At 44.7% G+C, this 144,179-nt stretch overlaps 4 protein-coding genes and 1 long non-coding RNA gene across 6 annotated transcripts in view; 1 reads left to right on the top strand and 4 right to left on the bottom strand.

Moving 5' to 3' along the window:
* Nucleotides 1–74,000: 74,000 nt before the first annotated feature.
* On the bottom strand, nt 74,001–85,634 carry DEDD2 (death effector domain containing 2). 2 transcript variants are annotated; one of them, XM_070949890.1, is made up of 6 exons: nt 85,544–85,634; nt 83,370–84,026; nt 82,925–83,035; nt 82,230–82,361; nt 75,720–76,115; nt 74,001–74,836 (listed from the first exon to the last, which is right to left on the bottom strand). In XM_070949890.1, the coding sequence occupies exons 2-5, from the start codon at nt 83,842–83,844 to the stop codon at nt 75,742–75,744; spliced, it is 1,092 nt and encodes a 363-aa protein (XP_070805991.1). In that variant the 5' UTR covers nt 83,845–84,026; nt 85,544–85,634; the 3' UTR covers nt 74,001–74,836; nt 75,720–75,741. The 2 variants fall into 2 exon arrangements, with proteins under 2 accessions (XP_070805991.1, XP_070805990.1); XM_070949889.1 differs by lacking the exon at nt 85,544–85,634 and adding an exon at nt 85,166–85,256.
* Nucleotides 78,374–82,217, bottom strand: LOC139321232 (uncharacterized). Its single transcript, XR_011600761.1, has 2 exons — nt 80,164–82,217; nt 78,374–78,752 (listed from the first exon to the last, which is right to left on the bottom strand). It is a non-coding gene; the product is annotated as an uncharacterized lncRNA (long non-coding RNA).
* Nucleotides 85,635–85,969: 335 nt separating the features above from the next.
* On the top strand, nt 85,970–89,731 carry LOC139321230 (zinc finger protein 526-like). The gene is made up of 2 exons (XM_070949888.1): nt 85,970–86,045; nt 86,743–89,731. The coding sequence occupies exon 2, from the start codon at nt 86,754–86,756 to the stop codon at nt 89,325–89,327; it is 2,574 nt and encodes an 857-aa protein (XP_070805989.1). The 5' UTR covers nt 85,970–86,045; nt 86,743–86,753; the 3' UTR covers nt 89,328–89,731.
* A 3,134-nt stretch (nt 89,732–92,865) lies between these two features.
* On the bottom strand, nt 92,866–113,053 carry GSK3A (glycogen synthase kinase 3 alpha). Its single transcript, XM_070949744.1, has 11 exons — nt 112,847–113,053; nt 110,839–111,026; nt 110,665–110,748; nt 107,501–107,611; nt 102,139–102,269; nt 100,176–100,282; nt 99,183–99,280; nt 98,893–98,988; nt 96,942–97,128; nt 93,903–94,004; nt 92,866–93,055 (listed from the first exon to the last, which is right to left on the bottom strand). Exons 1-11 carry the CDS (start codon nt 113,049–113,051, stop codon nt 92,979–92,981), a joined length of 1,386 nt encoding a protein of 461 aa, XP_070805845.1. The 5' UTR covers nt 113,052–113,053; the 3' UTR covers nt 92,866–92,978.
* A 16,086-nt stretch (nt 113,054–129,139) lies between these two features.
* The window catches only part of ERF (ETS2 repressor factor), an 18,692-nt gene continuing 3,652 nt past the window's right edge, over nt 129,140–144,179 (bottom strand). Inside the window, 4 exon segments of the mRNA XM_070949721.1 lie at nt 129,140–130,540; nt 130,542–130,600; nt 132,029–132,144; nt 134,008–134,242. Coding sequence (XP_070805822.1) covers nt 129,392–130,540; nt 130,542–130,600; nt 132,029–132,144; nt 134,008–134,242 — 1,559 coding nt within the window. The 3' untranslated portion in view covers nt 129,140–129,391.

The following is a 144,179-nucleotide window of genomic DNA, read 5'->3' on the forward strand; positions in this document are numbered from 1 at the left end:
TTCTTCTAATTTGGACCAAGGGAAAATGAATTTAGTACTCTGGGCTGGTCTTAAAAGTTGTCATTTCTACCTGACGCTGACAGGTGGAAATGACACTGGCTGTAGACTATTAAACTCTCCTTAACATTTATCTCTGATGGCAATCAAATGTTTCCTGCAATCTTTACACATACAGGTGTTGCACCAGACCAAAAGGATGGCCTCATCTATTATCTCATCCCACCCCACCCCCAAATCCACCATTTTCCTCTGTCCTGGACCTTAAATTGTGTAGACTTCAGCACCCAGAATTCCCCAGCCAGCCAGAATTCTGGGAGTTGAAGTCCACACATCTTAAAATGGCCAAAGGTTGAAGAAACACTGCTTTGGAGAGACCAATAAAATGGAAGCTATAATGGAGAACGGATGAGGACAGAGGAAGCTTTCCAAGAAGAACATTATTTGCTTCCTATCCCAAATTCTCTTGTGGCCGCTTTTCCTACAACTAGCAAAGGAGGTTCACCCCCATCACCCTGCTGGAAGTCATTCTCCATGGAGTTGCTGGTAATTAAAATCCTGTTAAACTTCATTAAGCAGCTTCACTTCCGACCTCATTAAATAACGAGGAGAGAGAAGGACTAAAATACGACTGCTTGCCAAATCTTGGACCAATCACTCACTTTAATTTTCTTTCTCTCTTCTCCCCCTCCCCTTCCTCTCTTTGTCCGGCACAAGGAAAAGAGTGAAATGCAATTTTCCAAAAACTCTCCCTATAGGTTCGATTTGGCTGTTTGCTTTTTAAAACAAAAATCTGTAAGCCAGCCTTTGGACCAATACACAGTTTATGCAGTCAATTTTTTTTTTTAAATAGATGCTTATAATCACCAGACAAGTAAAAGAGGTTTCAGTGGACACAGAGAGTTATTTGCAAAAAGTTAGATGGGGATGATCAGGCTAGACAAGTCTTACTGCTACTGCAGCAGCCTGAGGATGGGAAATTTTTGCCGGGTGTAAGTAAGAAACCACTGCTGGTTTATGGGTGATCTCTTACTCTGTTCCCAGCTAAAATCTATCTTTCTTTCTTTCTCTTTCTTTCTTTCTTTCTTTCTTTCTTTCTTTCTCTCTCTCTCTCTCTCTCTCTCTCTCTCTCTCTTTCTTCCTTCCTTCCTTCCTTCCTTTCCTTCCTTTCTCTCTCTCTCTTTTTCTTTCTTTCTTTCTTTCTTTCCAGGATGGAGAGAGTCACCAAGGAGGGTTTCTGAACTCTGTAATTCTGCCTACAGGTAGTCCTTGACTTGCAACTACAACTAAGCCCAAGATTTATGTTGTTAAGTGAGTTTTGCCCCATGTTATGACCTCTTTTACCACAATTGGTAAGTGAGTCACTGCAGAAGTGACTGATGCAGTCATTAAGCAAATTTGGCTTCCCCCATTGATTTTGCTTGTCGGAAGCCAGCTGGGAAAGTTACAATGACCCCAGGACAGCGCAACTGTCATAAAGACATGCCAGTTGCCAAGCACCTGAATTTTAATCACGTGACCACGGGGATGCTGCAATGGTCTTAAGTGACTTTTTTCAGCGTTGTTGTCATTTCAAACTGTCACTAAACAAATGGCTGTAAGTTGAGAACTATCTAGAATGGCCTCCCATCTCTCACCAAATCCATTTAGAAGCATTGGTTTCTTACTATGGAAATTCCAAGTATGTAATTTCCTTTGTTTTCAGAGCCCAATGTTCTCAGCTAGGATAGGCAATCTGAAATCCAAAGATGTAGACATCTACAGACATTTCCATCCCTGTCTCTTTGCCTGCACCAGGGGTCGGCAACCTTAAACACTCGAAGAGCCACAAAGGTCCTAACCGGAAGCCCCCATTCAATTCTGGAGCCAACCGGAAGTCTGGTTCCCCCACCACAGAGTCTCCTCCTAGCATGGTGTCCTTTTTCCTCTGCCGACTGGAATTCCACTTCCCCCACCATAGAGTCTCCTCCTAGTGCGGTGTCCTTTTCCCTCTACCTGTCCTAACCGAAAGCCCGATCAATTGTGGAGCCGACCAGCAACAGGGAGCCGCAGCAGAGGGATGAAAGAGCCACATGTGGCTCCAGAGCCGTGGGTTGCTGACCCCTGGCCTACACCAATGTTTCTCAACTTTAAGAGATGTGGACTTCAACTCCCAATATTCTCAGAAGGCTAGCTAGGGACAAGTCCACTTGTCTTAAAAGACATCAAGGATGAGAAATACCGGCTTATACTAAACAGACAGTGGCTCTTAAGACGTTACTTAATTGCTTCAACTACTAAGCAAACCAGACACACACACATACATGAGGTTTTAACACACTCAAAATAATGTTGACGTGCTACATTTCAAGCTTCTAGTCTTTCCTTCCAATTATGGCCTAAGCTTGTGTGTAGCATCAAAGGTGTTTTGTTTGTCACCACCCAAGCTCTAGTGATTATATCTATGTTCTGCCAAGGGATGTGGCCTGCAGGGGTATCCAACCTTGGCAACTTTAAAGCTTGTGGACTTCAACTCCCAGAATTCCCCAGCCAATTCTGGGAGTCAAAGTCCACAAGTCTTAAAGTTGCCTAGGTTAGTTATCCCTGGTGGGAAACTGGTTTACTTCAGTTTCTCCCATCCGATCCTCGCTAACAACCTATCAGGGAACTTGGCCTGTGATTTGCTCAAGGTCACCCAATGTGATTTTTCTGAGTGAATAGGAGTTTTGCGGCCATGTTTCTCCATGCAAAGAAATAAAACAAAAACAATAATTAATATAATGCACTTTCTACTTCTGCAGTTTTCAAAATGAAGACTGTTTAATCTTCCTTTCTTTTAATTATCGGGCACTATTAATGATATAGACATTTAACAAAATGTAATGACACCCCCCCACCCCCCCAAGCCAAGCATCTGTGAAACGACCCTAGCCAGATTTACTGGAAGAGACTAAAAAAGGCAATTCACTTGGACTTGATGCCACAGAAATGTTGAGGTGCCACAGCCACATTTTGTTTTTGTCTTTTTGTCTTTTTGTTCTTTCATCCAGAGCAGGTTCCTCCAGCAGATGCTGACCAAGTTACCAATTCCCAAATCCCTAACTAGCATGACTCTTGGTATCTGATGCATCTGCAGGGCATCAGATTGGGGAAATCTGTCTTGTGGTGTGTTTTTTTTTTTCAGGGTGACAGCAATCAATTTCTCCATGTTGTTCAATCATTAGGCTTCCATTGCATTCACACTCAGATAAATCCGAATGGTTTGGAGGACAGGGGAGGACAAGCGGTTACATATGAGAGCGGGAGACATTTTAATTATTCAGCCACAAAGCCTTCCAACTTTAGGGAAGACCAGCTAGAGAAGTTTCTTGCCTCCAGCATACCCAGAGCTTCCATATCCTCCTGGGCCTTCCCCCATGGTTGGCTTTCTAGTTGGGAAATGCAATTTTTTTTAAAAAAAAAAATACCCATTTGAACAGCATTTAAAACTAACGTTATGTTCCTTGGACGTTGTTTGTCACCAAATAGCATTTTATTTTATTTTTTTTAGTTGCATATTTATGCAATTTTATACTGGGTTGTTTTAGGTTTTTGTAAGCTGCCTTGAGGGTCTACTTTGATGGAAAGGCCCAGGGTATGTTTTAAATGAATAAAAAAAAAAAAAACTAAATAAATCTTTGCTGTTTCAATTTAACAGGTCAGATAGAAAATCTCAAGGGTTTTTTTTTCCTTCCACACTTGTACATATCCCTCCACCTCAGCTTGTGAAAAATATTTCCCTTTTCTCTCTGGCTCCTTCCCTCCATCGTCTCATTGTCCTTTGTCCTTCCCACCTAAGCTATTTTTTTAATGCCTCTGAATACAGATGTATATTTGGAGAAGATTTAGAGGGGCTTTGCAGCGAGTTTAGCATTGATAAGCTGAGTTTACAAACTTTTTTGGGGGTGGGTCTTAACATAGAGTATTTTCGATATGAAAGTTAGTTCGATATTCTATACTGTGCAAATCAGGAAAATAAAAGTTGTCGGGGAATTAAGCAGGTTGCCTTAACCCAAACACTGAAAGATTTCACCTTGGCAAATAGCATGGCATTTAAAGTGCCTTTGCTGAAATTAAAGAGCCACTTTTGTAAGGGAGAACCCCTGAGTCAAAAGTGGCCCTGCTGCCCTTTACTTCTTGTCTTGGGGGGGTCAGTTGGGCATGTGTGTATGGGTAGATGGAGAAAGGTGGGCTAAATATAGTGGGGGCTGTATTAGAGGGAACTGATGAAGAGTTAAACCCTGCCAATATTTCGCTCTGAAAATATATTTCTGCTCCACACTATTCTATAAGGCATTCATAACATTCATAACATGTAGGGTCAAGTCTGCAATCTTTTGTGTGCTTACTTAAGAATCTTTTCCATTCCACCGGTCAAGCTTTATTTTGAATAAATATACAGAGGATTTGGCTGAAAGTTACTATGGAGATTCCAGACCATTAAAAAATAGCCCCCTTTTTTGGGGGGGGTTCTCTGAGGAGTAGCCACCTGTTTGTCCCACTGCACGTCTTGTGTTAGACCTCACAATCTGAATTCTTCTCCAAAATAACCTGTTCCCGTTTGATGACGACACCAAGCAATTACAAAAGTTGGTTTAATTGCTGTGATTCGCTATTTTATGCGGGATGGTCAAGAAGCAAAAAGCACTTCACAATTTTAATCCTGGCCACACTCGTGCCGTTGCTTGTGAGACGGGTTATTCTCCGCATGTCGTGGAAATGCATTGGAAGCAGTGGATGGATGGAAAAGTGGTGACAAATAATACACGAAGAGGGAAACTTGCACATGTTCTCTTGCTTTGAAGATCCTTGGATGTCCTAGAGATGTCATCTCTAATAAGTTATTTCATATCCTAACCAGAGGGGGGTTTCACATAATTTTACCACCGGTTCGCCGCACACAAAAAATGTGAGCGTGCTTTGCTTGCGAGTGCGGCTTGCACGCATGCGCGCAGCTTAGAAAACGTGGCTAAATAGGATGGCATAGCGCCCGGGGTGGGGGGGGTGGGGAGGGTGGGCAGGGCCCACCCGCACCTCGCTACTACCGGTTCGCCCAAACTGGACCAATTCGGCTGAATACCACCACTGACCCTAAGCCTAACTGGGATGTGGAGTTGAGAGGTATCACTTTTGGTCACATCGGGTGCAATGGAAGATGCAACCTGTTGATCTGAGAGGGACATCTCCAATTTGATAAAATAAATGAACGCTGTCTCCCAGAAACGAGAAGACAAACCAGCATTACAGTTCAGCCAAAGAAACAAGCAATGCTATACTCAAACACTCGTCCCTTTCTCCTTCTTTCCCCTTCCCCTTCCCCTTCTCCACCTTCCTGTTTCTTTTGGTACAGGTAGTCCTTGACCTACGACCACAATTGAGCCCAAAATTTCTGTTGGTAAGTGAGACATTTGTTAATGCAGTTTTGCCCCATTTTACGAACTTTCTTGGCACAGTTATAAAGTGAATATATTAGTAACACTCTGTTACTGATAACTAAGTTGTTAAGTGAGTCTGTCTTTGCTTGTCAGAAGGTCGCAAAAGGGGATCACATGACCCCAGGGATATTGCAACCGTCATAAACATGAGCCAGTTGCCAAGCATCCAAATTTTGATCACATGACCATGGGGATGCTGCAATGGTCGTTAAATATGAAAAGAAGGTCATACGTCATTTTTTTCAATGCCGTTGTAACGTCGAAAGGACATTAAATGAACTGTTGTAAGTCGAGGGCTACCTGTAGTAGCACTGATAGTAGCACTGGTCTTCAAGTGTACTTCAGGTGTGGCTGTTTTGTGTCCCTCAAGTGACAGAAACTACAATCAGGATGGTCTCATGCTTCAGTCTTTATACTCCACTTAGTAAATTTTACCTGCTCTTAAAGAACTGTATAATAGTAAGAAAAAGATTCATTGTTATGTTTGTCCTTGAGCTTTTCCTGGACATTTGGAATATTTCATGATTATTTTTTTCTTCTCTTTTTCTTCTCTTTTATATTTCATATTTATAACATGACCCATGCCGGGAACCATGCAGGCTCTAAATTTAAATAAACAAAGAAAGAAAGAAGCCAAAGCTAGATCAAGGCTAGCATGCAAGAGCAAAGTCGATGGGGGGAAATTAAACTTGCTTAATGACTGCAGGATACATTTAACAAATGCAGGGTTTGTTTAACAACCAGGGCAATAAAGGTCTTTTAAAATCTGGTAAAAGTCACTTAACAACAGCCTTGCGTAGCAAAAGAAATTCTAGCCCCAATTGTGGTCATAAGTCAAGGAGGCACCTGTATTAGTTTTTATCTGTTCCATGACCTCTTATTGGTGGCAAACTGGGAAGACAATATTCAGGGGTCAGAAGGCCATTAAAAAGGCATGTGGGCAACCATTTCCTCTTTCTTGCATCGTATCCTTAGTAGGTGCTATTAGTATGTAAGACCTTCCTCCAGAGATACACAGCAGTAACAATGGGGCATTCTTCCCCACCACCACCTTCCAGGCTCTGATCTGAGATCTAATTCCTTGGCTCAAGGAAGCATTTAGAGACATTTTGAAAACCGGAAACCATGTTTCTCAGCCAGGCAGCCCATCTTCATGGTCCCCTGCAAATTCCACTGAGGAATTATTTTACTATTGCCTTCCCATCTAGAAATAGATAGCTTTTCTACCTGCTTTTTCTCATTTGGGCAGGTTTCATATGTGACATTCTTTTCTTTCACATGAACCTCGGTTAAAACTTTTACTATTCTAATAGGCCCAAAGATGCTTTTTTTTTTTTTTTCCCAAAAGGCAACTGGACTTTCTTTGTTTTTCCTTGAAGATGTTTCACTTCTCATCCAAGAAGCTTCTTCAGTTCTGACTGAATGGTGGAGAATGGAAGGATTTATATTCCTTGCAGTCCTCTGGTCGTTAGCGCTCTTTCTGAGAGTCACTGAGTCAGAAGTGAAGAACCTTCTTGGATGAGAGAAGCGAAATGTTCTCAAGGGAAAAAAAAAACAAAGGAAGTCCAGTTGTTTTTTGGAAAAAGCATCTTTGGGACAACCATGACTTGGATGACTGAGAAGCTCCACAGACATTTATTCTAATAGGCACAACCACAAAAAGTTTTCAGAGACTCAAAATCATGCCTATGGTGTCTCGTGCAAGGAGGACTGGATGAAAATGGTGAACAGGAAAATGCCATGCTTGTTTGCAACAAGTAAAACTTAAAAGAGTGTGTACCAAGGCTGGATTGGACAGATAGTGTCTTCATCAAGGCTGGATTAGATGTAATCTATAAACCATTACTTAACATCTCCAGCAACTTAAAGGCACACTCACTATATAATTTGTACCACCACCACCCCGCATACACAAAAACAGCTCCACTATAAAGTCTGTATATATGATTCCCTAACAACCTACCCCCACACCTTTGATTTAACATATTATCCTTATATTTTGCTTCTAAAACAGAAAATCTAGGTTTTATATAAAACACCTAACTCAATACTTGGGTTAACAAACATAATTGGATTGTTGATATACAATAACAGGCAACATTGAGAGAATAAACCACACTAATATGATGGCTTGGTTCACATCACACCATGATATGCTGTCCAGTCCCATTTTAGCCAACTGATAACAGCCAGGCTTGGCCACTAGAAATAGCAACACAAAGACAGCAACTTGTAGGTACACAAAACTCAAGTCAACCCATTCAGCCAATCTGTTGCTATGCAGGCACTCAGCAAAGTTTCCATTTTCTTGGATCTTAGATTGGCCTCTACATCAGGCGTCTCCAACCTTGGCAACTTTAAGCCTGGAGGACTTCAACTCCCAGAATTCCCCAGCCAGCTGGCTGTGGAATTCTGGGAGTTGAAGCCCTCCAGGCTTAAAGTTGCCAAGGTTGGAAACGCCTGCTCTACACTCAGTCAGAAAACATGGCTCTGCCCTTATTCCTGGTGGGGAGTTCTTACAATAGCTGTACTGAACTGACACAGAATGAATTCTGCTGCTGATCCTAATGTTATGTTTTTAAAATTAATTGCGGAGCATTTTTACAAGTTGGTATGTTGGTTTTTAACTTGTTTTTACTTGTTGTGAGCCTATCCCAACTGCTTAGGTGAAGTGAGTGGCCATACAAATCAAACAAGTAATACTTTTCTATAGAAATTCACACCAATTCTTATTCCAAGGACAGAGATATAGGCATTCTGCATGAAAAAATCCCATGGACTTCATCACACAACTGCAGAGTACATATTGAAAGATGCAATGGATGAATAACATCACTAGAATCGATAGGATCATACACCCCAGGACGATTTGCAAATATTTGTGTGCCGGGAGTGAGTTTGCATTTTTCTTTCTGATAAGCTTTCAGCATCTGTCTTGATCAACTAGTTATGAACTTTCTATAGTATTAAAGCTTTCTTTATGTGGGTGCACCCAGATGTTCTTGAAATCCAGCTAGATTTCCACAGCCAGCAAAGAAGCATAGAAAAGGCATTGGCGATATTTTATTTAGCCCACCTTTACAATTTTTAGACATAATTCAAGGCAATGAACATACCTAAAACTCCTTCTCTTCCTATTTTCCCTACCACAACAAGTCTGTGTGGTGAGTTGGACAGAGAGAAAGGGGATGGCCTGCCTGGCTGGCTTTCATACCTAAGATGGGACTAGAACTCACAGTCTCCTGGTGAATGGCTCAAAGTCACTCAGTCAGCTTTCATGGCTAAAATGGAACTAGAACTCACAGTCTCTTGGTGTCTAGCCTGGTGCCTTCACCACTAGACCAAGATTTAGCTCACTAATTCCAACCTCCAGCTCAGGGAAGAAATCCAGATGCTGGTGTAGGCCTTGGGTGATGGAAACTGTAGTCCATACCCATCTGGAAGCTACTTGAAGCTTTCGAGAGAAGAAGCAGGTTCATATTTAATGGCTTCTTGCCAGTGGTTTGTACAAGCAAGCACAAGTGGCCTGCAACCTGAGGCAGCTTCATTAAACACCTTCGTGAAAAGTAAGTCACTGTTATCTTTTTACCTATTTAGGGGTGGGGGGGGCAGCATACAGTAGACAGGTAAGTAGCTTATCCCGTTTTAGCTAGCCATGAATATGAGCAGTCAGGCACAAGTTGGCAATGATGGTTTGATCTCCAATGCAACACGCTCCTCAAGATCCTCCCCGCGAGCCTCTCCTTTCACACTCAGGAGCCTTGAGACAATTCCGCCTGGCCTCTGTTCACATCAGGAAAGCGGCCATTTTACCTTTGCTAACCAAAGAGAACCCACCTGGTGTTTAACTGCCAGGGGAAAGAGGACATGTTTTTTAAAAAAAATAAATAAATACAGAGGAGTGAATTTGGAGGCTTAAAACGCCAAAGAAGGAGACCGAAATCAGAGAGCAGAAAAGGCGCAGGGGTTAGCTAGATGGGAAATGCAGATACTCAGATCAAAAAGGATCCCTTACACTGAGAAAGATGTGTAGTCAGCAAAACGGGAGGCGGTGGGGAAGGATTCGAAGGGAAGGCAGAAGAACCGACAAGCATTTTGCTCTTGGGAATTTCACAACAGTTGCTGCCTCATAGCTTCTCCCACCTTTCCTTGGTTAATTGGCAACTCTCATACAAAATTCTCAACGTTTGCCTACTCAAGGGCTCGGTGTAAATCCTAGGAGCTCCGAAAAAGGAGGCATCCAGAAACTTTGATATCTAGCGGGACTCTGTTAGAATGAGGCAGGACAAAAAAAGCAATGGGTGGAAACAAATCAAGGGGAGAACTAAGGAGAAATTTCCTGACCGTTAGAAACAGTTAATGAGTGGAACTGGCTTGCCTCCAGAAGTTGTGGGTGCTCCATCACTGGAGGTTTTCAAGAAGAGGTGAACAGTCATTTGTCTGAAATGGTGTAGGATTTCCTGCCTGAGAGAGGAGATTGGACTAGAAGATCTCCAAGGTCCCTTCCCTCTCTGTTATTCTGTTATTCTCTAATGGGGAACAGTAGGCCATCCTGCAGGAGATGTTTTGGAAAGTGAAGTGTGATAAAAAAAGGATCAGGGTATGAAACGGAGAGGTGGAGAAAGAAAGAAGGCAATAAGGGAGGCAGGCGGGATGAGAAACACAGGGTAGGAAGGCATCGCAGAAGGAGAAGGAACAACATAGGCCAGAAGGACTAAATACTTCAAGTTACGAGTCAAACGTGTCCGAGGTCCCTGCTTGGTATGTCTGGGGAGGATCAGAGGCACCCCTTTGTCGGCATTGGCTTACATCCTGGCCCACACCATTTCTGGTGACATCTGGACCACATCAATGGTGGCAAAAAGGTGCATCATCCATATGGATGGAGAAAGCTGGACCCAGAGACAGAAAGAGGCGAGCAAAGGTTGAGGGTTGTAGAGACTTGGAAAAGCTGCCTCGGTAAGAGAAGATTTTCTACCCTGCCCTCATTCCCCTGCTTCACACACACACATACACACACACACACACACCAGCTTCAGCACTGACCCCCTCTCTGCACCATCACCAAGGCCAGTCCCTTGGGAAGACTGTCCTCCTCCCCTTTCCTCCCCCCAATCCTGCTGACCCTGGCGCGTGGCTGTGCCCGGAGGCTCGGCTGGAACAAAGGGCCCAGAGCTTGGCCAATCAGGGTGTGCAGCTCTCCTGCCGCTGACCTTTTTATGATTATTATTTAAGGGAAAAAGCAGAGGCAAGGAAAGGAGAAGGGGGGGAGGAGGAGGAGGAGGCAGCAGGAGGCGGCATGGGAGGGGGAAGAGGAAGGGAGCTTTGCAAAGGAGAGCTGGCCTCTCGGCAGCCACTTTATGGAAAATACCCCTACATGGCTCACGGTCGCCCAAACTCCCTGCCCGGCCTCTTGGGAGTCCATGTTGCCTGGGATCAACCAGGCCGTGACCCAACAGGAGCACATTTATGCGTGCAGTGGCCGTAAGAAAGCCCCTGAAGGTCTCCTCACTCAAGAAGGTTGGAAAGGATGAATATGTTGGCCCCCCAGCGGTGCTAGCAGAAGGAACAGATCCCTCGATTTTCACCCAGGAACTGTTCCTTGGTTTGTGTAAAGGATCACCACCATCTTACACTGGGGCCAACTGGCCAATTCAAGGAATATTTCACTTCTGGAGCAAAGCTAGAGAACCCTTAGGAATGAGACTCGCTTGATTCCTTATCCTCAGAAGCCCAAGGTTGAGCAATACAGTTATTAAATGTAGCCCATTCTTCTTCTTTTCCCCAGCTTATATAGCTACGTCCCCTGACCAAGCTAGCTTGTGTCCTCCGTATATTGAGCAAATCCTTTCTTTTTTTAACTCCATGGCTTAGATATCCAGCCCTATCCCTAACATACCAAAGACTGCACCAAGAGCTAGCACAATAGTAACTGACCCTTGCAAGGTGTACATGAAACATGCATATAGGAATTTACTCTTGTACTAACAAGCTGGTGGATCTGAGACAGCACAGCACTATCATCATCATAGCAACAGCTTTCTTGACCAAGTTATAGGTAAAAATATGCATGGGGAAGAGATCATGGCTTCCCAGTGCTGTGAATGGCCTATCACAGGGTATGAAATTATAATTCAATGAACCTTTCTCGTGGTTTAAGACACTTCTGGGTTCAATTCACACAATTACTTCTGGTTAAGTTCACTGGGGTTGTATAGTTTGGGGAAAATGTACCCAAGGTCAGCTTTGGGTCACAGACTGGTCGGTCAATTCGTGTGACAAGAATTCTTGTCACAAGAATTGAGCCAGTTTGGTCTAGTGGTTAAGGCAATTAGGAGAGGGTGAATTCTAGTCCCACCTTAGGCATGAAACCCAACTGGGTGACTCTGGGCCAGTCCCTCTCTCTCTCTCTCTCTCTCTCTCTCTTGGCCCACAACCTCAGGCTCTGGAGACAAGCCCTGTCAATCAATTCCTATGGCAATCAAATGGATCGACACTTGGTTGATTGGGAAAAAAGCAGACCCTGCACTTGTGGGGAAATGCTAGGAAGAAAAAGAAAGGTTTTGGGAGGTATTACTATAAAAAAATAGACCATCCTTAAACTATAATACAGTTCATTAGATTGAACACCAAACATGGTGGCTGTGTTCCCCTTACCCAGATCTAGGATTTAGTGTGTTGTGTAAACTCAGCATCACAACTGTTCCCTGAGCATTCGTATGTGAATTCAGGAAGTATAAAGCATCCACTGTTTTGGTCATGTGGCAGTCATACCGTGGAAATGGTGGTGCGAAGCAAATGTTATCACCATGTCTTTGAACTGTTCAGCTGGCTTTGGTGTACTTTATAGCTTCTAAGTACCAGGAGCCTCTCATAAAGCATTGTGTAGAATATAAAGTTTATATTTCATTATAAAATAGCATAGCAAAATCCCAAGCAACGCGCGTGTTCACCCAATTTCTCTCCGCGTTTGGAAATTTGTCCTTCAAATTCACAAAGGTTTCATGCTTATAGAAGACTCAGTGTGTTATTAGCAAATATATTACTTGCTAGTGTCAACTGAGTAGAAAGGATTTCAAAATATAACTTATGTTCAGATTTTTTTTTCCCGATAGAGGCATGTTTTGATTTCAATCAGTCCTCAAAGCAAACTAAACAAGATTTCCGATGCAAAGCTGTGGAGCCCAAATCAAAGTTTAGTCAAATGAAAAATGCAGAGGTGAAATTCAAATTTAAATCTCAACAGCTGCCAATAGGCATGGCTGCTGAAATCTAAAACTGTGCTTTTAGGGAGCATTTGAGGGGCATGGTTTTAGTCTGATGAAGGTATACAGAAGGTGGTCTTTTAAATTTTTATCCTTTTGCAATGGACATAGGGATTGTTTTATTTTCCATTGCAATAGCTTCCTTTTTCTCGCACTCTTTCTCATATTTTGGCCATTTAATGTACAAAGACAGATACTAAAAACGATTTGAAGTGCACATTTGTCTAACTTAAAAGCTTTCTACCTTATCCTATTAGTAAACCAGGCAATAAAAGCATTATCCAATTATGAACACCTGAAGTTTTAAAATACAGCATCAGAAAGGACATTTTAGTATGTGGATTTTTTTAATCCATCAACTGTTATTTCTTTAAAAACATACCAAGGGTTTTCACTGAAAATAAAGATAAGGGGAAAGAAAAACAAATCTTCTTTTAATAACACTTTTTAAAAGGACAAAGAAAAACACATATGAACACAGCATAGAGCAACTCTGCAACATTTAAGGAGATACAATCTTATGAGGAATCCGTGACAAAAGATCCCTGTAAAAATATATATACACACACCAGTGAGTGCACACATATGCACACACCCACACAGGAACACAACAGTGACCTATCCCCAGCCTCAGCATATCTGGCTGGCCATCTGGACCTGAGTTTCAGACCGAATTCCCCAAACATGTTACCAAAACCAAGAAACTATCAGATCCTCCTAACATTTTGAGAATCTCAATTGCCTTCTTGATTGGGTTTTTTCCCTTTCCCTCCTGTGTGTAATTGTGAACATTGATCCCCAAAATAAAAATAATCTACAAATGTGGTACCCAAAGTCACAGTCACCTTTCGCCTCTCCCCCTTGTTCCTATGTAAAGGACACTCAAGTTTCCTACACCTCACTGCAACAACTTCAGTGCTTGGTTGGGGTTTGGGATCACCCTATTTCCAGCCCTACCTAAGAAGGCACCAAGGACACAGACCTTCATACGTGTGCATGTACACACACACATTTACTACTCTGCCCAGAGAAAGAGAGAGAGGGAGAGAGAGAGGATGTGGGGGTGGAGGGGGGCAGTTACTACAGGCTGGAAAATCGATTTCTGCTTCTGAACAAGCTTCACTTCCCAGACCTCCAGGTTCATTAGCACGGACTGGGCTTGACACCAATACAATTTCCACACCAAGCTGGCTGCAGCAGAGCTGGGGGAGGGGTGCACACAGAGGGCCAGCTCTGCAGCCACTTCTCTGAACTCCCCCCACCCCGCCAGCCAAGGAGAAGGAGGAGGAGGAGGAAGAAGAGGAGGAGGAGGGTGTCAAGAGCAGATTCTGCAATCGCTTCTTGGTTTCTCTTCGCCCAGATCACATCCCAGCCTGCCTTTTTGCACCTTCTTAGGGTTCTTCCCCGCTCGCCCATGGATGTCCCACTGCCCATATTTCTGACCCTTCCCCATTCCTAGCAACTCCTAAATCTCATCTGTCCAATCTATGAGGAAAGATGACTCTCCCAGGATCTGGTGGGTAATAGTAGAAGCATCTGTTATCCAAATGCCTGCTTCTCCTCTTAACTTTGGGAAGCAGGAGATAAAAAGAGTGAAGAACTGGAGAGGCCACAGTGAATGCCAATTCTGGCATACTGCATCCATCAGGCCCCCATCCAACCCACCACCTCATAATCTTAAGAGACAGAAGATACATTTTCCCCCAAGGGCACTTAAAAATGTCTTTCCTAGATTCAAGGGACTCCAGCTCCCAAATAAATCACCCCTGTTGCTTTCTGCCCTAACCACTAGTCTCCCATCAACCATCCTCCCCTGCAGGGTCGGCCTTGCCAACCCACTCTGCTTATCTTTTGATTTCAGTGCCCACGGTTGAGTATTGGGGCAGTACAGAGACGCAAAAATCTGTTTAATAACCACCTAGATCTCTATGAATGATGAGGGTGAGGAAGAGGAGGAGGAGGTGACTGGCATAATGTTTTGAAGCAGCTGAACAAAAGGAAGCAGAACAACTTCCTGTCAAGTGTGGAGATTAAAACCCCTGGATTGAAGGCTGAATGCTTGAAAACTGGGGAGAGCAAGAACTCCAGAAGTCCAGAAACATTCTGCAATTTGGTGAGGGGAAAATAAGGGGGTTTTTTTTCCCCTTAAAGCACAAGCCATATTTATTGCCTCCACCTAGAGAACTCCATGGAGACCAAGAATGGAGGTTCTAGAATTGAAATCTAGAATTTACTTCGAAGTAACTAGAGGAGGGCTCTGTGAGAAACATTAAGGTGGAAAGAACTGGCTCAGTTTTAAACAGGAGCAGGTAAACCCGGTGGGGAGATGGGGCACCACTGACAATTTAAAACAGAAATTATTGTATTGGAGTAACTGCATGATGGAGGCTGTACCTGAAATTCCAACCAGGTATTGGGGGGGGGGAGGCAGAATTTCGATGTGCTGAGCCAAATGAGAATTGGGGGGGGGGAGGCCTTGGGATTTCTGTTAGGATCCCACAAGTGCCTCCTCTCTACCCCTCACCTCTGCCCCCCTCCCAATTCCCCATGGTCCCAATTTCTAAAAAAAACCCAAAAACCTCCCCATTTACCGACCAACCTCCGGAACCTCACAGAAACAATTGGGGGGGAGGGGGAATGCGGGAAGCTCTTTTAAAGGGGGGGGGGAACCATTGCATTTACACTTCTGAGGCTGCTGCTGGTGCTGGGATCGCCACGGCTTGGGCGGCGGGGAGGACACAGGAGCCAACCGGTTCTTCCGCCCCCCCCCCCCTCTCTCCGCCAGCCAAGAGAAGGGCTTCCCTCGCCATCCCCGCGTTTTGCCAGGGTCCTCTTCCGACCGGCGCCCGCACCAACGGCGCCTCCAGGCCGGCGGCTGGCTCTTCCCGCTGCTGCTGCTGCCGCTGCTGCCGCCGCCGCCGCCGCTACCATCCACCCCCTCTGCCCCCCACCCCCTCCGTCTATCGACCGCAGGATGCCGGCGCCGGAGGTTCGATACGGAGCAGTGACACTCCGGATCAATACCGCCTGAATAAAAACCCGCTCGCCCCTCGCCACTTTCCGCTTTCCCCTCCTTGCCTCTCTCGCCTCCTCTTCGGCGGCCGGGCGGGAAGAGAGTTGGGGGGCGCCTCTCACCGCCCTGGCTGGGCTTGGCGGCCGGGCCGGGCCGGGGTTGGGGTGTCCCGCGCCCTCTTTGGGGGGCTCCCTTTCCCCTCTCTCGCCCGGCTTCCTTCCTCGGGCTTTCCCTTCTTCTTACCGTTTGCAGAGCGCAGGGCGAGCGGCGATTTGAGGCGCCATCCGTGCTCCGGGCCGGCGGATCTTTGGAAGACCAAGGGGACCGGTAGTGGGATGAACATTGCGAGGACCTGTGAGTGACACTCCGCATAACCCCACGGAGGGAAGAAAAAACAATATAAAGAGAGAGAGAGAGAGAGAGAGAAAGAGAAAGATAAGGAGTGGGGGGCAGGCGAGCGGCAAAGGGAGCCGGGCGCTGGGTGGGGTGGGGGGGAGACACACGCCGGACGGGGGATGCTCTCCCGAGAGTGACAATCGGCGCGGGGTGGGGGTGGGGGTGGGAGAGGGGGTGGGAACGGGACAGAGCTCGCCCTTCTCCTCCCCTCCAGCAAAGCTCCGGCTTTCGGCGCTTACACACGTGCGTGCAGGGGTCTGGAGCCAGACAAGTGTGTGTGTGTGTGTGTGTGCGTGCGTGCGTGTCCGCCTGGCAAGGCCGTGTGGGCTTCGGTCACTCGACCGGGACCCTGCGGATCATTTTTAAGGCTTTTGCAACAAAAAAGAGAGAGGGGAAAGGAAGGGGGAGGTGGTGGAGAGCATGCATGCGTGCGCGTGTGTAAAACACACCGATCGTCCCTGTGAAATGCGTGTTTGTCTTGCCCCCCGTTCAGAGACCACTGCTCTGCCCCCCCCCCGCTTTAGCCTAGTCCGAATTTCTCCTCTCCCCTCTTCGCCTGGCCCCCTCCCGTCACTCCCAGCCTGCGATTCCCACTTTATTGTCTTCTCCGTTATCTCTCGCGCGCTTCTCCCCCCCCCTCGCCCCCTCCCTCCCCTCCCTCTCTCCCTTCCAACCGCCCCGCTTTGACAGATGACATCCAAGCGAGCGACTTGCCGTCCCTCGCAGTCGTCCGTCCCCCGTCCCCCCCCCCCGCGGGCTCCTCCGCTTCCAATATCCCCCTTTCTTTCTTTTTCTTTCTTTCTTTCTTTCTTTCTTTCTTTCTTTCTTTCTTTCTTTCTTTCTTTCTTTCTTTCTTTCTTTCTTTCTTTCTTTCTTTCTTTCTTTCTTTCTTTCTTTCTTTCTTTCTTCACTCTTTGCACAAGTACAGTCCTCCTTATCCAGACAAAAGCAATTTACTCCTTAGGTGTAAAGCTTACTGTGGGTGTAAGAAAAAGAGGAGGGGAAGCAGAATTGGGGAAAGGGAGAATTACAGAAACCCTCCCCGCCCCCTCTCCCAGCAAATAATCTTTCTTTTTGCCTGCCCTTCCGTCTTCAAAAATTAACACCAACACACGCGCGCGCGCGCGCGCACACACACACACCTGACACCTTCTTGCGGGTCAAACTCCGCTTTGGCGGCGCTAAAAATAAGGCCGCGTTAATCGCCGCGGAGTTTCTCCCCCGGCTTCCTTAAATTAACGTGTGTCACCTCCAACAGCCCCCATCCACCCCGCCCCGCCGCCAATCGCGGCTCCTTCCAGGTTTATTATTACGGGAGAGATTTACACGGATAATCACTGCAAAGCACCGCGATAATAAAGGGGTGACCTTCCCGCTGCCACCCCCACACCACCCCCCACCAGCCCCCAGGATACATAATTAGGCAGGTTGGTGGGGGTTGGTTTTTTCTTTTTTTTTCTTTTTTTTTTTTTTTGGCAAGCAATAATTCTTCCCCGCCACCGGCTTCCAGCCAGCCGGCCTTCTGCTTTCTCCCACTTTCGTTGCAGAGTTCAGGCCGCCTTCGCCTCTCCCGGAATCGCCCCGTCGTTTGAACCCACTTCGGGTCTCCCGAGGAGAGAAAAGCGAGCCCGAGCAACTCCTCCGGATCCAGGGCGAGCTCTCTCCGTTCGCCGCGCCGCCCCGGTTCCCTCCACGCCCAGGCAGGGCCTCGTCGCCCACCTCGAGCCCCGGGAAAGACCCCCGGGAAAGAGATCGTTGCCGCTGCTGCTGCCGCCCCGGGCGGACTTGGGCCATCCACCGCTCCTCCCTTCGCCCCCCCCCTTCGGGGGTCAAAGGAGGCCAGGAGCGGCTCCAGACCGGCCGTGGGGGCCGCAGTCGCTTCCCCGAAGGGGCAACCGAGGAGGCTTCGAGTCTCCTCGATCCGGCCACGCAGTTCTTGGCCCCGAACCGCCATCGCTTGCGGGCAGGAAATTCCGACTAAGCTAAATAAGAGCGAGAGCCACTTTTCGGTTTTTCCCCATTTGGGAGAAGGCAGCGGGGAGAAAGCAGGTCCTTGCCTCTTCTCTGTCCTTGGGCTACTTCTTTCACTGCCCCCAATCCTTTCGGCGTTAAACCCACCGGGTTTCACCGAAAGGCCGAGTGTCCAGGGCCAGCCCATCCCAAAACCCTAGCGCTGCTGCTCGTCATCGCTCCGGTTTCGAAGAGCCTAATATTTCCTCTTCCTCAATTCTCCCCTTTATTTCTCTGGACCAAAGTGGACCTTCCTCTTAATTCCGCAACTCCTGATCGGCAGCCTATTTCCAACCAGGGGGGCCCCAAAGGAAATCCACCGCCAAGGCTATTTTTTTGCATCCCATGTGAGCTCCCCTTTTGTGCATCATTTGACACCCTCTCCTCCTCCTCCTCCTCCTCCCCCCCCAATCCTAGAAAGTAAACCAAGGAGGCTAAAGGGGGGAGGGGGGAGGAATGTATATAGTGAGAGGAATGTATATAGTGAGTGTGGTAGGGAAGGCAGAAAGAAAACCGGAGCCAGTATATGAAAGGAAGAGTGAGGGGTTGGTGGTGGATGGACAGAAAATGTGATGGAAATATATTACTGACAGGGAGAAGGAGAGAGGTGTGTGTATATATATTGTGCGATATAGAAAGAGATCAGATTGATGGTGGGGCAAATAGATGAATATGTATGGGGCAGAGAGGGTGGGGAGGGAGGGTTTCGCCAGAGTGAAAAAAAAGAGAGGAGAGAAAATAGCAGAAAGAGGAGGGCAATTATTTGATTCAGGACCACCATGTGGAGGTCAAAAATTAACTGCCGCTAGCATCCAAGTATGTGGTGGGTGTCTTGGGAGGGTTAAAAATATGTCCCTTCTCTCTTTTTGTGCCTAGGTCACAAAAAAACGACACACTGGACACACCTACGCAACCCTAACCCATTGTAAGAGACATTCCCCCTATATTGTAACAAAAGCCAAAACCGAGGTTTTGGATTTGCTGTTTGATTTTCTTGCCCGGGAAAGAGGCTGCAGTTGCGTTCCATTCCTGCTTCCAGACAGAAAAGAAAGGTCTGTACACGCTAATAATAAATCACTGCTGGAAAGAGGAGCTGAGTTATCACAAATCTGCCACCCACCCTACAAAAAAAAAGGGGGGGGAAGAACCGTACAAAGCAGGGTCACCTAATAAGTCTGCTGTTTTCACAAGGGCCACTTCAACCAGTAAAAGTGCCACAGCCCACATGTGTCATTTAAATGTACCTTCAGAATCGCGTTGTCCCACTTCCTAACCTAGATTAACAAGATTCAAAATGCTGCTTCCCAGACAAGGGTGGCTTGTGAAAAAAATGCTTTTTCTCTCTGATCTCCAGAGGCCTTCCCTTTCAGCCCAAGCTAAACAGAAATACTCTGTTCTTAAAAAAAAAAAAATATGGTGGATATGTTATTTTTTTTCAATCCCCACCCATTCTGTACTAGTGTGTACTTGGCTAGGCACAATAAGGGAAAAACAAATGGAACAGGGGTGTTTTTATCATGCAACCTGAGACCCAAATCCCTGAGACCAGAAGGGGAGAAAGGTATAAAAGTAATTGTTCAAAATAACTGCTTTCCAATACAATGGCTGCCCAAAGTATTTACTATTACCTTTATGTATTCTTTCAATTTATACTCCTTTTTTTTTCTCTACAGCAGTATTCAAGTATGGAAGAAGATAAAATCAGAGCTGGATGGGAAGATGGCACAGGGAATAATGGATAAAAAGAGGGTTTATACACACACACACACACACACGCACACACACACACACACACACACACACATATATATATATATATATACGTTCAATGAGATTCTTTAGGTGAGCTCAAAGCCAGTGGGATTTTCAACTATTTTTTTTTCTCATAAGCTGGTTCTCCTTCATGCTTATATCACAAACTGGTTTTAAAATTGTTTCAAAACTAAGGCCTGCTTGATAACAGTTTGCTAAAGCCCTTTTCAGTGAGAACACCCATTCATGCTGTTCTCTGGGCCTTCATTCTTCTCCAGAGAACATACAGAGGTGCGCATGTGTGTATGTGCTAATTAACCCAGCTTTCTAGCTGCAGTTCAGAGACAGTTGAGTGCAAAACGGTTTTCCACACAATTAAAAGATGCAGATAATAACTACACACACTGCATGGAGCATCCTGTCTGTTTCTTAGAAGATGAAAGAAGAGTCCCTATCCATATGTGGGGGTTGGGCTTGACGGTATGTTTCCTGCTACTCAGAATTGTATGGGCAGACTAAATTCCTAGATGCTTGAATCCAATTAAAATATGGATACAGCAACAGGTTTTTTGATGGGGATTTTTTTTTTTAAAAAAGGATCTAATTATCTAATTATTAGCAACAAAGATGATTATGCGACTGGAAGCTAAAACAAATAAAAGACAGTTGATGGAATTGAGTATGTCTAGTTTAATGAAAAGAAGGACTAGGGATGACATGATAGCAGCATTCCAATATCTAAGGGGTGCCCCAAAGAAGAGGGGGTGGATCTATTCTCCAAAGCACCTAAAGGCAGGTAAGAAGCAATGGGTGGAAACTAATTAAGAAGAAAACCAACCTAGGAGTAAGGAGAAATTTCCTGACAGAATAATTAATCTGGAACAACTTGCCTTCAGAAGTTGTAAATGCTCCAACACTGGAGGTTTTTAAAGAAGAAATTGGACAACCATTTGTCTGAAATTGTATAGCATTTCCTGCCTGAGCAGGGGGTTGGACTAGAAGACTTCCAAAATCCCTTCCAGCTCTGTTATTCTGTTATCCATACTCTTTCTTGCTAAACTAAAGCCATCACATCTACCTTTATCTGAATCATTTAAATTAGAACTAGTAGCACCAGGCCAAAAAAAGAAATATGATCACAGAACATGCGTATAGATGAGCTGAAATATTAAAAACCATCATGTAAAACAGATGAGAAAGCATTCTTGTTGGTTTTTGCCCATCCAAGGCCTCTGCAGTTCTAAATAACATTCTTGCTTTTATCTAGAAAATTTTTTCTCCTTCACTGAGAATTAAAGGTTCGGAAATATGCAACATCCCTCCCATTGCTGACGTGTTAGCTCTTAACCTATGCTTAATAGCAGGCCTAACCCCGTTCCAAAACTTTAAAGAGCTATGTAAACTCAATACTGCACAACATCAATGAAGATTTGATTTTTTTTTCTTCCATAAAATTATCTAATAGGTTTTGTGGACCTTCTTGAAAAAGATGCTTTAAAAATGAGGAAGGGTCCTTATTATGGTTCTTAATTCTAGAGCCTTGCTAAAATTCTGAAGCTTTGTGTATGTGTGTGTGTTTTAAAATGCTGTTTACTAATTTCCCAGCAGTTAAAGAAAAAACCTTAACAGAGCTTTGAAAGGAAGAGGTAATCCTTTCTTTAAAGGGATAAATTTAATCAGAATGGCTCTTTCTCTTTCAGAAAGTAAAATAAAATTAAAAGGGCATTGAGGCAACAAAGAGAGGAGAACGGAAGATGGACTCCCTTTGTTGATACAGAATACTCACTAGGGTGTCATCACTGAATGTAAGAGGGGGAATATCATTTTTTTCCCTTTCCTTTTTTTTTTCTTTTCTTTTTAGGGTGCAAGTGTTTAAAAAAAGCTTTCTATCCTCAGTGCAAAGAAGTGGAGATATTTTTTTAAAAAAAAACAACGATTGCTGCAAAAGGACGACAGCGAAGTGCCGAAGGAAGCATCGTCTGCGTAACACAGAAGAGAAACATCTGGGCTAAACCTTCAACATGTGGGTGGCAGGGTCTCTGTGTTTTTGCGTTACTTTATTCCTGTCATGGGTATTGATGTCAGCAGGCTTTGGAGACACAAGCCTTTCTACTTTTAGCAAAAACATCATCCTAAATCTTCACACCTTTTCCTCAAGAGGCCAATAAAACTGGGCAGAAGGCTGGTGTGCAGGGAAACCCCATTCGGTAATAATCTATGTCACTTTCCGAAAACTGTACGGTTCTGTTGCTTCGTGCATGCAAAATACTCAATAAAGGCAATTCTGGATTTTAAAAGGTAGAATAAGGAGAGTGCTGTTTATTTGAAATCAGGGCCCCCCACTAAATGAAACAGATACTCTATAGCCATGATGGCGAACCTATGGCATGCGTGCCAGAGGTGGCACGCAGCGCCCTCTCTGATGGCACGCAAGCCATCGCCCCAGTTCAGCTCTGCCACACATGCGTGCATGCTTCCCGCCAGCCAGCTGGCCTTCGGGTCTCTGCCGCACATGCGCGGAGGGTGAAGCACGTGCGGGGGGCTACACACTCATGCGTGGGGGGACCATGTGTGCATGTGGGGGGGGCAGGGTGCATGCGGGTGGTCGCACACCCATTGCATTTTGGGGGTTCGGATGCGCGCATTCACGCTTTGGGCACTAGGCCTGGAAAAGGTTAGCCATCACTGCTCTATAGGAATCGCATGCATAAATATATTTCATCCAATTATTCTGACTCCGGATTAGGGGCTAATAGAAGAGGCCAAGGCCACTTTAAAGAAACTCTGTTTTGTAAAGGTTTGGGTGTTGGACAGATGAAGTTGTGTTCTCGATCCTTGCTCTTCACTTGGAATTACAAGCAATGTTACAAACCTGAGCAAAATAATTGGATGGTGATCATGAGGTGACGGGGTTATTTATATAGCTTTTTTTTTTTTACAATCTCTTGCCCATCAAGAGAAAGTGTAGGAAGTGTAGGAAGAAAGTGTACACACAACAAAAATCCAAGCAAGCCGAGGCACAAATGGTCCCATCAAGTTTCTGCACAGTTTTGAAAGGGTCTTGACTCTTCAGCCTTCCTTCTGCAGGACACCAAAGGAACCACTGTCTAGACACAACTGGAATTCCAGCGCAGTGATGGCGAACCTATGGCACACGTGCCAGAAGTGACACATAGAGCCATCTCTCTGGGCACGCCAGCCGTTGCTCATTGCTCTTCTGGGTTCCGGCATGCATATGCACGTCGGCCAGCTGGTCTTCGCGCACGCATGCATGCCAGAAACTGAAAGACCAGGTGACTGGGGTGCATATACATGCCAGAAACCAGAAGCTCAGCTTCCCGGCATGTGCATGCACGTCGGGGAGCTGCTCTTTTGGTTTCCGGTGTTCCCACGCTTGCATGCCGCGAAGCTGCTCTTCTGGTTACTGGCATTCCCCTGCGTGCGCGCGTGCTCCCGTTTTGGCACTCAGTGCCAAAAAGGTTCCCCAGCACTGTCCTAGCGCCTTCATGCATCTTTCAATCCCATTATTTAGCTTTACCCGTTGCAGCTTCTTAAACTAATCTGAGAAGATTAACTATAGTAATACCTGATTTACAGACCCCATTCTTTCTTTAAGCATCCACAGAGAGACACTAGCATCAAGCATTTACGTGTTGGGAAACCAGGCGGCCAAACTTTCTTTCATCCTCCATTGGGGATGCCTACAATGTCCATTAACTACATATGGCCTATCGTTAAAGCAGGTCCTAACATTCCAGTCAAAGCTACCATGTTTCTTCAAACTCCCAGCTTCCTTCCATGCATTTATTGCATTTAAATTCCTATTTTAAACTTCCTCCTGGAGTTCAAGAGGATGATCGTAGCACTGTCTCCTCCAACTTTTCCCTGCACATCCATTCTAACAATTGGCTAAAAGGAGAAGGTTCAGTCAGGCAATGAGTTCCCATAACAGGGTGAGCCAAAACGTAGGTACTCTCACTGCTAATCCAAAACTTAATCCACTATGCTGCTACTCTCGTGGATTCTTGTTCACTGCTTCTGGCTAGGAAATAATAGAATGGTTCTGAAGAAAGGACAAAAGAGAATTTCAGGAGTGCACAGTCAATCCGTGAAGTGGCTTTTGTCTAGACTGGCAATATCTGTTTTCTGGAATACATGCTCTAAAATGTAAAGATTCATCCCTGATGCTCAAGCCTCCTTGTAAAGTAACCAAAGTCATCACCGTCTACAAGGAAAAACATCTCTCTCTCTTTCTCTCTCTCTTCTTCTCTCCCTCTTTCTCTCCCACTCTGTCCTCCTTTCTCTCTCCCACTCTCTCTTCCTTTTTCTCACACTCTCTTCCCCTTTCTCTCTTTCTTTCTCTCCCTCTCTTTCTCCCTCTTTCTCTCTCCTCTCTCCCATGCTCTCTTTCTTTCTCACTCTCTTCCCCTTTCTCTCTTTCTCTCTTTCTCTCTTTCTCTCCCTCTCTTTCTCTCCCTCTCTCTTTCTCTATCCTCTCTCCCACTTTCTCTTTCTCTCCCCTCTCTCACCCTTTCTCACATTCTCTTCCCCTTTCTCCCTCACTTTCTTTTCCTCTTTCTCTTCCTCTCTCTCTCTTTCTCTCCCCCTCTCTTTCCCCCTTTTCCTCTTTCTCACACACTCTCTCCCCCTTTCTCCCTTGCTTTCTTTTCCCCTCTCTTTCTCTTTCTCCCTCTCTCTTTCTCTCACCCCCCCTCTTCCTCTTTCTCACACACTCTCTCCCTTGCTTTCTTTTCCTCGCTCTTTCTCTCCCTCTCCCTCTCTCTCTCTCCCTCTCTCTTTTTCTTTCTCCCTCTTTCTCTCTCTGTCTCTCTCATAGCGATGGTTCTTGCTTACAATCCAACCAGATATGACCTCAGAGTTCTGTTAATACTCCTCCCAACATCTTTCAGGTGTCTTTCTTCTTTCTTTCTTTTTTTTTTTTTTTTTTTTTGTCCAATAGAAGCTACAGGTAGATTTACTAGAACTGAGGCTTGGGCAGCAGTCTTAACCGCCCTGATAATGCTGATTCCAGACCGCAAATCACATATCGAGATAGCAGCTGCTGTTAGCTGCCAAGGAGAAAACATTCATCTGGGCTGCGCCTGTATATTTTCCTCTGTATAGCTAACAGCAGTTATGGATTAGGGAAGGAAGAAAGGATTAAACAGCCTTCCTCACTATGGCAGCTGTCGTCCGAAGAAAATTTCCACAGGAGATCCGATTGAGTTCAACCTTCCTCAACCGTTGCTTTCTGGATACGTTAAGCATGTTAAGGGACAATGGGAAGTTGTAACCCAGCACATCTGGAGGGCACTGCCAGGTTATACAAGGTTGATTTGGAGCTCCGGGATATATTTACTGTTTGGAGCTGCCAGGGAAAAATGTATGCAGAGAAGCTGTAGCAGACATGAAAAGGAATTCTGGAAATTCCCCGTTTTCGAGGGGGTGTCTCTCCAAAATCCTTGCATTTTTATTCCATTAAGAATGTCTCCTATCTTTTCAGCTGGCTTTTTAAAAAAATATTTCCCTCACACAATATTTTGCTTAGACACTTTGAACTTGCCTAGTCTTTACTTTTATGCAGTTTAACCATTAGGGCTTCCGCTATACAGGGGGCTCCAATCTTGGCGACTTTAAGACCTGTAGACTTCAACTCCCAGAATTCCCCAGTCAGCAGCATGGTTAGCTGGGGAATTCTGGGAGTTGAAGTCCACAGGTCTTAAAGTTGCCAAGTTTAGATTGTTTAAATTGCCCAGCCTGGACTGATGGGGTTTTGATTTTTAATGTATTTTAATATGCTTTTAATATGTATTTTAACATGTTTCTTACTTGGATTGAGATTGTATATCTTAATTGTTGTGAGCCGCCCTGAGTCCTATGGAGATAGGGCGGCATACAAATCTAACTAAAATAAATAAATAAATAAATAAATAAATAATCCCCTTATTTTGCGCATTGGCAGCATGCATAAAGCATATAGCATCCATACGAAGGATGCTATATAGGATCGATAGAATATCTAAATTCTTCACTGCCTGCCGCTTCTCTGGCTCAAATTCACCTCCCCTTTATCCTACGAGACTCTCTCTTGGATATACAGGTAGTCCTCGAGTTACAACAACAACAATTGGGACCAGAATTTCTGTTCAATTAAAGCGGTTATTAAATGAGTCATAACTGAATTTTACAATCTGTTTTTTGTGGGGGGGGTTTACTGCACGGCTATTAAGCAAATCACTGCGGTTGTTAAGTGGATCGTGATCTTTAAGCAAATCCAGCTTCCCCTATTGACTCTGCTTGTTGGAAGCCAGTTGAGAAGGTCGCAAATGGCGATCCGATGACCCTGGGATGGTGCAATCATTGTAAATACATGCTGGTTGCCAAGCAGGCCAAATTTTAATCATGTAACTGTGGGGATCATTAAGTGCAAAGAGTCACTTTTTTCAGTTGTCATCATGGCTTCAAAGAGTCGCTACAAGAATGGTTGTAAGTTGAGGACTACCTGATATATTTGGAGCTGGGATGATGACATCTGACTCAGGGAACAGTATGAAGTGGCGCAGTAGGTCGAAAAAGGATTATACATTCCATAAATGCCTAGGTCATTTTTTTCCACAACCTGAAGCTGTCTAAATCGATTTGATTACAGCAAGGGTGGGCAAATATGGCCCCTTTATGACTCGTGGACTTCAACTCCCAGAATTCCTGAGCCAGCTTGGCTGTCTCAGGAATTCTGGGAGTTGAAGTCCACAGGTTGTAAAAAGGCCACATTTGCCCACCCCTGGATTACAGTGATCAACAACACCTTCAAGCAAATATAATGGCCATGCTGATGGAGAAGGATGAGACTTGTAGCCAGAGGTATGCAGCTGCCAGGTATAATCCAAAAAAAGTCAAAAGGGAACCCAAACTTTATCTGTTTTCATGTGCCGTACAGAGAGAAAATTGAGTTACAACGTTGAGTTGAGTTCCCCTGTGGGGAAAATCCGGTTGTTGTAGCCCGATGATATCTAGGGGGCGTCAGCTGAAGAGAAATGCTTCTCCCCATAAATGCTTCTCGGCCCCAAATTATTTTCTTCCCATCCAGCAATTTCCCAGGAAAACCATTACAGGGAGTCATTGACTTACGGCCACAATTGAGCCGAAAATCTATGTGGCTAAGTGAGACATTTGTTCAGTGAATTTTGCCTCCATTTTACGACCTTCCTTGCCACCGTTGTTAAGTAAATCATTGCAGCGTTTAAGTTAGTGACACAGTTGTTAAGTGAGTCCAGCTTCCCCCATGCTTGCCAGAAGGTCGCAAAAGGGGAATCACATGAGCCCGGGATAATGCAACCGTCATAAATAAGAGTCAGTTGCCAAGAATCTGAATTTTGATCACGGTTATGCTGCAACGGTCACTGTGAAGAACAGCCATAAGTCACTTTTTTCAGTGCCCTTATAACTTTGACCAGTCACTAAATGAATGGCTGTAAATCAAGGACTACCTGTATTAGATTTCTGCATAGGTCTCTCTGTAAGAGGAGTGTAATAAAAATGTGGTTTAAAAAAAACAAAAACAAGTGTTTTCTCTCTTTTTTTCTTTAGGAGGGTAGTTCTGCAGGTTCTCCCACTGGCCCCAGAAAAATAGAGAATCACTGACCTTGGAGGCAGAAGCAGCAGCTGTAGTACATTCACTCCAGTCCAGTCCAGAACCTGAAGAGAGAAAACTCTGGTTTAGAAAATGAGTCAGTTGTGGATAGAAAACCACTGGGGACCAGTGGTGAAATCCAATTTTTTTTACTACCGGTTCTGTGGGCGTGGCTTGGTGGGCGTGGCGGGGGAAGGATACTGCAAAATCCCCATTCCCTCCCCACTCCTGGGGGAAGAATATTGCAAAATCCCCATTCCCACCCCACTCTGGAGCCAGCCAGAGGTAGCATTTGCCAGTTCTACTTTGAGAAACTGCTCAAAATTTCTGCTACCGGTTCTCCAGAACCTGTGAGAACCTGCTGGATTTCACCCCTGCTGGGGATGACACCCTCATGCCCACTGAAAAAGTGCCACTCCAAATCCGTGCATGCACTACGTCAACTACAAGCAGTCCTCGACCTAGGACCACAATTGAGCCCAAAATTACCAAGGGAGATATATTTGTTAAGTGGCCTCATTTTACGCCCTTTCTTGCCCCAGTTGTTAAATGAATCACTGCAGTTGTTAAGTTCATAACTTGGTTGTTAAGTGAAACTGGCTTCCCCGTTGACTTTGCTTGTCAGAAGGTCACCAAAATAGACACTGCAACCGTCATAAATACATGCCAGTTGCCAAGTGAATTTTGAACACCCAACCATTGTGTGTGTGTGTGTGTGTGTGTGTGTGTGTGTGTGTGTGCTGCAACGGTCGTGTGAAAAACAATCATAAGTCTCTTTTTTTTCAGTGCCGCTGTAACTTCAAATTGTCACTAAATGAACCGTTGAAAGTCAGGGACTACTACTTGTATGCATGCCGATATAGATATAGTTATATAGATATATTTGTATAAGGTCAGAAGAGCTAACACTTCTTATAATCTGAGGCAGGCAATCATTTATTAAGAAAGCAGCAGCAAACAGGCTCGCCACAATATTATTGCACACGCTCTTTTTGTCCCATAGCCACCTCTTAATCAAACAAGTTTGGCAGACTTTTGAAATGCTAGCAATGCTAGTGGATCAAGGACAACAGCAGAACCGGAGGGCGGGGGGAGGAAGGAGGGTGTCTTTCAAGCCATCTCAAACCCTCTTTGTCTCAAGCTCAACCAATCTGGAAGCCGCCCATCTAGTTTGTAAATGTAAAGCAAGAGGTGAAATTGACTTTTAAGAGCAAAAGGTAGAGATGGGAAGTTTAATTCCCCCCCAATCTCTCCATCCATAGGCCTACAACCAAAGGCTGTTGTTGTTAGTTGCGAAGTCATGTCCGACCCATCGCGACCCCATCAGGGGCGGGTTTCAAAACCCGTTGCTACCGGCTTGCTCGTGGGCACGCGTGCTCTCTCGCGCATGTGCAGAAGCTTCCGGGCGGGTGGGCGGAGCCTCCCGCCACCATCACTACCAGTTCACCTGATCTGGGAAGAACTGGTAGCAACCCACCACTGGACCCCATGGACAACGTTCCTCCTGGCCTTCCTGTCCTCTACCATCCTCCGGAGTCCATTTAAGCTCACGCTGACTGCTTCAGTGACTCCATCCAGCCACCTCGTTCTCTGCCGTCCCCTTCTTCTTTTGCCCTCCATCGTTCCCAGCATTAGGCTCTTCTCCAGGGAGTCCTTCCTTCTCATTAGGTGGCCAAAGGATTTGAGTTTCCTCTTCAGGATCTGGCCTTCTCAAGAGCAGTCAGGGTTGATCTCCTCTAGGACTGACCGGTTTGATCCCCTTGCAGTCCAAGAGACTCACAGGAGTCTTCTCCAGCACCAGAGTTCAAAGGCCTCCATTCTTTGGCCTTCTCAGCCTTCAAAGATGTGCCTATAAAAGTCAGAATTTCTGGCCAATAGGCAGGGCCAGTTTGAACTCTGGAGATCATGGATGTACCAAAGCAAATGTCCCTTGGTACATCTATGCTGCTTCTGAGCTCCCTAGTGATGGACAGCAATGATGCTTGGGCTGTCGATGGCTGGCTGATGAAGCTGAATATTATGCTTTGGGGCAGAGCTGCCGTGATGGCGTTATGGGAAAAGGGAATGCCAGAAGGTCTCCAGAGGGCCAAAGTCAGCATTGGTCATCACCCCTGCCTACCGTATGGGCCACCTATTAGAAGTTACTCTACTCAGAGGAAGAGACAAAGAGTAGAAAACCAACTTGGTGTGCTTTTTTGCTTCTTCTGTTTAAGCTTGGGAGCTTAAGGAGGGCAACAGCACTAAGGTCCAATTCTCTAACAGTCACATCCAATCCCTCCTGCTTTTATTTAACTTGTATCATTTATCACGGACAGATAGTCCTCAACTTACAACCATTCATTTAGTCACCGTTTGAAATTACAACGGCATTGAAAAAAAGGTGACTTATCACCGTCTTTCATACTTACAACTGTTGCAGCATTCCCCAAGATCACGTGATCAAAATTTGGGCGCTTGGCAACTGACTCGTATTTATGACGGTTGCAATGTCCCAAGGGTCATGTGATCCCCTTCTGCAGCCTTCTGACAAGCAAAGTTAAATGGGGAAGCCGGATTCACTTAAGTGTTACTAACTTAACAACTGCAATGATTCACTTAACAACTGTGGCAAGAAAGGTCGTAAAATGGGGCAAAACTCACTTAAGAACTCTCTTGCTTAGCAATGAACATTTTGGGCGGTCGTACGTTGAGGACTACATGTACACCACCCATGGGCTACCTATGGCCTGTGCCAAGCTACACACAGGGGTACCCGTTGCTGACTCCGATTAGTCACTAAATGTAGGGTCACACAACTGAGCTGAATCAGATTCTTCTTCAGAGTCACTCTTCTAAAATGGACGCACCCTCCAGCCAATGAATTCCCCACCCCTCCCCTCTGGATTCTGCCCAGTATCACGAAAATGGGTACAATTTGCAGTTGACCAACTATATGAGTTCAAAAAGGGCCTTTTTTCGAAGTCAGAGCTATTCTCAGAAATAAATATTTCAACCCTAAAAAGCCAGGGGAAATTTTTCAAGGCCAGTCATGGAAAAGGGATAAGGAGAAATATATCTTCCTCTATCTTTTTTCTCTCTTTTCTTTTTCGGCTGTCCCCATAGCCAATATTTCAAAGTACTCCTGTGGGGGGAAAAAAGGAAGAAAGGGGCCTCTCTTGTGTGAATAAAAGTGGCTTTGGATTTCACCATGGACCAGCCGAAGAATTCATAAGCGCACTTGTGACTCTCCTTCCCCCCACACCACACACACACATATTATTTCAAAATACACCTTGCCTTTCGGCTCCAGTGTCTTTTGCCAAAACCTTTCCTTTCCACCTGTAACCCTTTTCTGCCCACTCATCTTTCCGCACTCCTGATTCTCAGCCACCCCCCCCCCCCTCTAGAATCAACCTAACCCACCCACCCACCCCTGCCCCTTGCCCCCACCCCCCCATCCCACCCCTGGCGATGGCGCACACCCACAGTTGTTCCTGCTAATCAGCCGATGTCATCTGCGGAGTGAAGTCTTTGCTTAAAGAGATTTAGGGCAGGAATCAATAGGAAATTTAAAAATCAATGCGGTTAGTATGAGAAAATCAATGCCGTTTAATCGGCCTGCCGATCCCCAGTCACAACAATTAGAAGGCTGGGATGTTCTACATCCTGTTACACAGCCATTAGCGTCAATATTTGTGTAAGTGATGGCAGGGGGTGGGGGGGGGTAGGGAAGAGGGGATCCCCAGACCTTACACTAGAGAACTTGAAAGCTGGAGGAAGCGTGTATTTGGGGACAGAGGAAGGAAATCCTACATCTTCGACCTGCTGTTTCCTTGGAGAGGAGACTACACAGGTTTTTCCTCCGTCTCCCTTTGCCGAGTTATTAAGATCGGCTTTTTCTGGGCTCCCTTCTAGGACCACAGTGAAGTAAACTCTAGGATTCTGGGTCAATTAGAAACCTGGCTTCTGGGCAGGGATGAAATTCAGCAGGTTCTGACAGGTTCTGGAGAACCGGTAGCGGAAATTTTGAATAGTTCAGAGAACCGGCAAATGCCACCTCTGTAATGCCCCCTCAGTGAGGTGGGAATGGAGATTTTGCAGTATCCTTCCCCTGCCACGCCCACCAAGCCACACCACGCCCACCAAGCCACGCCTACAGAACTGGTAGTAAAAAAATATTGAATTCCACCACTGCTTCTGGGGCAGGAAAAACCATTTTCACAAAGGATGCTTGACTCTGTTCTCCAGCTAAAGGGCCCTGGGAATGAAATGGGGAGAGAAGGGCTGACTTTGGGGAAAAGCTGAATGCCGGGCATTGCTTAGGACAGCATTTTGAAACGAACGGGTGGGCAGAAGGCGTTTGCTGTAGCAACAGATGCCCCGGTGCCTTCTTAATATTCATTTTCAGGAGCAGCTGGGATTGAAGAAGGAAAAAGCAAAGAGTTTGAGAGCCGCTCCAGGAAGACGGGAGGATATGAAATGTTGAAAGGGAGTCAACGATTACAGTAAACTCTGGGAAATGGGTGGCTGGCTGGGGAATTCTGGAACTTGACGCCCACAAAGTTGGAAATCCCTGCCATAAAGGACCAGGTAGGAGATGGCTGAAGAAGAGGAAGAGGCCTACGATTAAGCGTCAGAGACTGGCTCCCCTCAAAAGGGGGACAATCAGGATGCCCCTTCGATCAGGGAGGCAAAATTTTTTGATGGCTGAGCGCATCATGCTTAAAATCAGAGAGGGGTACACAGCGAGAGGAGCCATGATGCAAATTGAGAAAAGTTGGCATTTTGATTTAGGTTTGGGGGGGGTTGGAAGCATTTCTTGGGGTTTTGACGCATTTTAAGGCTTCTTTAAAATGGGGGCCCAGCGATGCCACCAATTTTTAGCAGGAGCAATCAGAGGCAGCCTGGGGGAGACTGCAAAGAAAGAGTTTGAGGTCACGTGAAGTGTTAGTACCACTTTATAATGCCTTGGTAAGACCACACTTGGAGTATTGCATCCAGTTTGGTTGCCACGATACAAAAAAGATGTGGAGATTCTAGAAGGAGTGCAGAGAAGAGCAATGAAGATGATTAGGGGACTGGAGGCTAAAACATATGAAGAACGGTTGCAGGAACTGGGTATGTCTAGTTTAATGAAAAGAAGGACTAGGGGAGACATGATAGCAGTCTTCCAGTATCTCAGGGGCTGCCACAAAGAAGAGGGAGTCAAGCTATTCTCCAAAGCACCTGAAGGCAGGACAAGAAGCAATGGATGGAAATTAATCAAGGAGAGACGCAACCTAGAACTAAGGAGAAATTTCCAGACAGACAATTAACCAGTGAAACGACTAGCCTCCAGAAGTTGTGAATGTTCCAACATTGGAAATTTTTAAGAAGATGTTGGATAACCATTTGTCTGAAATGGTTTAGGGGTTCCTGCCTGAGCAGAGAGTTGGCTTAGAAGACCTTCAAGGTCCCCTCCAACTCTATTATATTAAAGGTAAAGGTTCCCCTCACACATATGTGCTAGTCATTCCTGACTCTAGGGGGCGGTGCTCATCTCCATTGCAAAGCCGAAGAGCCAGCGCTGTCTGAAGACGTCTCCGTAGTCATGTGGTTGGCATGACTCAACGCCAAAGGCGCACGGAATGCTGTTACCTTCCCACCAAAGGTGGTCCCTATTTTTCTACTTGCATTTTTTACGTGATTTCGAACTGCTAGGTTGGCAGAAGCTGGGACAAGGAACAGGAGCTCACCCCGTTACGCAGCACTAGGGACTCGAACCGCTGAACTGCTGATCTTTCAATTGACAAGCTCAGCGTCTTAGCCATTGAGGCACCACGTCCCTACTCTATTATATTATCCTGGGCCTTATTTGGGAAGGAGATCAAAGAGCCTCATCTTACGCTCGTCTTTGACATATATATATATATATATATATATATGAAAATCCTTTAGTTATAAAGGCAAGTCTTGACTCCTCCCAGACCAGCTTGCAAGTTGTGGGGTTGACTAGAAGTGGTTCGGACAGGAAGGCTTGCTGCGAGGCACTGACAGAGCGCCCGTTCCCCGGAGCCAGATCAATGTGTCAGTGCGGGGGTCACTGGGAATTCCCCCCCCCAATCAATGTGCCGGTGTTTCTAGGCTGTGGTCGCCTAGATTAGCGTAGTAGAGAGTTGACAGGGGCACTAATCAGGCTGTCAATAACCTTGACCCTGGACAATTAACTTATCGACAGGAACAGGGCAATGGGAAATACATGGGCTGTGGGTTAGGAGGTATAGGAAAAGACCCACGTGGAGTCGGTGAAAAACAGTGGAACACCTGCTCAACATGTCACCCCATTGCCAGTTGTTTCTTCAGGGCTGAAGGCCCCCAAACTGGAGAGCCCTGGCTAAACTGATTCTTAATAGCCTTAATAGCCTACCTCTATTATCATCTTTGTTTTTAAAAGGTTCACAATTGCAGCACCATTTTCTGTCCCAATGCTGGCCAGCCCAAGCGATTATTTTCCAACCACTGGCCGCTCCTGCCTCCATGAAAAATGGGAGCAGGAATCCTGAGGTCTAGAAACATCTTTTTTAAAAAATAAAATAAAATGCAACTTGACATTTTGGGTCTTTTCATGGTCCACCATGTCTGCAAAAGGAGGATCTGGGAGAACATCAGTGATCAGTGATCAACCAAGAAAATATAGGATAGCAAAGGGGCGGGGGGCATGGATCCAGCTTTCTCAGTGAGCGCTTTCCTATTTTGTTCAGTATAAAGTAACTTAAGAACATTAGAAAGAAATCAAGAAATGTGAGGATTACAAGAGACTAAAGGGAAGTTTAGGGACTGCGATCTGATTTATGCTAAAAGTTTAAAGTTGCAACTTAAATCTGGGTTGCTGAGGTATCACCAATGGCACTGGAAGCTAACCTCGTGGTCAGCAATCCCGCCTCCTTGAATGCATTTGCTTTTAAAACAAATTTTCAAGTATGAGCCCACATCTGTGCCAGACCTATGGCAGAGAGCAACTGAACAGAGAAAAGTAGACTTTTCCAATTTACAAAATCTGTACTGTTCACTCAGTTCCAAAGTTAATTTGCTGACAGAAGAGAATATTGGCGGCTCAGGGTTGAACTTTGGGGATCCTTGGTGCTCTCTGAGCTTGGTGGTTTTCTTGCAGATGTTTCATGACCAAACTAGGTAACGTCATCAGTGCAGCCTCCCACAGGGTCATGTGATTGCCACTTGCGACCTTCTTAGGCGACTTCTGACAAGCGAAGTCAACGGAGGAAGCCAGATTTGCTTAACGACCAGGTGACTCACTTAACAATGGCAGTGTTTCATTTATGAACCGTGGCAAAAAAAAAGTCTGCAAAATCGAGTGTGGTCTTACTTAGCAACCAAAATTCTGGTCCCCGTTGTGGTTGTATGTTGAGGGCGACCTGTAACTGGAACTCACAAATATCCAGCCCCACTCAAGCAACCAACATAAAAGATAAAAGCAACACACTACGTTTTGAGTGGGGAGGGGCTTAAAGAAGCCACACAAAACTTCAAACCTATTCAGTAATACTGATGCCTCCAATTCTCCTTTATCTCTGCCAACTCCGAGCAAGAAAAACAGGCTGCAGAAACCTCCACCAGCAGGCCATTCAGCCACAAATATTTCATCAGATTCGAGGATCATGAAGTCACGGCGGCGTGTGCAAAAAAAAAAAAGGGGGGGTGGGGTCTGGTCACATGGCTGTGGCCGCCATCCTGACTTTTTCAACCTCCCTCTAGGCCTCCCCAATAGGTCAACTGCATTCAGCTGCAACTCCTGTTTTTATACCTTACAAAAAAAAACAAAAAAAAAAACCTCTTCTCTTTTCAACAACTCCGAGCCGGTTTCCCTCCTCCCCTTTTTTTTCTTTCATGAGCAACATGCCAGGATAAGACAGAGCAGGGATGGCATCAAGACTTTAGCTGTTTTGATGGTGTTTAATTAATCAGGTGCTTTGTGTATTTCTAGGCACCACTGGGTCTTTTAAAGACGACCTCACAATTGCATACTCCTGGATTGGGACGGGAGAATATATTGGAAGTATGGGTTGTGGAGTGTCCATATGGCTGGTAATGTACAGGGTACGGTGGGGGTCATGTTTGCCCTGGATCCCATTGTCTTGCCTCTCCTCCCCCACCCTCACCTTTTATGACCCCATAAATATGAATTCGAAACCATCGTGGTAAAGGTCACAAGGGCAGGCAAGGAATAATGGCTAAGAGACATGATTGGTGAGAGGAGCCTGATATTTCCATTGGCCACAAAATATGCCAAGGTCTAAAAATGAGGAAGAGAGGGGAAAAAAACACACACAACAGAATCATGTCTGGGACAAACCAGCAAGAAACAGAACAATATAGCACATATATTCCCCCAATGTCATACATCTGAGCAAATACAGACAAGCCGGCACCGATACCAAAGTAGGAAATTCATCCATGCTACAAAACGTGCAGCAAAGGAGAAATACATCTTTTGATGCATTCGGAGTAAGTAACGGTATATATGTTAATGATTTTGCTCCAGTGGCTTTTAATTCCTTTCCCTTGGGATGGAGACATAAATAATTATGGCTTTTTCGGGATTGAAAATGGTCAAAGAGGCAGTGTTTCTCATCATGGTCATTGGGCAGGCAGGTCTGGGGTGAGTTTATTCAAACCTGCCATGCCTGTTCTCCAGAAAAGAAAACGTAAATGCCGACTCTCTTTTTTTTTCAAACTACCTTCCACAGTCGGAATAAAGGAACATATAAACATATAAAATTAAAAGAGAGAAAGCAGAAGAGGCCAACGTCTATGGAGATTCTCCATCATCTAGATTATGGTTGTCCCAAAAATGTTTTTTTTTCTCCAAAAAACGACTGGCTTTTCCTTGAAAACGTTTCGTTTCTCATCCAAGAAACTTCTTCAGGTTCTTGGATAAGAAGCAAAAACGTCTTCAAGGAAAAGCCAAGTATGGTTGCCTTTTGAAAAAAAAGACCTTTGGGACAGAAGAGGTCAAGATATGCTCAAGGCTGCTTCCTAGATTTGCATTTTCAAATGCACTAAAGTCAAACTGTAGTGGACAAAAAGAGGAAAACCCCAAATTAAGCCAAGATCTACTCATGTGCTGAGGACCCAAGGAGAAATCTGGCTTGTGGGTTTTTCAAGACATTCTCATGGGCTATTTTTGGAAAGTGGATGGTGAATAAGATGAATATTTAGCCTGGTATAGGAAGATTGCAGAGTCCTTTAAAAGCATGCCAGGGTGTCTCATTTTCAAGAACGGTTAAGAGTCTTTTGTTGTAGGGTGAAATAACCTTCAGGGATGTAAATATACCTTCTAGTAGGGTGTCTTATTTTAAAAGCAGCATGCCTGCACATTTGAAATGTATTTTACATTCGCATGTACTCCCAAGTGCTTAGAGAAAAATAACAGCACGTTGGGTCGTAGGTGCAGCTTGTCCAGAAATGCCTGCCAACAGTCAGGAAGCAAGGAAAGTGGGGGTTTTGCTGGGCGCTGGGCTCAAAATGTACACCTCTGTTAATGTTTGCAAACTTGAATGCATGTTCTCAGTGATGCTAGTGATGTGCATAATATCTCATTTTGTACGGCAGCTGTCGCCAATGTCTTTTTCTGCAGAAGGAGGAACACCACTCATTCTGAAACTAACAAGAGACCAAAGAAGGGTCAAAGGAAGAGAAACTGTTCTACTGTGTACCCAGGCAGGATACGCAGACATCCTTAAAGAAAAAAAAGAAAAAGAAAAAGAAAAAGAAAAAGAAAAAGAAAAAGAAAAAGAAAAAGAAAAAGAAAAAGAAAAAGAAAAAGAAAAAGAAAAAGAAAAAGAAAAAGAAAAAGAAAAAGAAAAAGAAAAAGAAAAAGAAAAAGAAAAAGAAAAAGAAAAAGAAAAAGAAAAAAAAGAAAAAGAAAAAGAAAAAGAAAAAAAGAAAAAGAAAAATCTACGGTATAACTTTAGCTTCCTCTCTCTTCCCTTTAAACTGCTGGACCAGAATAAATGTGGATGGGAAACTGAAGAGCTGAACAGCCCAACATCCTCAGTCAGGAATTGCTGAATCTGTAAAAATCTGCTCCAGAAATCTAGTTAGCAGACTCAGTTATATAGCCCAATGCTTTATTCTAGGAAAAGAGAGCGGGAGGAGAGGCAAAGGTAGTGGGAAGCTACAAATCAAGACTCTGCAATGGGATAGGACCAAGGTATGCAAATCCTGCAGTCCAGGGACCGTCAAGATCATGGTGGAATTTGCCACACCTCCCTGCTCCCCCTTTTTATAAAAAATCCGGACAAAACAAATAAATAAACACACACACACACACAACACGCACATTGTAGCAACAAAGTTAGCTGTACAATAGATTTTACAGAGCTGTGTATGTTTACAAGGAAGGGATGGATGAACAGATGAATGGGAGGGAGGGAGGGAGGGAGGGAGGGAGGGAGGGAGGGAGGAAGGAAGGAAGGAAGGAAGGAAGGAAGGAAGGAAGGAAGGAAGGAAGGAAGGAAGGAAGGAAACTAAATTAAACATCAGGTTCAATTTGGTAAGCACTGATCTATTTTCTTTCTTACTAAACCCCCATGGGTTTCAAGCTAGTTTTTCTGCAAGGGAATCTTCTATCAGGGCAATAGAATGGGGGCTAATTATGAAATAAAACTAATTAATCACTGCAAACCACAAGGCTGGCCCAGCGGGGCATTAAAGAGATGGCTTTTTTTCTACTCCTCAGGGCACAGAAATTATTTGCTGCGAATGAATTATTTAATGACGTGGTGTTCATTATGTATTATTGATCAGAAAGGACGGTTATCGTTGCCAAGATAGCCTAAGCTCCTGCCTACTCACAAAATCCCTGTCATGGAGGAGGAACTGGTCTAATAAGGCATTTTTCCTCCCATTAGAGCACCTAAAATTCTGCAGTTCTCATCGGAACTAACAGCTCAGGCTTTGCACCCTCAAGTTTTACTCCCAGCTGATTCAATTGGAGGTTGAAGCTTAAATCACCAGTGTAGCCATCCACGTTCCTTTTTTATATCTTGATTTATTTAAAACATGCGTATGCACCCTTCTGAAAACACGGACAGCTATTTCAAAAAATGAAAAGAAACTTCTATCTTGCACCTGCCCAGAAGATTGAGAGCTTGCAACATCTGAATCTTGGGGTAGCAGGCTGACTGAATCTATCCTGTCCGGTCCCACAATTCAAATTATTTATGCTACTTGTGGGTCCAGTGCCTTCTTTGACACCCTATCCTGTGCAAAATGCTCTTAATTCAAGTACAGATAATTCTCAACTTATAACTGTTGGTGAAAAGAGTGATTTATGACTATTTTTCACACTTACGACCGTTGCAACATCCCCATGGTCATGTGATCAAAGGCAGCAAAAAAAATTCCCAGCATCCCTCAGTTTTGCAAACCTCCAATTGATGAAGAAGAAAAAAAGAGAGAAATACTGTATAGGTAGTCCTTGACTTACGACACAATAAAACCCAAAATTTCTGTTGCTAAGTGAAGCATCTGTTAAGTGAACTTTGGTCCATTTTACAGCCTTACTTGCCACAGTTGCTAAGTGAAATTGTTGTAGTTCTTAAGTTAGTAGTACTGTTGTTAAGTGAATCTGGCTTTCCTACTGACTTTGCTTGTCAGAGGGTCACAAAAGATTGTTTCTGTGACCCCGTCACTGCAGCCGTCATAAATGTGAATCAGTTGTCAATTTTGATCACGTGATCATTGGGGATGCTCAACGATCATAACTGCGAAAAACGGTCGTAAGTCACTTTTTTCAGTGCTGTTGCAACTCCGGTCACTAAATGAACTGTTGTAAGTCGAGGACTGCTTGTACTTTGCCCCTCCCCAATTCACCCACCCTCCTCCTCCATGGATGCAACAACACATTTTGTCAGTTTGCCGACTTCTTCCTCGCCCTTCCCTTTCTGCCTTGAAAGAGGAGCTATTTGTTCAGATATTAAGCAGGACAGATTCATGACAGACCAAAAGATAGAGCTTCTTCGCAAAGGATGTAATTAACTTATGGAAAACCGCTAGCACAAGGTATGGTGATGGCCACTAATTTAGACAGCTTGGAAAGGAATGAATGGGGGGGAGGGGTTAAACAAATTCACCGAGGACAGGTCTGTGAAAGGTTATTCGTTCTGACTGCTGCTGAGAGCATTTTTAAGTCGATGTTTAAAGGTGGCTCAGTGGCTAAGACGCTGAGCTTATCGATCGAAAGGTTGGCAGTTCAGCGGTTTGAATCCCTAGTGCCGCGTAACAGGGTGAGCTCCCGTTCTTGTCCCAGCTTCTACCAACCTAGCAGTTCAAAAGCACGTTAAAAAAAATGCAAGTAGAAAAATAGGGACCACCTTTGGTGGGAAGGTAACAGCGTTCCGTGCGCCTTTGGGATTTAGTCATGCCGGCCACATGACCACGGAGACGTCTTCAGACAGTGCTGGCTCTTCGGCTTTGAAACGGAGATGAGCACTGCCCCCTAGAGTTGGGAACAACTAGCACATATGTGCGAGGGGAACCTTTACCTTTACCAATGTTTACCGGCTTACACTCACCATACTTCTGAAAACCAACCTCAGAAGGCAACAGGGAAAGAAGTCATGGACTTCAACCTACCCTTTTGAGCTTTCCACACTGGTCTGTCTCGCCACATTTGGAAAGAAAACATTGGGCTGGGATAGACCTGCTCCAGAAAGGTCTCGGCTCCTGTTCTTAGGCCGCTGGAAGCCTTCTTTCCAGAAATAGAATTTTAACTGCTTAATTCCACACCCCAGATCTGTCTGAAAGCCAGCAACTCCAACGGTACAGGTAGTCCTCAACTTACAATTGAGCCCAAAATTTCTGCTTCAAAGCGAGACGGTTGTTCAGTGAGTTCTGCCTCATTTTATTACCTTTGTTGACACCATTGTTAAGTGAATCACTGTAGTTGTTACATTAGCAACATGGTTGTTAAGCGAATGTGGCTTCCCCATTGACTTTGCTTGTCAGAAGGTTGCAAAAGCGGATCACCTGATCCCGGGGACATTGAAACCATCATAAATAGGAGCCAATTGCCAAGCATCTGAATTTTGACCATGCGGATGCTGCAATTGTCGTCAGTGTGAAAGACAGACATAAGTCACTTTTTTTAGTGCCCCGTTGTAACTCCGAATGGTTATTAAGCAAATTGTTTTAAGTCGAGGACTACCTGCGTAATTTTCTGCCAATGCAAAGCTTTTATACAACTGGCTAAAGCTGAGTATCCACTGAGCAAAACTGCAAGTATGTGATGGATTTCAACAGCCCAAACAAACCAGGTGGGCAGCTGTCCATTGGGCACCTCCCCCCCAGCCCCCCACTGTGGAAAGTAACAGGTTAAGGTCAATCCAGCTGTTTTGGGGACTGATTATCTGCTGGTACAAATCTCACTTGAAGAATCTTCCGATTTTCCAAGAAAGAAGACTTGTGTCAGTGACCTTTTTGCTCATTCTAAGAGAGGCGGAGAACAAATTAATATTTTAACATTACAAACCCCTGTAGGTCCTCCTTGTCCCAGCCAGGAGTCTAGGAAGCACTTGGTTAGGAAAAGTATACAAAGGGACCTCCTCAGAAAGTGGGGTCTTCCTGGATCTGCAGCCCAAAGCCCCCTGAAAATTATTTGGTTGGTTGGCCAACCGAACCAACATTCATCCCCTATCAGAGGTAGTGGGTTTTGGTAAACTTTGAACCAGATTTACCTTGGCTCAGGAAAATGTGTTCCCTTAGTCTCCTAGGAGGTTGTTGGCCTCAACAAGGAGAGCTAGAAAATGAGAAACTCCCTTTCTGAAGGTAGATTTACCATCTCTGTATGGAGAGAGGTTTATTTCTTTTAATAGCTGGAAGGCCTGATAATACTGTCCTAAGGGACATACAGAAAGATCAATATTACTATTTATCATTTCTACGCTGCCTTTTGCAGTATGGTGCACAGAAGTCTGTTCTTAGCAGTTTTGAATTCCAAAATAATTATTCTAGAATCCCAGTAACTTCCTGTCAATTTAAAATTGGGACTCAGTGTATCAAAATATTACAAAGAAGAACTGGGGAAGGGGTACACCCAGAGGTCTAATGTTTAGCAAACACAGTCCAGCCGGCTAGAAGAGCTGCTCCTGTCCTCCTAGGCAACTAGATGGAAAGATTCAACTTCTGAAAAGAATCCAAATTTCCTATCTTGTTGGAAAATATGAAGAAAATGTAGAAATTAGAAGCCACCACATTTCCACTGAAAAAAGCAGCCAGTGAAGTAAGCAAGAGAATATTAAGATGGCGGTTTCTGCCCAGCCCACCAGATCTGGTATGGTGGGCATGTTTTGGATCACCACTATGAAACACTGTCACTTGGAAGGACCCAGGAAGTAAAGTTAGTCCTCGATTTATGACCACAATTGAGCTCAAAATTTCCGTTGCTAATCAAGACCGTTGAGTTTTGCCCCATTTTATAACCTTTCTTCCTACAGTTCTTAAGTGAATCACTGCAGTTGTTAAGTTAGTAACACAATTATTAAGTGAATCTGCCTCTCCCGTTGACTTGGCTTGTCAGGAGGTCACAAAAGGCGATCATGTGACCCAGGGACACTTCAACTGTCATAAATACAAGTCAGTTGCCAAGCAGCTGAATTTTGATCACGTGACCATGGGGATGCTGCAATGGTTGTGTGAAAAACAGTCATAAGTCACTTTTTCCAGTGCTGTTGTAACTTTAAACTGCCACTAAACAAAACTGTTGTAACTTGACGACTATCTGTGTGCCTTCTGTTATAGCAGCTATCCTGTAGAAAAACCTTCCTCCGACCAAGATTCAGACAGACCCAATCCTGTTGACTTTCCACAGCTCCCCCCCCCCACACACACACACACACAAACATGGTTTTCCCCCAGGCATTGGGGTCAGGATGATAGTAGAGTCCAGAACAAGTGTGTTCAACTTGAGACAATTGTGAAAGAGACCTAGGTTTTCAAATTGTTTTTGACTGTTCACTGATTTTTTTTTTTTAATCTTCTTGGTCATCACCCAGAGTTACATTGGTAATGATGGGCAGCTTTATGTAATTGTTAAGTAGAATAGAGCAGGCCAGAGCTGGAGAGAATAAACAACAGGCATTTCAAGAGGCAAATGTGGGCTTAATTGTTTCACACCTATTGCACAGATCCTGCCCATTCCAGTGCTCCCCAGATGTGTGTCGAAAGTACATTTCCATTAAATCTTTCAAGCTTCGTAAAAAACTAAGGTAGTGAACAAGGTTCTCTAAAGAAAGCTGGTTGTCACCATGACCATCCTCTGCAGAAGATGGCCGACTATAGTGTAAATCAGAGTTTCTCAACTTTGGCTGCTTTAAAATGGGGGGACTTCAACTCCCAGAATTCCCCAGCCAGCAAAGTCCACCCATTTTAAAGCAGCCAAGGTTGAGAAAACTGGTGTAAATCAAAGCTACATAAAACCCCTAAGCCTCACTTTAAAGATCCGCTGCAAGAAATGAGTTGATGTCTCTGGAAAGAAATCGGTACTTCTTCCCTACTGGAGAAAGCAAAAAGGATGTTACAAACAGAAAGGATGGGGAAAAAAACCAGGGAGAAAAGCTACTTTTGGGTTTTGGCCCGCCCACTGTTTGTTTTAACTCACATAACATGCAGCTACCATGGGCTACACTAAAAAAAATGCAGCCCTCAACACAAAAAACACTGCAGACTAGAGGGTGAGGTCATTTTCTCAATGCAAGGCTTTGCCTGAACTGAGCAGGCACTCTAAATAATGGCCCACTGTCTTCTGTGCTTGTGGGTTCCAACCCACCTCTGTAGCATTCTCCAATGACTCTATCCAAAGTCCAAAACACATTTTTGTAAGTCCTTGGATCAAACCATGAATGAGCAAGAGTGATAATAAAACTACAGAAGACCCAGGAGACTGGCATTCAAATCTGCTTGGCTAAGGAACTCACTTGGGTGATTGCTACATGACTGCAATCCACTTCTCTGATCTAGCCTCCTTCAGATAAACTGCCCTCCCTTCAAATCTTGCTAGCGTTGACATTCCCTTTGTACATCTACACCAGCTTTAACAATAAGAGAAAACTTGTAAAAGGCTGTTGGACACGATATGAAGCTCCCTTTTCTTTTAATTGTAAAAGTGTGGAGAGAGAAACAATGGACCTTATTCAAAGAATCCAAGTTTCTAGATTGATTCATTCTCCTTGCAACAAAATTCTTGTGTGATTTTGGGCAAGACCCTTTGGTTACCGTATATTACCATCTTTAGTTAAAGTACAGAGTGGTTTTTAAAACACTATTAACCCTAATCCAACCAAGTGGTGTCAATTTTTCAATCTTGGCAAATTCAAGATGGTTGGACTTCAACTCCCTCACTGTTGGCTGGGGAATTCTGGGAGTTGAATCCAACTATCTTAAACTTGCCAAGGTTGAGAAATACTGTTCTAATCAATCTACCCATGCCCTAGAATGTTTAAACTTATCACTAGAAGGTAGCTTCGTTTAACCAACCCCTTAGCAAGAGAGAGCTTGGTTGTGAGGAAGGCTAAAAGAGAACGGCGTCAACTTGAGAAATTGCCAATTAGATTCCCAGTATTCCTATGCCTACATGAAGGCAAGTGTGTAATTTCCACATCTGAAGCCATCTCGAAAGGTCATTTCCATTTTGCTCTTCTTATTTTAAATAACCACACTTACCCCCAAGAGATCACATTCATGAAATTTTGTAGATTTCTCTCCTCTCCTCGGATGCCATGAAACAAGCTATATTCTGCTGACGTCGGTTGTAGAGAACTCCTTTCTCTTTCATAAGAACATGTCCTCCTCTCCCTCTGTTTTTATTATATATGTTACAAGTGCTGAACCTAGTTTAACAATAATACACTTTGTCTACAAAAATCTACAGTTACGATGGGGACCAGCAGTCTTGGCAATATCCTGATTCAACACACTCCATAGCAGCATGAAACCTCTCATGAATAATTACATTTGCCCATGGTTGCAAGCTTCCTAGAGGATCCACATATACTTGCAGAAGCCAGAGGTTCATACTGTGCAAGGACACATCCATCCCCAGCCAGAAATATGGGAAGCAGAATAACAGAAATTCAGAGTTGGAAGGGACCTTGGAGGCCTTCTAGTCCAACCTGCTCCTCAAGCAGGAAACCTTTACCATTTCAGGCAAATATTGGTCCAATCTCTTCTTAAAAACCTCCAATGCTAGAGCACCCACAATTTCTGTTCCATTGATTAGTTGTTCTCACTGTCAGGAAGTTTCTCCTTAGTTCTAGGTTGATTCTTTCCTTGATTAGTTTTCATCCATTGATTCTTGCCCTGCCTTCACGTGCTTCAGAGAATAGGTTGACCCCCCTCTTCTTTTTGGCAGCCCCTGAGATATTGGAACACTGCTATCATGCCACCCCTAGTCCTTGGAAAGCCTAGTCCTTTCCTAGTCTAGGAAAGCAGAGAGCTGGATAAATTCTCCTTCTACTTGGTTGGCTGTGCCAATTTGTTTCAAACGCTGTCCACCGTTTCTGGTTCTGAAACGCTCTTATAAAATTGTCTGCTACTTTCCTTTTGTGAACCTTTTCAGTGCTGTGCCAGCTTTAAATATACGTCGCCAGGGTGATCACACACACACACACACACACACACACCATTCCATGCATAATGTTCAGTTCTGTGTATGTTATATCATGTGATATTTATTTAATATGAACCACATGTACCTCATATATTAAACTGAGTATTTCTGTTTTATAAACAACGGACGTAACAATGCATTTGTTTCAGACAGCCCCGCAGGGCAGGCAACTACAGAATAAATGAATATAATGTGCCACAGAGAAAGGCCATTCACCATGGCCATAGGTGGACATTACCCTGAGCCACAGCTAAGCACAGAAAGCTGCAGTGAGTCTGCAGCTGCAGCTGTAAAGAAAGTCTGTGCTTCCTATTAGGTGATTAACCCCAGCATGTTGCACTGTCTGAACCAATACAACTTTTATTGATAACAGCTTAAACTATGGGATGCTTCAAAACAAGCTGACTTCAAATCATGTTTGGCTTAGCTACAGTTTTCAGGTCAGGTGATCTAATAAACAAAACTTCCAAACTCCACCCAACAGGGCTGGGAGACACCTGGAGATCACCTAAGCTCAAAACTTGCAGCAGCTTCACCACATTACACCCAATGTCTGTCTTTACCCCCTGACTTCAGGTTTTCTGTCTTCGCACAGCCTGCTGTGCCACAAACCAGCCAACTCATTTTTCAGCCTAACATATTTTGTGACATCAGCCAATAAACAGTACAGGAAGCAAAAGGTCTGTAACAGTGCAAAATTGAGGGGGAAAAATGCATGCCACTGAAATCAAATTTCAACAGACTATCTAATGCAGTGGCCCCCAACCTTTGGGGCACCAGGGACCCAGTTCCATGAAGAGAGGTTTTTCTGCGGACCGGAGTAGTCATGGTTTCGCGTGCTGCCTGTATCCGGCAGATGGGGCTTTAATTGTTTGCACAGCCCCATTTCTGGCATGCCGTGGCCCGGTGCCGATCCAGTGACCAGGGGTTGGGGAGCCCTGATCTAATGGATGCTTCCAGGTGAGCTCTTAATGTGTCAGAGTCCAAAAAAGACCATATCTCCAGGACTTTCTAATCACGTAGAGTAGGTCCCTCTCGACCTTAGCCACTCTACAATGGCTGGGGAATTCTGGGAGTTGAAGTCCACCCATCTTAGAAAGCAGCCAAGGCTGAGAAACAGCAGCCTAGAGATTCTCTACACTTCGCCACACCCAAAAGCAGCTAGGAAATGATCTAGAATTGCCCTTATTTTTTGCCAAACTGAAATGCTGAGAATGAGGAGCGGAAATCACAGCCATACGGAGGGAGGGCTGCTGTACACCCTGCAGCAAACACAAACACTCTGAGGGATGGATGGATGGATGGATGGATGGATGGATGGATGGAAGGAAGGAAGGAAGGAGCCTCTTTGCAGAGTGTGAAGCTCAGGTGCTGGAGAAAAGTAGGGAAGAGTTCCTTCTGAGGGAAAACAGAACCACAATGTCTCTCCCAAACAAACTGTATCACAACTGAGATACAGGCAAAGATAAAGCAGCTCAGTTCCCCTAGTGTTGCTGAAGCAGCGAAGCTGGGGCTGCTTCCACAGACTTCTCTCTTGAAAGGATCCTTAGTTAAAACTTGGAAGCCAGTCCAATGGCAACCACCTCATCACTGAGGAGGTGCAAGCCTACAACATGCCACCCATACGGATTCCTCTGAATTGCCTTTCTCCTTTGAAACAAATACCAAAAGCAGATTCACCAAATTGAAAAAACAAGGCATGAGAAACGCCTCTGGGAAGGTCCTTGTTCTCCCTTAACTTGAACACAGCTCCCAAAGACAACATAGATGCTTCTATACGGTTTCTAGGCAGCAATAGGTACATGATTGGTCACTGCTTACATCTTTGATTTGTTTGCTTTTTTTAAACAACCCAGTCTATAACTCTTTAAGATTTCTGGGTGGTCTCCCATCCAACCATTCTCCATCGTGATATAAACTAAAATAAAGTTAAAAGTGTCGTCAGGAAGCTGCGAATACGGGCACACGTACATACACTGATTCATCGTTTTCTTCTTCTACAGTTTATTTTTAGTTTTTGTCTAGCCAACATTCTCTGGTGGCCTCCCTCTCACATATCAACAGGCCCAGTTCCTGGCCCAGACAAGGCCTGCCAAGTGCTGCCACCTGCTGCGGGTATTGGTTATACAGTACGGACAATTTTTTTTCTTTTCCAGTTCATGCAAATTACAGGCTTTTTTCCTTTGCTCCAACAAACAACAAGAGCCACACACCCTTCACTAGTAGAAAAACTCTATTTTAATCAGCTAGATAAAATTGCAGAAATTCAAGAGGCACAGCTAGTCCTCAACTTACAACCACAATCAGAATTGGAATGTCCATCGCTAAGCAAGGTGGTTGTTAAGCGAGTCCCACCCAATTTTTTGCCACAGTTAAGCAAATCACTGCAGTTGTTAAGTGAATCCAGCTGTTCCCATTGACTTTGTTTGTTGGAAGCCAGCTGGGAAGGTCACAAATAGCAATCACCTGCCCCCCCCGCCCCCCCCCCCCCCCCCCCGAGGCTGCAACGGTCATAAATACCTGCCGGTTGCCAAGCACTGGAATTCTATTCACATGATCATGGTCATGGTGCAATGGTCATAAATGCGAGGATTGGTCATAAATCAATTTTTTTCCAGTGCCGCTGTAACTTGTAACAGTTGGCTAAACAAATGGCTGTAAGTTGAGGACTACTTATATACCTTTTTCAGCAAAGATTGGAGATCGACCGTGCTGAGTTTTTTCTTTGTCAGAAGACTGGACAAACCATTTGTCTGAAATGATACAGGGTTTCTTGCCTGAGCAGGGAGCTGAAGACCTTAAAGATCCCTTCCAACACTGTTATTCTGCCATTGCTCCTCTGTCATATGATTTTTTAAAAAATAGCCATCGTGTCCTGAATTATATCATTTAAAACAAAAAATTAAAAACCAAAAGCCCAGTGCAAGCTTGGCACCAAAACAGGAATCAGCCAAGCTGTTTGTTCTGTCTATATAAGGGAGAGGCATTATCCATTTACCAAGGATTCTACACGCCAGGCTGCTGCTGCTGCTATAACACATTGTCTCAGCTCTTCTTCTACCTTGCCCATATCCCTCTGCTGAAGCTTTACATTCCCACGACCCATCTCGACAGCAAAGAAGTTCCGAGCTTTCTGTTCCTACCCTCTCACACACCCTCTCTGCTTCACTCAGTCTCTTCCGAGGGGTAGTAGTTTCCTGAAAATATGTATGTTTTACAGACAAAGAAACTGCAAGATCTGAAAACAAGGAACAATCCTTTAACGTACAATGTGCTCCTTAAAAAAAAGATGCTAATGGGGAACTTTGCTAAACTCAGATTACACTGGGGGACATTCCAAGAACTTCATTACAAATGAACTAACAGGGATTTAAAGCCATCCCTGATTCTACATTTAAAATCTCCAAAAATGATTTTTTAAAAAATGGGACATACAGTCTTAAATAGACCAGAAGGAGGAAGAGGAAAAAAATTATACATTTCATCACTTGATTACTTGACTGAGAGCACAAAATGAAAATAAAATGTACCGACAGATTATTGACTGGACTGAAAATGTTGGGAACATGTTTACCTATGATAGCCATCTCCCTCTTTTTCTGTCCCAAGACAATGGTTTTCTCCCACTTTGGAGCACATTGAAAAGCAATAGAGAACAAACTGCCTTTCATACTTTAATTAGGAAGCCCTTCTCTGAAACAGTGCATATTCAAAATACCTGACATCATTTAATTACTGCTAAAAAGCACTTGAGCAAATCTAGACTCATAATCATGGTGGTTAAAAAAGAAACGAAACAGGTTTTTCATCTCTTTCAACAATCAAAATCAAGTTCTAATCCATTTGCAGAAGTTAGCAATCCACTTCAAAATAATGCTAATTTAGTCCAGATTTATTGGCCTGCAAGGGTTTGAGTGAAAAAATACAGCACTTGCCCCAACTATTAAAAGGAACATGGAAAAATGCTCTTCTTATTCCAAACAATAATGTAAACTTTAATTCTGAATGTTTTAAATTATATACAGTATACTAACAATCTTCAATATCAAATGCAAGATTCCAAAGACTTATAATTTCTTGTCCAATTTGGTCTATGTATAAAAACCTCTTTTTACAAGGAACAAAATTAATAGAAGAAATAGAGGGGAAGGTAAAGGATCCACAGCAAGATCACCATGTTATTTTTAACTGCTTTTTTTTTAATAATCAGGCATATTTTAAATGTGGATATGGAATTTAAGACACTGAATTATTCAATAGAAAAAACAGGAATGCTTGATAGAATATTATTAATAGCAACATACTATATGTGACTTATTCCAACCAAATATATTTTGCAATGAGCAGATTTCAAAAGCTTTCAAACAAAGTATATTTTATTATTCATCAAAACGTTGCGAAATCAGAAGATACTACCTTAGGTAGTGGCCTATGGATTTTTCAGAAGATAAAAAGAACATTTTTCTGGTTCTGTCTTCTTGAAATAGTAAGTCTGAAGTCAAGCTTGCTTTTAACAATATTAAAAATTGGAATGGGGAAAATGCCAAGAGATAGGATATATTTTGGAACAGTTTCTACTAGAGTTCACCAGGGAATCCAGACGATCAAAGCTGGGTGTATTGATAATTATCAGGGCTATTATGATGATAGCTAAGTTAAGTAGCATACACAAGCCAACATTATGGGAAAGAAACAATAACATTTATTATAAATCAAGAAATAAGTAAATTGAAATAGCTGGATTTAATCTATTCTATTTTTTAAAACTAAGATATAAACTAAATATCAAAATTCCTATTTATCTCCCTATTAACATGGATATTAACATTCATTTGAAATAAAGTCATGTCACTGGATCAAAGTAGCATAATCCATGAATACCTACCTGGCCACTTTTATGTCTAGTCCAGAAGATGGTTTGAAGACAAGTGAGACAAGCAACTGTAAACCCTTCGTAAATGTGCTCACAATGGAGTCTCCAGGTGTGATTCGCAAAGGACCCATCATGTTCTCATTCCCTCAGAAGCAAACGGGAAACTAGACAGAGATATGGATCAGCCTGTACTTCACACATCTATTAGGCCAAAATGGTAAAAATTATAGCATCTTTACCTCAGAAACCTTACTTTCCAAACCAAAAATCAAAGAAGGTAACCAAACTTGCTTTAGCGGGCTGAATTGGATAATGCCAAAACATACACAAGATAGATATTTGTGTGAATTTGTGTGTCTACGTATATCTGTGTTTGTGTTATATATGCACATTCACACACAAGCACCATATATATATATTTTCTCCCAGCGCAGAACTGTTTGTTTCTTTCAGTGGATTCCATTAATGTGTATTGTCGTTCAGAACATGGAGGCCATTTCGCTCTTACAAGATGAGGTGGCCGTGGCCGTCTTCACAGCTGTGGGGAAATTTAACATCCTGCCCAGCATGGTGAAGAAAGGTGACTCTGCTTTCCCTGAAGTGTACCAGACCGTTAGGCTGCAGGATTATTGTAACTAGAGAAGTGATATTTACCTCTGCAAAGGAGAATGCGAAGTCCCAAAGTATACATGCTTAGAATTTGTCTAAAACCTCATTATATTATAAAAGGCCTTTGTCCATCCAAATTTCACACCAGCTGCTCTTCTTCTATGAAAACACTGATGTTGAATATGATTTCATCCATTAGTCTAACTCTCACTACTTCTACCTCGTTCTCAGATCACCTTGACATTTTTTTTAGTTTTTAAGTGTGTTATCCAAACCCCAGGACACTTCTCCTAAATGTTAGATGGCTTATTTCTGGGAAATAATGTTTTAATTTCTCTGTTCAGAACGATATGAAAAATTATCGATGATGATTTTGAAGTACAACTGCTGAAGCAAATTTTAATTGGGAAATTTATTGGAAGGCAAGATATGTATATCTGGGTGTGTTGTACATACATGCACCTGGTCCCAAATTTCAGTGGTTGACTTTAAACAAAAAATAGAAACCTCAGTCTCCTTCTGCATCTGGAATATAACAGAAGGCCATTATTTCCAAATAAATTTGAAATGTGTCAAAAGAATAGGAAATGTTTGAACCATAGATAAATCTTAATTATAGTACCTATAAAGAATAATTACAATATTTGGCAGGAGAGGGGATTAAAATGATATGGCATGCATCTTTTCCATACAAATACATCTCTTTTAAAAACCGATCATCTGTATCTATATATTTAAACTAAGCCAGGACAATTACATATTTACAAGCTTGTACAATTGCTACAATTATTTCAAAGTATGTTTTAAAGAAGGGGAGTAAAGATCAGCTGAGCCAATGTAAGAGCTCTTGTTCTCTCCATCGCTTCATGTCAAGTCTTCATCTTCAAGTAATACAAGTATTATTTAGAACAAAGCTACCTGATTATGGGCTATGCTTAATTTGGCTGTAATAAGGAATGACAGACTAAGTAAAAATGGGAGGGGAAGAACAGGGAGATACTACAATTTGGTAGGCGACTGAAAGCATTTAATTTTATAATTTGTCTGCCTCTGAAAATGACTATGCAAATCTATGCAAAAATATTCAAAAACAGGTATTTCTGGCCTAGCACTTCATTCTGGTTAGAGTGCTTTTTAAAATCTGCAGCCAGTGGGGCCCGATCGGCTGTTTTATAATACAGTAGTCCTTTTACACGGCGTAAGTGCTTTGAAGTGTTCTTGGTGTAATGGAGAATGAAGGATGTGGTGTAGTGATGTATATTATTTATAGGTTTATACATCGATCCTTTTCTATTTATTGAACTGTGTTCTAAAGAAAGATACTGGATATTATTGATACAGTTGAATGAATTCACCAATTGATTCTGCTATTGACAGACCCATTTACAGATACTCAAAACAAAACATACTTTCAAATGAGAATTTCTCTCTATTATCACCGAAACACTGATTTTTTGTATAGCTGTGCCAATCTGAAGCAAGACACCTGTTATATATACCTATCCTAAAATCTATAAAATAATATTGATAAGAAGAGACAAGTTGAAAGGCTTTGTAAAGAAAAATTCAGACGGCATTGTGTGCGTGTGTGTGCGTGCACATATATAGGAGTAACGGAGTTCAAAAAGATTCTGCTTAATATTGTAAAAAGGGTGATGTTTTGTAACTTTTAATTACTGTGTACAAATCAACTCTCTGTTTGTAGGTGAAGTGTCTTCATGTATTTGCAAAGCATAGCTGTCTTTATTAACTACATTTCAAAACCTTTTAAATCAGAAAAAATTTATAATTTATTCTTATAGGTTTGCCATTTATACTTTGACACTACATGTGAAAATAAGTCAGAGTATTAATTAACTTGATTAGCTTCCATTTAACATGCATTTATAAATGGATCTCTTAGCCAGTTCGAACAGCACAAGAGATACTGTAAATTGTACAGATAACAACAGATTCTTGTTAATTGTTACTGGGGGTGGGGAGGGAGCTTTTTTCTTTAAAGATGCTTCGCTTCTTTTGTACATCTTCCCCTTCTGTACTTTGACAGCAGAGAACCTGTAATTTTAATTCTTTCTTTTAAAACGCCCGTCCACCCATTCAGGAGATTCAAGACGAACGAAGGGAGAAATGATTTTAATTCACCTTTCGCTGCTTTTTCTGGCCTTTCCATTCTACTTGAGTTCGAGAGTGGGGCTCTTTTCTCTGATAAATGACTGATATATTTTCTTTCTCTCCCTATACAACAGACGCTCCAACCGGCAACGAAACGGGCCTTCTAATGATTCCCCTCCCCAGATAAAAATATATAGTAAAAGTGTGCTTGAGGATGTGGTGGGAAGCATCTAATTCCCTATGAAACTGACACCAAAGTAGGACAAGAAGGGGCGGGGGGGAGATGGCGTGTTTGATGGCTGAGGGTCTGACTGCTTTCTCTTCCTTTCTCCCCCTCCCCAGGTGACATTCAGGGAATAAATGACCTGGACTCTTTGTCGGGTGAGATGGAGCTGGCGGTCAGTTTCTTGACCAGGAAATGGCTGCTTTTCACATAGCACTGGAGAACTGTGGCTCAGAATTCTCCACTCAAGCAAAATTCCTTATGACTGGGTATAGGGTTCATTGCCTCCTACAAAGCTTAAATCAGAGTTTCTCTCTCTCTCTCTCTCTCTCTCTCTCTCTCTCTCTCTCTCTCTCTCTCTCTCTCTCTCTCTCTCTCTCTCTTCTTCCAATTTCCTACATGAAAAATGCTGTTTTGTTTTGTGTTCATTTTTATTTTTAAGAATTGCTGTACTGTCACATTTCATAGTCTGGGTTTCTTCTTCAAAGAGGAAGAAAAAGAGATACTTTCCCTTCCAATGGAAATATTACTTCTGGTGGGGAGGGTAGACTTCAGGGGGGGAAAGGTTATTTAGACAAAAAGGGCTAATGCACCGAGACAAGAAAGGAATAGAATTTGGAGGGGTTCTATCGAAGAGTCTCGAAAGGGGAAAAGAGAAGTGAAAATAGACACCGAAGGACACAAAATGTCTGTGAAGAAGAGAAGAAAACTGAAAAAGAATACAACGAGCGTTGGAAAGAAAGTAGCAAAAACATATTAAAAGGGAAATAAAGGGAAGGTATCCGAATGCAAGAAAAAGGCTTTTAAAAATATAATATTTGATCAGGAAAAAAAAAGTACACAGTTTGAAGAGAGTGTAAAGATAGAATGATAAAGGAAGGAAGGAAGGAAGGAAGGAAGGAAGGAAGGAAGGAAGGAAGGAAGGAAGGAAGGGAAAGAAAGAAAGAAAGAAAGAAAGAAAGAAAGAAAGAAAGAAAGAAAGAAAGAGAAAGAAAGAAAGAAAGAATCAAAATACGTGAGCTGATCCTTAGACATCCTAACGTTGTGGCAAAAGGAACTGGTCATTGTTGAAGCCAAACTGAATACACCTCCTCAGATAAAGAAGTGAGCTGCTGCTCAGTAAACAGCAAGAAGCTTTAGAGTGATATATAACCAAGGTTGAAATGTCGGGGAAGGGAGCATAAATGAGGGACAGAGAAGCAGGTTGCCTGGAGAAATGGCAGGCCAGCTCCATCAAAGCTTCACTGCTAGGCCATAGCAGTAGGGGGTGCTGTAGAGGAAGATCAGGGGCAGAGTGAGTCCCTGCAGTAGTGAAAGAGTTACTGAGAGGTAAAGACACAAGTGCACACATTCATGTATGTACACACACACACACACACACACACACACCAGGCATCAATAAAAAAGGTCACTGCAGAGAAATGAGGTCTCACTTGACAACAACAGAAGCACACCCAACAAAGACGCACACATACACAAGCAATCACATCTACCCACCCACTGGTAGAATATACCACAAAACAGTAGGAACCATGTCAGATGTATAAGCAAGTGGCTTATAAAGAGGAGGAGGAGGAGGAGGCGGCAAACACACTAAAGAAACGTTTAATTCATATCAGGCTGAGATGCACCAAACATCTATGTATTAAGGTAAGATCACCATAAACCATACCCTCCTATGTGTTCATCCGATGTGGTATTATATACCTCTTAATAACCACTCACAGAATGAGGGTGGCTGAATGGATTCTAATACCTAATGAGGAATTCTTACACAGTGTGAGAAACCAAGGGGGAAATCTTCATTGGCTAAATGTGTAAGAAAGTACAGATGGTCCTCGACTTACAACCACGACGGAGCTCAAAATTTCTGTTGTTAAACGAGACATTTGTTAAGTGAGTTTTTTTGCCCCATTTTACGACCTTTCTTGCAACAGTCATTAAGTGAATTACTGCAGTCAGTACATTAGTAACACAGTTGTTAAGTGAATCTGGCTTCTCTATTGTTTTTTGCTTGCCAGGTGGTTTCAAAAGGTGATCACATGACCCCGGGACACAGCAACGGTCGTAAGTATGAACCAATTGCCAAGCATCTGAATTTTGATCACATGATTGTGGGGCTGCTACAAAGGACGTAAGTGTGAAAAATGGCCACAAGTCACTTTTTTCAGTGCCATTGTGACTTTGAACAGTAACTAAATGAACTGTTGTAAGTCGAGGACTCCTGCAGACTAATTCCAACCCTGACAAAATTAGGAATCGTAGCAATTTTTACACAAATAGTAAGGGAACTGTAGCTCTCGGTTCCTTCACCATTGCCATCAAAAGCACTGCCATTGACAATAGATGATAATCACTCTACAATCATTTTTCCAGAGGATGAAAAAGAAGTTTTGCATATACAAAGGAAATGTCTCAAGAATGGGCTTCTTCTAACAAGGAATCTGTTATAGGAGACCCAAACTGACCCAACCTTCTTTTTCCAGCAAGCCGGGCTGGCCTAACATTTTTTAAAATGTTTTTAATTGTCTGTTATTGTTTTTAATCATGGGCCCAAATTTATATATATCTTTTTAATTGTATTTTAATGTTTGTAGTTTATGTTTTTACTTGGCTGTTCACCGCCCTGAGTTCTCAGGGAGAAGGGCGGTATACAAATTTAAAAATAAAAATAAATAAAATAAAATAAAATAATAAAATAAAATAATAAAATAAAATAAAATAAAATAAAATAAAATAAAATAAAATAAAATAAAATAAAATAAAATAAAATAAAATAAAATAAAATAAAATAATAAAATAAAATAAAATAAAATAAAATAAAATAAAATAAAATAAAATAAAATAAAATAAAATAAAATAAAATAATAAAATAAAATAAAATAAAAAATAGCCTTCAGCACCAGAACTTCAACACAACCTTTCCACTTATAAAGATCCACCCCACGGAGAAACTGATGGAGACAGGAGAAGCAACCACTGTTCTTGAGGAGAATTTGTCGGTCCTTGTGTAGAAAAGGACCTGCTCAATTACATTAACACTTACTCAAGGCCACAGGATGTTTACCACTTAATATGCTTGAATCATCCTTTAATATATACTCAGTGTGCATATGCAAGAGAATTTAATGCAAACAACAGCCTCTTACGTTACCATAGGCTGAGTCAAAGGAGAAAAAGGGCAGATTTTGTTTTTCACCCTTTTGTCAATGTTTGTACAAGAAATGAGGATTCTGTTTCATATCAGGGAATGTTAGCTCTTCCAAATTAATTAACCCAGAGTATTTGGGTTGAACATTCAGGCAATGAAAGAGTACCCACCACAGAAGTGGATTCACTTATCACAAAAAGCGACAGTTTGCTTTCACCGCAGTTTGCTGAATAAGCCATAATACTTTTGATTACATTCAATGTTAAACCATCAAACATAGTTTGCTGGTCACAATGCTGAATTTATACACGCCAAAAGTAAATTCATTATGACTTAGTTAGTATAGTCTCTGAATCCAGCTGTTATACAACGACCATTCCAGGGGTAAAATCCAACAGGTTCTGACAAGTTCTGGAGAACCGGTAGCGGAAATTTTGAGTAGTTCAGAGAACTGGCAAATACCACCTCTGGTTGGCCCCAGAGTGGGGTGGGAATGGAGATTTTGCAATATCCTTCCCCCAGGAGTCGGGAGGGAATGGGGATTTTGCAGTATCCTTCCCCTGGAGTGGGGTGGGAATGGAGATTTTGCAATATACTTCCTCTGCCACACCCACAGAACTGGTAGTAAAAAAAATTGGATTTCACCACTGGGCCATTCCTACCTCTGTATGGACACCAAAGCAGAAATATTTAAAAATTACTATGGAATAAAAGGTGTGCAGTCTTCTGATTTACTCGTACTGGTTCGCTTAACTCTGGGGGGGAGCAAAAACATTAGAAGGCAATTTAATCCATGCCAAACTAGGAAAGACAGACTGTCATAGTAACCTCTTATCTCAGGAGGTCAGTCTGCGCTCGTGAAGGAAAAGCCTCAAATGATCTTGATCAGGATATTTAACATAGCAGGATCAATTTTACAAGGGTCTCTAGGAATTCACAGAAACTCTTCACTACAGATAGTCCCCAATTTACAACAGTTCATTTAGTGACTGTTCAAAGTTACAACAGCATTGGAAAAAAAGCAACTTATGACCATTTTTCACTCTTATGACCTTTGTAGCATCCCCATGATCATGTGATGCTTGTCAGCTGGTTCATACTTATGACTGTTCCTGTATCCTAAGTCCTGTGATCACCTTTTGTGACCTCTTTGATAAGCAAGGGAAGCCAGATTCACTTAACAACCGGGTGACTAATTTATCAACTGCAGTGGTTCACTTAGCAACTGGGGCAAGAAAGGTTGTAGAATGGGGCAAAACTCACTTAACAGTTAATAACAGAAATGTTGGGCTCAATTGTGGTTGTAAGCCGAGGACTACCTGAATGTGCCCATTCCTCCCCCTTACACACCACACACCCAGACCTACACACAATTCAGGCTCGGTAATTTCCTCATTCCCCTGGCTTAGAAATGTTCCCAATCCCAACTGCCCTTTATGCATTTTTTCCCCAAGCCCTGCATACAAAGAGGCTTGTAACTCCTTTAACCAACAATGCAGCAGTAACACTGCAATTTAGCAGCCAGGAGTAAAAAAATGTAATGTCTGAAATTAGTACATTCCCCAAGCGGGAAGAAGGCGCGAGTCAGTGTCAAGGAGCCTTGCACGCTCCCCATCAGAAGGGGCCACGTGTCAAGACCCTCCTCTTGAGGGTTTCTTCAGCAGGGGTCTTGGTAGCACAGGCACAGGGATTCAATTTCCCCATGGCAACCTCCTGTAAGTGCCCACACGTGACACCACCGCCACCAGGTACAAGCACCCTTCCGTCTCAAGGCCCGGAAATCATTGCTATGAACTCCAAGTAACTAAGGAGAACTTTAGAAATGCAAATCCGCCTTGGCGGTTCCAAGAGTTTGAGGCAGAGGAAAGCAGCAGCCAGACGGGCTCTCTCGCAGGTTTCCCCAGCAAAATCACACTCTCCAGCATGCAAGAACTAACATCTGAAGGATTGCAAAACCGCAGCACTCCAGTTGCAGGACTTGGGTTGGGGGGGGGAGTTGAATCTGGATCTGGGGGGTGGGGGCAGGAGAGCTGAAACTAACAGCCCATTGTAAGAGGCAGCCTCTTCCTTCCTTTTGGGGGGGGCGGGAAGAGAGGTTAACTCCTGTTCCCCTATTCTATCCCCACTTACATATTTCCTATATTCTGGTTTTCTCCATTCACTTATCTCCAATGTGCCTGATATTTCAGCTCCAGAAAATCCCCCCCCCCAACAATCTCTTTTGTCCTGGAGCTTCTGATAGCTACCAACCCTCTTTAACCTTCTTCCCTGGTTGTTCTCCTTTGCCACACCATTTGCTCCCAGGATCACCTCTATCCACCTCCTCCTTAAATATGGGTTCCCTTCTCTACACCCCACTGCCCCTGCCCCACCACTTCCAGGCCTGGTCAGGATCTGACCTCTTCACCCATCCTTTACCCCTCTGTCTTTCCTATCCTCCCCTCCTGACAATACCTCCTGCTCCTAACAATAGCTGCCATGGGCTACTAATAATTATTAATAACATTCATCCTTTCCTCCCTCTCTCCTCTTCTTCAATCACACACATCCCCCCCCCTTCCGCGGACAAAAGAGGAGTCCACTTCTCCTTGTATTTATCTGCTTCCCCTCCCTTCTTCGGCCATTGCACCTCCCCCCCTTTATTATTTTTTTCTTACCCGCACCCCTCTCCCCACACACACACACACGCACACACACATCAGATCTCCGGACAGCCCAAAGGTTTCCAGCTTCCTTTTTTTCTTCTTACGCAACTTGAGTTTTATTAAGAGACGAAAATCATATAGCCTCAGTCCCGTTCAATCTTCGCCCCTTGCATTAAAGCCAGCACCCACCATTCACAGGGCACACAAATTGGGGGTGGGGGGGAGGGTTGGTTTCCTAATATTGCAACGACACGTATTTACCGAGCATTAATTGCCCGGTTTTCAAAATCGGAAACGCCGGAGATACGAACGCCCTGTCTCCTTGGGTCTCCCGTTCCCTTCCACTTCCCCTCCCTTCTTTCTTCCATCACCAGAGTATCAGAAAAACCGAACTACCGCTGCCGAGAGCGAAAAGACATTTACAGAAAATCCGCTAAAGCTCTTCCTCCTTCGCTTTCCGATTTCATTTCATTTTTATCCATGCAACACTTCTTTAGCGAAAGCTTTAAAAAAGAGCAACGACCTTTGCTTAAAATGCACAAAGCCATTTGTAAAATGAAATAACAGGAAGCAAACACATTGCAAAAAAAAAAAAAAAACACCTCCCCTTTTTCAAGGAATAAAAATGTCTTTTAAAACCACGCCAGCATCATTTCTGCCTTTTACTTGCTTTTTCCAAAAAAAATGCATTGTTTTATATCTATTTATATGTATGTATCGTCCGTTATTATTTTCTCTGTTTGCAATTTTTTTGGGGGGTCCCTTTCCTTAAAGGTTGAGCCACGGACACCACCATCTAAAAAAAGAAATAATAAAAAAAAATGCCAGAGAGAGGAAAAAAAGAAAGCTCTTGGAAGGAACAATTGCAGCTGCCGGTTTGAGAGACGAAGAGAAAGGAATAGACTGCCGTGTCTCTCTGCGTGTGTGTGCAACAGACCAGCTGCTGCATTAAGCATTTTGCAATCAATAAAGAGCGGGTGAGATTTATGCAAAGTGCAGATATTAATATGCAAAGTTTTAAAGATTTTTAAATGGGAGAGAGAGGGAAGGAGACGGAAAGGAGGAGGCGGGGTGGGGGGGGATTGCATAGAGACTGCACCTACCTCTGCTTCCATCGGTGGGCGCAAGCTGACTCCTCCATGCGCGCATGGGGGCAGCCCAGATACACAGGGACTGAGGGGGGAAGCAGCAGCAATAGCAGAAGCGGCGGCGGCGGCGGCAGCAGCAGCAGCACTCAAGAGCGCGAGCCCGGGCGCGCGCTGGATTCTCTCCATCAATTTCTCCCCCTCCCCTCCCCATTCCCGGCGACGGTTGCCCGGGCAACCAGAAAGATGCAGCAGCATCAGCACCAGGATAAAAGATGGTCAGGGCAGCAACAGCAGATGGGGATGGAGAGGGGGCGCGCCTGAAAAGGAGCCCTTATCGAAGTCGGAGGTGGGTGGGTGGGTGTTGGGAATGAAGGATAGGGCGGGAGGGAAGAAATAAGGGCCCCTCCGTATTTTAAAAATTCCATGGGAGGGAGGGAAGAGTTCCAGAACAGGGAAAGAGGAAATAAAAGGTTTGGGGAGAAGATGGGATAGAAGAAAATACCCAGACGGTTTCAATCGGGGGGGGGGGTTTAAATGTGGGGGAAGGGTCAGTTCAGGAAGTGGGGGCAGTTTAAGATTTGAAGTCTTTAGAAATAGATAGTGGAGGGAAATAGCAAAATTTGGCATAGGAGATAAGCACTTCCCAACTTTAGGATACGGTGATATCCTAACGTATGGTATAAGGGAATACGAAAAAGGTTCCAGGGTTGGACAGGATGTGAAACTTCTGTAAATTTTGGGAAGCTGAAGGGAAAAATTCACCCCAAATTTAAAACTAAGTGCATTAAATAGAAGTTGTGAAGTTTATACGGTGACCAATTAATTATTAAATTTAGTTAAATTTATGCATGCATAATTCAGAATCCTGGAATTGCGAAATGTATGAATATGCAAATAATATACAACATGTATACAACTAAACCTTTAAAAAATATACATTGGCTGGTATGTTATACCTTACCCCTTCTTTGCAATGTTGTACTTTCATTGATAAGAATTTAAAGGTCCTATTAATAACCAATTGTTTTCCTTCTATAATTGGCTTCCACTTATTTAAGCTCATCTCATGGAAATTAAAAGTATGCTATAGTATGTTTTCTCATCCAAGGGACCATTGGAAAAAAATAAGTTGGTTATGAACATAACACTGCAACATACTGAAAAGATTAAATTTAAATCTAAATATCCTATATTGTGCATATTGGTGATTTTAATATAATTACTATTCAAAGGAGATGAATCAATATTTATATGGAAACTAAGCACATTAAAACAAATACTTTTTTCAAAAATCTATTTAGCATTCAGGATTAAAATTATTGCATTCAGTTATTATATGCAAAAATATACATATGATTAGAATTTGTAGTAAAAACTGCTGAGAAGGCTAGGTTATTCCATTGTTCCAAATAACAGGGAGCAGATATTATAGGTAGTATGTAAACAGTGGCAAAAGATTGTGTGCATATTCAGATTTAAGACTAATTTATAAAATAATGTTCTATCTGGGATTGCTGGGTACAAAGCATAACATTAGTAATATTTCTATATATTATTCAGAATATTATTCACATGTCCTACACCAAAATAATTAAAGAGATTTGCATGCGAAGTATGCTAAACAAATGTGCAGCAATTGTTTTAGTCAAAAAGCTGTTTTATCATCTTTTTCTGAACAGCAAGGTAATCTTATGTAAAAAACATAATTTCCATATGCAAAATAATTAATTATGTTTAATGCATATTTAAGAATCATAATATTATTTGGAGATCATTAGAATTATTCTGTATACCAGAACCATCTGTATGCATATGAACCATTTTTGAAATGTGATGCACCAAAATGATCAAATCCTGCATATCACCTAGAATTAAAATCATATACAAAATAATGTGTGCTCTGATTAAGAATGCTGAATATTTTTAATACAATATCTAAATAACATAAAAGTCTGTTTTGTTAACTAAAGCATTCAGTAGCATTACTTAAAACCAATTAAAGAGAGATATTAACCACATAAAAATAAAAATGTAAATAGTAAATACAGTATTCAGAAAAAAATAGTAGATAAAATAATTATAAATGGCAAATAAAATTATATTTCTTTTTCAAACAATGTGTTTTCACATCAAGGATTAATATCCAAAATTATTTCATTTAAAATTTATAAAAGGTAAATTGTTGTTATATAAGAGAACCAAATGCTGTAAGTTTCTACAGGTTATTTATTAAGATAAGTATTATCTGGGTTAATGAATATCCCCTCAGATATTAAAATCATGGATAAAACCAATTATAATTTTTACATAGAGTGAATATAGAAAATTAATAACCAAACCATTAAATGAGTGTATATAAATTAAACATGACACTGAGAAATATAACTTTTGCAAGAAACTTACAATAAACAAAGAATGATGTTTAAACATTTTTCATTAGATGCATTGGTTGCAATGTTTTAATTTCTTTGATCTAATCAGATAGAAATGTTAGCTCTAGATTGTTTAAATAGACTTGATATGCAATATGGATTTTCAAAATATATATAAGAAATAATCTATGAATCTATGCAAAATAATATTCAGCACATTAGAATTTTAGGTTCTACATACTAAGGAAGCAGAAAAATAGAAGAAATGTATCCAGTATTTAAGATTACTACATTAAATGGGAATTAACCTTCATTTAATGCCCTAAATATCAGTGAAAGACAAATTTGGCAAAGCAGCTTACCCAGTTTTTAATTTCCAAATACATTTAGGTAGCTGAATATTATAGCTGAAATGTGAACCAAGGAATCTAACTAATTTTCAGAAACAGAAGTATACAATTTCGTTCTTTGATGTTATATATTGATGATGTAGAATTATTGTAAAAGCATTTTTTAAAAATAGAAGAGGTAGCTGTAGCTTGATTACAAATGTATGCTACATAAAAAAACTAAAAATCCTCAAACATTTGGTGCAGAATTGAATTAAACTTATAGAACATCATACGAATGACATTCATACTACATTTGTCTGAATGCTGAATTTTTAGAATTTAGGTAACTAATTTGTTAATTTTCTATTAACAGTGTGTGCTACAGTGTTGCTATTTAATGCTATTGAAGTAATTAATTCTCATTAGTTAAATAGTTAATAACTACAAACAATATTTGTGAGAGATGCATTTGGATGGATTCAGGTGGATATTTCGTTGTTTGCCATAACGTTTTTATAGAACATGTAACTGCTTAGCTTCTGAAATTACTGAGATCATATTTTAACTTAACAAAAAAAATGTAAGAAATATTCTTGAAATATTACAATACATATTGGTCATTAGCTGGGTGTAGGAGTCTCAAAATCTTGCCTGCAAAATTAATGCTGCATTGCCTGAGTTTTAAATAAACACATTTGACTCATACATTTTTCAGTAACTTGAAATTTTTGTTACGTTATGCAGTCCTTATTTTCATACATGATTTCACTACATCATACATGCCGAAAGAAAATTGAAATGTTCTGTGCAATTATTAAACTCGTCTACAATTCACATTCGTGATCAAAAGAACCACAAACGTCAATTTGTGCAATATGGAGAATGAAGGTGGTTACAATGAAGCATTTTAGAAGCAGGGAGGAAAATGAAGAACTGTTGCATTTAGCTCCAAGGTAATTATTTCCTTAAATGTTTGACTTTTTTCTTTAGCCTACAGTGCTGTAATTGGTGATTATAAGGTCTGCGAATGCTAAGAATTGAGGATTGCAGATACTGTATCAAATGTGTTTTACTGTTAGGTTGAATGCCAGTGAGCGAAGGACAACATGGGGATTTTTTTTCTTTATTGTTGCTTGGTGGAAAAAAAAATACTGATTTTATTAGTTTCCAAGTGAGGAAGGAAGCAGATCATGTACCACAACTCAGGATCACAATCCTGGAAGCAACATCAAGAAAGAGGCACCCAATTTTATTGAACAATAAGTATCAACAATTGCAAATCTCCCCTCCAAACCTTTTAACTTGGAAATCAAACTGGATTAATTCAATTATTTCGAGATCCAAAGCTCCATGGTTACAACATAGGCACACACAGGCATATCCCAATCCTTCAGTCTTGCTGGCATGCCCAACCCACGGCTGATATTCTTGGTGCTTTGCATGCCATTTCAGTCCATGTGTTTGACCATAAAGATTCAGTACATGTTACCATAGAAAGCTGGATCATGTAGAGCATGTACACTTATTCTGTATTCTGTACACTTATCACATCTTAAATGAATGTCATTTGGAACATCGCACTTGGTGTGTGTACTTTTTTAAATTAACTTTTTGCAGGAACATTGCGTTTTCTAGCTGGACACATCACAAGCACATCTACCGTTTTTTTTTTTAAAAAAAAAAAAAGCTCCAGGAAAATCAAAGAACCAACCCCTCCATTCTCTAATTTATATATTTCACCCGAAGCCTAGTTATTGCTGTGCTGACAGGCTCACGTATCTCGTGAACAAATGTTAAAAGGGAGGAGATAGGCAGGAAATAACAGAAAATTATGTCTTTTTGTGGACCAATTGCGCCAAACAGGAGAAAATCTTAATGAAAAAGCAGCAATAGGCAGGCTGCAAGGTAGAATCCTGAATGCAAAAAAGAGTGGTGTACAATTGGTCACGGCACGTCCTCCTAGCAAAAGATAATTACTTCCTTTTGATTAAATTCATAGTTTCCTTGAACTTAGAGCTGCGCTTTGGCTGAAGCACCACCAGCCACAGGGACTTAGGAGGGGAAGGTGCAAAAGTTGGAAGCTTGGACAGCAGATGAATTCCCACAGCATTCCAGATAACCAAATAACACAGAAAAATAATATTACCAGCATTAAAATTATATTAATTGCCATTGTGTGCGCTTATAGGTATAATCATAAAAAATCAATTATTTAACCCATATCTGGGTTAAAAATGTTTGCTGTTTATTTATTTAATTTTTTTTTTGGGGGGGGAGAAATAATTAAGTAGGTTTTTATTGTTAACTGGCATTCTACAACTTTTGCTCTTCAACCTGAATGGCCTTTAGGTAGCCCAGAAACAGACAGGTTAAATAAGCTGGATTTTTCTAGTAATTTCCATAGCCTTTCCTTGCTCAATAAGTACCTCAGCTGGATAGTCCCTTCCAGAACATTCAGCCTGTGATAGGCCCAAATTCAACCATCAAAATGGCTTTCTAAGAAAGCCCAGTCTCTCTCTTTGCTTCTTCTCCCTCTGGAGAACTTGAGGGTATACCTTTTAAAGAGATAAACTGGTCTCCAACACTACCAGTTGCTGCAAACCTCAGCACGGTTTCCTTCACCTGCTCTACCACCATTTCACAAGGATGCAGGACAGGAACGCATGAATTAATATCAAGATAAGCTTTGCTGTCGAAGCGGGCAAGCAATTTCTATCAAGGCCAGTGGCGCCCTCTTGCCAAAAGATTTGGGAATGCCAGGTTCAAAAATAATTCCCTGAAAACGTACAGAGGTGTTTCATGCTTTCATGGCCATACAGTGGAAGTGCCCTGGGTCTTTCTGGCCCAGCCCAAAGGCACAGAACAGGTAAGTTTGTAAAATCACAAAAGCACTTGCAAGGTATGAGAATATATGAAAGGTGTGTATGTATATATATTTCGTAGGTTTTATGTGTATGTCTCTTTAGCCAGGTTTTCTGCTGGCTGCCAGAAAAAGAGAAAAAAAAAAGCCCAGAAACTAGTGAATTGTGATTTCACTGAACTAGGGCTGCATAATATCTTGGTTTACATAGGTAGAACCATCAGGACAAAGATGAAGACCACTGCTTTGATTTAATTTTAAATTCAATTAATTCACTACCTGTACAGCTGTCTGAGAAAATCCTGGCTATAGGTTAGGGGGAGGAAGGCAGTTTTTATGATCTGAAAAAGGTCTTTATATCACAAAGTGGGAAGCCAGACTCGGGATGGGATGGGATGGGATGGGATGGGATGAGGAATAGAATAGAATAGAATAGAATAGAATAGAATAGAATAGAATAGAATAGAATAGAATAGAATAGAATAGAATACAGAAAATATGGAATGGAATGGAATGGAATGGAATGGAATGGAATGGAATGGAATGGAATGGAATAGAATAGGAGAAAATATGGAACGGGACGGAACGGAACGGAACAGAACAAAGAAAATATGGAACGGAAGGATAGGATAGGATAGGATAGGATAGGATAGGATAGGATAGGATAGGATAGAATAGAATAGAATAGAATAGAATAAAATAAGAAAATATGGAATGGAATGGAATGGAATGGAATAGAATAGAATACAGAAAATATGGAATGGAATGGAATGGAATGGAATGGAATGGAATGGAATGGAATGGAATAGAATAGAATAGAATAGAATAGAATAGAATAGAATAGAATAGAATAAGAAAATATGGAATGGAATGGAATAGAATAGAATAGAATACAGAAAATATGGAATGGAATGGAATGGAATGGAATGGAATGGAATGGAATGGAATGGAATGGAATAGAATAGAATAGAATAGAATAGAATAGAATAGAATAGAATAGAATAGGAGAAAATATGGAACGGGACGGAACAGAACAGAATAGAACAGAACAAAGAAAATATGGAATGGAAGGATAGGATAGGATAGGATAGGATAGGATAGGATAGAATAGAATAGAATAGAATAGAATAGAACAGTTCTTCATTGGCCAAGTGTAATTGGACACAGAAGGAATTTGTCTCCGGTGCATGTTCTCAATATACATACAGGCAACAAAGTGATAAAAACATAAATCAAAAGATACAATCATAAGTCATAAGATAACCAACTAGTAATAGTCATAAGTTAAACATGTTATTAACTTAATAACTGCAAAGAAGGTCTTAAAATCAGGGAGGATGTACTTAAGAACTGGCTTAAGAACCGAAATTTTGAGCTCAATTGTGGTCATAAGTGGAGGACCATCCGTACTGTTACGGAAGGCATAGTCAATCGAAGAACAAACAAGGGAAGGAAAGAGTTACACACGCCCACATAGTACCAGGGGGCTCTGATCCAAATTGGAGGAGAGGGGAAATAAATGCTTTTAAGCACAGACTAAGCAGCCATGGCTTCTCGCATTTAGCTCAGAAAAGATTTCTTATGAGAGCAAGCCTTTGAAGTAATCCAAACTGTTAACCAGGTTAAATGTTAAAGCACTGGGGTTTAAAAGAAAAAGAAAAAAAGATAGAGGAAGATTCTTCTTTTGGCATGGGTAAGCTCTAAATGTGGAAGTCTGTAGATTAACAGCATCTAAAGATAAGCTTAGGGGGAAAAAACGGGTTTCCTAGGAAGGAAACAGTGATTTCCTTTTTAAAATCAATGAAAGCGACTCCTTCTGTGCCTCCTTTGCTGCAGAGCAAACCCCAGACGACTTATTTGCAAATTACATGCAAAAGGCTGAGCAGGGGGGTTTGATCTGGCAAACTTTCTCACCTCCAAGCCATTAAATAGGAGGAAATTAAGTGCTTTGTAAAATCTTGGTTTTTCTGTAAACCAGGCACACTTCACCATTGCCAGAGCTACTGGATTCTTTCACAAGGACTCCTTTGTGAAGTCAGTTGTTGAAAGACACAAGGAGCAGGAGCTCCACGGAGCGAGAAGCAGTAAACAGACAATGCTGAATTCTTACAGAATAACAGCGTGGGAAGGGACCTTGTAGGTCATCTAGTCCAACCCCCTGCTCAAGCAGGAGACCCTACATTTCTGACAGATGGCAGTCCAGTCTCTTCTTGAAAGCTTCTAGTGATGAAGCTCCCACAACTTCTGGAGGCAACTTCTGTTCCATTGGTTGATTGTTCTCACTGTCAGGAAATTTCTCCTTTATTTTTAGGTTGAATCTCTCCTTGATCAGTTTCCATCCATTATTCCTTGTCTGGCCTTCCAGTGCTTTAGAAAATAGCTTGACCCCCTCCTCTCTGTGGACTGCTATCATGTCTCTCCTGGTCCTTCTCTTCACTAGACTAGCCATGCCCGGTTCCTGCAACCGTTCATCGTATGTTTTGGCCTCCAGTCCCCTGATCATCTTTGTTGCTCTTCTCTGCACTTTTTCTAGAGTCTCAACATCTTTTTTATAGTGTGGTGACCAAAACCGGATGCAGTACTCTAGGTGTGGTCTTACTAAGGCTTTATAGAACAGTATTAGTACCTCACACGATCAGTTATGTTAGTATAATAATTTATGATGTTTGGTTCTAAATGTATGATTATGTTTTAAAATAGCTTTCTGCAGCTTGGAAAACTGCAGGAGGCCAAATTGGTTGGGGATTATAGGTAAATAGTCCAGACGTAAGCACCTGGGGATGGTGGATTTAGAATTTGGACACTGTGGTGTAAGCACATTCACACAATGGCTGTCATGGGAAACTAGCCCAAATAGGCAACCCCAGTCACAAAACACCTATAGGCAGTCCTCAACTTGCAGCCACAACTGGGATCAGAATTTTAGTTGCTAAGTAAAGCGGTTGATATGTGAATTGTGCCTGATTTTATGACCTGTTTTGTAATGGTTGTTAACCGAATCACTGCAATTGTTAAATGACTCATGGAGTTGATAAGCAAATCTGGCTACCCCCATCCCTTGACTTTAGTCATCTGCCTCGGAAGATTGCAAATGGTGATCACATAAGCCTGGGACCTTTGAATATAAACTATTAATTTAATTTACATTCTTCCTTGATCAATTTGGGAACAGTGAGTTTGCACCATTATAGGGTGCACTGGTGAGATTGCAACAGAATGGAGGGTGCATTCAAGAAAATACATAATATTTCAGGGATATTGTAATCGTTGTGGAAAATTAAATAATATGCAGGACTTTTCCAAAGGAAACAGGCTGAATATACAGTAGACAGAAGTTGAGGACAGGTCAGTCACAGGTTAGTGGAGCCACCTAGTGGTTACTTTGGTAACTAGCTCAATGTCAAAGGGAGTGCCTTGTTGAAGGAAATTGAAGGAAATGCAGTAAAAATTGTTTCTGTAAAAACTTTTTATTTTGCTTCATGACCAGAACCCCCCTCATGACACCTTCCCCAAAGTTCACCCAGCCTCTTTGTTACTAAACTTTTTGCAAGAACAATAATATCTAGGCAAAACTTTTTTTAATTCAAAGCCAATTGAGCTGCCCCTATTTCTTCGTTTATATTTTTTAATGTCTGCATTTGTGTTTGTGGAAGAGTGTCTTACTTGGTATTAGGGACTTGATGAACAGCTATTATATATTAGCTGCTTTTGTTTCTACCCCAGGTCTGGTGAAAAGAAAGAAAGAAAGAAAGAAAGAAAGAAAGAAAGAAAGAAAGAAAGAAAGAAAGGAAGGAAGGAAGGAAGGAAGGAAGGAAGGAAGGAAGGAAGGAAGGAAGGAAGGAAGGAAGGAAGGAAGGAAAGAAGGAAGGAAGGAAGAAAGGAAGAAAGGAAGGAAGGAAGGAAGGAAGGAAGGAAGGAAGGAAGGAAGGAAGGAAAAGGAAGGAAGGAAGGAAGAAAGAGCTTTCTTAAACTAAAATTTACTTTCCAAAACTTTTCATTAGAGTAACAAAGAAGCGAGGCAATTAAAATGCTAGGCTGAAATAGGAATTCCATCAGACAAAAGGATGCATTCCGTCTGTTCTTCCCCCCAAAAAACTTTGGATAAATCTGCCTAATTTGACAAACTTAACTGAAACAACATAGAGGAATGAACCCAAGTGCGATATAGCACAATGTGGCGCAGTATTTATATTTAATATGCACATAACAATATCATTTTTTCCTACACAACCACTAGACCAAACAAGAGTGGATTATATTTGAACTCAGCAGATTGTGCAAATCCGTCCCCCCCCCCCTTTTTTTTTTTATTCTCTAACCCCACAATAGTAGAATTTGAAAGCCTTGTTCTCAATTACTTACCAAAGCAAAGCAGATGCCCCCGTAATTTTACATCCAGGAGGTAACAAATGATGATCTGGGGAAAAATTGTCCTCGCATTATGTTTCTTCATATTCTTTCATTTGTCTTTTCAGTTTCTGCAGAATTTAAGAAAACAAATGAATGTAGGAATTGCAATGGAAACGGCATAAGATTTGTAATGGCTAGAATCTTGCATGAGGCAGCAATATTATTTTTTTAATCTTGCTTTTCAATCAAAATGGTTACATCATTATTATTACAGGTATTCTTGGCTTACAAGCCATTCATTGAAGGTTTTTAAGAAGAGATTGGACAGCCCTATCCAGAATGGTATAGGGCAGTGATGGCTAACCTTTTCCGGCCTGAGTGCCGAAAGTGTGCTCGCAAATATGCGCATGTGCCCCCGACCCCCCAAAATGCAATGCATACGTGCCCCCTGCATGCGCGTGAAGCCCCTCGCACATGCCATACTCCCCACACATGCGCATGAGGCCCCCCACACGTGCCACACTCCCACACATGCACACGTACCCCACACACACACACCTCACCCCCGTGCATGCACACCCAGCCCCCTTCATGCGCCCTGCCCCAGTGCATGCGCAGCAGACCTGACGACCAGCTGGCTAGCTGGAGGCACGTGAACTGGGGCAACGGCTCGCGTGCCCACTGAGAGGGCACTGCATGCCAGCTATAGCACACGTGCGATAGGTTCGCCATCATGGGTATAGGGTTTTTTGGTCAAGCAGGGGGTTGGACTAGAAGACCTCCGAGGTCCCTTCCAACTCTGTTATTCTATATTATTTAGCAATCATTCAAATATACAATGGTACTGAAACAAGTGATTTACAACCAGTCCTCACCGTTACAAGCACTGTAGCATCCCCATATTTACATGATCAAAATTCAGCCCCTTGGCAACTGGCATGTATCTATGATAGTTGCGGTGTTCCCAGGGTCCTTTGTGACCTTCCCAACTGGCTTCTGGCAAGCGAAGTCAATGGGGAACACAGGTTTGCTTAACGACGGCATTATTCGCTTAACAACTGCAGGGATTCACTTAACAGCCATGGCAAAAAAAAAGTTGTAAAATCGGGCACTTGACCAAGGAAATTCTGGTCCCAATAATGGTCGCAAGTTAGGACTCCCTGTTTATTATTATTAAAATACGAGTCCTTCCTCATGGGCTTGCAATGTAAAAGATGTCTCCATTGAAAAGGAAGGAAGGAGTGGGGGACACAAAACTCCAGCCTGACCCCCTTAAATTTGCAGCAGTAGCTAAATGGTAAAATCCAATTTGGTCTAGAAAATGGAAGACAGTGAGTGGGTTCAAGTCCCGTCTTAGGCAGGAAAGCCACTGGGTGACTTTGGGCCAGTCGCTCTTCAGTCCAACTCACCTCACAGGGTTGTTGTTGTGAGGAAACAAAGGAGGAAGGTGTGTTGGATATGTTATAAAAAATAAAATAAAATAAACACCTGGAAGAAAAACCACATATTTATTATATTCTCCTCCTCCTTTTCTTCCTCCTTCAAGTTTTTTTTTCCTGCCTTTTTTTCATACACAGCTCAAGACAGCAAACATGCCTCCTAATCTTTCCTCCTCCTCTTTTCCCCACAACAACAACCCTGTGAGGTGGGTTGGGCTGTGAGAAGCCAGTTTTTCGTGCCTAAGGCGGGACTAGAACTCACAGTCTCCTGGTTTCTAGGCCAGTGCCTTGACCATTGAATTAAATTGGCTTTTCTTTTGTTTTCTTTTTTTTTTTTTGAGGGCAATGGAACCATCTGGAAATGTTAATAGCCATCGATGCCTCAACCCCCATCACAAAATGGCTGCCTGAGGGAGAAAAAAAACAACCAGAACCCAAACCACCATTTCACAGACTGGCAATAATCAGGGAAGCTAAAAAGTGAATAATTCGCCTACGAGCCTTGAAGATAAGAGGCAGCCACCATGTCCCAAAACATGTTGCGGAATAATATTTCAGCTCCCTCAAGACCACCACCCCAAATTTCCCTGGATGCTGCTTCATCCCCTTACTTCTTTTTTTTTTTTTTTTTGCATTATCCTCCCAAGATGCTGCTTATTTATCGATTTGTTTTGTATGCTGCCTTTTTTCCCCATATACAATTCAGGGCAGCAAGCGAACGTACTTCTTACCCCTTTTCTCCTCCTCCCCCTCCTCCTCTTTTCCACACAACAACCTTGTGAGGCTGGTTGGGCTGAGACAAGAAGGAACGGTCCAAAGTCACCCAGCGGCTTTCCATGCCTAGGGGAGGATTAGAACTCAGAGCCTCCTGTGTTTCTCAGTCCTCTGAGGGAAGCTTGGCTGGGGAATCAGCCTCCACCATGATTACTGCTGGAATTATTATAGTTGTTGCTGGAGGGGGCAATTAACAGGCTTTGAAAACCTGACAGAGATCCTCTCTCCCTCATCTTATACTTCTTTATTCTTCCTTTTTTATTGTTGTCGGCCACCTAGAGTAGCCCCACATCGAGATAGGCAGCAAATAAATTCAACAAATAAAATAATGAATAGTAGAAGAGAATCAAGGCACGGCAATCTTGAGCCTTTTTCTCACGTGAGGAAAAGGCGAAGGGGATTATTTGCTGTTGGAATTTCCTTCTCAAAGGCCATCTCCCTATTGCTTTACTTCTCAAGCATTGGATCTCTCTGGATCCAATGCTAGTAATTTGACCTTATATTATTTAGGGGATGGCTCCTCACACATTATTTTTCAGGTTTCTAAATTTTTTTTAAGAGCTGTAACTATTAGAGGAGAACGCTGTAATTCCTCTCAGCCAAGGCTTCTGGTAGCCAACTGTTTATGTTACTTTCCCCACGTTCTTTTACAATTATATTTGTATTTTGGTCTGTGACCGCAAATAAGTTATTATTATTACTTCTCAAGCGCTGCCTCCAGACCTTCCTCGTGGCTGGCCGTCATGGGAGTTGTAGTCCAATGGCACAGCCATGTGGTAGGCTGGCCTGTTTGTACAGGGTGGGCTACAAGAAACATTATGGGTCAGCATGGATAACGCCAAGAGTGGGCAATCTGCACATCAGTTTTATGTTTATTGTTATTCTTTTTATAAATAACTCAAGGTGGTAACAAAACCTAATACTCCCTCCTCCCCCCCCCCAAAAAAAGCAACCCTGTGAGGTGGGTTGGGCTGAGAGAGAATGATTAGCCCAGTCACCCAGCTGGCTTTCATACCCAAGGCAGAACTAGAACTCACCGCCTCTTAGTGACTGACCCAGTCGTTCATGTCCAAGGATTAGAACCCAAGAGACTCCTAGTTTCTAAGCCAGCACCTTCACCACTATACTAAACTGGTTCTGAATGTGTTCACAAGAGTGGAAAACCTTTAAAGACAACAAATTCAGGACCTTGGCTCAGCCCATTATTTGCTTTGCTTAATCCTGCTTTAAGCAAGCCACTCTGGGCTGGGTTCATAACTGCATTACTAAATTAAGGGAAGTCATGTGCCACAAAGAAAAGTTGCATCGTCTGAACAGACACAAGTATGGCTTTCGTTATCCTGCAAATACCCACCTTCTCCACTCTGGTTCAGAAACATTCTCCCATAAGGTTGTGAAGACCTGGTTATGTGCCCAGGCCTGGGTTCCTCAGTGTTTTAAATCCCCATTTCTGGGTTATATCAACATCTATAGCAATAGTTTTACTCAGCAACTATTTAATCTATTTTGTATTGTTTTAAGGGTTTTATTTTTATGATGATGTACACCACTGAGTCTCTTGTTCAGATGGCAGCTATAGAAAGCAAATATATACATCTGCAACCAACAACTTTGTGTGGTTTGAAGTGGTATTGGGAAGAGGATGTAGTGTATGTGTCAAGATGCTTCTGGACCGCGTTTCCAACCCTCACCATCTCTTACATTCATGTATTTTATTTATTGAGGGTACAACCTGAAATCAGGGGAAAGACACAGAGGACCTACTAGTTTGGATCACGCCCTCCCATTACTCAGGTTCCTATTAAAAGACTTTTACTCCAGTTTTCACAGGTATGGTTTAGGCCCATCTTCTCTGACCAGCAAATATTCAGCAGCATCTTTTAGCATATTCTAAAGACTAATCCGCCCTGGTGCTGTTTTAGAACGCCTGAAAAATTACAGGAATGTAGGTATGAAAGTCTGGACTCTATGCCAGTAGGCCAGGTCTGTTCTTGTTAGGAATTAAATGCAGCTGCAAATTATCTTCTTTATTAACATTGTCACTTGCAAATACAGTACATTAAGAATTTTGTCCAAAAGTGGTTTTTGTTTGGGTTTTTTTTTGGTTAAAAAAAAATACAATTTTTAAATTACATATTTCTGGCTCTTCCAACTGCAATTTAGCAGCTTCCTTAACCCAGAAATACAATCCAAACCTTTTCATATTTTTAAAGTCTATTATTTATAGTATATACAAAGAACCACAGAACTGAAAAGTGTCCTTAGAAAAGTGACTCAAGCTTCCACACCCTTATGATCAACCCTCGTAGTATGGGGCTAGGTTGCATTTTTTTCATAAAAGAAAAGAAATTTACCCCAGCACTATCATTGAGAGTGTAAGGTTTTTCTTCCAAGAAAGAGTCTGCTCTGCTGCCATCTTTTGACCAAGTGTACCTGCTACTTTGTAAAATTACTCTCCAGTGTTGCAAGAGCACATACAAAAATGACAAGTACAGGTAGCAAGCATGACATACACAAGTCAGGCTAAGAGTGTCAAGGCCCTTCAATGCTTCATTAGCAGATAAAATTATCTCTCACAAAGATTTTCCTTTTTGCTCCAAATGAGAGGAATCCAGGCTGAATTATTATTGCCTTTGTTCATATTCTGCTACATCTAATGTCCATCAAGATCATTCTTGGCTTGTTCTTTCAATGCTTCTGTGGCATAATTGATTCCTGGGAATCCCGTCGCTGCCAAGATCCAGCCCTGTCGCATGACGGAATGATTTTCTAAAGTTTTTTTTTTTTAATTTTTTGTTTCCCTGAAGTCTATATCCAACAATAATCAAGTAGTAAAAATGGAAGTACCCTGTAAAAAAAGAGAAAGCAGAAAGTTAAAGCAAAGGTCTAACTTGATATTTAGCATGTTTGCAAGCAGTGTTCACTATATTTCTTCGGGAGACAGCCTTTATCTCAAGACATCTCTGGGATCTAGTTATGCTGTTGTCTATTTTTCTAGTGCCATTTATTTTTATCTTTTGCTACAGGTAGCCCTCGACTTATGAATATAATTGGGAGCAGAATTTTCATTGCTAAGCAAGGCAGTCATTAAATGAGTTGTGCCCAGTTTTATTATCTTTTTTGTTAAGCAAATCATGCAGTCGTTAAGCAAATCCAGCCTCCCCTATTGACTTGGCTTGTAAGAAGCCCCCTGGGAAGGTCACAAATAGCAATTACATGACCTTGCATGATCCAACTGTGGCAAATACATACTTGTTGCCAAGCGCTCAAATTTTGATCATGTGACCACGGGGATGTTGTGACCGTCATAAGCAGAAGGATCAGTTGCAAGTCACTATTTCAGTGCCATTGTTACTTTGAACAGTTGCTAAATGAATAGCTGTTTTAGTCGAGGTCTACTTGTATATATTCTAAGCAGAAATGCTTCAGTAAATCTATTGGGTATTTCCACTAGACAGAATATGCATTGCCTACACATTCAGCAGTATGTCATGAGGCTACTAACATCAAGACAAAGATCACTTCACATCTATAATTTAAAAAAAAAAAAAAAACAGCTCCATTTATTAGTTAGGCTCTTTGCAGATCAAGGCCACCCCAAATTCTCTGAAGCACCGAGTGTCTCTGTTGCCCTCCTTATTTGTAGCATTGATTCAAAGGAGTGAATCAACTTCTGAAAAGTGAGAGCTTCTTAGCAATTCCAACAACCAGCTAGTTTGGAAGGAACATACCTATGTCATCTAGCTGTTGCCGTTACCACACCTGGGGACTAAAATTTTCCAGTAACAAACGCCGACCCTCCTCGTAATCATCCTCATCCACGTTGACTAGCAGCCGAATAGCTTCCTGGCCCACAGCTTCTTTGAGTGAGTCTGTGATGAAGACGCCTTTCAATGCCTCAAGCAGAGAGCCGTTCATGTAGTCACTCCAAAAGGCATCCAGGTAAGAGAGCTCTGAGAACTTGATGTCACAGATGATTGAGCCCAGGTCGCGGGATTTCAGGATAGTGTTCGACTGCCCAAACACATCAAACTGACGCTCCAAATGGTTCTGCTTATTGGACATCACATTCTGACGCAAGACAGGCTCATGCTGACAATATTCTGCCCGAACACGAAGCCGGATGTCTGAGAGGAACACACGAAAGAGAGAGAGAGAGAAAGAGAAGGAGGGGGAAGAAAAAAGAGGGCCATTAGAGCTGTCAATCACAAACAGAGCAAGAAGACAAACACACAGTCATGCAGCGGTATTCTAGGGTCAGGCTTTCAATAGTCCTGAGCATAAAGACCAACCAAACTTAAGCTCAAACCCATTCAGGATTCCCCCAAAATTCAGGGACCTGAAGAAGTCAGGCTCAGCAAGGGGCATTTCCACTAATTTTTAGGTGTTCCTTTGGCACAAAGTTAGAGCTGAACTTCATTTATACTTATCTGTTAGCTTCCATAGTCAGCCTGCAACACCTCCCCATTTCAAATTAAATATGAATACACATCCAGCCTCAATTCCTACCCAGAGGAGCAAAAGAACAAATCCCTTAGTGTAGCATATCCTCCACCATTACCATCTATGCCTGCTATCAGCCGTCAACATGGGTCTTAATATGATGTACATAGGTTTCAGTCAATGGAAGTTAACTTATACATCTAAAACAACTTGAATTAATGGAATGTAAGGCAAGATCAACCTGATCTATTGGCTGGATTTGAAGAGAGTCTGAACTTAAAACGAGGGACCTATTCTGCACACAGCCTTGTTTATATTCTGAACATACTGACATGCTGCTAGGCAGGTTTACTACTGTGGTGCAGATGCCTCACTAATGAGCAAAGTTCAGCTCTAACTATGGACTGTGGAAGGAAAAGAACAGGTCTGTTTTGTTCAGTCACCCCCAATGTTATCGTCAGCATTATAGCTGAACGTGTTAAAAGGTTCAAAAGGGAGGGATAAATGGAACGAATACAGAGTAAGATACGTTTAAGAAAAATGAGGCAGGTGGTGCATTACATACGCTCAATAAGGCCGTCAGCTTTAATTTCTCTGTGTCTTGTGGTCATCACCTGTAGAAGCATTAACTCAAAGTGCAGTCACAGCCCTTTTCCAGTAACTTTGCACGGCCTGGAGACCAAACCCACCCACACCACCAAGCTACAAGCAGCTTTTCAGTAGATGAGAGCCCTCAAGCAGCATGACCTTCAGAATCCTTCACCACCACCCCCAACCCCAGATGGGCAACAGCAAAGCTGTGCAACGAACTGCATTTAACAGTGGCCCATAGCATTGATTCATTTTTAATTCAATGGCAGACAGACAGGGAGCAGCAAAATTTAAACACATGTTTAAAGACCTGCATGAGCTTCTACTGGAAACAGTTCCTTTCCTCCCACATTTATGATCATTGTACCAGAAGGTTGCTAATCCATACACTCAAAACCTGTTCGCCTTAAAGGACTTCAGCTGCTGGGCCACTGGAAACCATTTTGGGGTTCCAAATACAGGTTCCCACCCAATTGCTGACTGGATACATATAAGTTGAAAATCCCCCTTTGCACTGTACACAGCTTAAAATACAGACTTTTTGCATCCATGACTTGGCACATGATTTCATCAGAACAGTTCACCCAGTTTCTAATATCAACAACGTTCTGGAGTACTTCATGAGGCAGCTGTCAGAGTTGGCGTTAACATACTGGCAATCATTGAATCATAGTTACATTGCACTTGAACGGATTTAGCCGCTTTCTTTCCTCCCCAGGACACGATGAGAATTAAGACCGTATGAAAGAATCCCAGCTTTTATTTCCAAACAGGCAGGAAACGTATCAAATTACAGGCTCTGGCTATGTGGGAAAGGTCTTCTGCATAAATGACTCCTAGACTGTGGGAATTAGTTCAACCATTTTCCACAGCCAGCAGTAATGCAAGCTCTGAACAGCTGCACTGAATTAAAACACTAAACTCATGGGCAAAAACACCAGCTGAGGCAGCACAAACACTATCACACCCACCCGCCCACCCACCCCATCATTTCCAGGCCCCGGTCCCAGTGAAATAATCCCACTGTGGTTATTATGTAGAAGTAAAGACAAACTTGAAAAACTTGTTTCTGAGCCAGATACTGCGCGCAGGCTTCTGCCAATGTCTTTTCCCAAGTTTGAATCACAGTAGCAAGAATGAAGGAAATACCTTCAGGTCCATTGTCACTCAAGTAGGATGGTTTCAGAGAAGGAGGCCTGTCACCTCAATATCCATGCAACCCCCATTAGTGTGTGTTCAACACTATTAAAAGATTACAAACCAAGATCAGGTGACCCAACAGGAACCAGAGAACTTTAAATTCTCAGTTTCCAAAACATGTTGGGACCTACAGATCATCCTGAATCAGATATAATCTTTATTTATTTATTTATAATAAATTAATAATTATATATTATGCCACCCACTCCCCAAAACAAAAACTTAAAATATTTACAGGCCAACAAAAACCAATACAGACAATGAAACCACAGAGAAAGGCCTCCACTGCGCTGAAGGCCACAAGTCCCAAAGTCCAAGGCTGTGTCCCTCACAGCTTGTATAAGAGTGCTGCAGGGTCCAGTTGCAGGTTCGCTTCTAACATAGAAGAAGCGTTGAAGAGGCAGGTGAAATAATCAAGTGGGACACACTTAGTTTTTGCTTTTAAACTTGTTTGGGTATTTTTACCAGTGTCTGGTACTTGGCCCGCTTGCCTGGGCCAATACTTATGCTTTTCCAGGGATGGATTTCAACTGTGGACCGAGAGAAACATGGTTCAAGACTTTTAGCACATGGTAACATCAAGAAATCATTCTGAGATTCAATATTGTAAAAGAACACAAAAAAATGGAGTAAGGAACCTAAGCTAACTGCTGACATGGACTGCTGCAGATATCAGACTGAATACAGATATTTCTCTACAAGGTCATTAACAGGTAGTCCTCGACTTGCAACCATAAATGGGGGGCAGAATTTCTGTTGTTCGGCAAGGTGGTTGTTAAAGTGAGTTGTGCCCAGTTTTACAACCTCTTTGCCATGGTTGTTAAAGTGAATCACTGAACTTGTTAAAAGAATCATGCGGTTGTTAAGCAAACCCAGCATCCCCCTCATTGGCCTTGCTTATTGGAAGTCGCGAGGAAGGTTGCAAAGGGTGATCACGTGATCCTGGGATGCTTGCAACTGTCATAAATATATACTAGTTGCCAAGTTGCCTGAATTCTGATCACGTGACCATGGCGATGCAGTGCAGGGACTGATTTTAAGTCACTTTTTCAGTGCTGTTGTAACCTCAAAAAGTCACTAAGCAAATGATTGTAAGTTGAGGATTACCTGTGGGGTTTTTATTATTGTTATTGAGGACAAAGTGACACACAAATCATTATTATTATTATATTTACTGGAACTGGGAAATACTAACTAGTGACAACAATGAATAATTTCAGGAATATCAACAATTATGAATGCATATACCAATAATAAATGTTGGCTAGCCAGAAGGAACTGCCCAATCAAACTGATGTGAAGAATGTTGTTAAGGGTATTTCCACCCCAATCAAAGGGATAAAAAAGGAGCCCCCAAGAATCCCATAGCAGTTATAATGGTCTGATACCTGCAGCAGTAATTATATGCAAAATTAAGATCAGTTGATAGGGAGGCCTTCAATGGACTGACACATCAAAGAATGGCAACTCCCAAAGAGCAAATCCCTCATAGCTAAACTATCTCAGCCTGTTTCCATCACATTAGGGGTGGGCAACTATAGCAACTTTATGCCCTATGGACTTCAACTCCCAGAATTCCTGAGCCAGCATGGCTGACTCAGGAATTCTAGAAGCACAGAATTCTGGAAGAATTCTGGAACCACAGGTCATAAAATTGCCATAGTTGCTGACCCTTGCATCAGGCCCTGCTGAAGGTTTGGGGCACAAGGCCCCCACAGTGCCAGTCTGGAGTAACTCTAACCAGTATCATAAACCCAGGAGCTGACAGTGCAGCCCTGTCCCCTATGGGCATTCAAAACAAGTGGCTGTCTGAGAGGCTGGCATGCAGGGTGGGCAACCTTTTTTTTTTTTTCTAGAAATAGTAACTCAGCAGATATCATAAAATACAAATTTGCTTTTCACAAAGTACTGGTGGAAATTCGGGTGCATGGATTCATTTACCTTTGCGAGACCATTCTGTGAGGAGAGTGCACAAGTGAGACAGAGTCTCTTTATCATCAACTTTTGCTTAGTAACCTGGAATTTAAATGGTGGATTGAGAAAGAATTGGCAGAAATCAAGCAGCAACAAAAAAATGTTCATTCGGGAGTTTGCATGGATTTTTCTTCATTACGGTATTGCTCTTTCAAACTGAGATAGCTTACAGTACTATAGCACACCAGGAAGGGAGACTCCCAGGTTTAGTTTTGCAACTCAGAAAGCTAATAAAATAGCAGAGCTCATTTCAGAAGCAGCTGCCTATGAATCTTAAATTCTGCCTCAGTGAAGCAAGGTAATGTTACAAAGAATACAGGCAACAGTCTAGGTGTTGAATGAAGCTTACAGTTTGATCCTTGCACCTACCCGGCAGTAGCCTTAGCTGCACCTTGAAGTTGCAGACTCATTGTATTATTTTTGAACATTCTTCATTAGAACCTATGGCCTGTAAATTGGTCACATGGTAAGACAAGTGTTTTTGTGCATTCACTTTTGTTTCATTTGCATTGCACTGACACAAACACAATAGCACAAGAGAGTTCTGCAGGGATCATCTGCCAGCCCTGGGTATCCACTGGCTGAGTGAGGGTGCTATAAACTAGGCAGATGGAACACACTTCCAAATAAGGAAACTGTAAACACATTATGTGGTTTGTCACAGACAACGGTCCACCTGCAGATTTCACAGTTTTCTTATGCAGAGTCTTTAGCTAGTAAGAAAGATATATAGAATCTGAGACAACCTTAAATTATTCAAAGGACATAAAATATGCTGGTCTTAGAGACAGGCACTTACGCAGAGCTGGAAACCAAGACAGAAATCTGACTGTTAATTCATCTGTATGATTTTAGTTTACAATTTAGATACGTACTGCTGATGTCAGAGTATAATTTCAACAGATGACTACTACCAACCAAGGCAGGAGGATAAAACTTCTTAGAAAATCAGAAGAAACCAGGCAGCACCAACAGAGCTATTCAATAATAGCTCAAATCAAGTGTTGGCCTTTGATAAAAGGATGGGCAAGTCATTCCAAAGAATACAACAGCTATTTACTTGGCAAACATATTCAATGTTGTCTCCAATCAATAATATGGCTCTATTACTCATGAGTTTTATTACTACCATCCCACAGAGAATGAACTTGTGGTATGTATGAACTTCTTGCAGGAATGATTATTTTCCTGATGACTTAGTAGGAAAAAAAAACTAGCTTCAAAAGAAACTTGGTTTATCCTCCAGTTTTTGTTATTTATCTAAATGTAAAAAAGGCCTTTCAAATCTTTCCATTCTGAGCCCAGAAGTCTTTCATTTGGAATTAATGCTTTCATCAGAATTGTTTTTCATTTGAAATTAATAAAAGTGGAAATAACCAGATTATCTTGCATTTCTCCAGCTCAACACAGAGATCATCATCAAAGTCATTAAGATACTCTCTTCAAGACCAGCATATGAAACACTTCAGTGTACTGAAATAAGTCTCCCCAAAGCTGATGTTATGGATATCCAAGTTGGAAGGCATTCATAAAATTTGTTGTTACACAAGATGCCCAAGAAAATTTTGTATGAAACTGGGGTATATATTTTGAGCATAAATTTGTTTTGATAGCAGTGGAAAAAATAGTTGTCCGTTACCAAATTACACAGGGAACTGAACACAAATTCTGTGAAGTGGGTTGGAGACTTCCCACCTTCTCTCAAGGAGGGGCCAAAAACTCCTATTCTCGTTTAGTGGAACCACGTCTTAATATCAGGTTTAAACTGCACTTAATATTGTAAGCCAAACCTCAGGCTCCTTCACAAGACAGCCTCTGTAAATTCAGCTACTGCATCTCTTTTTTCTCCCCCAACCAACTCTACTCCCTCGTGATTCTAGTCAAAGAAAGAGAGAAATAGAACAAATGACCCTTAATTGAAACCAAGATTGCTAATGTGTTTTAGAGTGGTTTCATGGGTTTTCAAAACAAAAATTAAAAAACCCAGATCAAATGCATCCCAAGAACATAGCACATGCCAGGCAGACACCTACCACAAGTCACTTTGGTGGGAGCTGGAACCTCCTGCTTTGGAGCAGAAGACGCTTTAGCTCCCCGCCGTCTACAAAGAGAAGTAGCCTTAGATCGACCTCTGCTTACTCGCTTCCTTTTGCTCGAATTGGAGCCTAGAAAATGAAAGAGGGGAGGGGGGGAAATGATATAAGTCTTTATGATGCTCCCCAATAGCGTAGCAATAAATATAAGACAATATCTGTAGCTCAGGATTGAATTGTGAGATCCTTGGCGCTCTCCAAGCTTGGTTGTTTGCTTGCAGATGTTTCATTACTGACTAGCTAACATCAGCGCTAGCAAGTGTGGGGCTCGCTAAAAATAAATCTCATGTTACACAAATCTGTCATTCTACATCCATGGTTCATGAATTTCAAACACCAGATAACAATTGGTTATCTGAAAAAGTAACAATTTTAATTAGCAATTTTATGATGTTTGTGTGTCTATATTTTTCTTGACTGTACACCGCCTTGAGTCCTACGGGAGAAAGGCGGTATAGAAATATAATAAATAAATAAATAAATAAATAAAAATGTTAGTTTAAAATGGATCTTTGATTAGGCCCAGGACTATACTGCTTAGTATTAATATCCTGACTTTTATAAAAAATTCAGCATCTGTAACCAATACAAAGACAAATCAGAGCATAGAATATTGTCTTTTCAAATTTACACACCTGTCTCCCACTGATCATGTCGAGGCTCTGAAGAGGCTGAATTCAGACAGTTGTCCATTTGTTGGTCTGCTGATAGAACAGATGGTCCATAGGTGTATCTCTCAGGAGAAACTAGAATTAAACGTTTTGAAAGTTAGGCAGTACTTCAAATGGAACAGTTCTGCAAGGAAACATCACCCGTTGGTCAAATCGGCTTGGATTCCAGTTCTGCTGATGTTCTTATGATCACAATATTCAAAACAATAATATATGCAAGGAATTATTCAGTGCCTGAAATTGCCATAACCATTTTCCCCCTTTAACATTTATCCTACTATAAGTAAAACTGCTACAAAATAGGTAGAAATGACCTAGGTTAAATATCCACTAAGAAAAGAAACTGTTATTCTGTGAGATTCGATCAACAATGAAATGTTACATTTTTCCTACTGCTCCAATCCAGTACCTGTACGCTGCCTTTTCAGGGTAACATATGGCAATAGATCATGCCTTGTTAGCACCCTCAGGAGCTGTAAAAGCTGCACAAAGTTGGTTTCATCACATTTGCCTCTCCTCTCCAATTCCAGGAGCAGTTGGACACCATTCTTTGGCTGCCATTTCTCTGCAACTGCCTCAAGGTTGCTGTTGTTCCTGCCCAAATTACACCAGCATGGATTTTTCCTCTTCCAGTTTTCTAATGCCGGTGAGGTAAGCTCAGAACCACCTTCTTCTTCTGCCGCCACAGTCCAAAGGGCCGGATCCAATGGATGAGTCCAGGGCTGTGTCTCATCCAGAAGGAACGAGAGCACTTCCACATCATTCTCTGTGAGCTGAGAACCAATGACTTCAAACATCTGATGCAGGGAAACCATCCCATAATATTCAAGGCATTCTTCCTCTTCCCAAATGTGGGCAAAAAGTTGCCTTCTCATGTCAGCCATGTAAAAACACAAATCCTAGGAAGCTTTAAAGACTACAAGCTAGGATTGAACAGATACACTGTATTCTGAAAACAGACGGAAAAAGAAGAGTCTCTTGCCAAGTTAAATTAAGAAAATACAGAAACTGATCTGAAGCCTTGAAGGAAAATTCTTTCAGAATCCCAGTTTCACCACACAAGGATCTGTAAATGAGAAATGAGAGTTACTGGATCAGATCAAACCTTCCACTGTTGCCTCAATTAAGACAACAATAACCATACAGATCTAGGTCAGTAATACTACATGCCTACAGTGTGTGTGTGTGTGTACACTTCCACGCACGTGCTTTTGAGTCAAGTGTTGACTCCTTGGACAAGCCCTTTCCGTTTTCTTGGTCACCTTTTTTTTCCTCCAGAAGTGCTTGCCATTAACTCCTTCCTTAAGGCAGAGAGAGTGACTAACATAAAAGACACCCAGCTGTTTTGCTGCCTCACCAGGCAAAACAAGAACTGAGCAGTCTCACGGCTTCTATCCTGGTGCCTTTAAGCCAGCACAAACTGGCTGCTAACGAGGCTAAGTGGGAGGGGGGAAAACGGGCCAGAGGGCCGTTCTACTTCCGATTCCCCCCCCCAACAAAAGCCAGCGACGACCCCTTTCTCGCAGTGCCCTTTGGACAAGGCAAAATGCCGTTTCATGGCCGACCAGACCGACGCCTTTCCGACAGCATGCAAGGCACGGACACACCGCACGAGGGCAGCCGCGGCCTTTTCCTGCCGCCCCCCCGGAGCAGCACAAACATCCGAGGTGTGGACGAACTCCGCTTGGCGCAGCCGCCGCCGCCGCCCCCCCCCCGCCGCCCGAAACTCCGCCCTTGCAGGGACCGAGAGCCCCGCCCACAGAAGGGGAGGGGCGGCGGTCGTCTCCCCGTCGGAACAACCGTCTGAAGCCCCTCCCCCACGGCTCGCTTCACCTGTTTTTGACATCCCCTCCCCCACTTCCTCGACCTCGGAAGCCTCCCGCGCCCCTCCCCCTCGTTGTTTTTCCCTTCCCCTCCCCCCACGTCGCCTCTTTCTCCCTCCCGCGGCAGGTTTTGACATTTCGCTCCTCTTCCCATTTCTTTTAATCCTCGCGCACCCCCTCCCCCCCCCCCACGCCCATCGTTGTTTTTCTGTCAGTAGGCCACCCCCTCAAATACACCTCACGACTACCGCCTCCTCCCTTGCTTTCCTTCTTTTATCGGCGCCCCCCACCCGACTCCCTCATCCTGAAATCCCGGTGTCCTTCCCCACCTTTTTCCTGACCTACTTTCCTACTTCGGTACGAAATAAAATTGGCCCCTCACCGGATCTCCCGTCGCCCACAGCCGTCACCGCCGCCGTTTCAATCTTTCTGGCACCTTCGACTCATCTGCGCCTGCGCTCCCCACGGGTAGGCACTTGGCCGCGCATGCGCTCCAAGGCTGTTTGTGTCTCGCTCGCACCCAACTAGGCGTCGAGGCGGCCTATCCTGCGCATGCGCCGGGGCCGTCCCTCAGCGGACTAAGCGATGTCGTTCCCTGCGTCGCGTTCCCCCCGTTCACGTGGCACCTCGCTACTGTCCCCGTGACTCACGTGCGGGGTGGGGTTAGTCATTCAATAACAACAACTGCCGCGCCCTCACCCCCGGATCGGAGTCGGCGCTCCCGCGCCCTGATTTGGGCTGAACTGAAAGCGAGACTGACCTGAGGCGAAAAAGGCGAGCCCGCCGTCTTTATGCTCTAACAGCGACGCAGTGTTTACGTAAAGTGTCGTCAAGGAAACGGCGCTGATTGCGTAAGCGCCCTCAGGAGTCTATGCGGAGGCGGGGCCCAGACACACAAAAGAGGGAGGAGGGGGAGCAGGGAGGAGAACGAAGCGCAGGTCTTCATCCTCGTGACGGGGCGGGGCTAAAGAGGGGCCAGGCCCGCCCATCTCCAGCTAAGGCTGCGGTGCTGATTGGCCAGCGTTCTTCAAGCTTCTCCTGGAGGAGGGGCTGGGAGCGTCACAGAAATCCTCCGCGGCGACCCGCCTCTCTAGTATCGAGGTCTCTGATTGGCTCCCTCGAGGTCGTGGGGAAGGCAATGAGAGGGCGCGGTGTAGCCTAGGCCGAGCGGGGCCTGCGTGACGAGGGAGCGGCAAGAGGGAGAGAGAGACCAGGCGAACGCCGGCTGGTGGCCGCGGCGGTGGGTTCGGCCCACGGGCCGGGTGAGTGCGGCGCTCCTACCAACGCCGAAGCCGTTCCCTCGCGAGGGACCGCCTTCCCCTTCCTAGCCACCGCTCCCTCCGCCCGGCCAGCCCTGCGCCCGTCAGGCTCTCCCCTCAGGCAGGGCTGACCTTTGACCTGCACATTTAAGGCTTGCGGTGCTGGCTGCATGACACCCCCCCCCCCGGCCGATTTTGCCACAAGCCGACATCAAACTATGGCTTAGCCCCAATCTGTCATAGGTAGGACGGAAGGATCTTGGTTGAGGAGAAGGAAGCCCAAGAGGAAAAGCGTCTTTGGGCCATGGAAGTGCTGAAAACGGCCTTCTCAGGTTGCAGATGGTTGCCTACTAGTTTCCAATTTCCTTGGTGGTTCCACCTCTGCAAAGAGCTCAGGGTGGCATACGTGGCCCCCTTCCTCCTCCTCCTCCTCCCACCCAGCAGAGGGGATTTCAATACAGCATCTTCATCAGTGTGCTTGCTTTTTTTAAAAAAAAAACCATCTACAATGGGTTCCTTTTATTCAAGAAAATAGCATTTTTTAGCAAATCCTGTCCCATTCGTTTTCTTAGGTTGAAAATGCCGTTCCTTTGTGGGTGAATGTGATTGGGGGTTTCTTTTGTAGTTTTTTTAAATGTTGCTGTCATTAAGGTTTCTTTTTTCCTCTCTACAATCTCCCCTCCCTCACCCTTCCCTTCAGGTGTAATCATAATGGCAGAGGAGTTGGCTCCATCCGTGTTTTTCCAGCATCAATATATGTGTTCAGAGTGCGGACTTCTCTACAACACTTTGGAGGCAGTGCTGCTCCACCACCAGAGCCATTTAGGGGAGTCCTGTGAGACTGCAGCCGCTGCCACTGTTGCCGATGCAGAATCCCAACAAGATAACCGCTATCAGTGCCTGGAATGTGGGTGTGTCTTGTGGTCACCTGATGAACTGTTAGCGCACCAGGAAGTGCATCCCAGGGAAGTACCAACCCGCCCTTCTTCTCTCCCAGCCACCACTGGACAGATCCGCTACCAATGCAATGAATGTAATGAACTTTTTCCATCTACGAGCCTCTGGCTAGCTCACCGCCGGACACACCAGAAACAGGAGGCTCCGGCAAATTCTTCTCCATCAGTTTTACCTTCTTCTCAGCCGCCTCCCTCCCCCCTTTCCCAAATATCCAATCCTCAGCCTCCCCAGATCTCTTGCCTCTCAGCTTTGCAGGAACTACATCCGTCGCCGCAGTCAGTTCCCCCCATGCATCCTTACGAATGCTCAGAGTGTGCCTGTCTTTTCTTAACACCAGAGGAGCTGCTGGAGCATCAAGGTGAACATTTTACTGAAATCGAGAAAGAGAGTGGGGAGCCAGCTGAGGTGCCAACCCAGGAGGCGTCCAGCCCCTACATGTCCCCAGGGCCAGGCTCTGAGGAAACCACAGCAGCACCTCCCCCCGCTCAGGTTTTCTGTTGTACTGAGTGCAAGCAGGCCTTTGGTACAATGGAGGCGTTGCAAAAGCACCAACAGGAACATGTGGGGAGCAGTGAGGAATTCCTGTGTGGGGAATGCCAGCGTGGCTTCACAACAGCCAAGCGGTTATTGGCTCACCAGCGGGTGCATGTGGATGGCACATACGAATGTCCAAATTGCAACAAGATCTTCAAAAAGGCAGCCTCTCTTGAACAACACATGCGCATCCATAAAGGTGAAGCGCTCTACCTCTGCGTGGACTGTGGGCTCGGCTTCTCCACCGAGATGACCTTAATTATGCACCGCAAAAATCATACAGCCAACCCCTTGCACCGTTGTCATTGCGGCAAGACTTTCAGCAACATGACCAAGTTCCTTTACCATCGACGCACGCACGCTGGCAAGAGTGGGATCCCAGCCACACGGGGGACCGGAGGAGATGCTGCATCCGGGCAGCCTGCTGAGCAAGTGCCCAGCGAGGAGGAAGCACTTGTGAATGGCTCGGCTCCTTCCTCCCTTTCGCCAGGGAACTCGGCCGAGGCCTCCAGTGGGGGGTTCCTGTGTCCTCAGTGTGGAAAGGCATTCTCCACCCATATCCGGATGGTGCGGCATAAGCGAGTCGTGCACGTGCTGGAGCGCAAGCACAAATGTCCCACGTGTGGCAAAAAGTTCAAGAAGCTGGTGCATGTGAGGAATCACCTGCGGACGCATACGGGGGAGAGGCCGTTCCAGTGCTCCGAATGTGGCAAGACGTTTGTTTCCCAGGCTAACTTGGCCCGGCACCACGTAACCCACACTGGAGAACGGCCCTACCAGTGCCAGGTCTGCGACAAGCGCTTCACTCAGTCCTCTAATCTTCGCCAGCATCGCCTTTTGCACATGGCTCCTAACGGAGACGGGTCCCACTCGTGCGACGACTGTGGGGCTGCCTTTCTCCGAGCCCGTCAGTTAGCCTTGCATCGAACGGTACACACAGGGTGCTTGCCTTTCCCTTGTCCGGACTGTGACAAATCGTTTTCACGCCATCGTCTCCTTGAACTGCACCGACTTAGCCACTCTGGGCACGAACCTCACCGCTGCCCAGACTGTGGCGCTCTTTTCGTGGTGGCCTCCAAGCTGCAGGAGCACCGCTGTGCCAGGCAAGACGAGCAGGGGAGCCCCCAGCAGTCGTACCTCTGCACGTCTTGCGGCAAGTACATGGGCTCATTGGCCAAGCTGACGTTACACCAGCTGATTCATTCGGGGCAGCGTCCATACAACTGCCCGCTCTGTGGGAAAGCCTTCACCACCCCTAGCGGGCTGAGCCGACATCAACAGCGTCATGCTGGCTTGCGCCCTCACAAGTGCCCTACCTGCAACAAGACATTCGTGGCAGCATCAGGGCTGCAGCTGCACCAGCGCACGCACACAGGCGAACGCCCCTTCCTCTGCCCAGATTGTGGCAAAGCTTTCCGACAGGCCACTCATCTTCGCGAACACCGACGCCTGCACACCGGGGAGCGGCCCTATCGTTGTCCAGAGTGTGGCAAGGCCTTCGTGCAGTCCATGCACCTGGCTGAGCACAGACGGATCCACACTGGGGAGCGCCCTCACCCGTGTCCCCTCTGCTCCAAGACTTTCAAGACCGTCTCGAACTTGCGGAGCCACCGCAAGACGCACACAGCGCTGGCTGACGGCCAGGATGCTGTGCAGCCTTCGGAATCTCTCGTAGCTTCCAGCCAGTCCACCCAAACCATTATGTGCACCAAGTTTGGGGAGACAATTGCTATAATTGAGAGCGCAGAGCCTCTCCCCGTGATGGAGACCATAGAGATCTATCTAGAGATGTAAATTTCCCAGAAATGTAGAAGCCGTGCCGGGGGAGGGGAAATTTCCCATCTTTTTCTGTATTTAGAGTTACAAGGGACGCCCGAGGGCAGCGTCCACACTTTTGCCTTGGTGCAGAGGTTTTAAATCATCTTTAACTGTTCTGTATACAAAGGCTTAACATGCCAGCAGGAAACGGAGCGCAACCCTCTCTTCGTACACCCTTCAGCAGGCTTCTCATAGCACCAAAAGTTGCTCATCAGCTGTTTTAGTTTCGTATGGAGGCCTAAGCTGCAATTTATGGACCTCATTTTGAGAATTTCTCTGGGCAGTTCTTTTTTTTTTTGTCTTGGGGGGTGGTGGTGCTGTGGACTGGAGTTGGGCCAGCCACCTTGACCACAGCTGGGTGTTTATTGTAAATTAAAAGAGATGTGTTATATTCCATTACAGTCTCCCAGTTTCATTATCTGAGATTCTAAGGAATGGCTCGATAACAGTATCTAGGACAGGCTGTGCTATAGTTTGCCTATTGAATTATTTTTGCTTGTTTGGGGGGGGGGGGGGAGAGAGTTATCCGCTTATTAAGTCAAACAAAGTTATAATTTTATGATAGAATAATATTGCTACATCTTAAGGCAAAAAAAGGGGATACTTTTGTGCTTTGATAGTTTGACACAATCGGTTTTATTATGCCTGCAGTCCTAGCAGAACAAGCCACGCTTTAATTAAAACTGTCCCATCTGAGCAACAAGTAAAAAGTACAGGATTTCTGCTTTAATATGTAACTCCTAGCTGAAGGCCAGTTCCATTTTTTTTAAAAAATTGGAAAAGGTCTGTGCCATCTCTAGACGATTGGCGTATGATGACTGATGAACATGCATGTTTTAAAACTCAAGAATTTTTATGATGATTTTCCAGACCAAAATATTTTAGCATAATGGCAAAAGGAAATCATGATTTCAATGGGTACCCATCCCCCTGGGTAGTTTTGTATTTGCTGCATTTGGACATCACGTTAACACGACTGATGTAACCCAATCCGAGTTCATCCAGCGGACTAAAACTTTTAACTATGTTGGCTTCACAAAAAACATTGAAGTATTTACGGAATCTGGAATTGTTAGCAAACAGGCATGTTAGTTATCATGTGAGGATATTACCTTTTTAGAATATAAAACTCAAAAGACAAATCTTAACTACCGAAGCAGATGGAAAACAAAGCCGACACCGTTCAGTGAAAAGATTCCAGTGTAACAACTAACCAAAGAATTATGCCACCTGGTTGGGGCAGTAACCGTTGTTAATTGTGCACACCTAGCTACAATCCAGTGGACAAGTTCTCAGCTAATGCTAAAGGCTATTTTTCTCAATTGGGTGTAGCAAGCTTGACAGCTGACATTGCTAAGAGAGAGTGCATGTCCCTACTCATACACATTGAACAAAGTAGAGCTATGCCATTCAATCTACATGCCATAAGCATTCTTTTGTGAATTTGAATTGTGTATAGGAGAATTTACGGCGTTTCAAGTAGCCAGCCAGTATTAACACAAGGAACACAAGGCTGGAGCCTAAGATAAATACAGAGCTCTAGTTCCCCATAATCTAATCCCAAAAGAGTCAACCACAAATGCTTGGGGGAAGCAAAAACCTTGATCCCAACATTAGGGAGTCCATTTTCATTTTTAAAAACAAAACCAAACCCTTTACATTCAGATTTAAATAGTGAAACTAGGATGGTACATAACTGAACCAATTCCACCCTCTCAGATCTGTACAGATAGTCCTCAACTTAACAACCACAACTGAGCCCAAAATTTATGATGCTAAGTGAGACATTTGTGAAATGAGTTTTGCCCCATTCTACGGCTTTTCTTGCTACATTTGTTAAGTGAACCACTGCAGTTATTAAACTAGTAACACAGTCGTTAAAGTGGACCCGCTTTCCCCCATTAACATTGCTTGTCAGAAGGTCCCAAAAGGTGATCACATGACCCTGGGACATTGCAACCGTCATAAGTGTAAGTCAGTTGTCAAGCATCCAAATGTAAATCACGTGACTACGGGGATGCTGCAACAGTCATAAATGTGAAAAATGGTCATAAGTCACACACCAGTGCTGTTGTAAACAAACACCTCAACAGTGATTTTTGTAAAAAAAAAAATTCTGGGGCTTTCTTCCTATTATTATCTCATTCGATCCTCTCCCCATTAATAAGGAGCTTCATGACAGTCCTTCCGTTCATGCCAATAATTTATTGAACCGGATGTCTGTACACAGCCAAAAAAAACCTAAGAAAGAAACTAACACACAATGTTGGGAGGAAGGAAGGAAGGAAGGCAGTGATGAGGATAAATATGAGGGTGAGGGAAATTATCCACAGGCTGCACCCTGGCTCCCTAGGGGGAACCGTCAATCCTAGATGATTTGCAAATGGAAAGGGAAACTGGGTTGGGGGGGGTCAATCATTGCAACATTTCATTAAGAAAAAAATTAATCTATTTACAGGGAAAATGGAAAAAGGAAGCCATTTTAAGGGGTTTAAGATGAGGAAAATATGTATTTACAGCAGGGAGGGAACAGGCATTAAATTAAAACTTGCCTTCTCCAATTCCCTTTAGAGAACCCTACGCCCCCCAAGAGATCCACAAAATTTGATTTGTAGCACCGGGGGAGGAAAACTGCTATAGGGAGCAGGCGCAACGGAATTCAGAGCAAGCTTCTGCTAGTTTCCCGCCTGCTCTTAATACCAGCTTGTTCCAGACACACACGCGCAATAACACACAACTGCGCACACATACCCATGGGATTTCTCCCTCCCCCCCCCCCCCGCAAGAAATCCCAGTGCTACCTCTGATGGGATCGCAGGAGGAGCGAGGAATGGTTGGCCATGCCCCCCCCCTCACAATCCAAGGCAAGGGGGAGAGGGCTTGCTTGTTCCCGGTAAGAGATTGCGGGGCGGAGGCATGGCAAGCAAAGGAGCGGGTGGGGGGGGGCTTGCAGGGGTGGGAAGGGGTGTGTGTGGGGGGGGAGGAAGGATGATTCCCCGCTGGAATGGGACAAAAAAAAACCGAATGTTATTGGGCTATAAAACAGACCCGCTTAAAAATACAGCATCCGGGTTTCACAGACAGACACGTCTTGGGATGTGGAGGGCAATCCGGAGAAGGAACCGTTAACTGTGGGAAGGGGATATACAAGAGGTGGAGTTCGGAAAGCATGAATGACATGAGACTGGGAAATAAAACCATGTTTTCCCCCTCCCCAAGGGGCGTTAAAAACAAGAGCAACTTAAAACTCAATTAGGACAGACTTGGGATTAGCCAGAGGGAGAGGAAGAGGAAGAGGAAGATGGCAGCAGCTCTCCGGTCCTTCCCCCCCCCTCTCCGGAGGTACCAACCTGACCCGCTTTTGACAGAGAAGGGAGCTCTCAAGCCATGGGATTTTTTCTGTTCTCTCCCCCTCCCCAAGCCAAGGCATCAGAGGACAACCTTTGAGGGAATCCCCTCCCCCCTCCCGTCCAAGTGGCCATCCCATCCCCAATTGGCCTCCCCCCTCCGCCTGGTCCCCGGGCCAAGATTGCTTTCCCCCACCATTCACAGTTCAGAGAAGTCCATGTGGGTGGCCTGGGGGTAGGGGGTAGTGGAGGGGACCTGCCCCCCGGGCCCAGCGACCCCTCAGGACGTATTGGCAATGGGTCCTGCGCCGTCTCCTGGTGTGACCTGGCTTCTGTCAGTGTTCATTCTTCCCTCACCTAGAGAGAGAGGGGGGGGGGGAGAGGGGGAGAGAGAGAGAGGAAATTGAAGCCATGTTGGACCTTCCTTTTCCAAATGACCTGAGTTGTTAGTCTCATTTTGTTATTGTTAAGGGAAGCGCAGTGGTTAAACTGCAATATTGCAGGCCAGCTCTGCCCACAGCCTAGAGTTCGATCCTGACAGGGTTCAAGATTGACTCAGCCCTTCCATCCTTCCGAGGTCGGTAAAATAAGGACCCAGATTGTTGGGGGCAATAGGCTGACATTGTAAACCGCCCAGAAACTACTATAAAGCATTAATGAGCTGTATATAAATATAGCAATAGCACTTAAGTCTTATATAACGCTTCGTAGCGCTTTTACAGCCCTCGGTAAGCAGTTTACAGAGTCAGCCTATTGCTTTTAATAATCTGGGTCCTCATTTTACTGACCTCGGAAGGATGGAAGGCTGAGTCAAAATTGAGCCAGTCAGGATCGAACTCCTGGTTGTGGAATGCAGAGTTATTTCTTTTATTTATTTATTTATTAGTCATATTTCTATGCCGCCCACTCTCCGAGGACTCTGGGCGGCTTACCCCAAAGACAGTATACTAAATAGCCTATTGCCCCCAACAATCTGGATCCTCATTTTACCCACCTCGGAAGGATGGAAGAGATGAGAGGTGAGATTTGATCTGCTGAACTAGCAGTCAGCTGAAGTAGCTGCAGTACTACGTTCTAACCACTGTGCCACCTTGGCTCAAGTCTAAAGTGCTATTGCTATTGCACCCCATGCACAAATAACCCCCTCATGGGACAGCTCCTCCCCAAAATTCAAGTGAAGCGCCACGAACGAGAAAGCACTCACTGTGCGAGGTTCCAGAGCCAGACACAGACCCGACTGAGCTCGCCTGGGACCGGATGTGCGGTGGAATGAGGTTGGAATTCAAACCTGGCTGGATGGAGAGCTCTGCAAAGAAAAGAGAGAGAGAGAGAGAGAGAGAGAGAGAGAGAGAGAGAGGGTGAGGCATCCCATAACTCACCTGGGGAGGATCCACTCATTTCTACAGGCTCCTCAACATGCCTGAGGAGCTGCTAACCTACAGAAGTTGAGAGCTCCACCTGACGTTTATTTTTGACGCGAGGGCCATGCCACCAAAGCATAAAAAAAGACCCAACTTTGGAAGGGGGAAATGAATTGAAACTACCAGTGGTAGTTTTAAAAGGGCTTTTAATCCCCCAACGCTGCATAGCTTCAGTTCCCAATTAATTATTCAATGACAATGCAAAACGGAACATTGTTTTAAGTTCATTCGCGCTGCAATCTAACCGTTCAAAAGATGGTTATCTGGAGCATATGGGGCCAGCCTGACGCAAAAGGCTGCAGGCCACATGATACCATCAAGGGCACTTTTCTCCTGTTAAACTGTTACACGGACAGCATCAACTTTGCCAACTGTGCTGAACCGAAAGGAGCTACGCTGTTAAAAAAAAAGGGCATTTCAGGTCGCAGCCAATTACATTTCTAGCTGCACTAATTTATTCCCTTCCCAGTTCTACTTCACTGAGGCTGAAAACCCTTCCTGGGACACATCTTTTGTATAGAGCGGGTGTCGGCAAGCCATTGCTCTGGAGCCACATGCGGCTCTTTGGGCCCTCTGCTGTGGCTCCCTGTCCCATCACTGGTTAGCCCCACTCCTCGTTCCTTTTATTTTTGGGGATATTTTTGGAAATCTGGGCTGGCTGAGGAACGATCGCCAGCCGCAGCAGAGGCTTCCCTTCGGCCAACCCTCCTCCCCCTCCTCCTCTTGTGATCCCCTGGCGGGCTGTGGCTGAGCCGGGAGCATGCACATGCATGGGGAGACCCTCCTCAAGCGAGCACCAAAGTACAGGAAACGTGGGGGGGGGCAGGAGGCCTGCACATGCGCACACTCCTGGCTCGGCCACAGCAGCCAGGGGGTCACAAGAGGAGGGTCGCTGGAGAGTGCAAAATCGAAGCGGCTCTGTACCTGCCTTCACGCCACATTTGCGCATAAGGCAGCCTTCGCTTCCTGCTGCTTCGGGCTGGAATTTGCGCCCTCCATGCTTGGCTGAAGAGCTGCCGGGAGTGGGGGAACGACATGGCAAGGTGATGGCCGGAGCTTCAGTGCAGGAGAGAAGCCGCGTCCCGTTAAGACCCTCCTTAAGCGCATGCACCCAGCTCAGCCACAGCCGGCCAGGGGGGGTCTTGAGAGGAGAAAGGGGGGGGAGGAGGAGGACGGTCGCCTGAAGGGAAGCCTCCACCGCTGTTGACGATCTTTCCTCAGCCAGCCCGGATTTCCAAAAAGAAGAAATAAAAGGAGTAACGAAGCACCCTAAGAAGAGCTTGCTGGCTTGGCCCAGCCGCAGCTTTGAGAGAGAGAGAGAGAGAGAAAGACAAAGACACACACACACATACAGAGAGGGGAGAGGGAGAGAGAGAGACATAGGGAGACACACACAGAGTGATACACAGAGAAGGTGTGAGAGAGACATAGACATGCACACAATGATACACAGAGAGGGGGAGAGGAGAAGATAGGGAGAGAGACAGACACGGGGAGAGAGGAGGGGGGAGACAGAGAGAGGGACTGAGAGATGGATGGATAGGGAGGGGTACAGAAAGATAGAGAGATACGGAAGGAGAGGGAGGAGAGAGATAGAGGGGGAGAGAGAGGGGAAGTTAGGGATAGGGGGAGAGAGAGATAGAGAATGGTTTTGTGGCTGATAGGCGTGGCTAGGGGAGTCATGTGACTGGGTGGGAGTGAGTGACATTGAGTTGGCCACGCCCACCAGGTTTTGTGGCTCCCGGTGTTTTGTTTTTTTTCTGTGGGAAACAGGTCCAAATGGCTCTTTGAGTGTTTAAGGTTGCAGACCTCTGGTATAGAGGGAAACCAAACCAAATTAATTCTCAATCATTTATTCATTCAAATACAGGGAATAGGAAGCAGCAGAAGGTAGAGTGGGGTGGGTGGTGGAATAAAATATAAAGCCACAATGTAAGTGAGAGTCAGTTTGGTCTAGTGCAGGGGTCTCCAACCTTGGCAACTTTAAGCCTGGCGGACTTCAACTCCCAGAATCCCAGCAAAGCTAGCTGGGAAATTCTGGGAGTTGAAGTCCGCCAGGCTTAAAGTTGCCAAGGTTGGAGACTCGTGGTCTAGCGGATAAGGAACCAGGCTAGAAAGTGGGAGACAATGAGTTCTAGTTCTGCCTTAGCCATGAAAGCCAGTTGGGTGACCTTGGGCCAATCACCAGGAGACAGTGAGTTCTAGTCCTGCCACCGTGGGCATGAAAGCCAGCTGGATGACTTTGGGCCAATCATCAGGAGACCGGGACTTCTAGTCATGAAAACTGGCTAGGTGATTTTGGGGCAATCTCTCTCTCTCTCTCTCTCTCTCTCTCTCTCTCAGCCCAATTCACCTCACAGGGTTGTTGTGGGGGAAATAGGAGGAGGAAAGTATGTTGTATATGTTTCACCGCCTTGAGTTACTTACAAAAAAGCAGGATATAAATTAAATAAATAAGGTGTTGGGCGAAAGACAGTTCCCAATACAGTATTCAGCAGCCGTGGAATTAATGCCTGGCTCCATCAAGGCATATTCCAAAATTATTCACAGTGCATTTTCCATAACAAGCATCTCTGCTTCCTTGAATTTTTCAGCATTTGGGGAAAGGGGTGTGTGATCAGCATTGTTTCCCTGGTTTTTTTCCCCCCAACATTTGGGTGGACTGTTGTGCCCGATTCCCCTTGGATTTATTTATTTTCTCTCTCTCTCTCTCTCTCTCTCTCTCTCTCTCTCTCTCTCTCTCTCTCTCTCTCACACACACACACACACACACACACACACCTTCCCAGTTGTGTCCAACTGATTAGATGCCAGCCACTTACCCACAGGGCTGAAGTTGAAGAGCGGGGGCAAGTCACGGCCATTGGGCAACCGAGCGTTGGGCTCGCGCAGCTCGTCAAAGAAACTGTTGGCACAGGCCTCCAGGGGAGAGAGGCGAGTGGCTGGGGTGTACTCAAGCAGGCGACTGCACAGCGAGATGGCCTCCAGCGGCGTGCGAGGCTTAAACACCTGGGGAAGAGCAGGAGATATGGTCACGCCCAAACCAGGTGTTCCCTGCCTCTTAAAAACCCTCCCTCACCGTAAGCCCAACACTGATTTCTCCAGAAATCACAGTTAATCCAATGGAGACGCTCCATTCTGGACTTCCAACCCTTTGGGTACCAGGGACTTCTTCCACAGAAAAAAAAAAAAACCAATCCACAGACAGGGGGAGATGTGGTTTTGCATGCTACCTAGATCTCGCGCATGCACAGATGAAAGCTTCGCTCGCTTGCGCGGCCCGATTCCCAATAGGCCAGGGGTCTCCAACCTTGGCAACTTTAAGCCCAGTGGACTTCAACTCCCAGAAGTCTGGCAGTTGAAGCCTGGCGGACTTCAAGTTGCCAAGGTTGGAGACCCCTGCAATAGGCCACAAACCGGGGGGGTTGGGGGTCCTTGATATAGAAGATTCCACCACTCTACCAATTCATGTTCTTGGTGTTATTGTTTTTAAATCTGAGCCGTTATTTATTTATTTAGCGTACAGCATCTACAGAACTCATCGACATACAACACTAATAAAACGTTATACGCACAAATACAAAATCTAAATAGAGCATCAGCGTAATCAAGCATGTACAATGTGCAGACAAATATACCAAACAAGATAAAGATATTAGGATAAAACCATGATAACGATCGTACAATATGGCACCACAGAGTTTCAACAGGACAGACATTGTATAATTCAATATCTAATGAAGCTAACCATCTAACTCAGTGTTTCTCAACCTTGGAAGCTTGAAGATGGGTGGACTTCAACTCCCAGAAACCCCCAGCCAGCGCTGCTGGCTGGGGGATTCTTGGAGTTGATGTCCACCCATCTTCAAGCTACCAAGGTTGAGAAACACTGATCTAACTGCTTCTGGTGTGGCTGTGACGAGATCGTCCCAGGGACCTTGAAATCTCCTAAGGCAGGGGTGTCAAACTCCCAGCGTCACATTGTCATCACATGACATATCGTGACTTCCCCCCCTTTTCTAAACCGGGGTGGGCGTGGCCAGCACATGATGTATCCGGGCCTCGAGTTTGACACCCCTGTCCCAAGGGAACATTCTTGAACTATGCGTGTTATTGCAGAGTTCCCCAACCTGTTTAGCTTTGCGGACCAGCTGGGGGAAAAGAGGCGGGGGAGAGAAGGGATGCTTCCACATGCACGCTGGGCAAGCGTGCACGCGCAGCTCCATTTGCACAAGCGACCGTTCAAAGTTGCGACGCTGAAAAAAGTGACTTACAACCCGTAAGTCCTTGCAGTTGTGACCATCGCAGGATTCCCCCCCACGGTCACGTAATCAAAATTTTGGGTGCTCAGCAAATGGCATGGACTTATGGTTTCCAGCAAGCAGAAGTCCATGGAGAAAGCTGGATTCGCTTAATGACTGCAGTGCTTCATTTAACAACCGTGGCAAAAAAAAAAAAAAGACTGTAAAAGCAGTTGGCTGACAGAATAGCCGTGTTGCTTTAACAATGAACATTCTGGCCTTATTGTGGACATAGGTTGACGCCTATATTTGCGGTATTTAATTTACACAAGGGCAGCTTGCAAAATTCTACTTTCCTGGTTGCAGAGATTTATTTTAACGCCAGGCACCTATAACCCTGCTATGCCAGGACCCCTTCAAGTGTGTCCTTTTCAGTGATCTTTTAGAAATGTAAACTATCTTGGACAATAGCACAAAGTCAGCCATCGTGTTTCATCTTCTCCACAATCTCCCTGCTCCCCCCCCCCCTTACCTTTATCCATGGATGTGCTTTGATCTGGGGGAACTTAAACTCTGTGTAGTTGGGATTCATCTCTCGTATCTGTTCTCGCGTCGGTGTTCCCAACACCTGCAGAAGGGAAGGGAAGGAGGACAATCAAACCACGGCAAGTCTCGACAGTACTTCGACAACAAGACAAAAAGCCCAGTCACTCGGCCCATTAGGCTGACTCTCCGATTCCACTTCAGTATTTGCAGGACTGAAAATAGGTTGTAGCACTCTACAGGGCAGGTGGGGGGAAAAAAATAAAGTTAAACAGTTACCTTGATGATCTCCACTAGCTGATCCACTCCACTGTCCCCAGGAAAGATGGGCTGCCCCAGGAGCAGCTCGGCCAGCACACAGCCGGCAGACCAGATATCTACGAGAGAAAAGGGGTGCCGTTAGCCCCACACGGAGAGAAGCACTGCTTGCTATAAAGAGCTGCAGTGTGTTCGCATTTGGTTCTTGAAACCACCCTCCTAGCTCTCTTGGTTTTCTGGCCAGGCAAAAAGATCTCGTGTTCAAAACCGAGCATCTCCAAGCAGACTGCAAACACAGTTAAGGGCCGGAGAAAATGCTTCTCAATCAACACAGAAATACTAAGCCAGCGACAGGAATCAATATGCTGGCTAGAAAGATCGGGGAGGGAAAGCTGAGTGGCCGAAAGGGAGCTTCCGATTCTCACCTGACAATTACAAATAGCCCTCGAGGTACAATTGGGGCTGGAACTTTCATTGCTAAGTGATGTGGTCGTTAAACGAGTCACACCCAGTGTTATCACTTTTCCCACAGTTAAGTGAATTTGGTTTCCCCCCATCCACTTCGTTAGAAAGCCCTGGGAAGATCCCAAATGGTGGTCCCAGACCCCAGGATGCTGCAAACATGCCAGGTGCTGAATATCCGAATTCTGACAATGTGACCGCAGGGATACTGCACCGTCATAACTTTGCAGAGTTGCTAAACAAATGTTCATAAGTTGAGAACTACCTGTATAGGTCTTTCTTCCTATGATACAGCCGGAGATAGAGCTATAGCATAATGCAACCCATTTCCAGGTGGACTACAACTCCCAGAATTCCCCAGCTAAGGCATTTCTGGAAGTTGTAACTCCACACTTGGAGGTTTTGGGGAAAGTCAATGCAAAATTGTTCAAGATGTCATCCTTTTTTTGCAATTCACACACAGAATTTGCTTCCGGAAGCAACCAACATCTATGGAAGGAAATTCACTTGAGCTGAGCAGCTAAAACTTGTAAGATCTCTCAATGGGCTCACCTATGTTCGAAGTGTAATCGGTGGCTCCAAAAATGAGCTCAGGCGCACGGTAATAGCGAGAACAGATGTAGGAAACATTGGGTTCGCCTCGCACCAGCTGCTTTGCACTGGAAAAAAGAGGGAACAGTAGATGGGGATCTCCAGAGAACTAGAATGCTATTGAAATGAGGGCTGAGAGGCATAAATTGAAGCCCACCTAAGACCCCCCCCACCCTCGAGACCTTCTTCTTCACTGCGTTTATTATCTAACAAAAAGTGAAAATGATTCAACGCACAATTTAAGAACAGCAATATAAATTACAAGAAATCTACCGTAAAGTTCTATCTAAACAAAAATAAATACAAGGATTTGTCCTGGCTCCAAGCCAGTTTTGGGAACTGCAGTTTACCCTCTGCCCATCATTCAGAAGCCACAGAGAGATCTCAGCCCAGAAAAGCATACCTGCTCCCCCCGTTTAACAGAACAGCAGAGTTGGAAGGGACCTTGAAGGTCTTCTAGTCCAGCCCCCTGCTCAAACAGGAGACCCTACACCATTTCAAACAAATGGTTATCTAACATCTTCTTCAAAACTTCCAGTGTTAGAGCATCCACAACTTCTGGAGGCAAGTTGTTCCACTGGTTAATTGTTCTCACTGTCATGAAATCCCTCCTTAGTTCTAGGTTGATTCTCTCCTTGATCAGTTTCCATCCGTTGCTTCTTGTCTTGCCTTCTGGTGCTTTGGAGAATAGCTTGACCCTCTTCTTTGTGGCAGCCCCTCAGATATTGGAACATTGCTATTATGTCCCCCCAGTCCTTCTTTTCATTAAAAATCCATTTTAAAAATTTCATTAGAATTAGGGCTGACAGCTCTAGATTTGCAGCAGGAAGATGTGGGTCCAAATCCTGCTTAACCTTGAAGCTCAAACCAGTCGCTCGCTCTCGCAACCTCCTCACCGAGCTGTGGGAATGGAAAAACGGCAGCAAAGGGGGGAAAATCCAACTGTGCTGTCCCAAATATCTGGGAGAAAGGATAAGACCTGTAACATTTATTTACAGGACGTGGCTCATAAATTCCTTCTGGGGAAGCTTTGCAAGATGACTGATAAAACCATGCCAGCAACAACAACAACAAAAAAAAACTTAACAGCTACGCAGAAACAAGGTCACAGAATGACCAACACTCTGAACGCATGGGGGGGTGGGGAGAAGAAAGGGTCAGTCAAGACCGCGGACCAACGATGTGTGGTAGCTCTGAAAGGAAAGCCTTTTTGAGGCAACCAGGCGCAACATGAAAGTTGCTGGGAAAGGCACGGGCCACAGAGAAGCAGAGTTGCACATTAAGGCAAAGAGTGCATAAATCTTTAGGGAAAAAATTTCAACTTCCTAAGAACAAGCTGGGTTGTTCACTGAGCAGTGTCTCAGTGGCTAAGACGCTGAGCTTGTCGATCGAAAGGTCGGCAGTTCAGCGGTTCGAATCCCTGCTGCCGCGTAACGGGGTGAGCTCCCGTGACTTGTCCCAGCTTCTGCCAACCTAGCAGTTCGAAAGCAAGTAAAAAAGGCAAGTAGAAAAACAGGGACCACCTTTGGTGGGAAGGTAGCAGCGTTCCGTGCGCCTTTGGCGTTTAGTCATGCTGGCCACATGACCACGGAGACGTCTTCGGACAGCGCTGGCTCTTCGGCTTTGAAACGGAGATGAGCACCGCCCTCTAGAGTCAGGAACGACTAGCACATATGTGTAAGCGGAACCTTTACCTTCACCTTGGATGATTGTATTTTAGGATTACGATCATGATTGAGAGACTTGTTGCTTGTATGTACTCTGAGAGCTTAAGCACCGGAGAACAAATTCCTTGTTTACACTTGGCCAATAAAGAATTCTATTGTCTTCTATTCTGCTTGTGGCTGCAGAGCCACGAGGTCTACAGACAAACCCCACTTCCACTTCCTCTGGTTAGAAGGCTGATGTTGCCTGCTTCTCTTACCTGCCGAAGTCGCAAAGCTTCAGTACGGCTGTATCAGGATCCACCAACAGATTCTGAGGTTTGATGTCTCGATGACACACGCCTTGAGAATGGATGTAAGCGAGGCTGCGGAACAACTGATACATGTATACCTGAATGGAGGAAGGGCAGTGGCCATTAACAAGTGTCAGTTTGGTATACTTTAGATCACTGGGAGCCTGTGAGTTCTAGTCCCGCCTTAGGCATGAAAGCCAGCTAACTGACTTCATGCCAATCGCTAGGAGCCTGTGAGTTCTAGTCCTGCCTTAGGCATGAAAACCAGCTCAGTGACTTTAGGCCAATTACCAGGAGATTGGGAGTTCTAGTCCCGCTTTAGGCATGAAAGCCGGCTGGGTGACTTTGAGCCAGTTCCTCTCTCCAAACCTGCCTCACAGGGATGTTGTTTGTTATTCAATTTTTATCTCACCTTTATTACTTTAGATGGTGAACATACCTAATACTCCTTCTATTTCCTCCCCAAATATCAATCCTCAATTGCTGTAATGAAAATAGGTGGAATAGGTACTAGATAGGTTTTGCTGCTTTGAGTTGGCCATAATAGATATTTTAAAGTGGGATAAAAATATAATACTATATCTTAAAAGCAAAAACTAGCTATAAATATCTACTTTCTTAGTACTAAGGTCATCCTCTAATTCTGATACAGCAAACATGATCATTTGTCCCTACCGTCTGATCTACGGCCAGTCCTCAACTTACAACCAAAAACGAAGCCTGGAATTTGGGTTGAAAGTCATTGTGGTTGAGGCCCCAAGTGGTTCACCATGTGACTCACCTTACAACCTCCGTCTTAATTTTAAGACCGTTTTCAGGAAGGTCGTAAAGTGAGTCACTTGGTGAATTACCCGATTGGTAAGCAAACCACGTGGGCATTAAGCAAATCAAACATATCCGATGGACTTTCTTTTCTTTTTCTTTTTTTTTTGCTGTTTCCTGCCAGAAAAAATGGGGGTGGGGGAGTCACAAATCATAGCCACATGACTGGGGGACACTGTAGCCGGTCGTAAATATGAGCCAAGTACCCAAAATGCAATCACATGACCACAGGGGTGGGGGGGGTGGGCGGGATGCATCAGTCGTAGTTTCGACGGACATGTCGTAAGCCATTATTTTTGAAGTCCGCCGTAACTTCAAATGGTCATTAAGCAGAGGCTACCAATAATACTTCTGTAAAAAGAGGATCATAATTGGGCAGCTTGCCAATCAATGTTAGTAGATTCCATCACTATGGAGCAGTGGTGGTATTCAGCTGGTTCTATCCGGTTCGGCCAAACCGGTAGGGGCGGCGGGAGGCTCTGCCCACCCGCCTGGACGTCATCACGTTCCGTTTTTGACGCTCTGTGCATGTGCGGAAGGTCGCGCGCGCGCTCACATTTGCAAACCGAAGGTAGCGAAGGTAAGTGGATACCACCCCCGTTATGGAGGCATCAAATCTTCCTGAAAGCATCACCGCCTCCCGTTTCTGCCATAGATGACCACATGGAAAACAGAGGGAAAATGCCATGCCTGTGGATAATGGGCTAGGTGAATGATGGCGAACCTATGGCACACGTGCCACAGGTGGCACGCAGAGCCCTCTCTGCGGGCACGCCAGCCGTCGCCCCAGCCCAGCTACATCGTGCATGCAAGCATGCCTCCCGCCAACCAGCTGGTCTTCGGGTCTCTGCCGTGCATGCGTGGGGGGCGGGCACATGCGGGGACGTGTGCACACATACATGGGGGACACATGCACGCATGCATAGGGTGCAGGTTGGTGCAGGAGGCTTTCCAGGCCCGAAATGGGGCACTTGGGGGGGGGATGCCCCATTTTGGGCCTGGAAAGCCTCCTGCACCAACCTGGAAGCCAAAACGGGATGCAGGAGGCCAGGGCGCATGCGCAGGGGCCAGGGCAAATGCGTGGGGGGGGAGCTCGCATTGCATTTTGACAGTTTGGGCATGTGTGTATTTTTGCACGCACACGTGTGCTTTGGGCACTCAGCACCAAAAAGGTTAACCATCACTGGGCTAGGTGGATAAAGAAAAGGGGAATTTTTTTTTTCCTTTTAGCATTCTGTCTGCTAAACCAATGCTAGTTAAACAGACAGAAAACCTAAGTAAGAGGCAGACAGAAGCAATCACCAGCCCAGAATAACTGGAGATGTTTTGAGAATTCCTGACAAGGAACCTAAAGGGAGTTAGAGAAGGAGAGGAAAGAATGAAGAATATGGGAAAGAAAACAATAAACCGAACAGAAGGGCAGGCGAATAGGCCCATTTCAGTATTCACACGATGAATATGGGCTACAGACTTAACTATCGCATTGTGCGATGGTGAATGTGAATATTGCTTGATTTTAGTGCTTTTTAAAAATGTATTATTGAAAGAAAAAAATAAGTTTTTTTTTTTAAAACCGCAAAATAATGCAAGTAAGTTTTCTTAATGGTGAAATCTACTTCTTTTTGCTTGGCCTGAGGCAATCTGCAGTCCCACCCACATCAGCCACCAAGGCCAGATGGGGATCACTATGGCATCCAAATTATGAGTCATCCTTTGCCCACAGTTCATTACCACTTGCCCCGAGGGAAGCATCCCTGGATTGGGGGGGGGGGAAGGGGGGGAGAGACATGCAAAGTCTGTCCCAGATGTCTGCTCACTGGGCTGCATATGGTTGTCACCACCATTTGCACCAAGGAGCGATTCCAGAAGTTCTCCTTAAAAAAAAAAATCATTTATATTTGTTTGCAATCTTTGGGATTGCTCAAAAGCCATTTTGAGAGGACTGGTCTCCCGAAAGGTTTGAAAGAAATCATGATATTAACGAAACAAATAGATAAAAGAGAGCCAGTTTGGTCTAGTGGTTAAGGCACCAGGCTAAAAACCGGGAGATGGTAAATTCTATCCATGAAAGCCAGCTGGATGACTTTGGGCCAATCACCAGGAGACGGTGAGTTCTAGTTCCCCCTTCGCTAGAAAGCCAACTGGGTGACTTTGAGCCAGTCATTCCCTCTCAATCCAACTCACCTCACAGGACTGTTCTTGTGGAAAAAATAGGAGGAGCAAGGAGTATTAGGTGCGTTCACTGTCTTATTTGTAAAATAATACAGGCGGGAGATGGATGGATGGGTGGGTGGATATAGGGATAGGGTGATTATAGCTACAGTAGATAGCCATAAGGGCAAAACAGATCTTTGCCTTTGGACTCCCTACAAGTAACTTTGCCTAGTTCCCTACAGGTAAAAAAAACAATTAAAAAAACAAGTAGCAATAAAGAAATAGTTGCTAATGCCATTGCAAAATGCCATTCCATTCCATCTTTATGCCCTGCCGCTTGAAAAGAAAGACAAATCAAATCCAGCCCACTTTTCAGATAAAAAGATCAAGAATTAAAAATAAAAGAACAACAATTTTTTTTAAAAAAAGAAAAGAAAACGCAGCACCCCAAAAGCATTGCATTTGATGGAAAGGTGGTCTGAAAAAGAACAAGGTATTTAAAAAGACTAAGGTACTTAAACTCAAGGGATTAAGAAAAATGCAAGGCATGGTGGCACCCAGGACAGGTTATGCAATGGGGACCAAAGCTATTTAAGTGATGAAGAGGGGAGGGGAGGGGAGAGATTTTTTTTTGTTTTTTTAAAAAAAGTCTTTGTGTAAGGAAAGTCTCCTCCCAGCTTTTCTGGTGAAAAAAAAGAGCTCAGGTCAGAGGTGGTGGGAAAGATTTCAACCAGAGCCCCCGGAAAGCTGCTATTCTTAGTTCAATAATGCCCAGCTGGTGGAACCAAAGGTTTTCTTGTGAATCGGGACATTTTCTTGGTACAGTCTGATGCTGGATTTTATAAGTACAGAAAGAATAAGGAGATCTTTAAATCAAATAGGAATCTGCCCAGTCACTCGAAAGGTAAACAAAAGGCAAAGAGCTACTGGTATGCAGAAAGGGGTTAAACAAGAATTTTGATGCCACTTCAGAGGTAGCCGGAGATCAGCTGAGGGATGCCAGGCTTTGTGGCCCAAGCAACAACTGGAGAATTACAGTTACCCACTGTCTGCCTTGTAGTCCGAATATTATTCTCCTTCCCTGAATAATGCAAAGGCGGCAGGTAGGAGAAGACAACCAAGTTGTATCCAGCCCTACAACAATTAACTTCACTGAGAAATCAAGTGATTTGGACTCAATCAAGCTTCTTCCACACACAATGTAAAACTCAAAGAGTCAGTGGGCAGGACAACAACAGTCATACTGAACTCATGCCTTATAAATAGGAAGGTTCATTCTAGAGAAAAGTCTTATCTACCCTGTTTCCCCGAAAATAAGACATCCCCTGACAATAAGCCCAATCAGGCTTTTGAGCGCATGCGCTAAAATAATCCTCCCCCCGAAAATAAGCCTTCCCCAAAAATATTTAAACGCAGAGCTGGAAATCAGGTAAGATGGCAAGAGGAGCCCCATCTTGCTCCACACACCCCAAAATAATAAGACCTCCCCGAAAATAAGGCCAAGTGCTTATTTTGGGGTTCAAAAAAATATAAGACAGGGTCTTATTTTCAGGGAAACTCAGTATCTGGCTGCTAAAAAAAATGACACCAATACAATGGCATATTATTAAATAGCCAGGGGAGATGGGAAGCATAGATGCTTGATGGATAAAAATAATTTGTCCATCAAGACAAATTATTGTCCAACAGGAATAACTTTCTAATAACAGTATTATGGGTGAGGAATTCCATCTCAAACAAGTTTCCTTTTTTATGATCATCAGAACAAATGCTCCCCAAGGCATTACCCCCCCGAGAAATCTCACGCCTGACACCCATTCTGCCAAACCGGCAAACGGTAACCGATTCCCACAACTTCCTCCAATCCTCAATGTGCAAACAAGGGCTTGATTTTCATCTAAACCTAAGCCATGATTTTTTAAACCCTGGTTTGCTGAACAAAAGCTACCATGGCCTGCTCATAACGCGAAGCTGTGGGTGAAGAGGCGCCTTGAGAGGTAAGAACGAAAAAACAGAAAGGAAGTCTGTTCAAAGGGAATGTGCGGGGAGCATCACACTCGCTTCTCTGTCCTTAAGGACTCTGTAAACTGGCCTTCAGCAATTCTGCTCAAGGTCACCTTCTCCCTTTAGATTTTCTCCAGGCTGTCTATAAAGTTCTTTGCGGCCCAAACTGCTTGCATTTGGTTAAGAGTCAGGGACCACTTGAGCGGGGCCTACTGAGGCAACTGGATGGATTCTCCCATGACGGTAAACCTAAAACTCCAATCTCCTCTAGAGCTTAGCATGTGTTGGGAATTTAACCAAAGCCTCCCTTTGCTGGTACGAGAGGTTCTCGGAGAGGAACCGCACTTACCTTCACATAGATGACAGGGATGGTCTGTTTGGCTTTGGTGAAGTGGCGGGCCACACGGTAGACTGTTTCGGGCACATAGTCCAGGACTAAATTAAGGTAAACTTCATCCTTCTGCAAGAGAGGGTGGAATAGAAGAGATCACATGGGAATTCCCTCAACTAACAGCATCTTATAAAAAACAGGGGTGGGGGAACTGTGGCCCTTTTGTGACTTCAACTCCCAGAATTCCCTGAGCCAGCAGGAATTCTGCAGGTTGAAGTCCACAAGTCGTAAAAGGGCCATAATCCCCTACCTCTGCTATAAAGAGGTCAGTAGACTATATTATTTTTGTCTATTTGATCTGTATGGCAGCCCATCTCATCTAAGCGACTCTGGGCGGCTGACAACAGGTAAAAAGAATCCAAGAAAAAACAAGTTAAATATCAACATGCAAACACATAAAAAGTGTCCCTCGTCCGGTAGCCCTGCCTGGTAGCTGCCATCTAAAAATGCAGAGATAAACATGCCTCCTTTATAAAATGAGAAATGCCCTTCCTTTTCACCCTCTCAGAAAACCGTAGTTTGAAATTGCAGACAGCACAGTTGCGGCTTCCTTCCTTATACCAGTAATTCTTGAGGTTTTGTGCTCAGAGGCATCCTATTATTACTATCTTTAATTATTTTTGGATTCGGCTCCAACAACAAACACGGAGCTTGCAGCTGAGCTCTACAGAGTCTTGCCTCAGATTAAGCATTGGCTAAAACAGGGGTCTCCAGCCCATGGTCCGTGCACCGGCACCGGGCCGCAACATATCAGAAACTGGGCCACGCAAACAAGCAAAGCCCCATCTGCGGGATGCAGGCAGCCTGCAAAATCGCACCCCTCCAGGCCACGGAAAAACCTCTCTCCACAGAACCAGTCCCTGGTACCCGAAAAGACTGGAGGCCAAGGACTAAAATACAAAGGGTTGGAAACAAAGAGGAGAATTAAAGACTTCTCCTTATGGAGCTTCATTTTTTCAGCATCTCTGCAGACCCAGATTTAAGAAATTTCACATGTAGATTTGCCCACCAGGTCACTAAAGTCACCACTGGAGATGCGCCTCCCAACTTTTCCTCTTCTAAGCTGATAGATAAGAGATTTGGAATAGAACAAGAGTAGAATGCAACATACAGGAAGTCCTCGACTTACAGCAGTTTATTTAGTGATCTTTCAAAGTTACAACGGCACTGAAAAAAAGTGACTTGTGGCCGTTTTTTTAACACTTAACGACTTTTGCAAGCCTCCCCATGATCGAGTGATCAAAATTCAGATGCTTGGCAACTGGTTCATATTTCTGACTGTTGCGGGGATCCCAGGGTCAGGTTATCATCCCCTTTTGTGATCTTCTAACAAGCAAAGTCAATGGGGAAGCTGGATTCACTTAAAAACCGGGTCGCTAACTTACCATTTGCAGCAATTCGCTTAATAACGGTGGCAAGGAAGGTTGTAAAATGGGGCAAAATTCACTTAGCAAATGTCTCTGTTAACAACAGAAATGTTGGGCTCAATTGTGGTCCTAAGTCGAGGATTACCTATACTTAACCATTAACCTGTACAGTTGGTTCATCACATAAATCCCGTTAATCCATGTTCAAGTTCCCTTTGGGGCTATCGGTATTTGGAGATCACTTGAGCTGCAAGCAGATTTAAGCTCTTATTTGGTTTTCAAACTTATTGGAGAACTTTGACATACCTAGCAGTTGGGTTCATGCAATGCCTTGAGAGAGAATCAAACAAACCGCAGCATAACCAGGAGATTAGACAATCTCTATCAACCTAATCTGTCTCACAAGGCCACTGTGTAGGTAAAATTGGAGAAAAGAGCAGAGCAGAAGTACTGAGAGGATACGTTGGACAATGCTGTGCAGACACCAAAAGCCAGCTCAACCAGAGCTGTTTGAATGGAATGTGTCCAGAAAATGATCTTTTCATGGCAGATAATAATAAACGTTTCTCCATTCTACAGCCTGTCCAACTGCCATATTCCACCACCACCCCTATTATTTCTCTTGCTAGACTTTCCACATTGAGAAATCTTTGTGGAATCAAAGAACTACAAAGGCCATTTTGGGTACCAAGCTGATTACTAATCCAGATAACCTCTATGATTACATTACTTGGGGAAACTGTGTCGATCACCAGTAAGGATCTCTTAACTACTCATCCTGGATCTGAGAACTACCCGTATATTAAATGGACATTTGTTTTCAAACTCTGATTTCAATAAACGTATGCAATAAACATTGTGAGATGTTTCCTTCTGTGGAGGTTGTGTCCACCATGAATGAAGATCCGGAGAGGGAAGGAACTAAATTATTTGTGGTTTTTCCCTCCCAGGATCTAGTATACTACAGGTAGTCCTCGACGTACGACCACAATTGAGCCCAAAATTTCTGTTGCTAAGCGAGACAGTTGCTAAGTGAGTTTTGTCCCATTTTATGACCTTTCTTGCCACCGTTAATAAGTGAATCACTGCCGCTGTTAAGTTAATAACATGGTTGCTAAGTGAATCTGGTTTCCCAATTACCTTTGCTTGTCAGACAGTCGCAAAAGGGGATCCTGTGATCCCAGGATACGGCAACTGTCATAAATATGAGTCAGGTACGGAGCCTCTTGAATTTTGATCATGTGACCATGGGGATACTGCAACAGTTGTGTGAGAAACAGTTGTGTCATAAAGTCACTTTTACAGGGCTGTTAGAATCTGAGCGGTCACTAAACAAACTGTTGTAAATTGAGGATTATCTGTATCCTCATCTGTTTCAAGGAAGAATGGGATAGGAAGTTCAAAGGATGAACTTTGTGAGCATGAAGGGCCATCAAGCGTTACCTGAATTTCTTAAATCAAGTCAGAAACATGTCTTGGATTCACCATCCAAGGTTCTCCGACCTTGGCAACTTTAAGACTTGTGGACTTCAACTCCCAGAATTCTCAGCCAGCATGAATCTTAAAAGATCTGCCTTACAGTATAGACAGTATATATTGTATAAAGGGATCATCGGAGTTGCAGTCAAAAATACAAAGTGGGCAAAATGCAAATCCGAGGCAGATCCTCAAAAGCACAAGGAGGAAGAAAAGAAAACCAGCCCTGTTACTCTCCTTTGGCGTGCCCCCTTTTCCCTCTTTCCAGCTTTCCCTCACCTTTTCACCGCTCGAGTAGAAGAAATATCGCAGGCGGACAATATTGCAGTGATCCAGCTTCCGCATGATCTGCAGCTCCCGGTTCTGAAGTAAAAGAGAGACCAAAATGAGGCACGGGATCACAGTGGTAAAAACTAGCAGGATGGATCAGTCCCCTTTTCTTTCCAGTCTCACCTTGAAACGTTTATCTTGTAATACTTTCTTGATAGCCACCAGCTCGCCAGAGTCTGCTAATCGGGCTTGGTAGACAACGCCGAAGGACCCATTGCCGATCACTTTGATATCGGAATACGAGACTTCTTGAGGACGGTCAGGACCCTGGCCGGGTGTGGCCACCACGGTGGTCACTTTACTACTATCTCCTGAAAAGAGGAATGACGGTCAAATCCGGATCAGACAAGACGAAAGTCTGATTTAGTCCAAGCGGCCTAATTTGAACTCACTAAATGTCTTTCTCGGCCTTTCCCAATCCTTCTCGACAATTAACGCCCCTAAAACATTTCCAATCCCAATTAAAAAGATGATCTTCCCCAAACCCACATTAATACCAATAAGCGCCTTGGGGTACACTCCTTCGAACACCATCGGCATTGACAAAATCCCCCCTCGTCAATTGCCAAAGGCAGCTTTTCTCGGAACCGCTGACATCCCGCGATAACATCTGTAACACCTTCCAACATCCACATCTGCCTATTCCAGGTCCCTAGGGGAAGGACTTCATAGGTGGACAAAAATAACCAAACTGAACTGTCTGTGTGATGAACCATAGTCATTTGTTTGTTTTTTTTTTAAAAAACCAAGCTGGTTCATATCCTTGCCCCCCACCCAGTTTCCAAACTCAAATTCTACCCTAAAACTACCCAGATCCCTACAAAACCACATCACACCCCAACTCCTGACATGCTTTAAAACCAGGAAGGAACAACTTAGAACAGTGTTTCTCAACCTTGGAAGCTTGAAGATGGGTGGACTTCAACTCCCAGAATCCCCCAGCCAGCGCTGCTGGCTGGGGGATTCTGGGAGTTGAAGTCCACCCATCTTCAAGCTACCAAGGTTGAGAAACACTGACTTAGAAGATGCTGACGTAGCAAGCTTGCCCTTTTAAGGTGGGCCGGCCGGCTAATTGGTACCAAACAGGGATAAGTCATGAGAGACCACTTCTGGCAAATAACCAGGGGGAAGATCAGAAGGACAAAAGGGTGGTTTTGTTTTGTTTTTTTGGGGGGGGGGCAGGCAAGCATTTCTTCTTTTTTTTTTTGGTTTTTTTTTCCCCCCAAAAAGAGCTGGCACTCACCATCATGGGCTTTATCCTTATCCTGCCTGCCCTGCCTCACCCGCTTTTCCTGCTACGACTTGCATCCCTGGCGAGAGTTTCTCATTCAGCCTCTCACCATCCCAACGCCCTCACCACCACCACCCCTCGCCTGACCTCCCCCCCCCCACAGCCCCAGCCCCACCCATGGGCCGCCAGCCGCCCCTTGCCAGGCCCTTCTCCCTCCTCTTCCATGGACCCACCCAGCAGGGCAAAGCCAGTAGCCCAAGAGTCCCGGGCGGTGGGGAGGGGGGGGGGAGCCCAACCGGCACTCCATCCAAAGGGCAAGACGTGCCTCGGGCTCCCCTGGCCCGGTTTCTCCCTCCCTCCCTCCCCCCCCCACCCCACCCCTACCCCTGATTTCATCCTGACGTCACTGGAGTAATTCTGGAGCCCTCGTCCAGTTGCTGACCTCGGATAGCTTCTCCCTCCAAGCCCCGGTTGCCGGCCAGGGGAGGATCTGGAGCCGGGAAGGGGCTCACCTTGGGCGAACCCAGCCTGCCTCTCCCCACACCGCCCCCCCTCTCCTCCCCTCGGCCCCCAACGGCGACGCCCCCCCCCGCCCACCCCCACCTGCTCCTTGCCCCCCCTTCCTTCTCCTCCTCCTCCTCCTCCTCGAGCCCCCAGACCCAATTCCCCTCTGCCTCGGGGGGGGGGTCAGATGAGGCTCCCCCACTCCCAGGTTTCCCCTTTCCGCCCCCTCCCTCCCTCCCCCTCCCCCGCCCCTCGTGGCCCTCCCGCCGCCCCCCCCCCGCCTCAAGCCCCCTCGGCGCTCCTCCTTTGTGTGGCTCCCCCACCCCCCGGCCGCGCCTGCCCCATTCATTCCCCGCCCCGCCCGCTCGCCCGCCCTTCCCGGCCCCTCACACTTACGCCCCAGCTTGAGCCCCGGGAAGGCGACCGTCGAGCTGGAGCCGCCTCCCCCCGGCCCAGGCCCGGCAGCCCCCCCGGGTTTGCCCCCAGGCGCTGCCCCCGAGGTCGGGCCTGGCGCGGTGGGGGCCGTAGCGGGAGCCCCTCCGGACGGGTCTGCGAAAGAGCTCGTTCGGGGCCGGGAAGAACCGGCGCTGCCGCTGCTCATGGTGAGGCCGACACCGGGGAAAAGGGAGGGGGGGGGGCCGCGCTGGCTGGCTCCGTCTGAGGCGGCTCGGGAGCCGGCCCTGCCCGGCCCTGTTGCAAGAGCCGACGGGAAATGGAGTCTCGGGCGCGGCCCGCCTACTTATCGGTTAAGGAAGAGAGGACTCGATTTCCCAGAAGGCGTCGCGCGGGCGATGGCCGTAAGCGCGGCGGCCGAAAGAGACGCTGGGAAAGAGAGTCCTCTCATTCCGCGCCCCCTCTGCGGCCGGCCGGGCTCGGGACTACAAGCCCCTGTGTGCCTTAGGATCTGAAGCGAGGGAGCGTGGGAAATGGAGTCCTACTCCGCGTAGCGCGTAATAGAGACTTGACGGGAGGGGGACTCCGCTTCCCGGCATCCCTCGCGCGGACCTGGTCAGCCTATCGCGCAAGAGGAAAGAGGGGAAAAGATTTGAGTTTTGGCTCCTCCCAAACCAGAGCAGGAAAAGCAAATCGTGAGGTGCGAGAGAGACGCGAGGCGAGCGCTCAGCCGCCTGAAGAAAAAGCCGAGAGACTTAACCTTTTGCCCATCGCGATTTCTTATCCATTAGCCCAGTCTCAAAGGGATCCGCCCTGAGGGCTGTCAGGCTGTGGCGCGATGAGGCGCGGAGAGAGAAAACTTGCGGGGCTTCGGCACTGCTTTTCCCGAAGTGCTTTGCGCGGGACCCCGTGACTCGGCCAGGGTGGCGCGGACTATCACGGGCGGACTACGGCTCCCATAGTGCATTGCGAGCAACAACAACAAAAAAAAGGCCGTTGTTAGGGTGAGGGGCCTTGAGGCCGCCGAAGCACCGAGGAGTCACGAAACTCTTCGCCCCCGAACACGGCAGATGAGAAGCGATAACCAACCGGGCAGTCGATGCCTCGGGCCCAAAGAACAACTCGAGAGCGCTCAGGTGGCCTTCTGTGCGGGCGGGCCCGACACGCTTCCCGTCATGCACCGCTCTGCCCTCGAAAGGACTTGTGGGAGTTGTAGTTTGCGCTGCTGGAGGAAAAGCATCTGGGAGGCAGAAATCACAGTCTTCTCTATTGACTCTGCTGTATTTCAGTATTAACAGTAACAAAGTAAAAGATGACATGATTAAAAGTTAGAATAAGTGACAGAAATAGGAGAAGGGATTAGTGTTAGTGTAGGCCCTTTTATATAATAAAATAAAGCAACCATAAGAGAAAATACGGAACAATTGAACAAGGATAGATGGCAATTTATTATAATTGTTTTATTAGTATTAGAAATATACAAGTTGATTGAATGTAATAACTATGATTCATTTTACTAGTTTTATTTGTATTGGAATGTATGACACTCGGGTGCCACACTGTTCACGCATCGATTTCATATTTTTTTTAAAAAAATACAAAAAACACTCTCTAAGTGGTTTACAGAGTTAGCATATTGCCCCCAACAATCTGGGTCCTCATTTTACCCACTTCGGAAGGATGGACGGCTGAGTCAACCTTGAGCCGGTGAGATTCGATCTGCTGAACTGCAGCTAGCAGTCAGCTGAAGTAGCCTGCAGTATTGCAGTACTGCACTCTAACCACTGCGCCTCCTCGGTTGATATTGATTGCTTATTTGTACCCTATGACTATCATGAAGTATTGTACCTTATGGTTCTTGACTGTATCTTGTCTTTTTATGTACACTAAGTGCATATGCACCAAGACAAATTCCTTGTGTGTCCAATCACACTTGGCCAATAAAGAATTCTATTCTATTCTATTCTATTCTATTCTATTCTATTCTATTCTATTCTATCCCATCCCATCCCATCCCATCCCATCCCATCCCATCCCATCCCATCCCATCCCATCCCATCCCATCCCATCCCATCCCATCCCATTCCATTCCATTCCATTCTATTCTATTCTATTCTATTCTATTCTATTCTATTCTATTCTATTCTATTCTATTCTAAAGGCTCCCGGTTTCTTAGGGATCATATTTCAGTCGATTTGTATGGGCTGCAAAATTGCTTGCAAAGCATATTTGCTTGGGAGGATTATTTTCTGAGACAACTTTTCCTGAAATGCAGTTCGCGCCTTTCCAGGTAAACAATTCCATGCAAAAGAGCTACCTGAGCTGCTCTTTCAAGGAAGGAAAGATCACCTGTGTGGCCATGCCACAAATGTGGGAGAGGTGAGAGGTGGGGGGGGGCAGGCTATGATTAGTTAAGAAACTAAGCAACTGTATTGTGCAAACTTAGAAAAGGGGGAAATTAATAACCAGGTTAGGCATGTTATGAAAGCCTCTCTGCATTTGGTGTGTAAGTCAACACTTGTGTCTAGGGTTTCCCGAGACAAATAACAAAACTCTAGGCTACTGTGCTAGGGTGTGCATTTCTTAGCACTTCCTTGCATTGACCTTTGAGCTGGTTCTTGACTAACCATATATAAAGGGTGGAGAATGAGTTTCCTACTTCCGACCTCTGGAAAGCTACCCATAATCTCACACGTGTGAGTCAGTCAGGAAAACTCCTTATATGACCTCCGTTCTTGGAGGCGGAAGAGCCAAAGGTTTAGAGTTGCGGTTTTTTTTATTTTTTTTTCCAAACTCAGGAAACTTTAATACACATTGGACTTCAACTCCCAGAATTCCTTCAGCCGGAGTTGAAGTCTACACACATTTTCAAAGTTTCCAGTTTGGGGTGAGGGTGGGGGCAGAAGAAGCAATCCCCTTTTTTAGAGCCAAGGATGTGAGATCCACCCAGGTGGTGTTTTGTTTTGTTTCCCCCCACCCCACCCCCAATAATTGCTGGCATTGCAAAATTTCTAAGCTGCAATGCGGTTTCAAGCTGTTTGTGGTTTAGCATAGTTCACGAACTTGCAATTGCCTTTAATTTGGCAAACCATGGCTTAGCAGGTTGAGTTGAAGGCAACCGCTGTGAAATCTCTCTCGACGGCGGTGGACAGGGAGAATTCAGTCTTTTACATCTTTCCACTTTGGCGTGTAGGAAGTTAGCACCCACTCTCTTAGGAAAATTAGATATTTTAGGAAATATTAAAAGGGCAGAATATTTCCCCTAAAAAGGAGGCAGAAACTCAGTGGACCATTAAGGCCTGGGCCAGTTTATTCTACATAACGAACATCTCCCTCCTTCAGGCAGAGACATCGTAGGAACTGCCCAAAGCCCTTTCATTACATCATCACCCAGTAAGAGTCAACCAAGCCTGGGACTCAAAAAGACAACCTACAAAATTTCCCCTGCATGCCCCCATGGGAGTCTGACAACCAATCAGAATACAAGCTCAAATTCAAAAGCTCAGAGAGGGCATAAAACCCAGGCACTCTCAGCATCTCTGCCCTTTTTTTTTTTTCTTCACCCAAAATCTTCAAAACCACGTGGTCCTGTCCACCATTAAAACCATCTTTCCAAGCAGCCACCCTGTTTCCAATGTCTTTTTCCCAGGGGTGAAATGCTATCGGTTCAGGCCGGTTCGCCTGAACCGGTAGTAAAAAAATGCTACTGGTTCGCCGAACCGGTAGTAAAAAAAATGCTTTAAAAAGGTTAAAAAAAGATCCCCAAGATCACAGCTCTGCTCCACGATCGACGGGACCTTTTTTAAAAACTGTTTTAAAGCATTTATTTACTACCGGTTCGGGCGAATAGGTAGTAAAAAAATGCTTTAAAAAAGTTTTAAAAAGGTTCCGACGATCGCGCGGCAAAGCTATGATCGTCGGAACCTTTTTTTTTTTTACTTTTTAAACGCATTTTTTACTACCTGTTCGCCCGAACCGGTAGTAAAAAATGCTCTAAAAAAGTTTTTAAAAAGGTTCCCAAGATTGCGTGCAACAGCTGATTTCCCCCCCCACCTCTCGCTGTTCTACTTACCTTCCCAAGCCTCCTTTTGCACTGCACATTGCACATTTGGTGGAAACTGCATGCGTGCGCAGAGCGTGCACTTGGTAGCATGCAACGAACCGGTAGCAAACCGGTTCAGATTTCCTCACTGTTTTTTCCCCACTTGAACTACACTGAACCCAGAAGGATATTTCTTCCAACAGGCGCAAATCAGTTTCTCTCGCTCAAGTTATCCATAGATCCATGTTAGTTTAAAGCAGTGTTTTTCAACCTCAAGCTGGCTGGGGCACTCTGGGAGTTGAAGTCCGCACGTTTTAACCTTGCTGAGGTTGAAAAAGATTGATCAAAAGCTGGGGGGGAGGGGGCAATACTCCTCTGTGGGATCCACTAGGGGGCACTTGGAACATTGGAAAGAACAATGCTTTCTACATACAGTGCACACACGTGTGCATGTAGCCCATTTCTTACAGCAAGACCAAAGGTGGGCTATCTGAATCTCCCAAGGAGGATCTTCTTGGCAACTTGCAGGACCGGCCACTGACTACAATGGCTGAAAACGGATCACTGGGATAAACATCTCCAAAGATTAGTGCTGTGTTGAATACGACCTTTATTTATTTATTATACTTATATGCCGCCTTTCTCCCGAGGGACTCAGGGCGGCTTACAGAAGTTAAGACAATGAAAGCAATAAAAATAACTACATAAGCAACCAATTTAAAATCCATCCAATTAAAAACCACCCACCAGATCAGCAAATTTGTTGGGAAAGCCATGACTTCAGCTCTCAGCGGAAAGAACGGAGGTCGGGGGCCGTCCGGAGCTCTGTGGGTAACCCATTCCAGAGGGTCGGTGCGCCCACAGAGAACTGTGGACTTTCTTGGTTGTTTTTTTTTTTTTCTTTTGAAGATGTTTCACTTCTCATCCAGGAAGCTTCTTCAGCCCTGACAGGATAGTGGGGAAGTCCTGTAAGAGCTGAAGAAGCTTCTTGGATGAGAAGCAAAACGTCTTCAAAAGAAATAAAGAAAAAAAAACAAGACAGTCCAGTTGCCTCCTGAAAAAAAAAAAACACCTTTGGGACAAACCATGACTTGGATGATTGAGAAACTCTACAGACCGACAGGGTAGATTTTGAGCTAGACTTGACTGAAAACCACGTAAGAATTGTCTGCTTCCATCCAAAGTCCACCAAGTCTAACATTGAGTTTGAAGCAGTGGTGGAATTCAGTTTTTTTACTACCAGTTCTGTGGGCGTGGCTTGGTAGGCGTAGCTTGGTGGGCATGGCAATGGAAGGATACTGCAAAATCCCCATTCCCTCCTCACTCCAGGGGAAGGATATTGCAAAATCCCCATTCCCACCCCACTCTTGGGGAAGGATACGGCAAAATCCCCATTCCCTCCCCACTCCAGGGGAAGGATACTGCAAAATCCCCATTCCCACCCCACTCCAGGGGAATGATACTGCAAAATCTCCATTCTCACCCTACTCCTGGGGGAAGGATATTGCAAAATCCCCATTCCCACCCCGCTCTGGGGCCAGCCAGAGGTGGTATTTGCCGGTTCTCCGAACTACTCACAATTTCCGCTACCGGTTTGCCAGAACCTGCTGAATAGCACCTATTAGTCTGAAGCCTCTAACATTTTGCTATTGAAAACTGGTGGAGAAGACACCACCAGGCCCAGTGGGTCAAAGTGAATGGTCATCACCAATTGGCCCTGGTTCTTACTGCCAGTCAGAAGCTCATGAGTTAGGAGGTGAAAGTGCTGATTTCTCCAACCTTCTACCCTTTGTTCTAGTAATTACAGAGCTAACTGACTTTTGGACACAAAGGTAGCATTTTGACCTCCTTCCTTTGGGTAATATCTATATCTATGTCAGCCTTTCCTAATTTGTCACGCAGCAGATCGGTCGTTCGGGGAAAAGTTCCAGATTTTGCAGCGATGAGTTGCAAGTCCAACACGTTGGGGTGCTGGGTAAAGGAAGGTTGGTTCAGGCTTTATGATGGTTCAGACCGTCCTCGACTTACGACCACAGTTGAGCCCAAAATTTGTTGCTAAGCGAGACAGTTGTCAGGTGAGTTTTGCCCCCTTTTATCACCCTTCTTGCCACCGTTGGTAAATGAACCATGGCAGTCGTGAAGTTGGTAACATGGTTTGTTAAGTGAATCTGACTTCCCCGTTGACTTTGCTTGTCAAAAGGGGATCTTTTCACATGATAACAGCAATAGTCATAAATACACCCCGGTTGCCAAGCATCTGAATTTCAATCACATGGCCACAGGGATGCTGCAACGGTCATAAGTCAGATTCTACGTCACTTTTTTCAGTTGCCGTTGTAAATTCGAATGGTCACTAAACGAACAACTATAAATCAAGGACTACCTGTATTTTTTTTCTTCTTCTTCTGTTTCATCATGTCCGATCCTTGGAGAACTGCCTGGAGAAGTCCCTGCAGTTTTCCTTCGCAATATATTTTTCAAAAGTGGTTTGCCATTGTCGCCTTCCTAGGGCTGAGAGAAAATGACTGGCCCAAGGTCACCCACTGGTGTTGTATCTTAAGGCGGGGCCAGAATTCAGAGTCTCCTGGTGATTGGCCCAAAGATACCCACCTTTCTTGGTGCCTAAGGCAAAACTAGAACTCACATCCTCCCAGTTTCCAACCTGATGCCTTAACTACTGCACGAAACTAGCACTGACATTATGCAAAACACTATTTCCTGACTTTAAATTTCTTTTGCTAATCAACCTCCTGAGAGGATCTCCACATACAGTTCTAGGATCAAATATAATTAGCAAACTGGGTGTGTTTGTGTCTGATCCACAATTACTGTAGTCTAAAACGATCCTGTGCTTGCCCAAACAAGTTTTGCTTTGGAACGGGACTATATCTGAAAGCAGAGCTTGGCACTCTCAACAGGTTTTTTTTTTTTAAATGTCTTTGATCTCTTGAAATGTGGAACCCAGCATATTTCTGTGCCTGTGCAAAATATGCCTCCCCCTGCAGAGAATGTGGAGGGGGGGAAGCCTCTCCCAACACATCTGGATTTAGGAGCCAGTCCGCCAGGTGTTCTCCAGTCTGTTTTTCCCATAAATGGGAACCAGGCAGGTTGGTGAGGCACTTGGCAATCAAACCATTAAAAAGTTGATTTCTGCCCCTGGCAGATAGTTACCCTGACGGTGGACAATCTCCTGGAATAGTGATTCCCAACCTCAGCAATTTTTAAGATGTGTGAACTTCAGTTCCCCGAATTCCCCAGCCAGCAACTTTAAGATGTGCAAACTCCAGCATCCAGAATTTTGGCTGAGTGAACCTCGGAGCTGAAATCCACACAACTTAAAGGTGTTGAGATTGCCAAATGCCATCACGGAAGATCAAAAGAATAGAATAGAATAGAATAGAATAGAATAGAATAGAATAGAATAGAATAGAATAGAATAGAATAGAATAGAATAGAATAGAATAGAATAGAATAGAATAGCAATCTTTATTGGCCAAGTGTGATTGGACACACAAGGAATTAGTCTTGGTGCGTACACTCTCAGTGTACATAAAAGAAAAGATACATTCGTCAAGAATAATAAGGTACAACACTTAATGATAGTCATAGGGAACAAATAAGCAATCAAATCATATTAGGAAACAGTCAATATAAATCGTTAAGGAAACCAGCAACAGGTTACAGTCATACAGTCATAAGTGGGAGGAGATGGGTGATAGGAACGATGAGAAGATTAATAGTAATGTAGACTTAATAACTAGTTTGACAGTGTTGAGGGAATTATTTGTTTAGCAGAGTTACGGCATTCAGGGAAAAACTGTCCTTGTGTCTAGTTGTTTTGGTGTACAGTGCCCTAGCCTATAGCATTTTTTTGAGGGTAGAAGTTGGAACAATTTATGTCCAGGATGCGAGGGGTCTGTAAATATTTTCACAGCCCTCTTTTTGACTCGTGCAGTATACAGGTCCTCAGTGGAAGGCAGGTTGGTAATGGACAAACTAACTTTAGAGTTACAGGATAAGGAGGACTCAAAATATTATGCAATGTGGAATAGATGGTACCAATGGATAAACCAGAGGAAAGGAAATGGGTAGAGATGAAATTTAGAATAAATTAATATAACTAAAAACAGCACTGTCAGAGGGATAGAATATGAAATATGTTACTGTTTGTATATATGTACATATAATATACATAATATATGTACACAGAATAATGGAAAATAGTCAATAGGTGAAGTTTATGTACTGTATATGTAAATTTGTTTCTTGATTGAGAGAAACTTGTATGTTTTAAATGTTTTTTAACAATCAATAAAGTTTTGTTTTAATTAAAAAAAAAAAAAAGGAAGGCAGGTTGGTAGCCATTTTTGTTTTTTCTGCAGTTCTAATTGTCCTCTGAAGTCTGTGTCTGTCTTGTTAGATTGCCGAACCAAACCAGACAGTTATAGACAAAGTTAAAAGACAAAGAAGTCTTTACTTTTTTTAAATCCGCTACTGTTATAATGTGATTCTAACCCCAGCTACTCTGTTACACCCATTCAGCCTTGAGGAGTGATGAGGGTTTGTGTCACGTTAAGAGTTTAGGAGAGGAAAAACAGCTTAAATGCACTCGGATGCGAGAACTAAGAATGCCTGTACTTGTTTCAATGCCTTCAGTCCCCTTACGTGTTTTTAAAAAACATTTTTTTCCTAGGGGAAATTTCACAAACCCCAGCCTGTCTTTTTAACCTTCCTGAACAATCCCTGCTTCTTTTAAAATTAACAGGTCAAGCTCAGTTAGGTGCTGTTGAATGATGGCTCTTTTACCTTTTTAATTCCTTTTTCTATCTTTTGCAGTACAGTACGGTATACATAAAATCCTCAATTTATGCCCACAATTGAGCTCAATATTTAAGTTGCTCAGTGAGAAATTTGTTAAGTGAGTTTTGTCCATTTTCTGATTTTTCTTGCCACATTTGTTAAGCATGTTAAGCGAATTAATCGCAGTTGTAAAACCAGTGACACCCTTGTTAACTGAATCTGCTTTCCCCGTTGACTTTGCTTGTCATGTTGTAAAAGGGGAATCACATGACCCCAGGATATTGCAACCCGTCATAAAGGTGAATCAGTTGTCCAGCATCCGTATGTAAATCACATGACCCTGGGGACATCCACACGGGTGGGTTGAGCCTCCCATAGCCGCTGCCACTGGTTTGCCCGAGCCGGATAGAACTGACTGAATTTCACCCCTGCATCTACTATTAACTAGGCAGGGGTCAGCAACCCGTGGCTCTGGAGCCGCATGTGGCTCTTTCATCCCTCTGCTGCGGCTCCCCGTTGCTAGTTGGCGCCACAGTTTTGAGATGAACTTCTGCTTTGGGGTGGGGGGAAAGCACGGCACGCCAGGAAGAGACTCTATGGCAAAGGGCGGGCTTTCCAGTCGGCTGCACAATTGATAGGGCTTTCAGTTAGGACAGGTAGAGGAGACTCTCCGGTAGGGGAACCGGACTTCCAGTTGGCTCCAGAATTGAATGGGGGCTTCCGGTTAAGACCTTTGTGGCTCTTTGAGTGTTTAAGGTTGCCGACCCCCAAACTAGGGTACAATCTGTCCGAAAAGAGATTGGGATCTGGCAAACAGTCCTACTTTCTAGGTCCAAATTTTAAGCTTCAGAAAGCTAAACAATTATTCTTTATTCTAAACCAACCCCCGTTTCTCCCATTTTTAATAGGCTGCAGTTCCTGGAATCGTCAATTTCAACCGGGCTGGCAGATAATCTTTCAAGAAAGACAAGAACAAGGAAGAGAAGAGCTTGTGGCACCATCATCTGACTAAGAGAAAAAGTCCCTGGGGAATTTCTGAAGACTTCCATAATAATTGTAGAACAGTGAGCCAGTCATGTCTAAATACCCACCCCAGATTCTCAGCCTTTTGGCCATGGAATTACTCTAAATCACCATCGTTTATGGGGTTGGAAAAATTTGACTTTTAATACAACTGCCCTCTGCCAAGAAATTAGATGAACAGTTCCTTGCCCCAAAGGGGTTACATTCTTAAATATAGCAATGTTCAATTACATGAAATTATAAAAATTCCAGGTGCAGAGTATAGGTAGCCCTCCAGTTACAATCCCTCATTTAGGGACTATTCAAAGTTACAATCATACCGAACAAAATGACTTAAGGTCGATCCTCACACTTATGACCACCGTAGCATCCCCATGGTCATGTGGCCAAATTCTGGGTATTGGCAAACGGCATGTATTTACAATGACCGCAAGTGTCCCTGGGGCACGAGATCGCCATTTGCAACCTTCCTAGCCGGTTTCTGACAGCCAAAGTCAATGGGGGAAGAAGCCGTTCTTGCTTAACAATGCCCGATTCGCTTAACAGCCGCAGTGATTCGCTTAATAACCAGGGCAAAAAGTTAGCAGGGATGGCTAAATTGACTGATTAAAGAAAAAAAAAATACAAATACCTTCATTTCTACTTGGAAACCACTTCTGGACTTTGTGTTTGAGGTGGAAAAAAAATGAAACTTTGATTTTGGGTTTTACCAATTAGATAGATTTGTTGTTATAGAAATAGTTTCAATTATCATGAAAAAATAAAAAAAGTTGAGGGTAGATCTTAATGCCTTATTTTACTGCACCAAAGGAGTCGGAAGTCAATGCCTTTTTTTCCCCCTTTTTCCCTTGCTTTCCCCCACTATCCACTTCCCTTTTTCCTTTCCTAATTTCCCTAATATTTGCTTTTGTATTCTTTTTGTATGTCATATTATAAATTAATAAAACTATTTAAAGTCAATAACCAGGGCAAAAAAGTCATAAAATTGGGCGTGACTCACTTAACAATCGTCTTACCTATTAGCAACAAATTATGATCCCAATTGTGGTTGTAAGTCGAGGGCTACCTGCAGGACAGGTTTGTCCCAAAGATAGATCTGAAAAGGGAACTGCACCTAGAATAGGTATTCCATAGGTAATCCTTTCCCAATCTGTTGCCTTCCAGGGATTCCTATTGCTCTCCTGATATTTTGCTTAGTTATTTGAGATGGAGAGGGATTCACATCACATTAGTAGTTCCAGGCACAAGGCAAAGTAGAAAGAATGCCAGTGTTTCAAAACAGCAGACTTTCCCACAGCTGGCTGGGTAATTCTGGGAATTGTCAAAGTTAGGTCTAGTAGTCTAATGAAAAGAAGGACTAGGAGGGACATAATAGCGCTGTTCCAATATTTGAGGAGCTCCTACAAAGATGAGGGGGTTAAATTATTTTCTGAAGCATCAACAGGCAAGGCAAGAAACAATGGTTGGAAACTAACCAAGGAGAGAGAAACAAATCTAGAACTTCCCATTTCCCACCACCCAGTCGGAGCTGAAGAAGCTTCTTGGATGAGAACTGAGAAGTGAAACGTCTTCAAAGAAAAACCAGAAAGTCCAGTTGCCTCTTGAAAAAAAGCACCTTTGGGACAATCATGACCTGGAGGACTGAGAAGCTCCATAGACATTTAACCTAGAACTAAGGAGAAATTTCGTAACGGTGAGAGCAATCAACCAATGGAACAACTTGCCTTCAGAAGTTGTGGATGCACCATCACTGAAGGCTTTCAAAAAGACAAATGGATAACCATTTGTCTGAAATGATACAGGGTCTCCTGCTCCAGCAGAATCATAGCCGGAAGGGACATCGGAGGTCTTCTAGTCCAACCCCCTGCTTAAGGAAGGAGCCATATACCACCTTAGTCAAACGGTTGTCCAATTTTTGAAAACCAATTTTGAAAATCAAAACACTTGATTTGCAGTCCCGAAGTGGAATAGATGAAGAGAAAGAAATACCTCCAGCGGAAAACAGACTTTCAACACAAACTAGTATTTCTGGAAGCCAGCACAATACTGTGGTACCAGCGACAATTTTAAGGGGCGATTGTGTGGTGTTAAGTCATCACTCCAGGATCCTAATACAAGCTTTATAAAACAAAAATTAATTTAAAAACAAACAAACCCCAAAGCATTAACTTCCTTAAAACACATCCCTTTTTGTTTAAAAGCTTCTCTTTTTTTTTTAATGTCCACATCAAGCTATCCACATTTTAACAGCTGGGTGTTTTTGAGTTTGCTTAATTTCATATTTACTCTAATAGTTTATGAGTTGTGGCAAAAGAAAGGAGTAATAGCAGCTCTTTATTTCTGCCCTCTCTTTCCAACAGTTTGTGGTTTTCAAGCTTGCAGGAAGCAGTAGTTGGCCCAATCTAAACGTTAAGATTTGTTGTTGTTTTTTTAAAGAAAAAAAAAATCCCCCGAGATTCTCCAAAAATCTAATTCTGCAGCTAAGGCCATGTTCCACAATTTTACAGCTATCCTATTGGTGTGTGTGTTTCTCAAAAGCTTCAGAACCAGAATTATCCTCTCCTATGGGTTTTCTTAGGCAAAACAGAAACTTGACATACATATGCATATATAATTAAAGTGACTTTAACATCCATTATCAAGTTAAGAAATCGGAGAAAGGGAAAAAACAGAGCACCTATAGCAATGATGGCTAACTTTTGCCGTTGTGTGCCAAAATCGGGGGGGGGGTCATGCACATGCATGCCCCCACCCATAATTCAATGTGGGCCCCCCCCACACATGCACACACAACCCACCTGTGCTCCCCCCCACTTTTGGCATGTGATGGCACGGTGGGCCCGGTAGGTCCGTTTTTTGCCTTCCCCAGGCTCCAGACACTTTCTTGGAGCCTGGGGAGGGCGAAAACGGCCTCCCCCCTGGAGGCAGAAAAAGGCCCGTTTCCTGATTTCCGGTGGGCCCAAAAGACCTGGAGCTGAGCTAGGGCAACGGTAGCATGCCCACAGATATGGCTCTGTGTGCCACCTGTGGCACGCATGCCATAGGTTCGCCATCATGGCCCTGTAGATTTATTTATTTATTTATTTTATTAAATTTCTATACCGCCCTTCTCCCGAAGGACTCAGGGCGGTGAACAGCCACAAGATAAAACACATAAATACAAAAAATTTAAAATGAATTAAAAACGAATTAAATAATTTGGCTGAATTTAAAATACTCCATAATTTAAAACAAATTAAAATTTACATTTAAAAATGTAAAAAATTTACATTTAAAAAGGGGAGATTTAGGCCAGGCCAGCTTGACAGTCAAAGTTTTTGTTATCCCAAAAGGGAAGGGAAATAAATATGAGCGGGCAAGATTGCTGAAGCAGCTCGGGATCATTGCTTGAACTCACCCCTACAACAGAAATTTAGCCACCATGCCTACTTTAGCAAAGAGCTTTTATTACCCAAACACAGTCCTCAACTTACAACCATTCAGTGACCGTTTGAAGTTACAATGATACTGCAAAAAAAAAAAGGGGGGGGACTTATGACCAGTTTTCACACTTACGACCATTGCAGCATCCGTATGGGCATGTGATCAAACTTAGGATAGTAGCCAACTGGCATGTGTTCATGATGGTTATCCCAGGATCATGTAACTCCCATTTGTGACCTTCACAGCTGGATTCTGACAAGCGAAGTCAATGTGGGAAGCCAGATTTGCTTAGTAACCGACTGCACCTAGCAATGGTGGTAAAACTCACTTAACAACCATCTTGCCCGGTTAACAGAAATTCTGGGTTTAATAGTGGCCGTATGTCGAGGACCACTGTATGCTCTCAAACTTTCTTCCTCAGCGCACCAAGGTATCTCTGCTTCCCACAAACTGTACGTATTTATCACCCCAATATTCCAAAATTCATAATGGACCACCAGGTTATGAAATCTCAAAACCCTTTATTGGTTTCATTTTTTTTTTTGTACATTCTTAAAATGAACGACACCCCATTTTCTTTGATATGTACAAGAATCTGAATAAGGCTATATATATATATATGCATATTATATATATGTATATGTATATACATATATATATATATACACACACACATATATAAAACAACCCTCAAGCACATTACTGCTTTATATTGACCTCACAAGGAGATAATTCCAGATCCTGCCTTCGGGTTCATGGCAGCATCCCATAAATCAGCTTTTTTGGGGGTTGGGGAGTTGTCTACATGCAAATCTGTCTCTTTGGGGGAACTGAATAATCTCTGATCCTAACAGAGTGGAGAGCAAGGCAAACACATCCATAAGGATTTGGAGCACATCCATTGCAAGATTCCCAAATGTTTTTGTTTTCTCTAAGGCACCGTCCCATCCTGCAGTGTCTCTTTTGTTTGACACCCCCCCCCAACATTCCCTTGCAAAAAAAGTGGAATTGTTTTAACAAGATGGGAGGAAAACGGTGTCTTAATTTCTGAAGTTGCTGGGAGGGAAGGGGGCACAAGGAAAGGAAGAGCCGTCTTTTCAGGGACAACAGTTGTGCAGACGGAGAGAAAAAAAGGAATGTCCGCTCCCTGCTTAGGTTCCCTTGGAAACAGCATTTCAACAGGCACTTAAAAAAACTCTTCAAATATCCCACCCACCCTTAATTCCCAAACCTAATTAGGTTAAATGGCCATGGGGGTCCCACCTTTCAGCTTGCCTGGGCCGCACTGAGTGAAGAGGATTTTTTTTAAAATTTTATTTATTTGTATCCTGCCTTTATTGTTTTTTACAAATAACTCAAGGCGGTGAGAACATATTCAAAACACACTTTCCTCCTCCTATTTCCTCACAACAACCCTGTGAGGTGGGTTGGGCCGACAGATAGGGAACCAACCGCCCACGGTCACCCAGCTGGCTTTCATGGCTAAGACGGGACTTGAACTCGTGGCCTCCTGCTTTCTAAGCTTGTTGCCTTAACCACTAGACCAAACTGGTTCTGGAATTATCCTGGTCGGCATGTAACATACATACAGGTAGTCCTCGATTTACAACCATTTGTTTAGTGACCGTTCAGTTACAATGGAACTGGAAAAAGGGGCTTTATGACCAATTTTTCACACTTACGACCGTTGCAGCATCCCTATGGTCACATGATCAAAATTCAGACACATGCCAACTGCCATGTATTTATGACAGTTGCATTGGCCTGGGGGGGGGGGGGTCATGTCATCACTGTTTGTGATTGTGGGCAGAACTGGATTCTCTTAACAACCGCATGTTTCACTTAACAACTTCATGAGTCACTTAACTGTCTCACGAAAAGGCAAAATTACCGTTGTTTTAACAACTATCCCCGCCCATCGTTTAAGCGAATCACTCGGGTCAGTAAGCAAGGCTCACTTAATAATTTGTCTCACTTAGCAACCCGAAATTTGGAGCTCAATTGCGTTGGTAAATGGAGGACTACCTGTAATATAGTTAATGTATATAAATCACACTTTAAAAAGTTTACAATCTCGTGCAGCCACATTACTAGCTCCCCAGGAGTGTATGCGGCCTGCAGGCTGGATAAGCCTGAGCTAGGCCGAAGCCTATCCTTGTTTTGTATTGTTTTGTCTTGGTTTCCCTAAAGCATCGTTACAAAGGGAAGTCTTTGGTGGGTTTGGCAAAGATAAGATAGAAAATGCCTCTTTTGCCACTGGTGGCGAGGATGGCATGTTGCAAAGACACACCCTCAACCATCCACGGGGGTAGCAAGCCCCGAAAACACATGGGATCGATCCCCTTCTTATTCTAGGTTAGAAGATGCAGCAACACAACAGACAAAAAAGTGTTTTAACAACAAGGATGCCTCGATGATCCCACGCTAACCATCGACAGCAGGCGCGTCCATCCTTTTGGCTCGCCTATGCTGCTTTGAGTGAAGAGGAATTCTTGGGCAGCCTATAAAATATTTAATGTAGTTTAATATGTAAAAGATAAAAAGGTATCCAACTCTAGGGCATCGTGCTCAACTCCGTTTCTTGGCTGAAGGAGCCGGCGGCGTCCGAAGACAATTTCCGTGGTCGTGTGGCCAGCATGGCTAAACACCAAAGGCGCACGGAGAAGGAGTTAAGAGGGACACAGAACATATGGCTAACTCTCTTTTTGATCCACTGGGGGATTAAAAAGTGTATTGTGCTTAAGATTGCTAATTGCAAGTTTGTGAGTGTGAGGACGAGGAAAATAGCGGGGTGGTGGCTTTCGTAAGACTACCCTTATCCCCCCCCCGAATGCTTTTTTTCAAACTACACCGTATTTGGGGGGCAATCTTAATTAAAAAGGTCCTGAGGCTTATAGTGTATGAGGTGGGGGGGAAGAGAAAAGAGAACCCTTAAAAACAAACCTGGCATATTAATTTTTAAAAATCCCCCCACCCCTGCAAAGAGGTTTTACATATATATAATATATATATTTAGATTTAGATTTATATATGCATATAGACAAGTAAAAACTTCCCCGCCCCCTACATTTTTTTTTCTGACTTTCAAAGGAGGAGAAGAGCATGTACAGAGTTCCAGGCCAAGGAAGGAAGGAAGGAAAGAAGGAAGGAAGGAGAAAGGAAAGTAGAAAGATAATCTCTGAGTTAAGGCAGCAAAGTCAGCCCACCCACCCCGTCATCGGTCCATTTGTCCGGAGGGAGGGAGAGCTGCATGTCCTGTCTAGCAGTCCCGATTCTCCAGGGTCAGTTCGGCTGTGGCCTGCTGCAGCTCCGTGCTGATCCGCCGGCCTCCCACTGCGTCCCCGTGACCACCGGCGTCCTCCTCGCCCTTCACTTTCTTGTCGTCCGTTTCGTCGCCCGTCGCACTGGCTTCCAGCCGCTGATCCTCACTCCAACGGCGTTTGAAGCGTAATTTGAGGGGAATGCATTTGCCACTCTCCCCGGCCCGAGAAACGGGGGGAGCCAAAGCTGAAGTCTCTCCGTTTTCAATCTTCTCCAGTGGGGCCGAAGGGGCCTTAAAGACCTCCTCGTCATCCTCGCTGATATCAGTGACTTCCACGGTGAGATCTTCCTCGGACTCTCCCTCTGAGATGGGTTCCACTTTGATCTGGGGGACAAGGGTCTCCGGAGCAGCTGCAGAAGAGGAGGAGGAGGAGGCGAGAAGGCCACCACTGGAGTCTCCTGGGGACACAGCTGGAACTGGCGCAGGCTGCTTGTCACGGTTGCGGCGCCCCAACGGTGGCGGCTGCAGCTTGAATTTGAAAGGGCTGGGGGGCTCCTCGGCTTGTGGGGGCGGAGGGGGAAGAGGGGGCTTCTCTAGGCGCTGGGGTTGTGGGATGATAATGTTGGGGTAGTGGAGGAAGGCCCTGGGGCTGAGATGGTAGTTGTACACACTCTGGGTGTGCGCTTGGAGGTAGCGCTTCATGTCCTCAGGGTTGAAGGAGAAGTGGGAGCCGCTGGGGTACATGGGGCTGAGGGTGGGTGAGGGAGTGTAATTTATATGAGTGGGGGTGAGGGGGAGGGCAGGGGACAGCTGGGGGGGCAGGAGAGCAGCAGGCCCAGCCATGGGGGACACAGGGAAGGGGCTGAGAGGCTCAGGAACCCGCGGGCGAGGATAGATTCTAAAGAGGGCATCGTGGGTCAAACGTGGATGGCTGGGCAAGGGGGGCCCGCGGAATCCACCCGCCTCTCCTCCTCCGCCACGTCGCTGCTCTTCGGCCAACGTCTCCTCCACTTCTGAATTGGCCGAGGTGCCATCGCTGCAGTCACTGACCGAGCCCCGAGCGAGGCGGCGAGCCACGGCGGAGAAGACCCCAGGCGAACGCAGATCCTCGGCCGGTGACAAGACATCAGATGGGGTGGAAGGGGGGGAAGCGGAAGTGTGACCCACCCGTAGGCACAGGTGGAGCACTTTGGGGCACGGCCCCACCTACAAGGAAGAGGAAAGCAAACCAGGGAAATCAGCATTACAACAACCGAGGATTAAAAGGCCTAAATGCGTCCCCAAAGTCCAATTGAACAGATTCAACTCAAGGAAGCCTTTACAAAACCAGTGACCTGTTCAATATCTATCCCATTTGTTAAAGACCTTTTCCCCCTCCCCTCCCTTTCAGGCACCGAAGCTCAGGTCCACATGTGAAAGTCTCAAATTAAACGGATTTATTGCTAATCATGTAGACCCGTGATGGCGAACCTCTGGCATGCATGCTAGAGGCAGCACACATTGCCCTCTCTGATGGCACATGAGCTGTCACTCCAGTTCAGCTCCGCTGCGCATGAGTGTGTGCCTCCCACCAGCCAGCTGGTCTTTGGGTCTCTGCCATGCATGCATGGGGGCATGGCGCATGCGGGGGGGGCTGTGTGTACAGGCGCAGGTCTGGGGGCCACGCAAGTATGCACGGGGTGGGGCATGTATGGGGGCATATGTGCATGCGCGGGGCTGGGCATATGCGAGTGGCACGCATATGTGCATGGCCCACTCACGCATTGAATTTTGGGGATCTGGGGGCATGCACACATGCGCTTTGGGCACTCGGTCCGGAAAAGTTAGCCATCACTGATGTAGACACAAAAGATATCTTCTTCACTGCCGGTATAAGAGTTATCAGCACTCCAAAGAGGTTGGATTTATGCTTATGGTTATGTAGGGATACTAGGCTGACCCACCCCTCTTTTCACTCCGTCTCCAGGTACTGCCGTCCCTTCTCCTACATCCCCAGACATGGTAGCCTCTCATCCACATGACCCTAGATCAGGGATATCCAAGCTTGGCAACTTTAAGATCTTTGGATTTCAACTCTCCAGTTGAAGATCTTAAAATTGCCAAGCTTGGATATCCCTGCCCTACATCTTTTGAACCGGCCACATCCTGGACTGTATTCTTCCAGCGCAAATACATACTTCTCCCAAATGGGTCATTTTCTCCTGGGGCCAATTACCCCCTCCCCAAAAAAGGAGAACCCAGAATTTAATCTGAAATTCCACCTCCACATTAAAAAAAAACCCTTTACCTATACTGTATTTCCAGCACATCTACCGAGACACTCCCATTCCAAAGTTAAATTATTTGATGGGAAAATTACCTTCCTTGTAGGTCGATATACTTTTCCATAACTAAAATAAGACCTTTGAACCTCTTTTTTTTTTCCCTTTGGGGCACACCCAATAGAGCCACCAAGACGTAGATGCATGCGTTTCCATTGGGGTGGTGGTGGTTGGGTGTTGCTTGTTTTTCCAGCGGAACTAAATGCTTTAAACTTCAGTTTCTTTGGCTGTCTCGCCATGGGTTCAAGGAAGTCTGCTGAAGAGCAGAGAGAAGGTTGCCCAGAGGCTCTGCAAGTCCTCCCACCATGCTTACCTCCCATGCCCATGTCGATGAAGGGATAGTTAACCAACACCAATTTGTTAAAGTTGAACTTGTAGGTGAAACGTTTGCCTTTGGTCTTGTGCAGGATCCGCTTGTTGTAGTAATACCTGCAGGATTGGGAGGAGGAGGAGGGAGGAAGGAAGGAAGGAAGGAAGGAAGGAAAAGAGGGGGGAGGAAAAAAGGAGGAGGAGAGAAAAGAGGAGGGAAAAGAGGAGGAGGAGGAAGGAAGGAAGGAAAAGGAGGGGAGGAAAAGAGGAAGAAGGAAGGAAGGAAAAGAAGAAGAGGAGGAAGGAGGAGGAAGAAAGGAAAAGAGGAAGAAGGAACAAAGGAAAAGAGGAGGAGGGGAAGGAAAAGAGGAAGGAGGAAGGAAAAGAGGAGGAGGAAGGAAGGAAGGAAAAGAGGGGGAGGGGAAGAGGAAGAGGAACAAAAAGGAGGAGGGGTGAGGAAAAGAGGAAGAGGAGGAAAGAACAAAAGAAAAGAGGAGGAGGAGGAGGAGGAGGGAAAAGAGGAGGCAGAGAGGGTCAGTGACTCACAAGTCCCACTTCTCCCCCACCATAAAAGCCCAACTCGGGAGTCTGTGGGTGTCGGCATGGCCCCGAAAGGAAAAGTGTTACAGCTTCAGCAAGTGTGAAGCAGCATCTGCTCATATGGGGAGAAACACGCTTGGCGTCTCTGTGACTGCAAAGGGATTTGATCACAGCCTTGTAAATAGCCACTAGCCCACAAACTTTGCATAGGAACAACTGCATGTTACATAAGGATGGGAAACCAGCCTAACCAAATTACGGTATTAGCCTTGGGGCCAAATGTGCATTTTCTAGGCCTCCGGTTATGGGGTTTGATTCGGCGTCCGTAAGCGGACGTTTGTTTGTGTCATGTAGCTTCCAATCCGAGTCAATAATTCTTTTAATGGAATGGCACAAAAACTTCACTAAACAGCTGTGAATTGGACCAGGACGCCCCCTAAGCAGGCAGCCCTCAATGTGCAACCATTTGTTTAGCGGCCAAAGTTACAAAGCTAAGCAAATTACTGCGGTTGATTAGTTAGCAACCCAGTTGTTAAGTGAATCTGGTTTTCCCCCATTAACTTCTGACCTTGTCACAAAAAAATGATCACATGACTTTGGGACACAACAACAGTCATTAAACATGAACCAGTTGCCAAGCATCTGAGAATGCTGCAAAGGTCGTAACTCTGAAAAACCGTCACAAGTCACTTTTTTTTAAAAGCGCCATCGTAACTCATAATGGTCACTAAATGAACTGTCGTAAGTCGAGGACTACCTGTATTCCACCTTTTCAGGTAGGAATCTTTTCCAAGCTATGAGAGAGACATTTGTGAATTCAATACAGATGGAAGTTCCCCCGGCTTTCCAACTTTCAAATAATAAATGGGATGGAAAATTTATAAAGCCAGCCAGCAAACTAAACCAGCAACTTAACAAACTTAAAACTGGTCTCTGCTGAATTAGCCCTTGAACTGAAAGCAAACTCCTGCCAAACCTTGCATTGAACACTAGTTTAGCTCAATTTCTCATCTATCTTGTTTGAAAGAGAAGAGATGAATCGTAATCACCTTATTCAGATAGTGATAATGCTGCTTGGGAACAAGTGGAATAAAACGGCCCTTTAAAATTCCAGATTTTCCCACTGCTAAAAGTTTTGTTCTCTCTTGCAAAAAAAAAAAAAAAACTGTCCCCAATTTGTTTTGCATCAAATGAGCAGTTGGGAAGTTTTCCATATTATGCGAGAGAAGGGCTGGACGGCTGGGCATGTGTGCATCTGTACATGCATGTACGCGCATGTTTCTAAACCTCTATTAAAAAGTTAGAGAGCGCCCCACTGGCTGAATTTTGCAGCCTTCCTTTCCCACCATTCCCGTTGGGCTATCTCTCACCAGGTGCAATAACCCCCCTTCGCCTTCCAAATTCTTGGAATTTCTCCACCACCCTTTCTCTGCCCGGGCTCACCTCAAAGCTCGGCTCAGCTTGTCGTAGTTCATCTGAGGCTTGCATTTCCTCACCCCCCACAACCGGGCCACTTCGTCGGGATCCTTGATGACAAACTCGCCGTAATCCCCTTGCCAGGCGATGACGTCATGGTATTCTTCCTTGCGCAACAGTTCCAGGATAAAATGCCAGAGCTGGATCTGACGGGAGCCGGGACTCGATTCGGGCTTGTAGGCCCAATCCGGGAAGGCGAACCCTGGCATTCAGAAGGGCAGTGTTAGCCAGCTCGGTCTGGGAAGGCAGAGGCGCACTTTCCAGAATAGGACAGCCAAGAACACCCCCACCCCCCGCTCCAGCCGCCCATTTGCCCCCTCCCAGCATAAAAGAGTTAGAAGCGAAGTGCTGGCAATTCCCATACTCAGATCCTCTGGCTGCATCTGATGAGGGCATGTTGGCAGGAGCCCTGCCACCCCCCCACCCCCACCAGGATGCAATGGCTGCTGCAGCGGCATGTGGATTTTAGCCACCCCCCCTCCCCACTGTGCCAGGGGAGGGAAAACAGGAAACCGGCTGCTGCTGCCGCCACCGTCGCCGCCGCCTCTCCCCCTCTGCAGCCAGGAGGCTGGGAGGGCAGCCAAGCCGCCTCGCGACTTCCAGGCTGGGCCCTCCAAGCGTGGGAGGGCAAGAGCAGCCAAGCTTTAAGGGTAGCCGCCTCCCTCCCTGGAGGACGAGGGCAGCATCCCAACCGCTCCGATGCCCAGAACTTAGTGCCCAACTTTGCACGTCCTACCCAGGAGCACCACGGCTTGCAATCTCCTACCCCCCCGGTCCCCCGGGACAGCCAAAAGGCGCTCAGGGGTGCCAGGGGTGGACTTGGCCGCAGAAGGGGCGAAGGAGAAAGCCTTGAAAACACTCCCAGCCCCAGGAAAGAGTCAGCCCCATTACGGCCTGGATGAGCATCGGGCGTGTTTAGAAGTGGGGGCTGGCCAGCCGACCGGAGCGCCTTTGTGCCATGTTCTCCCCGGGCAGCACGCTTGGGGGAGGGCAGAAGGGGGAATGGTTCGCAGCTGAGGTCAGCAACTTCAAGACAAGGCTTCCTTTTTTCCCAGCCAACAGCGCAGCCCGACTCTGCAAGCATTCCTGGCGAGGGGAGGGGGGCAGAGAAGCTGCCATGGCCGCCATCAAGATCAACCTCTCCCCACAAAGGCCTGGGACAGTACCCAGGGCCTGTGACAAGACCCCTGATGGTCATTGGGAACCCCCCCCCCCCACAAAATCGAGGAAGAAACGAACAGGATGAGTGGGGGGGGAAAAGGTTTGCTACATCTTGGAAGTGTCCGCTGGGCGACGCAATTCAGTCCCCTCCTCTGAAAAGTTTTCACAAGGCCCCTCCGTCCCCCCCCCCCGTTCAAACAGGAAGTCACAAATAAAGACTGCTGTCGGACTTCTCAAGACTGGGGTGGGGGGTGGGGGGGCGTCTCCCATTGTTTCATAAACAACCTTTCCAGCACACAGCCGTCAGAAATGCTGGCTCTCCTTCCTTTGGGAGGCAAGGAAGGAAGGGGGAAGCTGGCCTTTCTCAGCCATTTGGGGAGGGGGGGTCCCCTTCCCAGCTGGCTGTGTCTCAACAGGTCTGGTTGGACCAATCTAACTCAACACAGTGCAACCCCCCCCCCCCCCGAAAAGGCAGTCTCCCGGCTGATGGACGCAGCATTATATTCAGATTTTTGACACCCAACAGACCCATTTGCTCTAGAAATGTTTCTCAACCCCTTTTTGAAGATGTCGGAACTTCAACTCCCAGAATTCCCCGGCCAGCATCACAATATACAGGGAGTCCTCAACTTACGACCACAATGGAGCCCAACATTGGTGTTTGCTAAGCAAGACATTTGTTAAGTGAGTTTTGTCCCATCTTACGCACCTTTCCTGCCACCGTTGCTAAGTGAGTCACTGCAGTTGATAAAAAGTTAGCAACACGGTTGTTAAGCGAATCGGTCTTCCCCATGGACTTTGCTTGTCAGAAGGCGGCGAAAAGGGAATCGCGAGACCCGGGGATAATGCAACCGCCATAAATACAAGTCAATTGCCAAGCAAGTCTTGAATTTTGATCACGTGGACATGGGGACGGCTGCAAACGGTTGTCGGTGTGAAAAAACGACCGTGTCACTTTTTTCAGGGCCGTTGTTAACTCTAAAAGGTCACTAAAACGAACTGTTGTAAGTCGAGGACTCTCTGTGCTTCTCTCTGAAAGAATTGCCATGCCGTCTTGACTTTCCACAACACCCCTGCGAAGCCAGTTAAGTTGTGATAGTAATTGATCAAGCTAGCGCTTCCTTTTTGCTAGGTAGACAATAGAGGTTGCATTGATTACACTAACGTGTAAAATCACAAGCGTGCTTTTGCTAAACCTGGGCAAAGGCTTTAAAATATTGTGTCGTACAGGCAGTCTTCGACATACGACTGTTTTTGTAGAAGCTGTCAAGCAAACATGGCGGTTGTTAAACGAACCTATGGTTTGCTTTGGCAAAACCACTGTACAATACAGCCACACGGCACTGGAAACGGTTGTAAATTTAGTTATGTTGCCCAGTGCCCAAAGTTTGGTCACTGGACTGCAAAGGGGGCCCAACTGTTGGGAACTTAAAATCTGGGTCTCAAATCCCCCTTTTCAAGGTTGGTATAAACCTTTATACTGTATACAAGTAGTCCTTGAATTACAACCCTTCGTTTAGTGACCATTCCAGATTGTGTCAGCATTGAAAAAAATTGATGGACGACCGTTTTTCATGCTTAATAACATTACAGCATCCCCAGGGTCATGCAATCAAAAAATTGGGCGCTTGGCACCTACCCGTCTCATATTTATGACGGTCGCATGCAGTGTACCGGAAACATACGATCCCCTTTTGCGACCTTATGACAAGCCAAGTCAAAGAGGAAGCCAGGTTCGCTTAGCAACGTTGCTCCTCACTTCACAACCGCTTAACAACTGTGGCAAGAACGGTCGCAAAACGGGGCACAGCTCGTTTAACACACGTCTTGCTTAGCAACATAAATTCACTTCGCTGTAGCAAGAAAGGTCGTACAATGGGGGCAAAACTCACTTGAGAACTGTCTTCTTGCTTAAGCCGTGTAAATTTTGACCTCAAACTGTGGTCGTTTAAGCCCAGAACTACCTGTACACATTTTTCTTCCATTCTGCAGGAATCTTTTAAGCATCGCCCGGTATATGTCACACAAACTCGGGTGTGTTCTGCTGACCCAGACCGAATATAACAGGGTTTTCCCATCTGGTGCATGCATCTCCACCACGGGAGGGAAACTCTGGCTGAGTGGGTGTTGTCTGAACTCGGCCTGCCTGTGGCCAAGGAGAGATCCAACCCCCAATGCTTTTATTTCTCCTTGGCTGAAATTGCTGAGCCTGTGCCCAATGCCTTCAGGGAGGGTGTCAAGAGCTTGGTGGGGAGGGAGGAGTAGGAGTGGGGAAGGCGGGGGGGGGTGGGGGGGGCGTTGTGGTTTCCCATTTCCCAAACCCCAGGCGCTCTGAGCCCATCAATAATTCAGGCCCCTGTAATGGAGGCCAGGGACGCCGGGCGCCGGTTCAAGGGCATCAGCGTAAGACCGAGCCATTAGGATGGTGATGTCATCTGGAGGGAAGGGGTGGGAGGGCGAGAGCCAATCCCACATACTGCAACCTGGGGGGGCTGGCATGCCTCAACTGCATCTCTCCCCCCCCCCGCACCCACCCATGCCCACCAAGGGAAGAGTTGCATTTGGGCCAAATGGAGTGGTGCCCCCCCCCCCAATTACAAATGCAATTCAGCATCCTTCCCTCTTTCCTTGCTTCTTGGCACTGCAGGACCTAAAAAGACCCCCCCAAGTACTCTCTCTCTCTCTCTCACACACACACACACACACACACACACACACACACACACACACACAGAGGCACAGCACCAGTCTCCAAGCAACAGGCAACGGCAAGGGAGGCAACAGCTAAAAATAAAACGGGAGGAAGCAAAAAAGAGAAGACAGCACGAACTGGGCAGCACCCCAGGAGCGACAGCCACCAGCACCCCACAAACTGAGCTGGCTTCCAAACCCCGACAAAGAGGAGGAGGAGGAGGAGGAGGAGCACGTGCTGGATGAGGGGACAACTGCCTCCGCAGACCACCCCCGCAGGGGCTGGGCTGGCTGGCTGGCTGGCTGCCGTGGGAAGTTTGCTCCCGCTCGGAGCCCGGGGCGGGGGGGGGGAGGACGTGGGGACGTGAGGACACACGGGAGTTGCAAAGCGCAAAAGCAACACGTGAGTTCGGGGCCCACCGAAGCCTCCCCGGAAGAGGCAATGTTGTGAGTAGGAAGCTGCCTGCCCCAATCCGTGGCTCTAAGGCTTACTTTGAGACCCTCATCTGCCGGTTGTGGTGAGCTTGGGAGAACAAGAGGATGAGAGAGAAAAGAGAGCCATTAGAGAAAAACAGTAACCCGTGAACTCTGCTGTTCCTCCATCATCCGAGACAACCTCTCCCTCTCTCATATGCACTTACACACACACACACACACACACACACACACACACACACACACACAGCCTCTTCTCACTAATTAGCATGGGAGGGCGAAGAAGGAGGATGGTGGTGGTAGTGGAGAGAGCGTGACATCAGCTGCCCGGCCCCGTTGAATGGATTACTGTTCTCAGGCTGGTGCTGCCAGATACGCTGCTGCGGTCTTCCACTACCATCCATATGACGGACGCCGTCTTCCCCGGGGTGTAACAGGCTGCCCCCCCCCCACTCCCTCATCTCATGTGACTGTGACAATCATGGCATTCCACTGCATGGACATCCCAAGACAAGCCCCCCCCCCCATCAGCAATTGAACTGAAAGCATAGGGCTTTTGTTATCACCTGCATCTGGGGGGGACTCTACACTAGGCATCCTCCCATCAGGAGAAGGAGGGGGACGTTTAGGCCTAGTACAACTTTTTTTCCAGGGCAAAAAGAGAAGGGGGCGGTGATAGTTTGAAATCATCCTTTCGGTCCTGGGGCCCAGTGGGGCTCCCCGCTTCCAGGCCAACTAAGTGCATTCAACAGGCCGAGCTTTCAACACTGCAACCTGGTTTGCTAGGGATGCTGATTGAAGACATTCGTGGGCAAAAGCAATCCAGGATGTCTCGCAGTGTTAAGTCCAGCCGGTGCTTTGCGTCCCATCCTAGCTCTGTTTTTTTTATACCTCAAAAAAAAAAAAAACGAAAACAAAGGAAAAGGGTCCCCTGCCCTCTTTCTGGCCTTTCCTCAGAAATGAGACGGCTACAATTTCTTTTTTAGGATGTGCGACAGGTCTTGTGTGTGACCAGAATACATACAAAAATAGGAAAGCATTCTATACATAGATGTATATATTTGGCTTCAAGACTTCTGGAGTTCTCCGCAACAGTGCTCAACGCTCAACAGAATATTAGACCCATGAGAGATCTCTAAACCCTTAAAAAACTTTTTTTTTTTTTATCTCTGCGGATCAGTTCTGAAGGTTTGGGTTGCACAGGCCACAACGATGGAAAAACCACAAAAGACAAATAACCGTGTTTTCCCCGAAAATAAGACCCTGTCTTATATTTTTTTTGAACCCTGAAATAAGCGCTTGGGCCTTATTGCCATGCGCTCAAAAGCCCGAGTGGACTTATTATCAGGGGATGTCTTATTTTGGGGGGTTTGAAACAGGGTAGGTATTGGTGGGCCAAAACTTTAAAAAGACAGAACTGACCCCAAGAGGGATGAAGTTGGGCCTGAATAATCCCCAACACATGGAGAGCAAAATGAGGTGTTCGAGACAAAACAAAGCTATTTTGGGACTGGAAAACTTTATTCCGCTTTCTGGCTTGGAAGCCACATTTGTAAACACTCCTCAGCCATCCCAGGAGACACATGGTCCAGGAAGAGCCTTGGTGTGGTCCAGTGGGAAGTCGATTATTCTGTTTCCATGTCTGCTTCTTTTATTGATTGGCTCACCAAAAAAAATTTTTTTTTGCTCATCCAGGGGGAGAAATGTTGCTCCGAACCGGCTGAATACCACCTCTGAATGGGAGAGGCAGGGAGGAAAGCACCGAATGGGGCCTATTTATCCATCCCTTTGGTGTGGGATAGACCCATCTGAAGGACTGTCTGGATTATCAATTCAGGGAAACCTGTCTCTCATGGAGTGAAGGAAGAAATGGCAAAGATAGCACAAACTTGTCACCTTACACACACTCACGTCATTTGAAATGAAACATCTGGACGTTTGGCCAGTGGCACTGGTTCCTGGATGCCAAACTGACAGACAGTTGTCCAACTGTCCTAAATTGACAGCTTCCATAACCATTGGAACTCGTTTTCCCCAAGGTTTGCATTCCCAAAACCTTTAGGGAGCCAGAGATGGAAGAAGGCTGTACTACAAAGCCTTAGTTAAGGCCACACCTGGAATAAATACTACATCCGGTTTTGATCACCACATTACAAAAAAGAAGTTGAGAACTTTGGAAAAAGAGCGACTATGATGATTGGAGGCTTGGAGACATTAAGACATTGCAGGAATTGAGTGTGGGTAGTCTAGAGAAAAGAAAGACCAGGGGTGACACGATAGCAGTATTCCAGCATTTGAGGGGCTGCCACAAAGAAGAGGGGATCCACTTATTCTCCAAAGCACCTGAAGGCAGGACAAGAAGCAACGGATGGAAACTAATCAAGGACAGGACCAACCTAGAACCAAGGAGAAACGTCCTAACAGTGAGGACAATTAACCAGCGGAACAGCTTGCCTCCAGAAGTTGTAGGTGCTTCATCACTGGAGGCTTTTAAGAAGAGCCTCGACAATCACTTGTCTGGAATGGTATGGGGTCTCCTGCTTGGGCAGAGGGTTGGACTAGAAGACCTCCAAGGTCCCTTCCAGCTCAATTCTGATTGATTGATTGATTGTGTCACTAAATCAGTCAGCCTTTTCCAAAATCATGCTCCATCTGTGGATCTCCCAGGCCTGGCCTGCTCTGAGGTTCTCGCTCAGGAGCAGAAGATACTCAGAAGGATACCTACATCTTCCTGGTCTTATGGCTAACCAGGAGGAGGGAGGGGGTTGGGCGAGGCTTCTTTTCTTGTCCCCTGCCTCACAATCCTCTTAACCAGTCAACAGCCCACGTGTCTATGAAGATCCTTAGTCATCCAGGTCATGGTTGTCCCAAAGGTGCTTTTTGAAAAAAGCAAACCGGATTTGGCTTTTCCTTAAAGACATTTCCCTTCTCATCCAAGAAGCTTCTTCAGTTCTGAGCGAGTCAGAAGTCAACTCAGAACTGAAGAAGCTTCTTGGATGAGAAGCGAAACGCCTTCCAAGGAAAAAACAAAAAAGAAAGTCCAATTGTCTTCTCAAAAAGCACCTCTGGGACAATCAAAAAGCCAACCTTTCCAGTATCTCAGTTCCCTTAATGCTGATCAGGTTGAAGCAATATATATAACCTTCCAGACGGAGAGGAAAAAAATGACTTTATACAGCAAACCCTTGAAAGAAATCGTCGTCATAAAGTTGCACTTTCACTTCTCATCTTATTATTATTTTGATCTTTTGGCAGTCTGATTGAGGAATCCCGGAGCACACAGTAGCAGCCTGTCACACTAAAAAACCTCCTCTGCCCTACAGAACCCTACCCCTTCACCCCCCCACCCCACACACACACAGCATCCCTTCCCAAAAAACTTCTGGGATCTGTTTGTTCCCACCTCCAAGGTAGAAGAGGGAGTCTGCAGAATATTCCCTTAGATTCCCTCCGCCACACCTCCTACGCCATTGCCAGCATATCTCCACCAACTCAGCCACTGTCTTTGCCAAGCCCAGAGGGAGGAGGAGGTACAAAAAAAAACACAACACACCACCGTCTGTTGGCTGGCATTGCCCCCAGGCCTGGCACAAACCAACCCCAGACCAGCGCCAGGGTGTGGGGAGGAAAAAGACGAGACAACCAGGAGGCTCTACCACAGAGGCCATGACAGGTCTTGTACCACCCACACAACCATGATCTGGGTCTTCTACTGAGTTCTGGGAAGGAGGTAGGGAGAGAAAGAACATGCATGTGCCAAGGATTTGATTGGTACCACCTCCAGCTTCCTATCTGGGGTGGGGTGGGGCGGTGGGTCCCAGATTCCCCAACAAGCATCGACTCAACAAGACTTTGCGCGGTAAAGTCAAGTGTCCAATGGCGGCCATCTCCCCTTCTGCATCTCTTGGGGGCCCCATTCTCCCCCACAATTAACCTCTCAACAAACCTTAATGTAGGAGAGCTAGGGATCTAATAACTGTCATCTCCCGCTCCTCCTCTTTTGGGGGTCCCATTCTCCTTAACCATTACCCGCTCAATAAGTCTTTGTGTGGGGAAAGCCAAGGAACCAATCGCTGCCATGTCCCCCTCCCCAATTTTTTTTGGGGGGTGGCTCTAGTTCCCCCAAACAATTACCCAGGTCCTCATGTAGGAGAACTAAAGATCTGATCGCTCCCTTCCCCATCTTTTTGGGGTCCCAGAGTGGGACCCCCAAAAAGATGGGGAGGGGAGCGATCAGATCCTTAGGTTCTCCTACATGAAAACTTGTGATAGGGACTGGGACCCCAAAAAGATGGGGAGGGGAGCGATCAGATCCTTAGGTTCTCCTACATGAAAACTTGTGATAGGGACTGGGACCCCAAAAAGATGGGGAGGGGAGCGATCAGATCCTTAGGTTCTCCTACATGAAAACTTGTGATAGGGACTGGGACCCCAAAAAGATGGGGAGGGGAGTGATATCCTTAGGTTCTCCTACATGAGGACAAGTGGGTAATATACATATATATATATATATATATATATATATATATATATATATATATATATATATATATATATATATATTACCCTATTTCCCCGAAAATAAGACATCCCCTGATAATAAACCCAATCGGGCTTTTGAGCGCATGTGCTAAAATAAGCCTCCCCCCGAAAATATTTAAATGCAAAGCTGGAAATCAGGTAAGACGGTAAGAGGAGGCTCGTCTTGCTCCACTCGTCCCAAAATAATAAGACCTTTCGGGGGTCCCAGTCACCCCGCCAACCATTACCCTTCCCAACAAGACTGCATAAATGGCTTCGTAGAGCAGAAGGAAGGGCTCGGCTCAACGGGCCACACACACCTCCAGGAAGGGAATGAGGCCAGCTCCAATCCTATCCCGAGATGGGATGCACAACCTTCCAAGTTAACTCAGCGGAGGGGCTGAGAGTAACAAGCCCCCCCCCCCGCTTTGGTGAGCACAGCTACGCGGCCGCACCACACAATGCGGTGAGTGTTTCCAATCCCGACATCCAACTTTTTTTAATTTTTTTTTTACAGCAGGCTCTCTGCCCGGCAGTTCATATTTTCCACTGAGAGCTGAAGGCGTGTGTGGGAGCTTGAGTGTCTGTGGGCTCAAAACAGCGCTCACACGTGCCAGAGTTTTTATATATATATATATATATATATATTTAAAATTTCAAAACCTCAGCTGAAAGGGGACTCCATCTTAAAGACACTTTCCTTCTTTCTCCCCTTTCTCCCCCAGTTCTGTCTGGTTTGCTACCTTCAAAGCCAGTTCTGCAGGATTCGTTTTCCCAAGGAACGAAAGTCTAATTTTGGACTCTCATTATTTGTTGAGGATTTCCTGGAAGACGATGTGCACAGCCAGACAAAAATAAAAAAAAAATAAAAAAAGGAGAGGGGGGAAATAAAAGAACTTGAAATCGTGTTAGTGTCTCTTTAAATCATGGCCCCCTCCTTAACATACTCTAAACCACACCACCCCTGTGACTAATCCCCGGAGCCAGAAGCTAAAAGGGCTGGAATTCAATCCCAGCTTTAGAAAGAAAAAAAAAAAAAAACCCTTAATATTACATCACTCCCCAATGCCAACAGCCGTCTTAAAGATACACACACACACTCACACACACAAGCACACCATTCTCTTGCCTTCCAGCAAAGGGGGGGGGCTTCATCACACAGGCCAAAAGGAACCCACATCAGACTTTCTGCTTGCAGCCTGCCAAAGGGTGGGAGGCAAAAGAAAAAAAACCCACACCACACAATCTAGCAGACACCACACACTCCGAAGCTGTGCACACACACACACACACTTTTTTGGGGGGTGGGGGTGGAGGAGGGGAGTATTTCA

Source organism: Pituophis catenifer, unplaced genomic scaffold (genome assembly GCF_029215685.1).
Source record: "Pituophis catenifer annectens isolate HBS135680 unplaced genomic scaffold, rPitCat1.0.hap2 SCAF_9, whole genome shotgun sequence".
NCBI lineage: Eukaryota > Metazoa > Chordata > Lepidosauria > Squamata > Colubridae > Pituophis > Pituophis catenifer.

Coding starts and splice junctions, on each gene's coding strand:
- DEDD2 (XM_070949890.1), bottom strand. CDS start 83,844: ATGGCTGACATGAGAAGGCAACTTTTTGCCCACATTTGGGAAGAGGAA. Junction 82,362..82,924: donor ACATGATCAGTGGGAGACAG/GTGTGTAAATTT, acceptor TTCATTTTCTAG/GCTCCAATTCGAGCAAAAGG. Junction 76,116..82,229: donor TCCCACCAAAGTGACTTGTG/GTAGGTGTCTGC, acceptor TGTTCCTCTCAG/ACATCCGGCTTCGTGTTCGG.
- LOC139321230 (XM_070949888.1), top strand. CDS start 86,754: ATGGCAGAGGAGTTGGCTCCATCCGTGTTTTTCCAGCATCAATATATG.
- GSK3A (XM_070949744.1), bottom strand. CDS start 113,051: ATGAGCAGCGGCAGCGCCGGTTCTTCCCGGCCCCGAACGAGCTCTTTC. Junction 99,281..100,175: donor CGATTACACTTCGAACATAG/GTGAGCCCATTG, acceptor TTTCTCTCGTAG/ATATCTGGTCTGCCGGCTGT. Junction 97,129..98,892: donor AAGCACATCCATGGATAAAG/GTAAGGGGGGGG, acceptor GCTCTTCCCCAG/GTGTTTAAGCCTCGCACGCC.